Source organism: Perca flavescens, chromosome 15 (genome assembly GCF_004354835.1).
Source record: "Perca flavescens isolate YP-PL-M2 chromosome 15, PFLA_1.0, whole genome shotgun sequence".
Lineage (NCBI taxonomy): Eukaryota > Metazoa > Chordata > Actinopteri > Perciformes > Percidae > Perca > Perca flavescens.
Window position 1 is genome coordinate 18,356,552 of NC_041345.1, and position 110,276 is coordinate 18,466,827.

The 110,276-nt window shown below is 41.4% G+C and overlaps 5 protein-coding genes across 11 annotated transcripts; 4 read left to right on the forward strand and 1 right to left on the reverse strand.

Annotated features, from left to right (window-relative positions):
- Positions 1–227: 227 nt before the first annotated feature.
- Positions 228–1,193, reverse strand: rprml (reprimo-like). Its single transcript, XM_028598879.1, has one exon. The coding sequence runs from the start codon at positions 952–954 to the stop codon at positions 619–621; it is 336 nt and encodes a 111-aa protein (XP_028454680.1). The 5' UTR covers positions 955–1,193; the 3' UTR covers positions 228–618.
- Positions 1,194–8,974: 7,781 nt separating this feature from the next.
- On the forward strand, positions 8,975–22,891 carry itgb3a (integrin beta 3a). The gene is made up of 15 exons (XM_028598864.1): positions 8,975–9,363; positions 10,751–10,836; positions 11,106–11,310; positions 11,585–11,837; positions 11,970–12,132; positions 12,251–12,412; positions 12,526–12,621; positions 12,714–12,803; positions 12,896–13,030; positions 13,112–13,541; positions 18,240–18,462; positions 20,000–20,100; positions 20,323–20,442; positions 20,794–20,960; positions 21,139–22,891. Exons 1-15 carry the CDS (start codon positions 9,267–9,269, stop codon positions 21,202–21,204), a joined length of 2,394 nt encoding a protein of 797 aa, XP_028454665.1. The 5' UTR covers positions 8,975–9,266; the 3' UTR covers positions 21,205–22,891.
- A 2,216-nt stretch (positions 22,892–25,107) lies between these two features.
- Positions 25,108–29,105, forward strand: mettl2a (methyltransferase 2A, methylcytidine). Its single transcript, XM_028598873.1, has 9 exons — positions 25,108–25,301; positions 25,898–25,986; positions 26,224–26,492; positions 27,247–27,296; positions 27,402–27,462; positions 27,561–27,700; positions 27,807–27,913; positions 28,354–28,419; positions 28,534–29,105. Exons 1-9 carry the CDS (start codon positions 25,150–25,152, stop codon positions 28,677–28,679), a joined length of 1,080 nt encoding a protein of 359 aa, XP_028454674.1. The 5' UTR covers positions 25,108–25,149; the 3' UTR covers positions 28,680–29,105.
- Positions 29,106–29,327: 222 nt separating this feature from the next.
- Positions 29,328–43,630, forward strand: tlk2 (tousled-like kinase 2). Of its 7 annotated transcripts, none has more exons than XM_028598869.1 (21): positions 29,328–29,453; positions 31,205–31,287; positions 32,695–32,772; positions 32,878–32,947; positions 33,034–33,077; positions 33,236–33,334; positions 34,576–34,677; positions 34,900–34,992; positions 35,167–35,277; positions 35,947–36,083; positions 36,569–36,721; positions 36,829–36,895; positions 36,979–37,076; positions 37,168–37,249; positions 38,380–38,471; positions 38,632–38,721; positions 38,902–39,071; positions 39,868–40,006; positions 41,654–41,765; positions 42,040–42,147; positions 42,381–43,630. In XM_028598869.1, the coding sequence occupies exons 2-21, from the start codon at positions 31,207–31,209 to the stop codon at positions 42,552–42,554; spliced, it is 2,100 nt and encodes a 699-aa protein (XP_028454670.1). In that variant the 5' UTR covers positions 29,328–29,453; positions 31,205–31,206; the 3' UTR covers positions 42,555–43,630. The 7 variants fall into 7 exon arrangements, with proteins under 7 accessions (XP_028454670.1, XP_028454666.1, XP_028454667.1 ...); XM_028598865.1 differs by lacking the exon at positions 29,328–29,453 and adding an exon at positions 29,463–30,086; XM_028598866.1 differs by lacking the exon at positions 29,328–29,453 and adding an exon at positions 29,463–29,698.
- Positions 43,631–47,187: 3,557 nt separating this feature from the next.
- On the forward strand, positions 47,188–75,463 carry mrc2 (mannose receptor, C-type 2). The gene is given in 30 exon segments (XM_028599141.1): positions 47,188–47,458; positions 52,512–52,916; positions 55,892–56,065; positions 56,204–56,368; positions 57,280–57,393; positions 57,680–57,817; positions 57,926–58,117; positions 61,030–61,184; positions 61,342–61,446; positions 64,855–64,970; positions 65,111–65,259; positions 66,490–66,707; positions 67,093–67,235; positions 67,351–67,447; positions 67,530–67,659; positions 67,915–67,947; positions 68,073–68,239; positions 68,446–68,614; positions 68,702–68,844; positions 69,061–69,163; positions 69,532–69,698; positions 69,787–69,895; positions 70,361–70,599; positions 70,747–70,909; positions 71,148–71,188; positions 71,190–71,298; positions 71,571–71,684; positions 72,218–72,397; positions 72,819–72,842; positions 72,947–75,463. Coding segments are annotated over 30 exon segments (4,410 nt in total). The 5' UTR covers positions 47,188–47,331; the 3' UTR covers positions 73,168–75,463.
- The last annotated feature ends 34,813 nt before the right edge of the window (positions 75,464–110,276 follow it).

The window sequence follows — 110,276 nt, forward strand, 5'->3', positions numbered from 1 at the left end:
GCAAAACAGGTCAAAAAATCACTTTACAGACCAATATGCGAGCATGCCAAACAGGACCAGAGCCACTCCATAAAGCTAGGACGGAGTTTGTTGAAAAACGTGCAAGATTTCAGTATTTAGAGTGTATTTACCAAACGAGACCAAGAAAAATACTTTGTATAGAGAATACCCACATGTCCATCACGTCCACATAGCACACTGGAAGACGTGGAACTATAAGAATGCACAATCATGCTTTTTGATCATTTCAAATTTACAAAAAAAGAAAAATTAGCTAAACAAAAAATGAGGTAACAGCTTGTAAACATTTTTGTCACTTTGTTCAGTTTGGCAACATTAAATTCACTCAAAAGATTCAACAGATCGGCCCACGTGTAAACAATTTCCCGTGTTTTACGCACAAACTTTACGCACGAACATTGGTCACTGGACTACTTTCCTGTAGTCGTTTTTCGGAAGGAAATGTAAAGTTTTTGCATATCTTTCCTCACTAATAAACAGATGGGGCGTCTTTGAGTAGTACATGCAGATACAGACTTGACCTGCGGTAGGAAACGTGCACCAGATCCTCGCACCGGATCTCCGCTGCAGTTCTCCACAGTACCTGCTCTCCGTGCTCTACCTGAGCCCGATCATGACCGTCTCCACGTCTTTAGAGGGTCTCCGGTCCTTTACCAGGAAGTTAATCATGCTCTCCGATTTGATCATCAGGTTACACCCGAGGAAAAATATGCCGAACACGACGGTAAGCGACAACACGCATAGCACCGCGATTTGCACCACACGCATGACGAAGAGTTTGCGCTCGTCTTGCACCAACACCAGGGACCCTCCGCCGTCGCCGGTCACCACGTTGTCTGTTCCATTGCCGGAATATGTCGCCAAAGTCCCGGCGAGGGTCTGACTGCCGTTAAACAGCGCACCCTGGGTCACGTCGAACAAGGAGAAGTTCATGTTTCCTTGCGGGTTATCAGCAAAAAGACTCCACTAGGACAGGCACACACACACAGTCTCACCACAAAACCTGGACTCCAAGTAAAACTTTGCGTCATATGACTGTTCAGACAAAAATAAGAGGAAGAAACACAAAAATAATACGCTTGTAAAGACCAGCTCTACAGGAAAACAACGGGTTTTGCCACAGCCTCAGTGCGTAATGACCTCATCCACATCACCGGACTGCAGTCAAACAGTGTCGCATCAGGTGCAGCCAAAAGTAAGTTTCAACTCAAAGTCTACGTTTCTCTGACTTTAAGTGAGTCTTCTTAGACAGTGCGCAAGGTGCAAAACGTCTTTCCTTCGTTGTAATAAGAGACAGTCAGACAAGACTGTGTTCGCATGCGAGCGCTTCTTTTGTGCCAAGTCTGTGGTGCGTTTTAAAGTGATGATGAGTTCCCCGTTGACCAAACCACCACTCTTCACCAGGGGAGGTAGTCAGAGGTCCTCAGATTATTCGCTGCTGCTCTAAGTTGCAAAAAAAGAGAAAGAAAGAAAACTTTATTTGAACAAGTCTTAATCTGTAATTCAGTCTACCTTTAATTTATTATCTGCCTCCTATTATCTTGTGAATAATTGCTACTGACGTAAATTATATCTGTTTCTAATGCAAAATAAGAATGTAACATTAGATGCACATTTTAGTCTCCCAGATTTCTTTTTATTTATTTATCTCCAGTAGTTTAGTAAATTTGTTCAGGAAGCATGTGCATTCTTGTTTGCTAAAAGAAAATCTTCCAACAGGTGAATGTATTTCAAACAAGTGATACATTGTGTTAGTCTCTCAATTCAAGAAAATAAGGTTTTAAAGAGAGTTTTTAACGTGGATATTTTTAAGTGTGCTCTTTAGAAATCCCGGCACTCATTTATGCACATCAATAATGCCTGAAAGCCTCACCAAATTCAGACATACATTAACTTTGAATCAGTCAATTCAAAAAAGTGTTTGAAAATCATTTTAAAACCTGAAAGCCTTCACTTCAATTAGAATCCAAATGATTTGCAGATTAGCATCTGCTTCTTTGAGAGGTATTTATGTGGAGTTTAATGTCTGTTGCTGAGGGAAATGTCACTGTTACGTAGAGAGAGAGACCAATATAGGCACAGCCAGCTATAACTTAGAAATGAAGACATGAATTAATAATCTATGATTGAACCATGGTAAATATTTATCAGAAATATTGGCTCCTCTGCTTTCGCTCTCTGCTTTTTCCTTTTCTTGCAGCAGCTGTAATTAAAACCTCTGAGAAGCAGACGGCTCTCTGTTTTTATTGGATGTGTTATTCAAACATCACTTTGTCTTTCAGGTGTTGTGTGTAACCAGGGGCGATTCTAAGACCAGACCTTTAGGGGGGCTCAGCCCCTAATGAGAATGTGACAGGGATACAGTGCCTTACAAAAGTGTTCACCCCCACAACATCGGCCATCCATAATGTTAGCTAGCTACGTCTCCGTAAACGCTACCGGTGTTTGTACCGAAAATCTCCACCCTGCCGAATTTCTCCCCCCTTCGCGTTTAGCTGTCTTTACAGTTAGCTAGCTAAATTAACCCGACAAAAGGTTGGTTAAGCACCAAAATGAATAGTTAAGATTACAGAAAAGTGAATGGGGAGATTGGGCAGCTGGGAAATGTTCTCCTGCTGCTGACAACGGCAATCAAACTACCTAGCCGTCCTGGAGATTCCCCCTGCAATCCCCACCCACACCCGTCTCTCATTTTAACCGGTAAAATCCAAAAGGTGACATTGGCATGTGAAATATACTGCTAATCATTAGCCAGCAGCTAAAACCTGCTAACGTTAGCCGCTAATGTTATTTTATTAGCATGACATGAATAAATGTTACTAAATGTAACGTGAATAAACTTGAACGGGTAAACTCGTCCGTGAACAGATGCATTCTAATCGACGATAGTGTTTAGCAATAAAATCTCCCATAATTCCACGCAACTTCCCAACGTTATCAAACGTCTGTGTTTACAATCCATTGTTTGGCAGAAAATTACATATTGTACGTTTAACTAAACCTGACACTTCATAAGTCATAGTAATAACGACCAATTTGACACAATGTTCTAACAACGTTTCAATTTGGGTTCTATCTGCACCATGAAATTACCAACTTCTTCTCTGGGGACTTCCAACGTTAAACTTCACAACAGCACTCTCCCTCTGACAGATCGACTGGGTTAGAGGTGTGTAGCATCGGCGACAGCGACGCAGGGTATTAAACCTGTTTTAAGCCCTTTGAACCTGTAATTCTTTGTCCTTTGTCACTAACTCACAGACAAGTTCACAAACTCTCACTTGAAGCACCAAAATTTTGGTGATTTTGATGAGAATCTTGAGCCCCCCTGAAAAGGGTTTAAAACCGCCCATGTGTGTAACTATTGCAGCTGCCTGGGACACCAAAGTGGAGTTGAAACCCCTGCAACCTGATCTGTAAAGAAATATGAGCCTTGGGTAAGCATTTTCCAGATGCAAATATACCATATGATGAATTAAGTAAAAAGTTTAAAATCATTATTGATCCTATTACAATAACATTACAATAACAATAACATTCTCTCATAATAATTCTCTCCCTCATCCACCACCTCCTTATGCATGCAGAATGTGAGGTTTTATGTTATGAGGTCTGTACTATATTGACAGGCTGCATTTGTTATTGGTTTAACAGTCTACATTACCCAATATTATCTCTGCATTTCTAAATTATCAGACTTTAAAGAAATGGCAATGAGTTTGGGATGCTCAAAAAATTGTTCTCTCGCTTTAGGTCAGCACTTAATTAATCATAATGTCCTACCTGTAATAAAAAAATAACTCCAGTGATTGTATTATTAGATAACTTATACATATTTAAGATGATTTCTACCCATACATGAAACTCGTTTAAAAATTTGACTTGTTTGCAAGATTCTCCCTTTTTCTGATGAGTATAAGCGGATATCTACTAGACATCAACACAGATTGTTACTGGATGGATGGATACTTGCCCAGTAAATTTTAAAATAATCTGACACAGCTAGTCAGTGCTTTAAAATTTCAAACATTACACATTTATGAATATATCTCATCAGATTTTAATGGAAATGTAACTGCTGCAAGGAGGAAGGGCCCTAAAATCACTGAAATGAGGTACAATAACCAAGTTAGAAACTATTTAACTATCTTGGCAAAAATTTTAATATGTATTATCCAATTACATCGGCAAAGGATTACAGCTGCTATATAAATAAATATGTAATTATATTGTACATAAACACTCTCAAATGTTCTTTAAAAGATACAGAGGAGAAACTGCATTCTCCTATTTTATGTTAATACCTCACTTTTACTTATATTGATGTGAAATTGCACTGATGAACTTCAAGTTTTAACTGTATTTTTGCTTATTTTAACTGTAAGGTGTCCTTGAGTTCTATAAAAGGTGCCAATAAATAAAATGTATTATTATTATTATTATTATTATTAACAGGTTGATAAAAAGTTGCCTCAAATATTTTGAAATGACTCCCCAAGACTGCAGAGCCTGTCAAATTAATCTGCTGTTTGTCTAAAAATAAAAACTATGAAATTCAATTTGGGATGCGCCTGACGTCTGGGTAAGCAGCTTACAGCTACCAACTGACAAGCTTGTGTACAAACAATGATTAGCTCCATCCACAAATACCTTCCATAAGCCTTGAAGTGGTTTACTTTCAGATCATTCATTAATGGCTGATAACAGAAGAACAAGGAGCATTTTTCATGTATAATACGATCAAGTAATCTCATTAGCCTGAGGATTTGGTTGCCGCAAATTAATTAGCAGCATGTAAATCAATCCTGCACAATTTGATTCTGTTCTATTATTCATTGCAGTGTGATTATGGAAAGTAGCTTGTACTTACACTTCATCTCTCTGTCAATATGTAAATTCTCCACTACAGTTAAAACCTAACAATACTTCTTTGAGGCTTTAAACTACAAAACTTCAACGAATTTACAAATGAGGAGAAAGTAATTGCAAGGTCGAGGAGGAGGAAACTTAAAAAAAAAAAAATTAAGATTATTTATCTTCTTATGGCCTTTAATCGACAGGATATCTTGAAGACAGGAAAGGGGAGAGAGAGGAGGGACGATATGCAGCAAAGGGCCGCAGGTCGGATTTGAACCCGGACCGCTGCCAAGGCCTCAGCCTACTGGGTGAGCTAGAGGTCGCCCTGGAGGAGGAAACTTTAATGAACATGCTACTCCTTTCAATTTATTGCCAAAATCTTTTGAACATTTGCCACATAATTATTAAATGTCTTTTTGAAGAAGTTTTTCCCCTTTTAAAAGCTTCATAAACGGAAGAACCTGTGGCTGATTTACAACTTCTGACTCTTCGGAGTATCAGGCTGAGGATTTGCTGTGAATGCGGCACATTTCATTGACAGAAAGAGATATTTATCTAACCGGTGGTTATTGTTGGCATAACTGTATATGAAGGTATATTCATATGAGGATGCATATAGACATGGATGTGAGTGTCTGACTTGTTCCTAAGCAACAGTAGACCTGTGAGCCTAGTGACAGATGGTTGGTAAAGTTATTTTGGTTTAGAGGAGAAGGAGAGGGAGGGAGCGATGAGGTGCCTGGATGGAGGAGGGGGGAAACGTTTCCACTTAACGTGGGGGATTTGGCAGCCTAGCAACACAAACTAAGTGAAGACATCCCTAGCAACAAGGAGGTGGTGTTTGACCCCACCCACGTCCCCTCTGCTCTTTACCCCTACGTCCTTTTTGTTCGTGGTGCTGCCACAGGCCTAACGTGACCAAGGACTCAAAGTGGACACACCCTTTCAAGCCCCTCCACCCCGGAGGGAACAGACTTTCCTCACAACTTCCCTCTTTTCAATTAACAGATTCCTCCTATGATGCCCCTTTATTAGCTGACCAAAGTGCACACACGGTGTGCAAGGAAGCTGCCGGGTGTGTGCGTGCGTGTGTGTGTGTGTGTGTGTGTGTGTGTGTGTGTGTGTGTGTGTGTGTGTGTGTGTGTGTGTGTGTGTGTGTGTGTGCTGTTATATGCCAGGAACCAACAAGGCAAGTAAAGTGTAGGTTAACAAAAGCACGTATTGAATATTGAATATGGATGTACCAAGTATCACAAATAGCAGGGAAGTGTTGGAAGCCATGTTTAGATCTTAAGGGGCTTGTCACCTTTGTGACTCCTAATCACGCAGAGAGAAATACAGTCATTAATTACACACTGATACAGATTGCAGGGACACATTGCCACAGCAGAGTGGTGCCCCACATCAACCCCACTAAACAAGCATCATTAAAGTTATTGGAGATGATGCTTGGATTTGTAGGGGGATATTCAACTAAGTGTGTGTGTGTGTGTGTGTGTGTGTGTGTGTGTGTGTGTGTGTGTGTGTGTGTTTGTGCACGTGTGCGCGTGCACCTACTGCAGCCGTCCATTTGAATGGCTGGTGAAAGTCTTTTGTTGAGAAACAGATTACAGATTTCACAAATCTGATTGCAGAAAATCCTTTCCAGTGCAGACATCTCATGCACTCCACCAGCCGCCACCCATTAACCTCATTTCCATTTAGACACATCTCAGTAATGCAGGCTCTGCTGCTCTGTCTTTTCTTTCCCTTTATTTGTCACATTCTGTCTCCTTTGTTCCTTCAACTTCTTTCTTTCCAGGTGTCTCGCTTATATTAAACAGCACGCTACATTAGACTTCCCACAGTTCTGAAGTTTGGATGCACTTAAAACAACAACAGAAATATGCTCCTTCCTTCTCTCCATCCCTCATATATCCTCAGTTATTTCTTTCTTTATTTATTTTTACTTTCTCCACATAAACACTGTCATCCCCTGAGAGGGAAATGTAAGCTTCAGATCCGGAGGGGCTAGAAGAGAGGAAGGCAGATCCGATAGCAAGGCATCACTACACAAATACACATTGTCCCACGTCAGTGACTCCGGGGCACATTTCATAAGTTTTTCAACCCTTCACCTGAGAAAAAACTCATGTCCCCTCACTTGACCCTCCCTCCCGCCAGTTAAATGCAGCGAAGCAGGAAAGCGTTAGCCAGTTGCGGGTAACCAAACACTGATTTTGTCTGAGAATGATTGTGTTTTAATATTGACTCTCTGAGACTCAGTGAAAAGCTTAAAGGGCACCAGATAGATCTGCAACACAGGTCAGGATCCTTCCATCCCTTTTTTCTCCTCCAGCCCACATCCTCCTTAATTGGCTGCCATCTGACCCAGTGTCTAGCTTTTTACTCAGGACAACTGGCACTATTCTCTTCCGAAAATTCATCTGTGGGGGTGATTGCCACAGAAGGCTTTGGAGCCAATAGATCCAAATCAGTCAATACTGGAGAGGGGGTTTGATTGATCCCAGTGTATTACCTGCACCATCACCCACACTGAGAGCTTAATGCCAGCAGAACAGTTGACTATTATAGCTTTTCTACTTATTTCTCTATTTTTGTCATTTCTTCTCGTGGCAATTCTTGGACACGGTTGGCAGTAACTTAGCAACAAGCTGGAGAATAACACCAAGGCACAGGGATAAAGATTCAATAAATGGACAAGTGCAGAGATAAGAAGCATTGTCTGCTTCTGCAAGACCCCCCCACACACACACACACACACACACACACATATACAATACCACGCTTCCCAAAGTTCATTTCAGTCGGACAATCTTAGCTTTTATTTCAGTTTTTGCCTAATTTTCTTTTTCTTTCTTGTTTTAAAAGCTGGCAAATTTCCACATGTTCCGTTATTTAGTGGAATGGGAAGAGGTTTCCTGTGGCGGGCTCTTATCAGTTCATAAATTTGGTGAGGAGGAGGACAGAGAGCTTGGCTTGACTGTTTCTATGGAAGGCATATTACATAGCAATTGCTTGGGGCAATATCATTCTCTTTAGCCACCCCAAAAAATCAAGAAAGGACTACTTGAACCATTCTTTTATATATTATTTTTCCCACTATCTTTCTACCACAGCTACACAACTTGGTGTTGGCTGTTTCAAGTCTTAGTGTGGATTCATTAATTTAGGTATACATGCTTAGGAACTGTTATATGCTGTGCTTTTTTCAATCCAGTAGAGGGCAGGGCAACATGCAAAGCATGTTATGTTTAACAGGATGTAAGTCACTTTAAACTGTTTTTTTTAAATAATGTATCCTGAGAGGAGCCCTGTGGTAATGATTTCAAATGAACTGTATCTGTAATGCGTAAGTACATACAAAGCAACAAATCACTAACTGCGCTGAGCATTGTGTGTCTTGACAAACACCTCTGCACGGTATGCAGGTGTCCAAAATGCTGCTGATATATATATTGGTATATATATATATGGTCAAATTACCCTCCAGAAAACACAATGAGGATTAGCATAGCATTGCATATTAGTTTTTAGTAGCTTATTTAAACAGTCTATGGTTCACACTTAAAATAAAACAATGCCCATTAGTGTTGATGGCAACTATTTATTTCACAATGGAAAAGGGGGGCGTTCACAGCTGTAAAAAGGTGAAAATCTATGAATGCAGTGGTGCAAATGGTCCAGTACAGAAGTTAAAGAAACAAAATAATTAAATAATTTATGAATTAGTTCATTTGTAGGCTATATTTTTTATTGTGACATTGTGTTCAACAGTTTTAGTTTGATTGATTTCACTTATATATTTTGTCATTAAAATAAAACATAAATAGGCTATAATGAATTTCTTGTAAAATAATACAAAAATAAAGGACTTCCAACCAAGTTGTCCACATACTGTACTTAAAGTGTTATTACTGAAACACACTGCTGTATGTTTTGAGATTCAGAGTGATTTGTCCAAAATAATCTGTTAGTTTTTTTGTCTTTGTTTGGGTTTTTTTCGCCAAACCTACCCATCAGATTTTTTTTTTCTTTTCTTCTTTTTGTAGCTTTTAGGAGTAGCAGAGACATCTGTCCAGGTGTTTCTTGAGACGAGGTACAAACCCAACCATATTGGCTGTGTGTAAAGTGAATGTACTGTTACCGTATGCACAAGTGAAGTAGGATTTTGGTGTTATTTTCCTCCTCGACTTATCAAATGTTATCGAGCCATTAGGAAACGAGTGTCAACATGCCGTTCCCAGATAGGCTACATGTAGCCCACTGTATGGAGAGTTTGATGTATGAGGCAACGCTATGACCCAACATGCGTTTTGGCAAGTCGAGAATGAGGAAAGGCGTTCAAGTTGCGAAGTGAACAAGCCCACCGGGAACACACACGGCTCATGTCAAGTCGGCTCCGTTACTCTCCAGCCATGGGAACTTTATTAGACCGTCCAGTGATACTGTTTCTCCTTATGTTGTCAGCATCAAAGGTTTTCGGTAAGTTTATATTACTTGAGCTGCTTTTTAAAACGTTCACCTGCTTAGGCGACCTGGGGGTGTTTCCGCCCGACTTGTACCTCATCTTTGAAGGTACCACCTAGGCTACTGTTAATATTTTTTATGTTCTGAAGATTTTTCAATAAAATGTTCTCAAACGGAACATAGAGTAATTCCCTGTTCGCTGACTTGAATGGAGCGACGCAGTTTGTAATTTGCGCTGCTCTGTCGGAGCTTTCCCCACCTCTCCTTATAAGGGAGTAAAAGTTTCCCAAAGCGAGGGGACCAGGGCTCCCCGGGTCTCCTCAGAAAAAAATACTCAAGGATCATTTCATTATCAGCAAATAATAGGGAATGTGTAGGCTGTACATTATATAGGCTATATGTGCTTGTTTGGGGTTTTACTTTTTCTCAATTAACTCAAAAACGAAATAAATAAAACATTATGACTATGTAGACTTTATAGTCTACTACACTATCAGACTTATTTGGAGCTTAAGTAGTGTAACTGAAAAACCATATCCTACTGTGTGGTGCTTATTCACTGTGTACTTTAGGGGCCCTTGACCATGCCAGGTAATTTGGGAGTTGATGTGATTTCAGGCAGTTATTCTGTCAGATCTCAAATATAACACTTTCTGCACAGGTAGATTCACCTTGGCAACTGTGCTTCTGTGTTATCTCCAATGAGCCACACCCACAGGCCATGCTAGATAACAAATAGAAAAGTGTTTGGTATTATCTGTTGACCTACATACTGTAGAATGAAAAGGTGTCATTTGCTAACATGGTCAAATGGCCAGGATAAGGATTAGCATCATTAACGTTATGGGTAAACTGCACCGAGACTTGACCATCCAGCTTGCTCGGTACTCTTGTGAAGGACTGAATGTGATGGACGGTATCTGCGTTTGTGGTTGAACAGAGCTGCATGGCACTCCTGATTAAAAAGTGTGGTCAGCAGTTATCTATGTCACTCTGCTTCAAAAATAAGTGAAAGGAAATGCATTTTGTGCTGTGGTGGAATGTAACTATTACTCAAGAACTGTACAAACACTGACAAAGTGATGATGTATTATTATGGATAAAGACTTTATTGATCCCTTGGTGAAATTCACAAGCTATCTGGTGGTATATATATAGTAAAAAAATTAGCCCCACCTTCATCAGCTACAACATTTAAGTAATGTACTACATCAATAATTTGCCTATTATCAATTATATAATAAACATTATTCTGAATTGGGTACATTCTGTAAAGAGTACTTTTACTTTTTGTAACAGTATTTCTATGTTGTGGTACTGCTACTTTTCCTTTAGTAAAACATCTGAGTACTTCTTCCATCACTGATTTTGCGTTACATTTCTGTTTGTGTGATTATCAAAGGTTCCAACATCTGCACATCACAAGGAGTCACCACTTGTCAACGGTGCTTGGCTGTTCACCCTACCTGTGCGTGGTGCTTTCAGGAGGTAAAAACACCAGATGCCCACATACACACAGTGTCTAATCGTTCCTCCCATTCATTGCTCAGTGCAACAAGTTGGAACAGATCTCATTTGCCAACAGCATTCTTCTTGTTGTCATCCTGGTTGTTCTTTAACATGCTTATACAGTACATTGTAGCCTCTGAACTGTTACAATAAAAAATTAGGGGAAAATGGTTGTCCTCAGGGCTCCTGTACATGGGAGATACATAAGAACTTATAGATTTTCTTTAATGCAATGGTACTTTATTCAGGAGTATGGGAAGGGGGGATCCAGTGCATCCCGCTGCGACCTGAAGCAGAATCTGCTGAAAGGAGGGTGCAGTAGTACAGCTGTGGAGTTTCCCTCCAGCACCCTGAGTATTCAGGAGGACAAACCGCTCAGCGACAAGGCCTCGGGTACTGCTGACGATGTCACACAGATAAAGCCTCAGAAAATCCATTTGGCGCTAAGGCCAGGTACTTTTACACCCAACATGACATCACCTACATGACCAGTTGCTAACAACCATGACCAGATATACGCATTGGAGACCAGACACCAAGGAACATTATTATTTTTGTGCATGCACTAAAAGCATGATGCACCAGTGCTGGTTGCACATATATAAAATACTGATTCAGTATTTTATTATTATCTAATATTTAATAATTTTCACTTTAAAGACAAAAAAAAGATTCAGAGACACACAATTTATCTCATGCTATCAACCCTTTGCTCTTTCCCTCTCAGGAGATACCAAACATTTCACTGTGTCAGTGAAACAGGTGGAGGATTACCCAGTGGACCTCTACTATCTGATGGATCTTTCATTTTCAATGAAGGATGACTTGGCTCGCCTTCGCACCTTGGGCAATGAGCTTGCAGTGGCCATGGGCCGCACCACAAGCAACTTACGCATGGGGTTTGGAGCCTTTGTGGACAAGACCACCATCCCTTACATGTACACCTATCCTCCACAGACACTCACAAACCCTTGCTTTGGGTAGGTTATTGTTGATGCTACATTTGAGGAGGAGAAAGCATTGAAATGGAGATTTTCGAATATTCTGAGAAAGTCTGTCCAGTTCCCCTTCACTGATTTCCTGTCCCCCATTCACCTATTCAATACAAATAGAATTCACGACACATGCCTGGCTCAATTTGGATTCAAGCATGTCCTGTCACTGACGGAGAAGGTGGCTCGCTTCACCGAGGAGGTGGGGAAACAGCAGGTGTCTAGAAATAGAGATGCTCCAGAGGGTGGATTTGATGCCGTCGTGCAGGCTGTGGTGTGCAAGGTATGAAAATGTCATTACATACACATGCTTGCAGAGGGAGCAGAGTGTGTGCATACATACATACAGTATTAGTTTTTCTTTTACTTATCATCTTTATTTCTGTGTTCATCATCATCAGGACAAGATTGGCTGGCGTCCGGATGCCTCGCACCTTTTGGTATTCACCACTGATGCCAAAACTCACACCGCCCTGGATGGACGTGTAGCTGGAATTGTCCAGCCCAATGATGGACAGTGTTACCTTGATAATGAGAATGTTTACAACAAATCTGCTGTGCTGGTAAAGGCATAAATTAAAGTACATCAGTAATTCACTTTGTTTTGTAATAGTTTGTGGAGTTGTTTGACAGAACCTGCTTCCATTGAAGACAATTTGCTTCCTGTGTCTTTTAGGACTATCCCTCCTTGGCACTCATAACAGACAAAATGTCTGAAAACAACATAAATCTAATTTTTGCTGTGACCAGCTACGTGGTGCCGCTTTACCAGGTAACTGCACTGCTTGTGCAACATGAATTTGTTTAAGTTATGAAAAACAAAAAAACTGTGTCATCATCTTGCTGTCATGCCTGTCATACCAGGAATACAGTCAGCTCATTCCAGGCACAACTGTGGGAACTCTGTCCGATGACTCTGGGAATGTTATTCAGCTCATTCAGGATGCTTATGCGGTACGAATTTCCCAAATGTAGGACAATATGTATGTAACATATGTTAAGTGATACATTTTAACGGTTTAACCTCATAAATTGGTGTTGAGCAGAAAATTCGCTCTAAAGTGGAGCTGGAACTACTGGGAGTCCCAGAAGAGTTGAATCTCTCCTTCAACGCCACTTGCCTAAATGGAGAGGTCATCCCTGGACTTAAGTCTTGCTCTGGCCTCAAGATTGGAGACACAGTACGTATCTGTTGAGATGCTGATATGCACATCTTATATCTACACACACAGATTGTCACAGAGACATTTCCTCCTCTTCAGGTCTCATTCAGTGTGGAGGCTCAGTTGCGTGGCTGCCCCAAAGAGAAGAGCCGCACTTTTACCATCAAACCTCGAGGCTTCAAGGATTCCCTGGAAGTCACGATGGACTTTGCCTGTGGCTGCGAGTGTGAGGCGAAGGCCGAAACCAACAGTCCCGTCTGTAGCAACGGCAACGGGACCCACGAGTGTGGTGTGTGTCAGTGTCACCAAGGTCGTCTGGGCCCACACTGCGAGTGCTCAGTGGAGGACTACAGTCCATCTGATGATGCCAACTGCATCCCAAAGCCAGAGGGGCCAATCTGCAGCGGGAGAGGAGACTGTTTGTGCGGACAGTGCTCCTGCCATGCAAATGAGTTTGGTCAGGTGTGGGGCAAATACTGCGAATGTGACGACTTCAACTGCTTGCGCTTCAAAGGGTCACTGTGCGCCGGTGAGTAGATTCACCTCTTTCTGTTATGATAAGTGTCAGTCCTCTTTGCAGCTTTGCCAACACCAATATGACATTTTGCTAAAAAACAAAAACAAATAAGGAAGCGCTTAATGGATCTGACAGTGATGTGAAACAAAACAGGTGCTCCCGATGCACGGGTAGGGAAAAAAAGTGGAATGAATTTCCTAAACATTCTAGGCACTTTGCTTCATCAAGGTACAAAAGTAAAAAACATTATTCAAAACAAGACCAACATGTGTCGACCGCACGCCAATCTTCCTCATGGTCAAACAATCACACAATCACAAGTGACAAGTGAATTAAGTACAAGCTTCAATCATACATATGATCATTTTAATAGCTTCATCCAGCTCCCTCGTTAGACCTGTACTCAGTACTCAATTAATATATATATATATATATATATATATATATATATATATATATATATATATATATATGAATATATATATGTCATAGATAAAAGTAATGAAAACATATGTACAAGTAAATTATCTTGAACCCACGCCATTTTGCTCTTACTTTTGGAAACATTTAGAGCAAAAGCACTGGCCTTAAATGGTTCGATTCACACAAGTTACAAATCTATTCTTATTTACCTCTGTGGTATCTAGCCATTCAGATAGTTTTGTGAGCACGAGGGCCATGCTGGTGTTAGCATTTAGTTCAAACCACAGCATCACTGTGAGAACCACAAACAGCATTTCCCTTCCATTATATCAAGTGGTGGCAGAAATCTCAAAACCTGCCAACTTAAAATATGTGCATGTTTTTTTTGTGCTTAGGGTGAAGCAACCCTTCATGTAAATGTTAGCAGGAAAGATAAAGTTGTCCTTCCCTTCCTTTTCCCTCTTCTCTGAAGCCCAGTCTGACCTTAATGGGAATTACTCTGGTTGTTTCCAGTTGCTCTCAGTCTGTAAACACAGTCAGTCAGTTTACATAGTTTTCTGATACTTCACTTGACAAATACAAAATCCACAGTCTTTTCAAAACTAATGTTCAATTATTATTAGTCTTTGTTGGCTTGTAAAGGACATGTAAATAATTGTAAATGTAGCTGCTAGGCATCAACAGTAATGCTTATAAGTGATCAATCCTCTGTTACTGTAGGTCTGTAAACTTGATGTGTGTACTGAGTTTGATTCATGTTGTTACCTCTAACAGCAGTGGGACATGATGTGATTTCACTCCCTATTACAAGTTTTAACAGCTCAGTGCACAGTTACTCAATCACAGTGATACAACTTTAATAGGCTTGGGTAATTTAATGTAACAGCAGTTTGGGCCTTTGATTGTAAGGAGGAGGCTGAGCAATAGCAGAAGAGGAAACTGCTCTTTTATCTTAGTGTACATTAAGCAGATTAATCTTAAACTATGCATACTAACTGATTTAAATTAAAAGATACATTTAAGTTGCATTATGGGAATAGTAGGAACCAGCGTTATTGGAGGTAGAAGTCAGGATATCTCAGCCTCTGCTGTATTGATTTTGATCATTCTTTTTTAAATCTGTCTCTTGTGATACCACCAATGGAAGTGCAATACTAAATAGTTGGAGTGCAATTTTACCTTAAATTCACAACTTAAAAGTTCCATATAGTTCTACAATAATGGACTCTGGTTTCCACTAAACAGAACTGAAAATGCAACATTCAGGATATTCTTATAGTACTTCAAGATTAAGTTTCAACATCCAAAACTAAACAAAACATACTCTGGGCTCATTGTGGGAGCACCATGACCTAAGGAGAAGATGAAGGACCACCCATGTATATGTTGGCAAGCTGGAATTTTTCCAGAATATACAATGAGGAGTTTGGAGTCTTTCTCAAGGAAGGTTGTTTTTCTGAGAAACAGGTATTAAGGCATTTAGTGATGACACCCAGGTCTTGGGCGCAGACACTCACCCAAATTGCCAACCCACACACCTACACACACAAAGCCATGTCTGGTGTAAGACAGTCCACAAGGCTTAATTTTGGACCGCATAGTTGTTGTGTCTCAGTAGAGTCATGGCGTTGTTGTCTTTAAAGCGCGAGCGTCCCTCTGCCTCAGCTCAATTGGAGCTACCGCGACCCAGGGCTCCAAAAGCTCTATCTCTGTGATATTCCCTGTGGCTGTGTATTTCCTCCTCTGCTGAGGAGCTGTGGGACCGGTGCAGGGCCAGAGAGCAGGAGTCAGCAAGCCCAGCCCCAGGCCATAAATATGAGGGAAGCGAGGACAGGAAAGTTTGCATTCCTTTGCTCGCAATTTGCCCAACCTCCTTTTTCTCAATTATGTCTCTATCTCCACTGCACTTGATTCAGTTTCCTCTCTTCTTCAAACTGTGCAATGCTCTGTTTGGCCTTTATCCCTGTTTTGTCCTTTTAGCATGTTAACATTCTCTAAAGCCCAGGCATGTGATTAATGGGCAGGATTACTGTGCAGTCTCATAGAAAGAGTAGGATGATATAAACCTAAAAACTCCCTTCTATGTGTGAATCAACTTTACAACTAATAAGAACAAGAAAGATTAACAAGAAAAAGTTTAAGTGCAATATGCTGCACAATTATCCATAGTTACAATAACAATGTAGTCTTGACATAAATATCATATTTTTCTTGTTTAAAAAGTTTTTCAACAGTTTTCAGCTGTTATCTTGTTGACAGAGTAAGAAAGATGACTCACCGATTGTTGCTAAGCGTTATGTGTGAGACTGTTAACCATTAATCAATGCCGGATCCCATCACAGCTATAAACACTATCTAAAAGAGAAACTGTAGTATTCATGGTGGAGACTGGGGAATTGTACACTTGAGTTTACAACGGGCAGATGATTTGTTTTAAATTCTGGAATTTGGGACCCTTGGACCCTCTGTGATATTTCATGACCAGTTACTCAGTTACTCCCCCAGTCTGAACCAGCAAGGCTGTGACTCACTCACTTTGCCCTTAGTCATCCAGTTCCAAATCATGTTTGGTTTCCTGCAAGGAACTGTTATATCTGGGGCTCTGCCTTTGTTTCTAAGGTATTTTAATCTCTCTGTCTTCTTGTAATCCAGAGAGAAAAGCTCGCCTCCAGATTCTGTCAGCACATGGTTATGTCACTGTAACACTGTTCCCCTATGACCTGGCTCTGGTGCTTTCTACACTTACATAGAATCTGAGGCTGTGTGTGTGTGTGTGTGTGTGTGTGTGTGTGTGTGTGTGTGTGTGTGTGTGTGTGTGTGTGTGTGTGTGTGTGTGTGTGTGTGTGTTCTCGTTTAACTATATTCGTGGGGTCCAAAAACCGGGAGTCCATTAATTTTGGTAAATGGTGGACCCCACAACTTTAAAGGGCTGTTTGAGGGTTAAGACTTGGTTGTAGGATTAGGGTTAGAATTAGGTTATGGTTAGGGTGAGGGTAAGGGTAAGGGTTAAGGTTAGACATGTAGTTGTGATGGTTAAGGTTAGGGTAAGGGGCTAGGGAATGCATTATGTCAATGATGGGTCCCCACAAAGATAGTGCCACGCACGTGTGTGTGTGTGTGTGTCTGTCTGTCTGTCTGTCTGTGTCTGTCTGTCTGTCTGTAAGGAGTTGGTCATTTGTGTGTTCATTCACAAAAGAGCATTTCCTGCCTTTGTCAGAAGAGGGAGGATTAAGAGATATGTGTAATGTCCCTTGCTGAGTGAGTCATATTACATTTTAGAACAAGTTACCAAGTTATTTAGTTATTTAGCATTGTTCTAAAGTAAAGTAACATGTAAAGACAAACAGAGCTGCACACAAAGCTTACTTGTAAATAAAAGTAAGTAAACGTTTGCATTACCCACTTAAAATACAATCAATTTATGACTACTGCTGTCATTGTTTTAAAATGCAAGCTAATCAATTGATTGATGTATTGGTTGATAAACAGTTAATTCATTAATCAAGTTAAGCTAACCATCTAATGACAAAAGAAGCAACATTCTAATTTTAAAAGTAACATAACAGATAAGTACACAACACATCAGTAACACATTACACTTAACACTAGTGAGTACATTGTTGCATCCACAGGTACACTTGCCCAGGCATGCAACATGTTTTAAAAATGCACAGGATAATAGGCAACAAAGGACAAACCCCCTGAAACACACACACTCACTGATTCATTTAGCAATTGTGTAATTTGTATTTCACAGTTTTGTTTGCCCAACCCCACCCATGTGATTATGGTCCTTGAAAAACATATTTCAGTTAATATGCATTGTATTATTAGAGGTATTATTTGAATTGTACAAAAATGATTTTAATTGACGTAATATATTTTAAAGGACCAGTATGTAGGATTTAGGGGGATCTATTTGCAGAAATGTAATATAGTATTGATAATTATGTTTTCAGTAGTGTATAATCACCTGAAACTTAGAATTGTATTTTCGTTATAGCTTAAAATGAGCAGGAGTGGGCCCTCTTCCATGGAGCCCTGCTTGTTGCACTGTCATGTTCTACGCCCAGAACAGACAAACCGAACACCAGCTCTAGAGAAGGCCTTTCGTGTTTTTATGTTACCTGACAGGCCACCGTAGTTTCTACTACATGCTTGGAAAGGAAGGGGTATTCATTTAGTTGTAATCTGCAACCTCACTGCTAAATGCCACTAAATGCTACACACTGCTCCTTTAAATGACTATTATAACATTAACCTCATCATCCTTTTTTATTTTATCAGATCATGGGAAGTGCAGCTGTGGCCTCTGCCAGTGCGACGCAGGCTGGAAAGGAGAAAACTGTAACTGCTCCACACGTATAGACACCTGCATGTCCAGCATCGGCATGCTGTGCAGCGGCCGGGGGAACTGTGAGTGTGGGGTTTGTCAGTGCACTCAGCCTGGCGCCTACGGAGAAACCTGTGAGAAATGCCCTACGTGTCCTGATTCCTGCACTATAAAAAAGTAATTATATTTCTTACTTCTTAACAAAGAAGAGAGATAAAGGAATGGACAAAATAACAGAAAAAAGACATGCAAACAGACCGTGTAACTGTCTAACTTTTGAAGTAATCCATACTCAATTAGATGGAGTCCCACCTCCTAGAACGTTCATGTTTTAGACAGCACAAACGTTTTAAAGTCTTAGCAATCGCGAGGTTAAAACATTTTTTGATCTGTGGGGGGCACTAGAGGACAACTAGAGGAAAGATCATGGGGTTTATTTCCCTGGGACCATGAATGTTCTTAGCAAATCACATGCAGTCCACCATGAAATTAGTTTTGATCTAAATATTTTTGATCTGAGGGTGGCGTGGCGCAAGAGGAAAAATCATGGAGTGTCCAAAATGGAAACGGTTCATCCTTTGGGAACCACAAATATGTACGCCACAAGAAATAGGAAATCTTGTGGGTTTACTGTACAAGTGAAACTTATGGGCCTCATCATGGCACTAAAACAATTAAAGATGGGGTCATCAAAAACAACAGAATTTCTCAGGGAACCATGAATATCCACTGATAAATGTATGCAAATTGTATGAAAAAAACAATTGTTGGTCAAGGAAAGATGGTGGTAAGAGGTCACCAAATTATTAGAAGTCATCCTCTGAAGATGGGGCAGTGGTGGCCGGCAAGATAAAAATCTGGGTGGGAAAGTGAAAGAGCAGCGTTTGTCCCTCCCTCATTACCACCACTGAGGTGCCCTTGAGCAAGGCCCTCAAACCCAACCGCCCCAGTGGAGCTGCTCAGTGGCCAGCAGATCAGACTGTGGTTGTACTGGGCAGCTTCCAGGTATGAATGTGTAACTGTGTGAATGTGACAGGTCATCGTTGCAAATGAGAATTTGTTCTCAATCGACTTACCTCGATGAATAACGGTTAAATAAAAAAATTAAAAAGATGTATACCAAATTTCATGGCAAATTGCCCAGTAGCTAATTATAATTATAATACTAATTGTATTTTTGGGCACTTTTCAGAACACCCAAGGTCGCTTACAGTGCCTTAAAAACAGTAACCATACAGGTAAAACATACAGGTAAAAACAGTGAAACATGAAAAGATACCAGCACAGACAATCACAAAACAAGAAACGTAGCTAGCCCCACGTACGAAATGTGGGGCTAGCTGATATATCTGGCTCTGGACCTCGGGCGTTGCTACTACTAAATCTTTAGCAAAGAATTTGAGGCTAACTACATTGGCTGATAGCACTCTGCAGTGCAACATCTTTCCATCATGATGTTCCCACATTCCAAGATGATAACAAACCACTCCCACACACATTTCTAACAAATTCAAGTGTGGTTTCATGTACAGCAGAGAAAGATTAAACTCTGCTCATGGCCACAGCAGACAGCAAATATCAACACTCTTAGGTGGTACTGGTAGTTTGTCAATCCCTTGCATATCAAATTGAACCGTGCACTGCTATTAAAGAGCATCAAGAGTTTTAACACTGTGTACTGTATAAAGGTAACCGAATGGGACTCTGCTTACAGGGAGTGTGTTGAGTGTCAGCACTTCAAGAGAGGACAGTACACCGATGACAACAGCTGCAGTAGAATCTGCAAAGATGAGATTAAAGTGGTGGATGAACTGGGTGAGAACTCTTCTCTAACCTCCTCACTACATACTGTGATCTTAATCTGTTGTGGTAATGCCTACTCTTGTTTTTCTGCTGCTGATCATATGGAAGTAGTTGGAGGCTTCATACTTGCATTGCAGTCAAAAACATAATGCACTGATAAATACTCAATGTTTTTAAAGATCACTTATCACTTTTAATGGCCCTGTCTTCTTCTTTTTCTCATCTTTCCTACAGTTTTCCATGATAGACTTGCAGTGAATTGCTCATACAAAGATGAGAATGACTGCGTGGAGTACTTCCAGTATTACGAAGATGAAAGTGGCAAATCCATTCTGTTCGTGGTAAAAGAGCCAGGTACTGTAAGAGTTTATGTCCATGTATGAAACGTTAACATTCTCAGAGAACTGAGCATTATAATGCAGATGCATTATGAGGACAGAGGAGATTTAAGCCTGTGTCTGGCAGGCTGCAGCAAAACAGGAATTGTGCGTGCATCCAGTAACTTATCATTTTCTAACGCCGTTTAACCACAGCTACATGTTGTCATGATGTACTGAACCATTGCACAATGGAGTGTTTGACACTGGACTACAGTAGTTGCTCAGCGTCATGAGTAGGTTCCACTGCTTAACAAACATCATGGAAACCAGAAGGAAATGAGCTCTTTTTCTCCCTCTGCCTCCCTTCCTGTCTCTCGTCTCTCAGAGTGCCCTCAGGGTCCAGACATCTTAGTGGTGCTCCTGGCAGTGGCCGGAGCCATCCTCCTACTGGGTCTTGTTGGCCTGCTCATCTGGAAGCTGCTGGTCACCATCCACGACCGCAGAGAGTTCGCCAAGTTTGAGGAGGAGAGAGCCAAAGCCAAATGGGATACGGTGAGATAATAATATAATTAAAGCACTAACCGCATCCAGCAACAGCTTTTCATCCATGCTGCTAATACAGTAACAGAATAGGGCTGCCTTCTAAAGGGGAAAGTCTAAACATTACTTCATAAAGTTGGATCTGTTTGGGACTGAATTAACCAGCATTTCCTCTGTTTTCATTTCCCAGGCTCACAATCCTTTGTATAAAGGCGCCACTTCCACCTTCACCAATGTAGCATACAAAGGAAACTAACAACTAAATGCAAAGAGCAAAACTCAGGGGTCAGCCACAGAGATGGAATGTAGTAGCAGAGAAATGGATTGAAAGAAGATCTACACTGTAGCTGAAAAGTAGTTAATGCTGTCAATAATGATAACAGTGGTGTTATAATTGTAAATATTTTAAAAAATAACAAACTGTTAATGTACGTCACAGGCGGTTTCCCGCTATCAGGCTTTCTGTTTTCACACTATGTCACATGGTTTTCTCTAAGTACTCTACATGCAATCAGATAGGAGTTGATTAACATAAACAACTATACTGTCTGTTTACAGTAAGGGTGTTGCACCGAAATCTGTGATGAGTCGAGATCTGTGTCCCTCATTCTAAAATGCGTAGCACCCCCTCCGTAGTTAGGGTTAGGGATAAGGGTTTGGTTCAGGTTTAGGTAGGGGGACACAGATCTTGACGGGTCAAAGCTTTCAGTGCCACACGGGGAACTGCTGCTGAAAGTGGTCTTTTTACCACTTCAGGTTCTACCACTGCAATATTAGATGTTTACATTTTTTTTAGTATGACTTTTTAGTTTGGCTCACATTTTGAAATTGAAATAGGAATAACCATTGCCTAATTGTAATAAGTAGGTATAGAAAATACATGAATGAATGGTCTTTTTGAATCCCTCTTCAGTGTCTTTTCTTGTAAAAAATGTATTTTGTTTTCTGGGAGTAAATCTCCTTAACTGCAGCCTGTAGGCCGACTTGGTTTACAGTGATGTTTGTGGTCTATATTGTTATTGAAATGCATATCATTAATGGGAACTTTATAAATGCTTTGACATGTTTCTTTATCCCTGCACCATCACCTGTGTTTGCGTTGGTTGGGTTTTCTATTATGGCAAAAATAATCTTGCCATTGCTGAATTGTAAAATATTTCAATTTTCTACTGACCAGCACTGTGTTACACTGAAATGCCAAATTGTTCTTTTGTGTATGAGCATATTTTATTGCACATCAAATGTGATTGGCCATAATGCAGTGTAATTTTTGATAATGAACAAATTTAAATTTGCGTAACCTCAATATGGGAGAAAATAGCACAATGTGAGGTGTATTTCAGTTACCTTAGGAGATGGCTTGCACACCTGTTGCATAGTTGTTTGATTTTGTGCACCGTTTTTAAAGATGCATGGGATTTCGCTGTAGTTACACAAAGGGAATGTTAAATATTAAAATATATACCTGACTTTGACTGATTTTAGCCTTTATTAAGAGCAGACTTACAAGCAACAAGTTGCTAAAATTTCTGAAATAGAAAAAGTTATTTAACTCTTTCTGTATTCCCTCTGTGATGTTGGTCGGCAATACATTTTGGTGGAACATTACAATAAATATCACTGATGCCCTGTGTGATTTCAATGAGAAGGTGAATGTTTCATTCTGCCTCCCAGCTTTATTCAAACACACAGCAAGCTATTTCACAAACACACAAATGACTAAATGTAAACATTGAAAATCATTAAATTAAGCAGAGAGATATGTATAAATCCTAAATCCTTAATTAATGTTTTCTTTGAGTCATATATGTCACAGAAGTATATTGAAGAAAGAATGATTCGTTAGCTAGGTTTTTACATTCAATTCAAGCAAGTTCACTGTGATGTGGGTGTTATTCTAATCAAATAAATGTCAGCCTGCAGAGGCGAGTCCTTTGACCACATTCCTTCACTTATCTTCTATATCAAACCATAACATATTTCCTGTTGCATGGCCCATGTCGTTTTATAGTTTTATATTGTTCTTGTGCACTTCTCTGGTGTTCAATCTGATATATGTTGTCGCAAAACTTAGTATTTCCCTTCACTACCCACAACATATCTATATATAAGTCCAGTTAATGTGTGCTGCACCCAGCCATTTTTATACAGTTTGTTGGTGCTTAAGTTCACCATGGAAATAAAAGGCACATTCATCACTACTGTCTAAATTCATTTTCCTATTAGCCGCCATTAATTCACAACTATGTAGAATGTTTTAAGGTAGTGCTTAGCTGTCCCATATTCTAGTATTTTTCTAAATGTGTATAATTTGTTATAGATAATATCAAAGCGGATCTTGGGGAAATAACTATACATGTGAAATGCCTCTGTACAGTTACCTTAGGTTTCACTGTTCATGTTGCAATATAACATGTTTAATTAATGGTACGTAGCATATCTGCTGTCTTATCCAGAATCCTAGTACAAATGAAGAGTGTGTCTATCAGCAGCACCATGAGGGTGTATTTGTACATCATAGCTCAGTCCAGATGTTGACTACCTCCTGCCTTGAAACTCAACACAACAACCAGGTCAACTAAGCATTGTTCTTAATCTAGTAAATAACCTTTTAGGGTTTTTCTTGCAGCCCATGCAAATGTTATAATATAATCATTTTTCAAAATTTAGAAAAGTCTCATGTTCAAAGTATCAGTAAATCTCTACCGCTAAGCCTACAGATAGTAAGTAGTTGCTGGAGGATCTCTGCAAAAACTTCCAGAGTTCAAGAAAATGGCTAATATACGTTTTTATGTACTTTTGATAGGACTGGGGGAATGTCAGGTGTATTCTCATACATGGGGCTCGAGACTGACACCATGTGGACCATAGCAATGATAATCTTGGCAAATGTCTCCCTCTAGTGTATAAACACGGCAATGCTCAAATGCTGCAGCACACAGTGCAGCCTGTTGAAGTTAAAAAGTTAAAACCCGGCTTATGTTTTAAAAACAATGTACTTGCTAGATCTAATCAAATAACTACACTGATTAGCATTGGTCTGGCTCACACCGTCTGTAGCTTCAAAAGAATTGATCAGGTCATGTCTGACATTTAGCATATGAAGAAGACTCATTGTCCCCACAGGAAAGGTAACTATTGTTTCTGGTTTTGGGGAGCCACTCCCTGCAGCGCCAGACGTGATTAGACAGAATCGGCACTACCATGTGAAACAACCTTTTTTTCTGTGACCTGGGGTAAACCTAAAATCAGAGGTGTGTCTTTAATCAGAGACCCACAATTCCACAGGAATATAATTCGGAAACTGAGGTGATGTCGGCACTTCAATCTGTGACCCCGACAGGGGAAGCACGTTGAAGTCCGCTGTTTACAGTGTATTTGTTTGTCATGTCACATGACTGTTCTTCTGTAACTCCGCAAGGAGAAGCATGAGATCAGTCCGCTGTCAGCTGCAGTGTTTTAGTGTTTTATGTTTGATTGTGTTTTGTCTTGTCGTTTTCATGCAGTTTCATTAAACTTTTTGCTTAACTTTCAATTCGACCACAGCCTCTCCTTCCTCCTCCAGAAATCAGAGCGAACACGTCTTTTAGTTAATTAACAAGCCTCAAAGTCTTGTGCAAATCATTTCATTGTCAAGCAGCCTGTAGTACAGCGTAGCTAAAGAGCTGGGTGATGGTGTGACTGTGACTTTTCAGATGAGTTGTTATGGTCGTCATTTGGATATGGAAGCGTGTCTACTTCATGTGCTCCAAACAACATCGCTAATATGTAGGTCGCAACAACTTATGCCTATTGGTAGCCTATAGGCCTACTGTCTATGCCGATGCAGTCTGTACTTCGGCCAGTGAGAATGAAATGTACAATTTTGTACTGTGGCAACGAAGGAGTATGTTCATGCTCTACAAAAATTCTAGAGGTAAAGATAATGGGGAAATATGCCTTTATAATATAGTTATACGCGACCTGTTTTACAACGTGAAAACATGTCAATAGCAAATATTTAGATCCCAAAACACCAACATCATTACAGAACCATACTCTCTACCTTTTAAAAATGCATTGCGTTGCAACTTTTGTTCTCAGAAAATCTCGACATACTAAATTGTATTTACATTACTGGTCTTAATTGCAATATGTCCGATAATCCGTGAACGCAGCACTATTAGATGCACGGCCCCTCTTCCGTTGCGTCAGTTCGAACATGGCGGCGCCCCATGTCGTGGTCGGTTTGGATGGAGACAGCAGCGAAACTGGGGTTGTTCTGTCAGATTCAACCACCGGAGATGTGAAGAGACCTCAGTTCGGGACACGTTTCCTCACAGACCCACGGCAGGTCTTCCAGCACAACGCGTGGTGGGTCATTTATTCCAGAAACCCAAAAGTGCAGGCAGATGTTAGGTGTGCATCTCTGTCAGAGCAATATGGTCAGTGCCAGTGTCCCCTGGCTGAGGTATTCCCACTACTTTAGCTACATTAGTACTTACATTAGTTGTATGGATGGCCTTTTGCTGAATTGACTAACGTTATCTAACAATAAGCAAATGTAAAAAGCTATTATTTAGTAACGTTAGCTATGGCATTCTGTTTGTTGTTTTGATAGAGAGGTTATAATTTATCCTCAGGTCTCATCTCATCTGATTATATTGGCCATTAAATAAAATATGTTTTTAATTCCAATAATCATATGTGGATAAAATAATGACATTACTAGTATTACTCCATTCTGTTGTCTAAATGAACAATATAACATTACCTGAAGTTCCCTACTCTTTATCCCCATTAACTGTTTTTGGATATTTTAGTTTGTTTTTTGGCAAGTTTTTCCTTTTTTCATATTGAGAGTCTAAAAATATTGGGTGTTGCGTGCTGTGCAGATTGTAAAGACCATAGGGCTATATAAAACCACATCACGTCACCCACACTGAATAATAGCGCTCTGTTGCCTACAGGGACAATGTGGAGTGGACTGAAGAACAAGAAGCATCTGCTAAGAAGAAAGTCTTAGAAAACAATCAGCCTCTACCTGCAGAGAAACAAGGTAGCATTGCTGTTGTCGAGACTCATTGCTCATAAACATTACTGGCATCAAGGATCAGTAACATAACTATAAATGATACTAATGTTGTATATGTGTTTATTTTCATTTCATTTGAGTTTTATCTGATCAATGTGTAAAAGGATATAGAAATGTATCTGGTTGTCGTTGATTTGTAATCATGATTATGACTTACTCTTGCTCTTACTCCCTTGCCTTACCTTTTTTTCTTTTTGGCAGAGGAATACGACAGCCGGGCAAATGAGTTCTGGAATGGTTTTTACACAATCCATGAGAATCGTTTCTTCAAAGACCGTCACTGGCTCTTCACAGAGTTCCCAGAGTTGGCCCCACAGTGTAGCCTCAACTGGGAGTCCCATGTCGAGGTCTCTGGCACAGATGACAGTCAGCAGGATTCTCTGGATCAAGAACAAAGAAGGGAAGTTGCAGCTTTGTCTCACACTGATGGTGACATCCCTGGCTCCGCTGCCTCATATCGCATTCTAGAGGTGAGAGATTAATTTGAAAGCAAGTTAGCTAAACTTGAACCATACAGATATAATGACAAAGCCAAATGTCTGCTGTTATACACCTCTGTTTTCAGTTATGTTGTCTGGCTGTTAGTAAGTGGTCTAAAAAAAAGAATGGCAACAGATCTTAGTGGAAATTGGTGCAAAGAATTTCCTAAAATTTCTAATTAACTACTGCACTTACTTAAATGGATAAAGAAATATGGCACATGTCCCATGATTGTATACCACTGTGTTTATGAATTTGGATGCAAATCTAGTTCCAGATACAGATAAAACCTTTGTAGTAGAAAAGTCAGCAGCATCACTCAATACATCATCTTTTTCTGTTTACCGAAGAGCAAAAAGTGAAATATGTTTAGCCATCCCGCTTTCATCATCTCACTGATGGGGGATGGATGGCCAAAAACATTTTGTGCTAAATTTGTTTTGTAGTGTGCATAAGCAGCCTCCTCACATGGATCACATTGTGGTATCTCTTATTATTATTATTATTATTATTATTATTATTATTATTATTATTATTATTATTATTATGTCAAATAAACACTTCTAAACATTTTCTATCAAAATAAATGTGTGCAGAAATGCATGTTCTAGTAATTGTATCAATCTTTTTGACCGTATTCATTCTCTTGAAACAAACTTTGCTACTGTAGGTGTTGGTGTGTGACATTGGGTGAAATTGGAGTAAACAAAATAAATGTTATATTAATTGATGTTTATTGGACAGGTTGGCTGCGGTGTAGGCAATACAGTTTTTCCAATACTGAAGACCAACAAGTAAGTGAAGGCATTAGCATGTTGTTTCAAGCCATGTTTGACAAATACTGTTCTCTGGTACTGTCTTATGATGTGCACAAATAATTGCAGCTTTGCTCTTTGCAGTGACCCGGGTCTCTTTGTTTACTGCTGTGATTTCTCCTGCACTGCTGTGGAGTTAGTCAAGGTTAGGTGGGATTCCTGAAAAGATGATGTGTTGATAGATGTATTCATCTCTAGGGTTGTGGGCTAATGGATGAATTAACATTGCTTTCTTGTCTTCAGACTAATCCAGAGTACGACCCTGGGCGCTGCTTCGCCTTTGTTCATGACTTGAGTGATGTGGGAGCCAATTACCCCATCCCAGATGGAACCCTTGATGTTATCGTGCTAATCTTTGTGTTATCAGCATTGCATCCCAACAAGTATGTATCTTTCTCCGTCTTTCTTCTCCTCTTCTCTTTGGTTTACATTCAGTGTGTGTGTCATTGAATATAGCACTGTTTGTCTTAATGTTTCACCCTGTCTCAGGATGCAGGCATCCATCAGTAGATTAGGGCAGCTGCTGAAGCCTGGGGGAGTGATTCTGCTCAGGGACTATGGACGCTATGATATGGCACAGCTTCGCTTCAAGAAAGGTCAGTCAAGCTGAAGTCCAGCGAGGCTCCAGTCCAAATAGCTGTTCAGAATGTCCAGGAACCTTCATTTTCAAGATCTATGATTAGTGGTTATCCTTGAAAATGTGTTTCACTTAGGTCTGTTTTTCTGGTAGCACCGTTTCAGAATTGATTGCTGCATTAAGTCACACCAAAGCAACTTTCTGCATTTGGTCATTTTAAGTGACAGTCCAAGTATGTTGCTCTTAAATATGTTACAGAATATTATGGACCACACTTAATGTAGATAGTAACAGTAAGTCTGGCTGCACAAGACCTTTCAGACTTGGCGTCCATATGCAGTTCTTCTAATGGTACACTGCAGATTAAAACGGCACTGCGTTAATGAATAAGTGTTATTTAATGTTTGCAATTTGCTGTAGAATAATAGGTACTGTCTGTCCCTTTTTTAATTCTTTTAGGAAGGTGTCTGTCAGAAAACTTTTATGTCCGAGGTGATGGAACAAGAGTGTATTTCTTTACTCAAGGTAAAATTCAAGACCTATTAATACAGATGTACTGAGATTATTTTGCAGAATTGTTTATATATATATATATATATATATATATAGAAATTATTTCTGTGCTTCTTTGTATTTTAGATGAGCTCCATGGGATGTTCACTGAGGCAGGATTTGAGAAAGTGCAGAACCTCGTGGACAGAAGGCTCCAGGTGAATAGAGGCAAACAGCTCACCATGTACAGGGTGTGGATCCAGTGCAAGTACCGCAAGGCTCTAGCCACTTGAGACCCAGGGCTGAGACAGGGGAAAGAACTCGCCGGGTTTGACCTTTACCTGAACCACTGCAACTAAGAGATCAAATCAAGGATGTATGGAATTGAGAAGGCCCATTGCATTGTGATAAAGGGATGAAACTGGATAGGTAAATGCTGTAATGGCCTTACACTATTTCAGCTGCCATAATGTTGATGGACTTGTTTTATGGCTAGAGTCCCATATGGTGCTGCAATTCTACCTACAAGAGTCATGATTTCTGATTTTGTGCTGATGAGTTCAGTAATCTGAGAAAGAACTGGTTACCCATGTTTAAGTCTTTATATTATGCCAGATGCAGTTTTTAATGAGCTGATGTTTTGGAATAAATTGCATGATTTTAAAAATAACTTCATGATCTTTTTGTACATGCAAAATCAATAAAAATTGAAAACTAAATCTTTTTTTACATCTGTATTTTAAAGTTGTTTTCAAATGTGTTTTGTTAAACAAAGGAATCACTTAATGATATTGGTCCATACTGCTTACTTTCCATCACAGCCTCTTGAATGGTTAAACACCTATTTATGATTGAATGGCTACTTTAGGGGGGAAACCCCCCAATTATCTGGCAATTCACTGACATTATATAAATTCAATGTGTGGGTGTGAACATCATGGGAATGGAAACTTTCTGATAAGTGATTTTGGTGGTTGCCTGGGTGGGTGCTGTAAATTGTATTGTGTACAGAGGGATTTGCCATTGGTCCAGACAGGAGATTTGGGGCAGGCGTGGGCTGAACGAAGGTGAAATACTTGAACAATCTCACGAGAAAATATGAGATTTTACTGATTATTGTTTACATTGTAAAAACATGAGAACCGAACCGAATCGATCCGGATTCAACTGAAACGCCTGCAACAGCACAACTTCCGAAACATATTGGTTTCTTCCCTGCGGCGAGGAAGACGACTGGAGCCGAACTTTGTTTTGATCGAGCTGAAAGCCTGGACCCGAAATTGATCTCACCACCGGGGGAGAAAGGATAGGGGTAACTTAAGCTAGTTTTAAGGACATAATTTATACCTGGTGAAAAACGCAGAATCTCGAGGATCGCAATTGTCTGGAAGGAGATAACCGACATAGGCACGGTATGGTCCTCGCCGAGAGGGATGTGATGGTGATCCCCGCTTAAGGAGCACAGCAAGGCGGGTTTGGGTTACCCGGAGTTGTCGAGGCCTCCGAGGGGAATCCACCGTCGTCTACCTTGAGCTACACCGCACACTCCCGTGTCTCGATCGTTAATTGTCAGCACGCGAGAGACGCGGCTGTGGATGCGGCCTAGCCTGGGAGGGTCTGTCGAACACCGAGGAAACAACGGGAACGGTTTCAGGGTTAACCGCAGACCCTCCGAAGAACGCAGAAAATATTAAATTGCAGTAAGTATCTCGTTAGGTGGTCGTCATTTATCTGGACAGGACTCTTGTTACAGTGATTCCAGGCGTCGTGGCACCATAAGCACCAGGCAACACTGAACCGAGAGGATGCTTCTTTTTGACAGACGAGTTAACGTTAGCATGTTGGCTACCTAACGCTAGCTATCTTAGAGTATGTTTGTAAAATAATGTAACTATTGCGGACAGTAGTTGTAATGGATTGAGTCGTTATCTAACTAATGAGACAAATTTAATTGTGCCAACATTCATTACAATTTTCCTTGTTTGGGTACATTAACGTTACTTTACAAAATCAGATCTAATGTCACTAGCTAACGTTAGCTCTTACATTGTAATGCTAGCTAAGTGATGCCCAACCTCGGTATGCTTGTTAGCTCATGTATCCAATGTTAGCCAGCTACCTCTCTGATTATTCACTGATGATGTTTCAAAGCGTTATTAGCCAGCAAACTCAATCCCGAGTTGAGTTACACACGAATAAGGACTAACGTTAGTATCCCTAAATCGACACGAATGCTTTAACGTTAGGTTAACGTACACTGTTCATTTAATGTATGTAGCTACATTAATGCAAGCTATAGATAACAAGAAAGACATAGCAATCAGTGTTGGGCGTGTGACGTTAACTTAAACGTTAACATTTGCACAGGCTAGCAAGCTGGGCACTTATTGTCTACTGTTGCGATTTCCATTTCTGAGAGTATACTTGGCAGTCCCTCCATTAGTGACCGTTCATAACTCCAGGGCTATGTAACTTCGGCCTAAAGTGCCAGGGTGTTATCACATGATGCTATACGTTTGCAGGCAATGGCTCTACACATCTGGCCCTAGTCTTTGATGCATATTTAGTAACCATTATTGGCTATATTTCTGGGCATTTTACCGCTGTGAGTATTTTACTGAGTGTTTATGTTGCAATACTGGTGCTTGCTGTACCAACATGATAGTCATTAACATTATTGTCAGGATTATTGATGACTCAGAACAGGAATTTTCCACATCCATATAGCTAAAAACAGCTATGACTCATCACAACTAATGCCTTTTGAAACCCTGATCGTCACTCATGCCTTCCTTAATCTGTGTTCTTGTCTCTGCAGCCATGATGGAAGAACTGCATAGCCTGGACCCCCGACGACAGGAGCTGTTGGAGGCTCGCTTCACTGGGGTCGGTGTGGCTAAGGTTTGTGTTACAGCAGATGTCGCTGAGGTGGAGCATGAGGACTCTTCTCCTGTCAAAGTGCTTATAATCACAGATTTTCTTGATTACACATGTTTATGTTCTCTTCCTTTCTTTGTCTCACTCCGCCTCAGTATCATTCTGCTGTTTGGCCTGGACAAGCTTGGCCCCACTCCTTTTCTTTGTCTGTCTCTGGAGAAGGTTGAGCTGTGTCTGTGTTTTTTTGGCTAGTGTGATATGGCATCTCTTCCTGGCTCATGATGTAGAGGCTGCATATGCAAGTGGTGATGCCTGCCAAAAAGGCCACAGACAGGACGGGGGTGGTAGGGGAAGGAGGCAGAGGAGGAATGTAGTTCTTGACCAGGTGTGATTGGAGGCAGCATTTAGCTTTTTACCCTCTTGCTTGCTACATGGATGGAGCCGTCTTTGTGGAAGGTGATCTTGGAACAGTTAGGGAGCGAGAGTCAGTGCCAGGAGTGGGCCCTGTGCCAGCCATAGGCAGAGCTGAGCCCGGAGCATGTCATGGCTGCTGCCGCAGAGAAAATGGCGGCTCTCGCTAAGGCATCATGCCACAGCAACCCTGTAGGACAAGAGATGTAATGTGTGTAGGGGGGGTAATAAGAGAGAAGTGTGTCAACAAATGGCTATGAAGAAATATGGGTTGGTGGTCTAAAAGCCCTTCAATGTCACAGAGCAGAGCCAAGTTTTTTTTCTTGACCTTGGAACAGCCCTGTGGCACTGCTGCGCTCTCTGTTATCACTGAGTTGGTATTAAAGAAAGGGAAATTGTTATCCTTTTGAAGACAATGGGCTGGCACACCTTTTGGTAATGGAACAGAGATGGCCTAACATTTTTGGTTACAAGCTGTCATTATTAAATCAAGCAAAGCATCTTATGCTGGCTTTCTCCAGCGAGTGAGAGAGGAGAAACAAACGGTTAAGACCATGGTGAACAGGAGGAAAATGGATGACATTATCTAAAGGTGACAGAGGGAGGAATACATCCCCAGCAGCATGCCTAATGTTCAGCCATTTTAGGAGGGTTCAGTGAGAGAGCTCTGGTGTGCTCTGAATGACTAAGTATCTCTCCCTGATTGGACAGTGCCTGCAGAATTTTTATGTGATTCATTTGACTGACAGGCATCAACTAGGGAGCTGCATTAGGGTTGATGCAGGTCTAGATTCAGTGTCAAATTAATGGTGACACTAGCCAGCCTTTCTTTCTGTTTCTCACCCGTTTTCTAACTGTGTGCACTCTCTCTCACACAAGTTTATGGTACACAATAACTACATGTGCACACATTACAAAACAAAACACTTCTACGAATGTATTCTTGCATGTTTTATGCTTCTTTTGTATTTAATTGCTCCTTGTGCTTTATTTTTATGTATTTTTACCTCATTTTAACAGGGCTCGGGTCAGAACCAAAATGAGTCATCCAATCAGAGTCTATGCAGTGTAGGCTCGCTCAGTGACAAAGAGCTAGAGGTTAGTCTCTGTTACAAATGAACAGGATTTTTTTTTTTTATGCCAACCATCTCCTCTGTGTTGCCCTATTATACATGCAGTTGATTCACACTACTTTCCTGACAGACTCCTGAGAAAAAAGGGAATGAGCAAAGAGTGAGAAAACGGAAAGCAGAACATTTTGACAGCAGCCAAGGTAAGATTGTTCCACTGCTATGATCCTCTCATTGTGTATCCCAAATATCGGCCTCTCTGTCTGAACTCCCTGTGTCTCTCTTCTAGGCAAAGCAGGTGCAAGGGGACATAAAATTAGTGATTATTTTGAGGTGAGTGGCAGAAGAGTTTGAGTGTGTATGCAGCAAAGCTCGTGACCTCTAACAATGCTTCAGTATTAACTTTTCATACTTACTTTCTAACCACTTTTTTTAATTCCATCTTGGTCTTTCCATTGAACTGCTTTCTTCTGTCTTTGCTTGTCTGTCAGTTCGCGGGAGGTAGCGGTCCTGGTACCAGCCCTGCCAGGGGAATTCCACCAGTGGTCCGCTCTTCCCCACAACACTCCCTCTCCAACCCCCCTGTCACGGTGAGCATGTTTGCTCTGTAATCTGTCTCATTCTTCTTATTTTATCTCCACATTTTCCTGCCATTCTTCTCTTCCACGCTTGTTATTAACATCAGTAGGTCAAGAGGTTTATAGGTTAGAAGAGTTTGATGTGGTCTATGAACACGGTTTGGCCAATAATTACAGATTCAAACTAGGGCTGAACGATTTTTGAAAATAATCTAATTGCGATTTTTTTCCCCAAATATTGCGATTGCGATTCGATATTCGATTATTTTTTTAAGCTCTTTGTCTTCTGATTTATTGTGTCTTTGTTGAATAATACATTGTAGGGTATGAACAACACACAATTACACACTAGACAGTTAAATAAGTAAAAACCCATATATATATATATATATATATATATATATATATATATATATATATATATATATATATATATATATATATATATATATATATATATATATATATACACACACACACACAATTTTTTTTTTTTACAGTGCACAGAGAGGAGCTGCCTCCAGCCCCTCCCCCTCGTGAAGTTGCGTGCCGACACCGTCAACACTGCACTAGCTCAGAGAGGCTATCGTTACGTTAGCTGCTGCTGGTCTTGCCGTGGGATTAACTGTACTAATGACACCGTTGAAACCCCGCGGCCACGCTGCTGTGAAAGCTCCCCGAACGTCATTTATCAGTCTGGTTGTTACCCCTCTCAGTGGCAGCTCCTCCACTCATATCTTTATAACGGAGCTAACCGCTAATCAGAGCTAGCTCGTTGCCAACCGAGCCTTCAGTTCTGCGTGCCTGTGTCCATTAACTGCATGTATGGACTCGAGCCCGAACAAAACCCTTCATTTTATTAAACTGGCTGTAAAAGATTTAAACTTCAACTCAGAATTGTTTGAATGACAGAGATCAGCTCAAGGTACGGTGTAGCGTTAGCGTGCTAAGTTGATGCTTTCTCTGCGGAGTGCAGAGAATGCATCTTGCTCTCGCGAGTCAGCCTTTGCGATTAGGAAATCGCGTTTTAACATATCACGATATTATCGCAAATGCAATTAATCGTTCAGTCCTAATTCAAACACACTTGGAATTTAACCTGTTGCACACATCTTTTGCTGTTCGTTATATTTTGTCTTATCATGACTTGCAGCTGCAGGTCTGGATGAATTCTTTAATGTGATAAAGTGCACACATTAAGACACCCTCTGTCTGTGTAAGGTTTTTATTTGATGAATGTTTTTGCCTCCCAGGTACAGCAGGGAAGCCCATCCTCTGTAAGCTCGGCCAACACAGAGCACTCGACGTGTTCACTGAAGCCTGCCTCTCTTCACATGCTCCACAAAGCCACACAGGTACTTGAAATGCCACTGGCTTTTTATCTAATTGAACTCTTATTATAATTCAAAAGGCCCTTGTTATATAAGTGGTACATATAAACCAATACATTTGCAACTGGAAACCAGTAAGCAACTGGAAGAGTTTGTTAGATGGGACTGTTTGTATTACATTTTTAACTGATACAGAATGATCCACCATTAACATAAACATTGTTTTGTGCTCACTGTACCCTGTAGTCTGACCTTACTATAGAGAAACTAACCGCAATGGAGAACAACAAGAACTCTGACCTGGAGAAGAAGGAGGGCCGAATAGACGATTTGCTGCGGGTACTAATCTCATTACATTTCATCCCTGCTACTCTGCTTGCCATTTTCGGTGGTTTTGAGAATATATGGTCTGTCTGGGTTTTTCACTCAAGGCATGTCAGAGCTGAAACATTCCTTCTGTCTGTACATGTATATATTTTTTACCTGAACTTTTTCCTGCTCGTTCTGTTTCAGGCAAACTGTGATCTGAGGAGACAGATTGATGAACAGCAGAGGATGCTGGAACGATACAAGGAACGCTTAAATAAGTGTGTGACCATGTCCAAGAAGCTGCTGATTGAAAAAGTATGTTCATCTAATAGCACCATGACTTATTTTAAACTATTAATTTCCAGTGAGTGGGTCATTGTGGGTTTTTGACGTGAGCTAGTTTTAGAAGCTCTTATTTAAAGGCAAGGTTGGTAACTTTTTTTTTTTTTTTTTTTATATATATTGTTTGCAATGGTCTTTATACCCAAACGGCAATAAATAACTTATGGGCTCTACATTTTTTTTTTTAGAGACATTTGTTGCTGTAATCCTGTGAAAAAGTCCTCCAATCACTGCCTCGCGGTCCGCTTTTGAAGGAACCAATGAAATGCCTCCTTGACCCGCTGCGCGTACTCTACCCCTCCAGTGTATGAGCCTGAGCTCAATACGTGTCGTCACCGCAATGCTAACAGTTGTCAGGCTTGTTGTAAACATGCGGTATGATAATATTAGGTGTTTGCTTAGTGGCGAATGAGACCTTAAATAAAATTCCGGTCCTTCCTGTGCTCTGCTCTGAAGCAGCGGTGCTCGTGTACGTCTGTGTGTGGTGCCTAGCCTGATGGCAGGGGGAGGGGTTGGATGGAGCCCTGAGGAGATGCTACTTTCAAATCTTGCTAGCTTTTCAACATTACCAACCCAGCCTTTTATGCTACGTGGAATCAACAGTACTGGTTTGTTGCCTGAATTTCTCTGCCCTTCCTCCAGTCCAAACAGGAGAAGATGGCGTGCCGGGACAAAAGCATGCAGGACAGGCTTCGACTGGGTCACTTCACCACAGTGAGACATGGAGCGTCTTTCACTGAGCAGTGGACCGATGGATATGCCTTCCAAAACCTTATCAAGTGAGGGCTTTTTTTACGTTTCATCTTTTAAGATCCTCCTTTCACACTTTCTCTCTATTATCATTTTAACTATTAAGCTGCTAGTTAGAGAGGCAAAATCACACTAACATACTTCAATAGTTATGGTATTAGTATGAAATGAACAACCCAAGTCGGTTTTGATATTATGTAGATAATAATAATAATAATAATAATAATAATAATAATAATAATAATAATAATAATAATATAAAATTTTAGTTTTTGCAACATAAACAATACATCTTTGTCTTGTGGCATTGTGTGCAGAATAATTTGCATTATACATAAAATGGTTCATGTCTGAAAACAAAGTTGAAGCCATTTTTGCAAATGATCTAATATAAGCACACCCTACATAGAAGAAGCAGTATCGTGACCAAGGCCAGATCGCTTACAGTAGATCACACGCAAACTGATAAATGCGTTAGGTCTACATCTCATTGGAATGTGTCATCTGTTTTCAGACAACAAGAAAGAATCAATTCCCAGCGAGAGGAAATTGAAAGACAGAGGAAGCTGCTGGCCAAACGCAAACCGCCCTCCATGGCCCAGACTCCACCTCCAAGTCTGGAGCAAAACAAACGCAAAAGCAAAACCAATGGAACAGAAAGTGAAGCGTACGATGCTTTTTGTTTTTTCTTTATCTTCTCTTTCGTACCAGCTGTTTTTCCCCCCCTGCTCGCATATTCAAATATTCAAAGAGGTTTGTTCTGTGTCCTTGTAGGTTATCACAGGCAGAGTACCACGAACAGGAGGAAATCTTTAAACTAAGATTAGGCCACCTTAAGAAGGTAATGCCTGATGTATTTTTGTTTTCGGTTTCATTGTTTTGTTAACTGCACAGGTTTAGATATAAGTTTGTTGTCCTTTGCAGGAGGAGGCAGAGATCCAGGCGGAGCTGGAGAGGCTGGAGCGAGTGCGGAACCTGCACATTCGCGAGCTGAAAAGGATCCACAATGAGGATAATTCTCAGTACGATTTCTTCTTTCCTAGTTTGTCTGTAATGATGTGTCCTGTGCTCTGTTTAATTACATGACTTGAATTGCTTCTCACCCCTTTGTAGATTCAAAGATCACCCTACGCTAAATGACAGATACCTGCTACTCTATTTACTTGGACGGGGAGGTTTCAGTGAAGTTTACAAGGTGAGAGAAACTCCATCTTTCCCTGTTAAGGCAGAACCACTGCTTTTTGATAATAGTTTATACACTATAAATACATTCCAGTTTCTATTATTGAATTAATGTAGTGAATACCTTTGCCAACACATCCTGTATATTAGACACAGAAAAGGCAGCATTAGTACTCAGTATTTACAGTTCTACTAGCTTAAAAATTGGGTAATTATTAACACATGCTCAATTCAATACAATCTTGTACAACAGCCTTGCAACAACTACCAGTTTTCTGCTGCTTAAGAGAGTGTGAGTTGACTCAAGTCTGTGGTCATTTTTGATGTCATAGATTGTGGTGTAACACTGGTGAAAACTAACTTGCTCATATACTTAAAGTGATACTTTAGACTTCAAGAGTTTTGGGCTGATTTATCCCCAATACACCCCCACCCTTAAGCGGTGGAGAAATCATTAAATAATTATAATATATAATGGTTAAAAATCCAGCCCATATTATCTGGTAATGTGAGCCGTGTACAGATCCAATCTTAAACCCTCCCAAACTGGTTATCTGTATGATTACGTCTCGCAAAAGAAAATGAGTCCCACAGCAGCTGACAGTGTTGCCAAGCAACGGTAAACGGGAGACAGAAACTGTTAAACTCACCTCCAGTTCTCGCCGAAGAGTCAAGAACAGGCAACCGGTGGTGACCACGTCTTCCCAACCGCTTTTTAATCCCTGCTACAGAAAGTCGCTGTCCCACGTCAGTCACCATTTTTTTTACATCTGCTTCCCCGTTAGATCACGTCAGAGAGATCACATGAGGTGGTGCCTTGCTCCCTCTGGCACGATAATCTTAATACTATCCTGTAGTATGAGATGCACCATTATTTTCAAATCTTAGTGTGTGTTTAAGGATGGAGAAAAGAATTCTCTGTGGAGATTGTCATGTGCGTGTTGCAACAGGATTTCAAAATCATTTAGGATTTTAAAACTTGTGTAGTCGGAGCCCAGCTTAAGTTGTTGTGTCAGAATGTGAGCCTTTTTCCAAGAATCTGCTGTCATCACTGTAAAAGTGACGAAGCAAGAGTTTGACTGCAGTTAAAACAAAGTAAAGCCAAATGTACTTCCTAACTAATATGAGACATTTATTTTCCAGGCCTTTGACTTAACAGAGCAAAGGTATGTTGCGGTCAAAATCCACCAGTTAAACAAGAACTGGAGGGATGAGAAGAAGGAAAATTATCACAAGTGAGTGCTGTTCAATTTTTTTAACGCAATACTGTAATATATTTTGAATGACTATGAATTATGTTCTGTTCATCATTTATTAACACATCGGATTCACTGTGTGTAATATATCCACATTTCAAGTGATTGGTGCTAATGTTGGAAATGCTCTTTGTTTCAGACACGCGTGCAGGGAATATAGAATCCATAAAGAGCTGGACCACCCAAGAATAGTTAAACTCTACGACTACTTTTCGCTCGATACTGACTCGTAAGTCATTTCCTTTTAAACAAATGTGTGCCTTCCAAAATATGGACTCTTGTTCATGCAGATTAGGTTCAGTTTGAGCCAATCAGTAGAGCCTTAACTGTGTGTTTTTTTTTTTTTTTTTTTTTTGATGAACCAAATGCTGCTAAGGTGGATAAATGCTTTTCCCTTATTTTGGATCAGGTTCTGCACAGTCCTGGAGTACTGCGAAGGCAATGATTTGGACTTCTACCTGAAGCAGCACAAACTTATGTCTGAGAAAGAGGGCCGCTCCATCATCATGCAGATTGTTAACGCCCTGAAGTACCTCAATGAGATCAGACCGCCCATTATCCACTACGACCTCAAACCTGGTGGGTCTCCACACCACAGTGGCTCTTAAATGCTAAGAGCTTGCATGATCTAGTTTCAATTTTCTTGGCACAGTTCTACTTCAAATTAAACTTTCAGTTAAATTAACCACTTAAACCACTGCAGCTTCAGTAGTGATGATAGGGAGACATTGTCCAGCATTGGGGATTTGGAAGCGTCTTAATAGGCGGACACACAATACAATTGTTGGGCAGATTATAGTTGTGATTTGTCTTGATAGGTGGTTTGGCCTTCATTCCAGTTTCTGGCCATTATTCTGTTAAGATTGATTTGATCATGTTTATTTCTTTACATCATATACATCATTCAGTGTGTTTACATGCACAGGGTATGGTCTTACCCCGGTTAAGTGAGTTTAAAGGTTTAAAGCTTGTGTTGTTGCTGTTTTTGGCTTCTACTGCTCTCTTTCCGGGTCAAAAGGGGCAGTTATAACCTACGGAGCATGCGCAGACGCATAACCTGAACTTACCCCTGTTAAGGTGTAAACATGCATGAATACCCCGTTTACTAAAGGAGTTAGCTTGGTCTGTTAACCGTGGTAGGAGAACTCCGATCTCAGCCAGGGTAAGGTGTTTACATGGCGTTTGAGAAACCGGGGCATTGCCTTAACTCAATACAACCAGGTTTTAAACTGGATGTTAACGCACTTATTGTGCATTCAACAGAGCTGAGTCATCCAGTGTATAGTTTTTATTTTCATCTCAAAATGGGAATATAAATCTGAACTATGCAGGCTTTTTCTTTCATGGCTGTAAATCCTCTCCTCGCCTTGCTCAGGTAATATCCTCCTGGTGAACGGCACTGCCTGCGGAGAGATCAAGATCACAGACTTTGGCCTGTCGAAGATCATGGATGATGACAGCTACAACTCAGTGGATGGGATGGAGCTGACGTCACAGGGAGCAGGGACATACTGGTGAGAGTTACACTAGAAGAAGATGCCACTCTGCCGCGGGGGGCGCACCATCTGTGATATAATAAATTGTGCGGTTTATTTTTTACTATGGAGCATTAGTCCTCAAGGGTCAACTTTATGTTCGGTTGTCAGGGCTGAAATATTTCTCAATGTCTGACTGCTTTCCCACAGCACAGTGTGTTAGGAACTAAGTCATCATTTTGCTGTGTGAAGGCATTTTATGCTGTAGAAGGAAAAAACAAAATGGTGGAATCTAAAGTGTGCAGTATGAATGTTTTTAGATGCAGAATCAGAGTTGGAAGCTTGCTACATTTGTAGAAGAATCATACAAAGAAATATGACCGGGTGTGCTTGAGCAATAAACATTGTTAGGAGCAATAAAGACGTATGAGAAAATCTATCCAGAGAAAAGGGCAGCAAAGGTTATAATTCAAAAAAAAGAAAATCACATGTATAGTGTTAAATGACCAACTCCTTTTCATTGGGTTTCAGCACTTTTTACTAACTAAATGAGTAAAACAACACTGACTGTACTGCACCTGTTTACGGCAAAGTGCTATTGTGGCTAAAAAACTAAAGCAATACATGACACACACATATTTTGGAGGAATGCCTTTTAATCCCAATAGTTGTAATATTACTAAGGTGTATCTTGATATATGGAAGTACAAAGCTCCAGCGTCTATTTAGTTGAATGCTTGTTTTCATTTCTTATCATACTGCCTGGTGTACGAATGCTCACGCAAAGGTCCCTTAAAGTGCCCATTTTATGCTCATTTCAGGTTCATAATTGTATTCTGAGGTTGTACCAGAATAGATTTACATGGTTTAATTTTCAAAAAACACCATATTTTTGTTGTACTGCACATTGCTGCAGCTCCTCTTTTCACCCTGTGTGTTCAGGTCTCTGTTTTAGCTACAGAGCGAGACATCTCATTTCTGTCCCATCTTTGTTTGGAGGCACATGCGCAGTAGCTAGGTAAGAATCACATCAGCTAGCTGTTTGTTTCTACAACTTCAGTTAGTACAAGGCAGGATTAGCCAGGAGACTTCTTCTAAACAAGAGTGCACTTCCAACTTTGCGTGGAATACCTGCAGAACAAGGACATGTAAGTAGTTATTTTGTAGATTATGGTGAACTAGTGTGTGTTGTAGCAGTGTTTTGCCATTGAGAACGAGCTAGCATGCTACGGTTAGCCACCTCGTCTCGGCTACTGACATAGGAAGCCATGCAGATTTTGAACAGCTCACCCGGATACTGAAGGCAGAAGACATTCAGAAAACCGTATCGCACTCAAAACAGCATGGATGGTATTTTTTCCAAGTTTGTATGCTTCTGGAAGCACCAGAGACACAAAATACCCAGAAAAAGAGAATTTTTTTATTTTTCATAATATGGGCACTTTAAGCAAGATGCTCACCACACGAACAAATCCACTCACAGAGCCTGGTTCTAATGAGGATCACCCTGTGCACATTGTTTGTTGTTGATGTTACTACTTCATATGTGGGAACAGAGAGCTGAGATCATGTTGAAAAAAGATTCTTTGTCATGACTACAAAATGCAATTTGAAACTGGTCAGTTTAATTGTATCTGTTGAAAACTGATTTAATATTAACACTGCTCCCCTTTTCTCTTTTTTTAGGTACCTTCCCCCAGAATGCTTTGTGGTTGGGAAGGAACCACCCAAAATCTCCAACAAGGTGGATGTGTGGTCTGTGGGAGTAATTTTCTACCAGTGTTTGTATGGCCGCAAGGTAGGAGACACACCTGAAGAAAATACGTTGCAACAAGACATCTAAGCTATTAATCAGTTATAAAGTCCATAAAAATGTCCTTTGGTTACATGAATTTAATGTTTTATTGTATGTAAAATGATTTTTAGACAAAGGAAGATTAAGTAACGTTTTATTATGGACGGTGTACTGAACATCAACACACTTTTTATTCCTAATTATTCCTATTCACTTGATTTTAGTTCATGTTTTGGTTCGTTTCAGTAACACTTGGTTTATTCTCTTTGCTTTTTAGCCCTTCGGCCACAACCAGTCCCAGCAGGACATCCTGCAGGAGAACACCATACTGAAGGCAACAGATGTGCAGTTTCCACCTAAACCAGTAGTCACACCTGAAGCTAAGGTACTGGTTCTGCTCTCTCAGCTCACTGCTTTTGTTTTCTCTATTTAGTGTTTGCATCATTTCTTTGCATCTTCAACCCCCACAATACCCTCCTCGTATTCGTATTCTATTTTTTTTGGTGTATATATTTAGGAAATTCTTATCTTTTTACCAGAAGATTGCAAAGGCTGATATCTGCGCTCAAGAGTTTTTATTTTTCTCAGTCATTCCAATGTTACTTTGTCTTTCTCCAGGCCTTTATAAGGCGCTGTCTAGTCTACCGTAAGGAGGACCGCATCGATGTGCACCAGCTGGCCAGTGACCCCTTCCTCATGCCCCACATCCGCAAGTCGGTGGCCTCCTCGGGCACCTCGGGCATGGCCGTGGCCTCCACATCCAGCTCCTCCAACAGCAGCGCCTCAAACTGAGCCCACACCCCTTAACTGACTGACTGACAGAACCATTTGAGTGGGGTGGGGTGGGGGCGACTCCTTATTGTGTTCTCCTACCCGGCAGCATCCCACCTTGCCATGACGAGAAAGGGAAACGGGTCAGATGACGGCAAGGGGTGGGTGAGAAGCCATGGACGGGTTGGGAAGGGAGACCAACGTCACCCTTCGTCCCTCTCATGTCCAACCATCCCAGCCTACCTCCTTTCTCCAAAGACTGGCATTGTTCTGGGGGTCAAAGCCCTGGACGACTCCCGCCGTAAGGGGCGAGGGTTGGCACTGTGTTGGCGAAAAGTGGGGTTCAGTTATTGGGATTTTTCTTTTCTGCTTAAAAAAAGAGAAATTAAAAAGAAGTATAGAGCTGCTTCAGCTTGGCCAGATGGAAAGGACTGCGGAAGGCCTCATACCCATACGCATTCACACACACACCCATGCATGAGCCATTCTGGTCCGAGGTAGTCTGAACTCCCCAAGCTCAAACATGTTGTTTGTTCTCATCTCCCTGAACTTAACTGAAAGAACCAGTCTGGCCTGTTATTGTATTGAACCCTAAATATCTATGGCACTATGTCACCAAACCCGCTGTTCTGGGATCCCCTTCCCCGCTTAAATTCCAGACCAGATAGTTTGTGACGAGGAGGGACAGAAGCTACTAGGCCCTTACCCTCTCCCATCTCCTCGTCAAACTCCTGTGACCAAAGCTTAGAACTTCCAGCTGGTGGCAGTGTTCCACCTCCGTTTTTATAATGAGTGGTTTTAGAGTTGTGTTATATGGAGTGGAAGCTGTTGAGAAACAACCCCTTTTACATTTTTTTTAAAGACTTTTCAATTTAACCAGTTTTATGGCGAAAACTGTTTTTCAAGTTGCCTTTTAATTAGAACTGTTATTGCTTTCATTGACCCCCCTACCATAAACACATATTTATTTAGGTATGTTTGAATTTATTTTTGGCCAATAAAATGCAAGGGACTGGTTTGCCTAATAGTACTGTTGGGGGAAATTGGGCCTTAGCAGAGAGTTGCATAAACCATTAAATACTATTGGTTAAAATGTGTTTGTTGTTCTGGGCTTCTATTTGACTGCCGTGACCATCACCGCTTTCTTTGAAGGAAAAACCTCTATTAACAACACAGCTGACACTGTAGTCATGAGTATTATCTCTTGGGTTTTGTGTTATGCTTTCCTAAGTAAAATTGGCTTTACAGAATATAATTCAAATATAGGTTTAGATAATACTTAGATCCAGCCTCACCTAGCTGGTGTTGGGTCGTATTCTTCGTATTCGGTTATATTTAATTAAGTTATATTCTCTGATTAGTGAGTAAATGAAACAAACAAGTTGGAAAACAGACTTTAAACTTGGACCGTAATCCCATATTGACAATGTTGATTTAGTATGAGCTGACTTTATGGTTTAATATAAATGTTAGTGTAGTGCAGCAGTCAAATTAGTAAAGTATGATAAATGCTGTCTCTCATTCATAAATCCAGTACTGGTCTGGAGTCACTGTGCCTCTGTCAGAAGGTGAAGGACAACATTAATACAAACACCATTTTAAAAGCCAATATTAAGTAGGTTCTCCTTTTTCATCTGTCTCTCTGGTGACATGTTTAATGATAATAGACACAATAAGGCATTCTGCACAAATTTGCATGCCAAACTCCATAAAAGGCCACAAATTGAATATAATTTGCCTGTGCACTTTGGGAGCAGACATCATACATTAATTTTCTATATGGACGCCAAATTGCTCTCTCTCAACGCATACTGTACAGTGGGTATAGAAAAGAGTCACCCCCTTTAAAATAATCACATTTTCTTGCTTTGCACCCTGAAATGAAAACGGACAAAAACAATTTTTGTTTTATTCAGCTGTATTTACAACTTATAACATCCAAGTGAAAGATATAATACCAACTTGTCAGGAAAAAAAAAATTTAAAAACAGAATCACTGAGTTGGAAAAAGAATTCTTGTAAACCCAACCAGGTGTAGTTAATCACCTTCTCAATAGCACACAAAGCCAATTGACTTTGAGCTGTGATCAGCTGTGGTCATTTTGATTAGCTCAGCATGAAACAAGCTTTTCCTGAAGCATTTCAGTCCTTGGTAGTGCAACTGAAGAAAACAATCAACTATGGGTGGCAAGGCATTGTCAAAAGATCTCCGGGATAAAGTTGTGGACAGGCACAAGTCAGGAGATGGATACAAAAAGATTTCAAAGGCTTTATCAGTGCCTAGAAGCACAGTGAAGTCTATTATTAAGAAGTGGAAGGTATTTGGTACAACACAGACCCTCCCTGGGTCAGGACGTCGCTCCTAACTGGAGCAATGAAAGAGCCAGGAGGAAACTGGTCAGAGAGGCTACCAAGAGGCCTACAGCAACTCTGAAGCAGTTGCAGGAATTCATGACCAAGAGTGGTCATTGTGTGCATGTGACAACAATATCACAAATTCTCCACAAATGTGGCTTGTATGGGAGGGTTGCAAGAAAAAAGCCACTCATGAAAGGCCACATGCAGTCACAAAACGCACCTTGAAGATTCTATGGCCACGTGGAAAAAGGTGTTATGGTCAGATGAGACTAAAATTGAATTATTTGGCTTCAACGCCAAACGATATTTCTGGCGAAAATCCAATACAGCTCACCATCCAAATAACACCATTCCTACAGTAAAGCATGGAGGTGGTAATATCATGTTATGGGGTTGTTTCTCTGCAGCAGGGACTGGAGCACTTGTCAGGATAGAAGGAAAAATGGATGGGGCAAAATACTGTCAAATTCTTGAGGAAAGTCTGTTGTTCTCTGCCAGAAAGTTGTCAATGGGAAGATTTACCTTCCAACACGACACTGACCCAAAGCACACAGCAAAACTGACCACACAGTGGTTGAAGGAGAAAAAGGTGAATGTCCTTGCATGGCCTAGTCAGAGCCCAGACTTAAACCCCATTGAAAATCTGTGGAATGACTTGAAACAAAATGGTCACCATCAAATTTAACTGAACTTGAGCAGTACTGCAAAGAAGAGTAAGAGTTTAGTGCAAAGTTAGTAGAGACATATCCCGACAGACTAAAGGCTGTAATTAAAGCAAAAGGTGGTTCAACAAAATACTGAAACAAGGGGAGTGATCCTTTTTCCAATTCAGTGATTATGTTTTTTTTTTATTTTATTCTGACATGTTGGTGTTATATCTTTCACTTGGATGTTAAAAGTTGCACTGAGTAAATACAGCTGAATGAAACAAAAACTGTCTGTCTTCATTTCAGGCTGCAAAGCAACAAAATGTGATTGTTTTAAAGGGGGGGTGATTCTTTTCTATACCCACTGTACATGTTTATGGATTGGGATACATCAGCTTTGGGCAGTCCAACCATCCATTTATCCTTCCATTTTCTGCCACTCATCTTGGGCTGGGTCGCTGTGGCAGCAAGGCAGATGTTCCTCTCCCCAGCAACCTTTTCCATCTTCTCCTGTTCCCAGGCCTACTACAAGCTCACTCCGGACGTCTGAGCTGCTAATTACAGTTATATGAGGACCGGATGGCTGACTGTTAACCGTCAGCCGTTACCCTCCCACTACACCAGTGCGTAGTACCCCCCCCCCCTCAAGGAGGCTGAGGAGTGGGATGCCCCGACAATTTAAACATACCCTCCGGAGCTTCAGCATAGAAGGTGGTGTCTCATCCACACATTGTGCTTTGCCTCTGACGAGCTTCTTTACTACCTTATCCCCACTATCGCCAGGGGCCTCTCACCCTGAGCAACTCCGGAAAAGGAGAGAGTCCAGACCCAGTGATATGGGAAGAGGTAAGGCCACCGGTATGTATGTGTAATTGGTAGCCTACAGCTCTGGTTCCTTCCCCGCCATGAAGTTATGTTCCACATCCCTCAGTCAGCAATGCCAGGGGTCAACACACCTACGTCCCTGCCTTTGTGTTAGTCTTTGGCCAAAAAGACACACCTGTAAAGAAAAGAAAAAAATCTTAACTAGTAAATCCTATATAGTGTTTTGTGCAAAAGAGCCAAAACTCTAAAAGTAAATAAAATAAATAATGGTAACACTTTACAATAAGGTACACAAAAAAAATAGGTAGTTAATGATTAGTTACTGTTTTTGAAAGAGTAAAGAATGATTAGTTACTGTTTTTCAGAAGGGTAGTTTAGTAGGGTGATTAGTTACTCTTTCAAAAAACTACCCTTCTAAAAAACAGTAATCATGCGTTGCTCTTTCAACAGTAACTAATCATTAACTACCTATTTTTTGTGTACCTTATTGTAAAGTGTTCCCTAAATAATGATGTAAAGGAGGGATATAGGAATTTCTCAAATAAAATATTTTCTAAAAATTCCGATTTTAGATTAGATTTTAGCACAATTATCATAATTTATTTTACTTTTCCCTGACAGCTACGATTAATAAATAGCTTTTACAATTTTAATTTCAGAACTTTTATGAGATTAAATTGTTTTTTATTTACTGTCACCAGTTCTTTGTCTACTTGGTTGCTATTGGGGGTCCGCTCACAGGCGCCTGGAGGTCCCCGGACCTCATGTTGGGAACCACACACACGTTGTTGACGCTGCTCCATTCATTTGACTGTGATCGGACAGAGAGGCAGACGGAGCTCTAGCGGTCAAACTCGCCACCAACTCTGCATCATCCGTCCTCAGAGTAAACGCTGGGGCAGTTGCTGCTCCTGCTTCGCTTTTTTCTGCTGTGTGTTTTTCGCAGCGTGTGTGTTGTAGTTGTGAGCATGCAAAGCAACGGCCATCACCGAAACAAGGAATCAAGGAAAACATGGACAAATCGGCAACTTACATTTTACAAATGCACTTTATATTTATTCATCTTTAGTCTGGAACTGAAGAGGAGCGTTACGGGTGAGAAAATATCAACTTCCGCTTAATTTCATTGATGTAAAAGTCGAGAAACCGTGCCGACGTTTAACCTAGTGTGCACGCTTTTGTTTTGACAACGGCTTCCAGTTGGAAAAGGCATTAGAAAGGAGATACTCAGAGATCATTTCTGGGTATTCTGGATTCGGTGCCTCGGTATGCCACGAACCAAAAGTCCGAGCAGTGAGTGGAACCAGATGTGGAGAAAAACGGGGGGAGGGGGGGGGGAGCTGCTGGCTTAGTGTCTCTATTGTGATGTCTATTTATGTATTACGTTTATTTAAAGCTGCAAAGCAACGCACTTTTTTTTAACTGTGTTGTTCTATTTTTGTGCCGGATGGTTTTTTTTAGGCTACATTGTAAAACTGACGTGGGGTGACGCTTCATTTGGCACCCTGCGGGCAGATGTGACCTTTACATCCTGTTACAGGCTGCAATTAACACATTCAGTCCAGGCCTGCACAGCTACTAGACCTTAACATGTTATGGGATGCTGTGGAGGCCAAACCCACCTAAACAATGTCTTCCAGTAAATATGAAATTAGAAATTTATAGAATGAGTTAGGCAGCTACCATAAAGAAAATGATTAACCACACACATACTACTTTTAGTTTGATCTTAAAGTTAGTTTAAAAGTATGAGATTGTGTAGGTTTACATTCCCACTTAACACTCCTATCCCTTAGAATATACTCTACAATCTAAATAATCTGGAGCTCTTTTTGACAAGTACTTTTTTGGGGCATTCCTGCCTTTATTGGATAGGAAAGCTGAGATATGAAAGGGGAGAGAGAGGGGAGAAGACATGCAGGAAAATCATCACAGGTCAGATTCAAACCATGGACTTTCTGCGTAATAAACCTCTGTATATGTGCACCCACTCTACCAACTGATCTAACCGGCCACTAGTTTCTTTATTTTAAAATGACTTGCACCCATCTGCTATCAAATTCCTCTGTTGCCAAACTTTAGAATCCATTTTAAATGTTTTTTTTGGACCACATTAATGAGCTGTAAACTGATCTAAGTTTAAATATAATTATTGATTTGTTTAATGAAATGATGTCTCTTTGGATTTGTTATGTGCTCAGCATGTTGTCATTAACTTTCATGCACTATGTAACGTCATGAGAAATGAGAGTTTAGTGCTGTATTGTCACCACAACACAACACAACAGGAACGAAAAAGAATGGCAGTGATACCAGATGATTTATAGGAAACAAGGATTTGTTTCCCCTAAGTCATGGCTGGCAGCACTGCAATACAACAGAGTTTATTTGGGCATGAAAAGTTCAGACCAATATGGTGTGGGATTTCAAAGTAAGTTTCCCATGATTTATTATATGTTGAGACTCAGCTCCAGCTCTGTGGTGGTCTCTGGTGCCAAGCTTTAGAGCGAAGTTCTTCATGATCTCACACAAAATACTCATCAACATTCATCTTAGCATTGTTCCCCTTTAACTACTATTGTATATAACTCTTATCAAACTATAATTTAACAGTTAAACCTAAACTCGACAAGTCGTTATCCCCCTTATACCGTGCAGAAGTGTGAGGACTGATGAAAAGTTTCGACAGTTTGCACTTCTAAATTTGATACGCACTTAACAGTTAGGTCTGTTTCTGAGTGTGTCTGAAAGATGCCACCCCTCCCCTTTCTCCTCTCCCTTGTCCCCTGTCCCATGCCATGGTTAAACCTATCCACAGTTTGGGTTGCTTCAGAGGCCAGACCACCATAAAACACCAAAGAAACAAACACAGCAGGCTGGAATTTCCTGCCTATTTGCTGTTTGCTATTTTATCACACTGGCCAGTAAAGGCCTGTTCTTCTAATCTCAGACATCTGTCAGAATACAGAAAAGGTTTATACGGGAAAAGCCTTCTGCTCGAACATCAGTCTAGATCTTAAGATTAGACATATAAGTATGTAAAATAAATGAATGGTAAAAGTAGGCCACTTAGTTTAAATTATTTTGCAACCGCAATGAGTCACATATGAAAAAATTTGTTGAACTCATCATGTCTCAAGCCGAGACTTGCCGTTGATTCGTCGCCCAGGTTTGCAAGTATTGTCCTCAAACCTAGTTCAACAGATGTCCATAGTGAGGAGGTGGAGGTTCTGGGAATATCTGCCTCTCTTGGCGAGTGTCCTCGGCCGTGAGGTTCAGCTTCTCTTCAGCAGGAAACTGTCTCCAGCGTTGAAAAAAAGGGGTGACAGGGCAAAGAAGAGGATGAGATCACAGCAGGAGAGCTGTTGTGGCTTAGCTTTCACAGGGCTCAATGGCTTAAAGTTAATCTGGAATTCTGCACTCTCTCTGATTGCCCGGGAGTTTTCTCACATCAAACATCCAGTTGTGTCGCCTCCAGACTGGAATTAAAACTTCTTTTGAATTTGCTTCTTTCTGTCTGGAACTTCAGCTTCAGGTTGTCTAGTGGTTCAAAAGCTTTAGCCAGGAACTTCTCATGCAATCATCATGTTAATCCTGATCTTATGTTCACATACTGAAGTGAATTCAACACTCACTGTAAGGCTGATTTTTACTGGGCTGGTTCCGGTGTGAAAATCTTCTTACAGGCATCATTGGATTCCCATTTTGAAAATGGCAAATGAGTTATTTGCTTGTATGCCTCGTCTCATTAAGAAGTCAGCATTGTGTAACTCCATCTATTCAAGTCTTCAAGAGGGTTTTACTTGCAAAGAGAAGTGTAACTAAATCCTGAGCTAAGATTATAGATGAACATTTTATTGTGTGTTGTGTGTAATTGCAGAGTAGAGCTGACTTGCAGCAGAGATCGGAGGACATGTCTGTCAGAGAGAGTTTTATGTGAACGGATAGTTGAGGGTTTAATGCAAAATAAGATTTTTAGAGCTGTAACAATTGGTCACTGGACAGAAAATTAATCAAACTATTTTGATAATCGATTCATTGTTTAAGTCATTTTTAAGCAAAGACAAATCAACAGCTCTATCTTCACAAATGTGAATATTTACAGTTTTTACTTTTTTCTTCTATGATATTAAACTAAAGTTTACTCTGTTATCATTTTTGGATTGTTGAATGGACAAAACAATGTAAATACGATTACTAATTACGAAAAACGATTAATCAATTCATCAAGAAAATAATCAGCAGAAAAGGATCAGACAGATGTCGCTGATGTTTTTGCCTTTTAACACTTCCACTTTCAATGGAGATTCCTGTGATTTTCCACAGCTCTTTGCTGTCTGTTTTTTTTTTACATTTGATCCTGCTCTGGATTATGTTGCATTAATAGAAGTGACGAGAATAACCTCATGGAAGCCTCATGGAAAGATTATCTTGCACCAAAAGCAGCTGAGATGTTTTGTCTTAACTGGACCAGTGTTTGGATACAATAGAAGTTCTCAGAAGATTTAAGGTTTTTTTTGTGTCCTTGTCAGGGTACACTTGCTCTGATTTGAATCTTTTATGATTAAAACCTTGAACGGCAGTACACAAACCTAGCAGCTGGGTGTTACTGTAAGAGGGATAGCTTTATAAAAAAAGCAGGGTGGTGATTATATCTGATTACACTGTGCAGAGCACTTTCAAATTTAAGCTGAACCACTGTGCCTCTACTGCGCTCCGTTACTGTGTTTGCTACCGACCAAATGAGCTAACACTGCTTCTGAGAAACTCAACCACAGACGCTGAGAGCAAAAAGAGGGGCGTGTCTTTCTTCTCCCCCAGATTACAGGGAGTTTTATGGGGCTCTTGATGAGACTCCATTGTCTCTGTGTCTATAAAAAGCAGCACAGGAGGTTTGGAGGGTTTTAGCTTTTAGGTAGGAAATGAGAAATTGAGCGGAGTGAAGTATCCACATAGGAAAGTTGTGTTTTTTTAAACTAAATGCCCAGTGATCTTTTCCCACCTTCCCCACTTCCTGGCCTCTCACAGGAGCCCGCCGAGTAGGAATGCTGAGGGTCTCACTTTTTTTCTCCAAATCTCAGATCTGAGAAAAGAGATTCATGTGTATTTTGTGGATATTTTCTTTCAAATCATTTTAGCAGGACTGTAACTTAGAATCACTCCTACACTCCAGAGTTTTTTTTTTTTTTTTTACCACCTTCACACGGACTCACAACCACACACCATTCTGTTCACAATCCTGGCTTCTAGGTTACCAATCCCTAAATCCTTCAAGACAAAAAAAAAGCAATGATGGAAAACCACATATATTTTTGAGAAAGGGTGTTGGGTTTTCGTCCTGAAATTCCAGTCACTGAGGCTGGCATCAAGCCACTGCTCTGACTATGTTAACTTCAACAATTTATTTTCTGTTAGGATCAGTTTTCTGCTTACATTTTATATTTATTTTTGATACTTTTGTACAAGGGTATATGAAAATAATGCAAAGCTCTGTTTGTTAACACCTTGCAGGCGGCTATAGCTCCTCAAGGAATCACACTGAGGTGATGCCAATAAAGGCATCAGTGTACAGCCGTGAGATGTCTGCCGAATGAAAGCAGCTACCCATTTCACCCCTGAGTATCATTACAGTTTCATCGATTTAATCAAATTCAGACCTGTGAAAACATTCAGTCATTTGGGTCAAATGTATCAGTCACCTGCCAGATTCTCACGATAAAGACCTTTTCCCCCAAAAAGGTGAGAGGCAATTCCAGGTCAAGCCTTGGGAATGGGGTGATTTCTAGACACCTGGTGGGTGCATGTTAAAATACTTGCTAACCTTGCATTAAAAACGTGCACAATCATTTATTACAGTTTATTGCATTACATTTCTGCAATTACGTCCTGCTGAGAGCTCTTTCATGTAATGTGTTTACAGGATTTTAAGGTTATTGCAGGGTTAATATTATTATTATTACTATTAATACCACTGAAGTGTATTACGCAGGACATCAGGGGCCACAACTCAAACTAGTTCTCACCCAGCACTGCATCTATTAATGGAGATATTGATCCAGCCGCTGACCCGTTCTCTTGCCACATTAGCTGCTAACATGGAATCCCGTTTATTATCGACTGATGCAATTGTTTCCCTCTGTCTGGACAGCGCCGCTGGACTCTGATGAGTTTGCTTTCTTCCATGAGGGCGCCCAGGGGTGCCTGGGGGTGCGGGATCACTCCCTCGTCTTGTCATCCTCCTGTGAGGAAGACAACCAGCGCTGGAAGTGGGTGACCAGGGGTCGCTTGTTCAACCTGGGCTCGTCGCTGTGCCTGGGCGTAACCACTGGTAACGTCTCCTATAGATTGGACAGGTCTCCTCTGGGTGTGTACACCTGTGACCGCGAGCCACCCAGAATACGCTGGACCTGGAACTGTGGCCAGGTGTTGGACAACCTCAACAACTACCTTCCCTCACCCTCGTTTTGGAACGCCTCCTCAACCTCCCCTCCTTCAAAGCTCAAATGGACACTGCATGGTGGTGTGCAGGACCTGTGCTCTAAAACGTATCGTGGTAAGCATGCTTTTAATCAAACCCGATCAGATTTGCATCGCAAGGATTCTTCAGATTGGTGGTCAGTCTTTACCCAAAAGGTTTTACTAATTATAATAAGAATTTATTGATCCCCAGGGGGGAAATTAAAAATGTTTCACTCTGTTGTTAGAACACACTACACACAGGCCAGAAATACACACACTTGCTCAGGACCTATACATGCACCGAGCAGGGTTCGTTCGATGCCTTGCTCAAGAACACCTTGGCAGTGTCCAGGACAAAGCTACTGCCACCCTACTAACTAACTACACTTCCAGATTCCCTTTAAAATACTTTCATTTTGAAAATCATAGAAACATAGAATACTATACAGGAAATAGAATAGACACTTAACACAACCTGCTTAGCTAATTAAGGGCCCTATTTTAACAATCTAAGCGCACGGCGTGAAGCACATGGCGTAGGTGTGTTTAGGGCGTGTCCAAATCCACTTTTGCTGGTTTGACGGTGGAAAAAAGGGTCCGTGCGCCGGGTGCATGGTTCAGAAGGGTTGTACTTAGTGTCTTCATGAATTCATAGGTGTGTTTTGGGTGTAACATGCAATAAACCAATCAGAGTGTCATCTCCTATTCCCTTTAAAAACCAGGCGCGTTTGTACCTTGGTGTATTGCTATTATGATGGCAAATTTGCACCGTAATATTTTTATTTGTAATCTTTTGTATGTTTGTGTGCTGCTGTGCTTCCCTGAGTGTATGTGTGTTTGTGTGTGTGTGTGTGTGTGTGTGTGTGTGTGTGTGTGTGTGTGTGTGTGTAACAAGCATAGTGTGCGCGCGCTGTGCACAAGCCTAGGCGCATTTTACTAAATAATTAATTGTTAAAATAACAATAAAATGCTGCGTTATTGACTTTAAACCAGGTTTTTGTTGGTCAACTCCTGATCACTTCCGGCTGCCTCAAGATAGTAATACGCCAAGAATTCACCTGAACACACCTACCTGTAAGACCAATTGACCTGGGCGCAGGTGCATTTGCTATTCAAACGACGAAATTAACAACTGCGTCGGTCTTAAACTAGCAAAGACGCTTGCGTCTGGCTTTGCGCTGCACCTGGTGCAAGATAGGGCCCTAAGTCTGTAAGTTATTTATTGTGATAATTCTTTATTTAAATTTGAAAAAAATATAGGAACAACATTACAAGTTAAGTAAGGAACAATAAAAATACATAAGATGAAAAGTAAAAAATATAAAGGTAATGATAATAACAATAGATAAAGTAATTCAGTAGTTCTGCCGGCGATTTGATTTCTCCCTGCAGCTCAGGCTGGAAACCTGTACGTTTATCTATCCTGCTTCCGGGGACCAATCACAAACTGGCTTATCCACCTGCCGCGCTATTGGCGGGTTTAACATGATGACGATAGAGAAGCGACAAAGCAGCTTCTTGTTTACATTCAACATGGCGGCCACCGAAGCGCAGCAACCCGTTGATGCCGCTGTCGCTGCTACATCATCCAGCGTGTTGGTCTGATTGGTTGAAGGACTATCCAATTGCGTACAGAGTCATTTGAACTATGCCCGTTGATCACGCCTCTTGTGCAGTAGAAAATCCAGAGCAGACTCCCCAGACTAATGTTCAATCTTAAAAGACTGAGCTTGGTCTGGTGATAGCCAGACTAGTAATTCACCAAAACCAAATCAAATCCATTAAATATAAGAAATGAGATACCAAATATTGACACAGTGATCCAGTGAGCTGCTCCTTTGCTGCATGTTGTGCGGCCTCAGTGCGGAAGATAGACTTACTGTTGTGGATGCCACAGCTGTATTTGATCAAATGGATATAACAAAATGTTGCTTTTAGGGCATCTTTGAGGACAAGTGGCTGACGCCAAGGAAAACATTGCTAGTGTTTGTAAACTCCAGTAAACACACAGAGCTGTCCTTGCCCTCAAGTATATTTGTGTATAGTTTTCAGTCCAGATTAAATCTAACCACGGTGGTTGACAGCTAAGCCTCATTTCCGCTGTCAGTTCCATTCTTACCAATATCAAATGTCACGGTTGTTCATTGACAAACTATACTGTGAGGCTCAGTCAGCCGTACGAGTCTACAGGCTCTGCTTGACTGCAAGAAAAAACAGATCTTCCATAAACGTAATACCAGAAAATCTCCCTTTACTTTCTCCTTTATCCCTCCTCTTCTCAGTCTCTTTAACTTTTTTGTGGCAAGGGAATTGGGCGCATGGACATTTTCAACTTTTAAGTGCAGATCTTTAAAAGTTTCTTTGTGAAGTCAACTCACTGCTGGAGAGAAATGCCTCTGACATGAGTCAGTGATGGAGAGACTCAGCTGCAGCCAACCTACCAGCCAGCTGGCCAGCGGTGGAGCAGGGAGGGAAGTCAGGGAGGGAGCTTCAGAAATCTTTCCTTCCTCGTTTAACATGTCTGCCCTACTTTCCATTGGCCTAACTTGTTCTGGTAACACTGCAGATCCAGCCTCTCCCTCTCTCTGTTGCCCTTTTCCTCACACCATACTTTACTTCTAGAGAGCAGAACGGCAACCTCAGAGTATTTTGTCGAACTGTGGAAATATAAACATAGATATAGTTTATAAGGGAAACTGGCCTGGTTCAAAAATTCTGTGTGCTCTTTTAAAGATCTTGCTTTGAGGTATAAATATTTGATGAAATGACATGAACATGAAAACTGTTGATTCTGTTTTCAAATACAGTTCATAATATTGCTTTCCTGATAACCTGATCATTTTTGTTTGTTTGCTCTTCCTTCCGCTGACCACTATTTGACTTCACTGTTTTGACTGTAACATCACCCTCTGTTTTTCACGATGTGTTTGATTATACAACTCACTGGGAAAACAGATGAGGTATTTCAGTTCAGCACCGTTCCCAGCCGTAACTTCAGGCAACACAAGCGTGGCCCGGTTCTCCTGCCGCATGCAGGGATTCAACGACTCTCCCCTCTTTGCTCCTCAGAGATCTACACAATCCAGGGGAACTCTCAAGGCCGCCCCTGCTATCTGCCCTTCCAGTATGACAACCAGTGGTTCCACAACTGCACCAGTATCGGACGTGAGGACGGTCACCTCTGGTGTGCCACCACCTTTGACTACGGCAAAGACGAACGTTGGGGCTTCTGTCCTGTAAAGAGTGAGTTATCACTCTACACAAATGATTAACTACAGAAGCTCAGCAAACGTTACCACAATTTCCTCTCACCCAACTGTTTACTTTACTGTTATTTCCTCCTGTCTAACTAACGTCTTATCTCCCTTCCCTCACCGTCAGCCAGTGGCTGTGAAACATTCTGGGATACTGACCCGCTGACAGACAGCTGTTACCAGTTTAACTTTCAGGCTACGCTGTCATGGAGCGAGGCTCGGATCAGTTGCCAGCAGCAGGGAGCAGATTTGCTAAGCATCACCAAGCTGCATGAGCAGACATACATCAATGGTAAAGTCAATGTGCACACATGTACTTTTATGTGCAATGACATCCACTCATGTTGTAGCTACTTTTTGGAAATATACAATGGTATTGTTTAGGGTAGACACAAAGCTACTACATCAAAAATACAATACACAATACACCAGCCAATAAAACCTCAGAAATATGCAGCAACCGCACATTAATCAACAAACAGTTAGACAATTAATCACTGATTTATGTCCTGGCATACAAAAAAATAAGAGAAAGTCTAATTACAGTCTAAGAGTCTAAAGAAAGATCATTTGGAATTTAAGGATTTCTGTTGTTTTTTGTATCTGTAGGGGTGCAATTCCACAGTTTGCACCCCTGATCAAATCAGCAGTGAGGAAAATAATCTTGATTTCTTGATACATTTCTAATTTCTAATATGAGCAATCACCATATTACCTTTTAAAAAGAGACTGTGTTATCATGTCTGCTGATCAAGCTTTTCTTTCTTAGTTTGCCTGTGAAAAACATTTAAAAAAAATCTCAGATATTAATAGGCCATTTAGGGAAATACAATTTGCTGTGCAGCATAATATTTACTCATATTTTCTGTGCACATTCACTCTCTCAACAGGAATAATTGATGTTGGGATGTTATGACCCTGTTTCCAATATTAGTCAATTATTATATAATAATTCTGTCATCTGCCCAATACAGTGTTGACAGTTAAAATCAGGGCTGCTGACACGGGGGGAACACCGGGTCAGTCAGTTGGGTCCTCTAACCTTAATAATCTGCAGGCGGGGCCTTTGGACATCATCTTGTCCTGGGCACGAGCAAGACACACAGCGGCCCTGGTTAAAATCATGGCTAACTTTTATTGTGTCCTCTTTCTCAAAAGTCATATTTCATAACATTTGAGAAAGGTATTTTTCTGCTGTTTTAGGTTTACTGACAGGCTACAGTGCTGCTCTGTGGATTGGCCTCAATGACCTGGACATTAATGGAGGCTGGCAATGGGCAGACTCGTCACCGCTCAAATATCTCAACTGGGAGTCAGGTTAGACTGTAAAAACAACTCACCCTTTTCTTGTTGTTTTTTTTGTGTTAGTATCTGTGGTCTTTTTTTAAACATCCATTTCCCACAGAAGGCTGAATGAGCATGCTTGCTCAATTTGAGCACACACTGCTCTGAGTGTAAATACACTCTTTGTGGCCTTCCAGTGCATTTGCAGTCTTTTACTGTCGGGCACTGGAGTATTTTGGGGTTAAGTGCCTTGACAAAAGGTACCTTGGCATTAGAGATGTTTTAAAGTGACGTTCTTTTTTTAACTCTCGTCCGCCAGACCAGCCAAACCATGCTGAGGAGGAAAACTGCGCTGTGATCAGAACATCTGGTCGTTGGGAAAACCGCGATTGTTCTGTTGCTCTGCCGTATGTCTGTAAGAAGAGGCCCAATGCCACCCTGGACCCCTTCACTACTGGTCAGTGTACAGACATCTGAATTAGTACATTGAATTCAAATATACTGCCACAGTGCCAAAGTCCAGCATTTGATGGGTTTTTATCTTTTTTTTCTCTCTCTCCCACAGACTCGTGGGCAGATGATGAGAAATATGAGTGTGATGTGGGCTGGCAGGCCTTCCAGGCTGGCTGCTACAAGCTAACTTCAGATAAGATTGACTGGGATACAGCTCAGAAAACCTGTCAGAGGATGGAGGCCAACCTGGTCAGCATCCACACCCTACCTGAGCTCGAGTTCATCATACGCAACCTGAAGAAAGGTCTTTTGTCCTTTTTTTTTTGTACTGCACCTTTTCCTCCTGTGGAACGATGTGACAGTTATCTAGTCATGGTATCACTTTTTCATTTAAAGCCAACTCCCTTTCTCCCTCTAGATAACCCTCGCCCTCTAAGCCCTCTTCTGCCGTACAGCCGTTACAGATACTGTCAGCGGGGCAGATGGTTAAGCCTATATTAAAGGAGTTATTTCAGATACTTCCCTATATTTAATACTGTAGGTACTAAAACATTATAGGTTCAAATATTACAAATGTTGTATTATAAATATTAATAGGTTCAAATGAATTAATTGAAATACTTCCCTATGGTTTTTAGATTATTCTTAAAGAGACGCACACACCCTGTATTTATAAATATTATGTTATAAGTTATAAACAGGTTCAAAAGGAATTAGTTCAGAAACTTCCCTATGGTTTAGATTAATTTTAGAGAGACACACACACCCCCGCACTCGCGGGTTCTCGCTACAGTGGAAACCCGATGACGAGACAAGAGGCTTTTGATTGACAACCTAGATGTCCCCCGTATGTGAAATACACAGCACACAGAAGATCTTTATAACCAAACAATTACAATTGATTACTCACACTCTGACAGCTGCCTCTGCCGTGGTCACAGAGGTTTCCGCTCAGCTGGAGAATCAAAGGTCTGCTTGTCAGGTCGGTCCCCGGCTAAAGATGAGGCCACCACTTCCCCTTTCGCGGGGTCCCCGCTCACGCGGGCAAGTTGCAAAAAAGAAGAAAAAAAGGAAAGAAAGTCTTCTAAAAGAGCAAAAGACTGAGGTTTTTTGGGTCACCTTGCTCAAGACGAACACAGGTGGTTTTATTATTTTTTTAAAAAGCAAAGAGTTAACAAGCAAATAAAATAAATGAAAAAATGAACAGAGTTCAATCACTCAAAAAATGCTCTAAGACACAGGAGGTCCCTACTCGTAGGGTATTGGTCAAAAGAGCAGAAAACGAGCCCACGGGACAGAGAGCGCTTTTTGGCAAAGCACCCATTTTTATATGTACATTTCTTGGGGTTCAGCCCCCCATCACAGCGAGGTGTGTTTTATCACATTTATTTCACCTTACATGGTAATACAGTCTTAAAGCAAGCATCAGGTCGTACGTAAAAACCATCTCATATGACGAAATTTCCTTTATACATATGCATGTTGCTATCTAACATAGAATCTAACGGTTCAGTTCGACTGCATTGATCAATAGGTCAGAGCAGTAACCTTTTACACTCCTGTATGCACCCAGAGCCTAACCCCCCAAGTGCATGTATACAGGGCCCCAACAACACTTCCTCTTTCCAGCTGTACAGGTTCAGACAGACACACAAAGTTACACAAAGCAACTTATGCATCTGAAGCCTCTTGCAGACACTTCTTCTTTCCGACTGCAGGGTCAAATAGGCAGCTTCACACAGTAACTCACACTAATAATGTCTCTAAGCATGTTTATAGTAATCTCAGTAACACAAAAACGTAGCATGATTATATTTCTAAAGGCACATTAGCACTCATAAACCAAAATCAAAGGCAGTATTATAGTTTCAAGAGCAAAAATATATTTTAGCTGTTTTTGGGTTAACTCATGTCAAAAGCAGAAGCACAGTCTCCACTGTTCTTGAGTTGATACATTTCAAAAGCAGAAGTATAGTTTTAGCTGTCTTTTGGATTAATACAAATACATTTCAAAAGCAGAAGTATAGTTTTAGCTGTCTTTTGGATTAATACAAATACATTTCAAAAAGCAAAAATATTTCAAAAAGCAGGAATATAATTTTTAATTGTTTTTTGGATTTTCACATACTCTCGTTCAACACTCAGACACTCACACAGCCAGAAATTAAATGGAATTCTTTTAAATCAGAGTTCAATCTTTATATCACAGGATATCCACTAGTAGTATACTTTAAGGAATATAATAAACACAAAAATAACCTGTTCCAGACAGAGGAAGTGAGGGAATTTGCATTTGTTTTGTATAACTATAGAAGAATAAAAAACATCACGCTCAATCAAGGAAAAAAGAAAGAACAGGATTGCATCCAAAAAGTTCACAGAGTTTACACACTCAAGTCTATCAGAACGCTCTGTAAATTTAGTTTCTTCAATTTCTATTTTAAGCACAGTGGAGCAAAATGTCTCAGCTATGCCTTCTTCAATATGCTTTCTGGTGGATTTGGATATATATTTCTGTGTAAAAAAAAGAAGAAAAGAAAAGCAATAGCAAATATTTTAGTTAAAATAAGTAAAATATCGACGATCAATGATATTTCCCAGCAGTTTATCCTACATTGTATGCCCACATCTCCAGAGCAAGCTCAAATGTAGTGGAAACCAGGCAGCTCACTCCTTTATCCTGGGCTCAAAAACAGCACATGAAGTGAGGAATCAAATTTTTAGGTCATGGAATTGCTCCAATGTAGTTAATGAACCTCATGGAAAAGTTTGTCAGTTTTATAATATGGTCATAGTTGGAGCCCTAATCCTATTTTGAACCCTGTTTCTGTGTTTCCTAATTGTCTTCCTAACCTTAATGTCTGTCTGTGTCCTCTGTCCAGTGGTGGATTGTAACTGAGTACATTTACTCAAGTACTGTACTTAAGTACAATTTTGAGGTACTTGTACTTTACTTGACTATTTCCATTTTATGCTATTTTAGACTTGTACTCACTTCACATTCCACTACATTTCAGAGTGAAATATTACTATTATTAATAATACTTTTTAGTCCACTAACACATTCATGCTTCAATGCTAATGCTAATACTTTTGTACTTTTAGTAACATCTTGCAGGACTTTTACTTGTAACAGAGTATTTTAACACAACATATTGTTGCTACTTTTACTTAAGTAAGAGATCTGAATACTTTTTCCACTACTGCCTCCGTCAGAGATTGACCAGCTATGGATCGGGCTCCATGACACTGATATGCAAATGGACTTCCAATGGACTGACCACACGCCCGTCATCTTCACCTACTGGCACCCATTTGAACCCAACAACTTCCGCAACACCCAGGAAGATTGCGTCTCCATTTGGGGAGCTGTAAGTGACCACCCTTCACCCTCACACTGACCCCCAAACGTCTGGGGCCTTAATCACCTCAAAGTAATGGACTCTCACTGTCAGCGAGTCTCCTCCATTTGTATATATTTAACAGCTGTTTTCTCTCTTTCTGTTTGTGTCTTGCTTACATGTGCAGGAGGGCCGCTGGGATGACAGTCCTTGTAATCTGACTCTGGCCTCCATCTGTAAGAAACCGGGAACAAAGAGTGATGGGAAACCACAGCATCAAGACTGCAAACAAGTATTACTCTTTTTCTCGCTTTGCTTTCAGTGCTACATACTTCATTTTCTCATTGACGCGTCTGTTTATGCTTTAGATCACTTTTTTTGTTTTTCAGTTCTGGAGTAGATACAATTTAGTTTTGTTTTTTTCTTCCCTATATCTTTCAGTTTTACTCCACAAAGATTTTATCCCCACATCCCCCGCAGCATTTCTGTGCTCTTATTCCAGCTGCTGACAGTATGTAGTGAGCATAATTATTATTCTAAGTTTTTCAGCTGTTCCTTTACCTTTGACCCCTTTTCCCAGAACTCTCCTTCATCTCTCACCCTTCATCTCTCACCCTTTCACTGGTCCACTGGTCTCCTAGTCCACCCCCAGTCTGTAATATAAATCACTCCCCAAAGACTGCAAGCATGCACCCCAGACAAACGGAACGCTGGACACTTGGCTTAACACATACTGTACTTTTCCATGGCCCAATAAAACAAAACAAAATACATTATATTTTTAACGTATTTAAATTGGGACATGTTGTTTGTGTTTTCATTTAACAAGTGTGTTCTGTACATACAACAGAAAGGCCCTATCACGCCCACTACTTGTATCTACATGGCGAACCAAATCCCATCTGGAGGATCCATCTACATCTGTCTCTGATTTCCCAGTTCATAATTCTCTCCATATGAGACTTTAGGCCTCTCATACCTTACTTGCCCCTACCTGACCACTGCTGCTGATGGTCACTGTCTAAGTGGACAGTATAGCTCATTCAATCCATGTTTGACATACGGGTTAATCTTAGCGAGAAAAGGAATCTTAGTGTGTGTTTGTGTGTCTCTGTGCCCTTCAGCAATGTTACATTTTTGCTAAGCGTTGATTTATGATATAAATGATCTGACGTTGAGAGTCGTGCTGTTTCTCAGCTGTTACGTTCAACAAAGATCTTTGTATGGATTGTTTGGTGTAATGAATCTTTACCCCTCTCCCTGGTGGAGCGAGGCATCATGGGTGGTAATGTGACAGGGGTCATTTGGCATGGCACATGCTGCAGGGCCCTGTGGCGGTTTGTCTCAGGCAGATCAGCCACTTCACACATGTGAAACAACAATGACAGACCGCTTCAGCAACATTACACCACATGATCCCCGAACCAATACCCCATCCAGCGCTTGGCTCATTACTCAAGTAATGTAATGGATTGCTCATCACTTTAATGCTGTCATTGTACTTACTCACTGAAGTGTTGCGTTTCTGCTTTATACTTCCAAAGATAGTGATTTTATTATCAGGATAACTCAGTTGCTTCATGTGTGAATAAACAGAGAGATGAGACAACACTGATCTCTAATGTCAGAGGTGGCCTGGGGCGTAAGCAGCTGTTTAGGGCCCCTCAGTCACCATGGGTCCTCTGCAATAATTGAAAATAGGAATAAAAAATAGGGAGTGCTGCGCTGGGTCAAAAAAATGTGCCGTTGGTAATGTTGAAGTAAAAAACCAGGTGCTCTTCACGGATAGGGCAAGTAATCAAGTAAGAATAAAAAAACAAGGACCAGATTACTTTAAAGGAAGTCCATGGTATTTGTTGTCAGTTTTAAAAAGCATCCGAGGCTCTCTGATAGTAAGTTAACAACCAACGTGTTTTGCCTCAAAGGATCTTCATCAGGGAAAAAGTTAGAAATGTGAGCTTTCGTTTGTGTTCATTTTTGTGTGATTATTTAACCGTTTAAAGCCACAGTACGGACTACTGCACAACGCCCCAGATGTCTTCCAGGATTGGAATTATAGCTAATAACACATTTTAGAGGAACAACAGCAACAAAATCAGCAAGTGTATCTTACAGTGACTAATCGATATTTGTCATAATGACAAAATATTAAATGACAATGTAAAAAAACAATGTGAAAAACAATGTGAAAGAGGATGCTTGTAGTGATAAACCTACAGAAAATTATCACCTGAATCTGCAGCTCCCCTCGGCTTTACAGAGCTTTACAGTGAGTTTCAGCTTTGTTTATCTGTCTAGGTTTTGGGTCACTCTCACCGCTCTCATAGCGTCAATTTTGGCCACAGCCAGCAGCTGAAAAAGCTCGAAAAACCCACCAAGATTAGCTGGTGAACATAGTGGAGCATTTAGCAGCTAATGAATCAGATATTTCCCTCAGGAGTTAGAAGAGACCAACAACAGAGCTAAAGAGAATATTGGACCTTTATCTGCTGCTCAGAAACATAACTCCAAATTAATGATAATGTTGCTAGGTAACTGCTGAATGTAAATAGTTTGCTAACAGGCTGCCATGTCGTTGTTGTTGTTTGGGGGGGGATGATTGTGTACTTGAATGTAATGTTAGGATGGTTCAGCTTCTGTGTCATTTATGGGGGAGATAAATCAATGGATAATGGTTGAAATCAGATGTGGTGTTTCATAACATAACTACATAATAGTTTATTCTGGTTGAAATATGTCCCAATACTGTTGGTATTCAGAAGATGCTATAAGTCAAGGCTGATCTTGTGACTGTAAGACAGGGAAAGGAAGGATAAGAATGAGAGTTTAAGAGATGTGAGTTTGAACAGATCAAACCTCCAGCAGCCGTAATCTTTGAGGTTTTTGTCTTGATAAAAACGTGGTTGTGCAAAAAGCCCGAGGTTTGGCTTATTTCCACAACTGTATATGAACTGTCTCTCACTATTATTCTGCAAAATATCACCCCTTGTGACCTTCTGCGTGTTGGCTGCGCTCTGCATCTGTACACGTCCACAACTACAGTAGGCCTACATGAGCTGTCAGGAGGGATTGCGGCCAGGGAAAAGTTATTTCTGCATGCCTAGACGTGTTCTTTTTATTCTGCATTTGGGATACTGGGATAAGTGGACTCACTTTTGTTTTAACTGTTAAGATGGCCTTCAAATTATTTTCTGAGAGACACCATTTATGTGTTTTACCTCTGCCAAGGAGGGGATGTTTTAGTTGTTGTTTGCTTGTCTGTCTGTGAGTTTTGTCCTTGATTCCTTGGTCAAACACATTTCTTTCACATACAACCATACAACACCTCAAACAAGTTCAATGTTATTTGAGTCTCTATTTTTCTTTAACTTTTCCAATTTGTCGTTGGCCTATAAATTGCCAAAACCTCGACTAGTCAGGTGGTGCTACTGAAACATGATCTATTTAAATGCCTGACTCACTTGAATTGTTGTATTTTCCATTTACAAAGTACCAATATTGCTGGGATTTAGACAGTATCCAAAAAATCTGCATGATTATGCCTCCATGTGTATTCTGATGCACATCCAGGTTTTAAAGGATTGACTTAGCCAATCTAAAGTGTTGCACAGCCATTGTAGACATTAGTACTATTTGAATGCTTAATGTTTATTTTTTTTATTTTTTATGTTTTTCACTTTCTCCTCGTTTCTTCTCTCAGGGCTGGAAGTGGCACAGTCCAGCTTGTTACTGGGTGGGAGAAGATCTTTTTACCTTTGATGAGGCCAGGAAGTCCTGCGAGGACAATGGAGCCGCCCTTGTTACCATTACCAATAGGTGCGACAGCAGCACAAACTGTACATACCCTGACACACACACACACGGACACACACACACACAAACACACACATGCACAATTACATAACAGTGTGTTCTGTTAGCTCTGCCTTTCTAAAATTCCCTGTAAATCTTTAAAGGTTCGAGCAGGCCTTCGCCAACAGCCTGGTGTTCGGTCGCTCTGGTGATTCCTTCTGGATCGGCCTCCATGACCAGGGCAACCCTGGCTCTTTCCACTGGCTCAGCGGGGATGAAGTGTCCTACACCAACTGGAATCGCGACCAGCCGGGTAGGTCATATATTTGAATGAGCAGAATGAACTGCAAATATGAGCTGATAATGTATTACATGAAGTAGAATGACCAGATTGGGGTTGTTACAGATTCTTCCCACCCCACCACCTTTTTATTACTGTATTCCTGTTGCTGTGATGAGTTCACTTCTATAGCTGGAGATTTTTTTAACATGAGGTCCATTCTGAACCAAGAGCCAATTTTGGATTGCATCTACAAAGAAGAAACTGGATTTCTTCCAGGTTTTTTTCTTTGGCTAAAATACAAACTCAGAACTACACCCTGATATCCTGATTTTTTCTGTAAAGCATTGTGATCAGCTGACAATCTGCAAAAATTATCAGCAGCTGTCAAAACCAGCCAGCATGGGTATGTTCTGATTTAAATGTACTGTATCAAAATTGGACCAGCTTGTTGAGGAAATCGTAAACTGTGTTTTGTCTTCCAACAAATAGTCATTAGAGCTCCACAGGAATGGGGCAGCAAACAGGGGAGAATACTCCTTGTGAAATTCCAGCTAGCATGGATTTTAGATCATTTCTAAACCATACGTGGAGACGCAAAAACCAGTTGTGGGCGAGTCCTCTGGCTTTAGAGTTACTGATAGATCCAAAGATATGAACTGGTTGACCTCTGCATAGATTATAGCCACACTTTGTTGCTCTTGTAGACTTGGCTTATTAAAAGACCTCTACATTTCTAGTACAAACACTTATATACTTACTTATAGTCTGATGATATTCATAACCCCCAAAATGTAACACCTAAGCTTGCACCTGAGGCCAGAAGAACCAGAAGAATTTACTACAGTTTAACGCCAACACCTCTATTTGTTCTCTTCAAACCTCCAAAGCCTATGCTTGTATCATTACGTTTTAGGAGAAAAGCCCTACTATTTCTATGTGATACAGAGAGAATCACATAGAAACATATACAGACAGATATCTTCATAATGAAATTTAAAAAAATAATTACGTCGAAGACCACTATTTTCTTTTAAATATGGTCCATAACAGAGATCCATCAGGGTGATTAGAGAAATAGAGCCCAAACAGAGTTTACAGGAACTGTTTCCCTTGTTTTGAGAAAAACCCATAATTGTCTCTTAAGAAATGTGTACATTACATTTTCCACAGTTTTTATCATTCCTCTATTTCCACACATTTCATCATTGTAGCCTCTTTTTCTCTCCACTCAACTACATTTCACCCTGGTGTCTATTTCAGTGAAAGTCCGCGGCGGCTGCGTTTCCATGGCGACGGGCTTTGCAACAGGTCTGTGGGAGGTGAGGGAGTGTGCGTCATCGAAGGCTAAATTCATCTGCCGTCAGAACCAGGACACGTCTCTGAGCCCCGAGCCCCCCGTCCCCCAGCCGACCCCGAGCCTCAGCGGCTCCTGTCCCAGCGGCTGGAAGAGCAACAGCAACCTGCGCTACTGTTACAAGGTTCACCCCAGCACAGTTCCACACTGTTTCACACATCAGTACTCTGCTGGAAGTGTCTTTTAACTTCAGTCACACTTTGGTTTTCATTAATTCATAACTATTAAAAAAAAACATATCTGTACAATGCATCAGTAATTAGTGTTGTTTGAACTGAACAAACTTAAGAATAAATGTATATAAATAAAATATAGTGTAGAATTTAAATTATCTTTTAAATCTGTAAAGTCTAACAAAAAAATAAGTTAACAGCACTGAGTTCTTCACAGTTTTTACTGTCAAATGGCGGACAAAGGAGTGGAAGTAATACTACTTCTAATACTAAATGTTTTACACCAGTATTGCATTTTAATTGGACTGCAATTACACTTTTATCACCTGTGTGCAGGTGTTCCATTCCTCCCAGCTGGAGAAGAAGCTGAGCTGGCTGCAGGCTCACCTGTCCTGCCGGAGACACGGAGCCAACCTGCTGAGTATCAGCAGCCCTGAGGAGGAGCAATTTGTTCTGCAGGTCCTCCATGAGGCCTTTGGGTGGGTGTGCACCTCTGACCAGGTGACGTGTGATGTCATATGATGATAACAATGTTGTTTATGATGATGGTGATGATGATGATGATGAGGATGATGATGATGATGGGGCCCACAGGGAGTCAGAGGAGCATGAACAGCACTGGTTTTGGATTGGACTGAACCGCAGAAACCCAATGGACAATGGCAGCTGGAAGTGGAGTGATGGACTTGCTGTGAGTAAAGACAAGATGCAGCCTCACTGTGTAGTTAAACATGCTTGAAGCACAATCTGTTTACTCTTTGCTTGTGTCTCAGTTCACATACCAGAACTTTGGCCGCTACTACTACAACGTCCGGCAATGTGCTGCAGCAGACTTGGGCACTATGACCTGGCTGGCCATGCACTGTGACTCTGAGTTAGACTGGATCTGCAAGATCCCCAGAGGTACAACAACACTGGACCTCTTCTTTGGGCTTATTTAGACAGTCCTACAGTACACTGTATTGGTGCGGTCAAAATACAGTTATATAGTTCTATTAATTTTTTTGAAATACCCTTTTCCACATATATCATCACTCTCTGATTTGAGTCTCTCAAGATGTCTTCCCTCTTGTTATTCATTGCATGTTGGTTCTCTCACACTTTTATCTTTTCTTTATTTATATTTTTTTATTTATATTTTTTTATATTTTTTTTTAGGTAGTGTTGAGAAGGAACCAGATGTCTCTGAAGGTCAGTCATATTTTCTTAGCTTTGAACTTCTCTCACTGTACTAAACTGATTTCCTCATGGCTTATTTAAAAACCGTCCATTTCTATCTCATAACTGTCTTTCTTATCTCATCCCTCATCTGTCAGGCGCAACTTCACCAGAGTGGATTGGCTTCCAGGAAGCTGAGTATAAATTTTTTGACCACCGCAGCACTTGGGACCAGGCCCAGAGGATTTGCTCCTGGTTTGATTCCTCGCTGGCCTCGGTCCACTCAGCTGAGGAGGAAGCTTTCCTGGCCAACACTTTACGCAAGGCACTGTAGACTTTATCAAAAAGTTCATCATTTTTTGTATGAGTTGATATAATCAAGGGCAAAACCCTCTGAAATACCTAACAAGCACCAACCTGTGTGTGATCTGTGTAATTATTGTGTCTATATTCCGCATGGTAGCCTTTCGCAGGCTTTAAAAGTCTGTGAGGCCTCGACATGCCTTTTTACCATTCCTCTCTCACTTTCAGATGGTGAAGGTGGAGGGTGACAACTGGTGGCTGGGGCTACACACCTACGAAAATGATGGCCGTTTCCGCTGGTCTGACCACTCTGTGCTCAATTATGTGTCCTGGGCCCTTGGGAGACCGCACCCAGTCAGCCGTGATCGCAAATGTGTCCACATGTCCGCCAGCACAGGTGAGAACAGCCGGAATAAGAGACTTCAAGAGAGTAAATCAAATGCAGTACCCGTACATTAGCTTGTATTTTTCACTCTTAAAACAGTGGACTGGGCTGATCAGAAGTGCCAGTCTGACCTGCCCTACATCTGTAAGAGAGTGAATGTCACAGGCACCATTCCTCCAACTCCGTCATCACCCCACCTACCTTCAGGCTGTCCTTATGGATGGTCTTCCTATCAACATAAGGTAGAGCTGCAACACACCAGGAGTTCAGCATAATGCAGCTATTGTGTTAAGTTGTATAAAGGATGCTGGGTGTCTAGAATGCATCAAATATGTTACCACATAGGCAGTGAAGCTTAGCAAGTACCGTAAGTACCTAATGTTTTATTTCATGCACCTGCTCCTGTCCTAACTCAACCTGAGCAATCTTGTTTGCAATGACATCTGGTGTTTCGGTAGTGTTTCAGATTATTCGGATACCGAGTGACATGGTCTGCAGCCAAGATGAAATGTGAAACGCAGGGAGGTGTACTGGCAGTGGTGTCCAATCATCTGGAGCAAGGTAATTACAGCAGAATACAGCCGACATAAAGTTAGAAGCAGGAAGGTGGTGCTGGACTTAGCTGAAGTTAATGAATTTACCTCTCTACTTCAATATAACTTACTTTTTTATTTTTTTTATAAGGTAAATGCGTATGATCTGCCATTGTCAGCAGCATCAAATGGATGTAAAATGGATGAGAATTAAAAGAAACATTTTATTTTAATAGGTTGATTTTACGTGATTGCCTGTTAATTCACTCATCAGTGTGTGCTTTAGATATTCATGTTTGTATTAACCTATGCCTATATTTAACACTGATTATGAGTGTCTCATAAGAGTCTCACCACATACATGCACAGTGATGCAATTGATTCTCCTCCTCACAGCCTTTGTCACCACCCTGCTTCAAAATGCCAGTGTTGAACTTTGGGTGGGTCTGACCGCAGACTCTAAAGGTCATTTCCACTGGGCCAAGGCGGGCCTGCTCAGCTACACCAACTGGGCTGCTGGAGAGCCACTCGACAACAGCGGACCACACCACAACAAGACCCCGGTACTCCTAACACTTACCTATCAGCGCATGCGTCATGTTTTTGTCCTCAATCTGTTCCTCTTCTGATGATTTCACTGTCACCTCTCAGGGAAACTGTGTGGTGATGATTCATGGGAACCCACAGAAGAACACTGGCATGTGGGCCTCACGAGCCTGTGAGATGGAAAGTAATGGCTTCATCTGTCAAAGGCAACAAGGTGGGATATTGAATAATAACCACAACAATGTCTGCTTTAAAAGTGCAGAATATTTGCACCCCAAAAGGAATTTGACTTACTGTAAATCATCTTGTGCGACTATGTCGTTTCTTCAAGGTAAGGCAGGGCTTTAATTTATATAGCACATTTAAAAAACAAGGCAATTCAAAGTGCTTTACATAAAAGATTAAAGGTAATTTACATTAAAAAAAAATAATAAAATTGTAAATGAATAGAAACATGAAAAAATTGAAAAAGATGGGTATAAAACACAAGAATAAAAGTTACAGTGCAGTGTAAGAGATTAATAATTATTTGATTTAATAAAAGGTAGCGGCAAACAGAAAAGTCTTTAGTTTTGATTTAAAGGAACTGTGAGTTGCAGCGGACCTGCAGTTTTCTGGGAGTTTGTTCCAGATATATGTAAAATGCAAAAAAACTGAACCCTGCTTCTCCATGTTTCAGACTCAGGTCTCTCTCCGGCCCCGGCGCTTATCCCTGCCTCCCTGTCAAAGCCTGTGGAGCTGGGTGGAGTGACATACCGGGTTGTGGAAAAGCGTCTGGATTGGACCGGCGCCCTACACCTCTGTGAATCTTTGAATGGGACCCTGGCCACGGTGAAGAATCCCTACCAGCAAGCTTACCTCACACTGCTGATCAACAGCTTGCATCGGAATGCCTGGATCGGTCTCTACAATTATGGAGTGAGCCTATTAACTTACAGTATATCTTATTATAATATTAAGAGTTACACACTTGAAACAGTGTTTTCCTTGCAGAGGGAAACTGCAATGATTTGCAACTTTAATACAAAATAATAATAATAATAATAATAATAATAATGTCTTCAGGGACGAAGCTTCACCTGGCTGGGTGAAGAAGAAGTTTGGTATTCAAACTGGAGAGATGGGGAGCCCCATCAGACGGCTGGATGCGGACACATGACCACTACTGGCCAGTGGACTATGACTCCCTGTGATTCTAAATTGGAGGCTGCTATCTGTCAAATTAGTGGTATGTGCTAATAACATGTCAGTAATCAATTACTGTTAATTTAATGTAGGGGCGACCCCTAGCTCACCCAGTAAGCGCGTGTGCCCCATATAGGCTCAGGCCTTTGCAGCGTCCCGGGTTTGAATCCGACCTGTGGCCCTTTGCTGTCATCCCCCATCTCTCTCCCACCTTTCCTGTCAAAAAAATAATCTTAAAAAATGTTTAATGTATTAATCTCTGTTGTTTTTCTTCTTGCCAGATGAGCCTGTGCTTCACGAGTGGATCTACCCTGGCCAGTGCCCCCCACTCTGTTGGGGAGTGGCCGTGGGTACCTTTCAGAAACTACTGTTACGCCTTTAACCTGCAAACTGTTAGACTGCAGCAGGATGCACGTACATACTGTAAACAAGGTAGGGAAGAGTTTCAGAAGCTCCCTCACACATCCTCCATCCTCCTGCTGTGCTGCCCGCACAGCACATGATACTGAATTGAAAGCCAATTTAGTGCAACACTTCTGACCTTCTCCACTGCAAACATAATTGACAAAAGGCATCAATATGTCTAAATTTAGAAATGCTCTTCATTGAGCCGGCTGCACCATTGTTAAATCTCCTTACGTGATCAATTCCCATTTATCATTTGTTCCATCTCTGTGTATTCCCTTTCTTTTTGTCTCTTCTAGTGGGAGCTGAACTTCTCTCTATCTTGGATGAGACAGAGAATGGATTTGTATGGGAACACATCCAGAGCTATGCAGCGCAGGCGCATGGAGCTTGGCTGGGCATCAGCGTGAAAGGTCCAGCAACATTGCATCAGACAGTCTGTCCCATCTCTCTCTACAGCAGCAAACTTATTAACCTTCAGTTTAAAAAAACATTTTTTTTTTAATCCAAGTTTATTAATTTGTGGCTGCTTGTAGGGACATTTTCTTAATTTGCTTGCAGATAATTCCCCTAATTTAATAAGTTTTACCTGATTGATTTTATAATAATAATAATAATCATGAGACAATTATGACAACAATTATTTATGGAGATGAAACAAATAAAATGCAATCAAATAAATGTGATTAAGAAAGGTGCATCATCTCGGAAAAATTAATTAATTTAAACTGCATTATTATCTCTTGAGTGAAATGCCCTAAAATATGCTTGGTAAGCTAATGGTTACAACTGAATCCAATATTGGAAACCTCTATGAATAAAGAGAGATGTCAGGCAAAACATGATATGACGAATTATCTCTGCTTAAGATAAAACTAAAGAAACAGCTCTGGCTTCAGTGTGTCTGAAGCTCCTCTGAGTGTGTGTGCATGTGTTCCTGCTGCAGGTAGAAGCCTAGTGTGGAGCGAGGACACAGAGATGTCGTACACCAACTGGGAGGCGCATGATGTCGCCTTCTCTGTTCTGTCTCCAAACTCCTGCTTCTGGATCCAGAGCAACAGTGGCCTGTGGAAGCCGGGCTCATGCAGAAATCGCACACATGGAGTCATCTGCAAACGGCCTCGCAGTAAGCACACACAAGACCAATTTAGCCAAGGGGAGGTTATTCTCAGAACCAGTCTTTTTGAGTTTGTTAAGTTTAAGATCACACTATGCCAACAATGAGACCAGAGTAAATCAAATCATTTTCAAGGTTTCACAAATGCTGAAGATGTTGTAAAGCATGATGATCCATGTGCAGGACCTGACACAGTGCCCTTTAACATCTAACCAATCAATAAATTAAATATTGGCTAATCGATTAAAAGAGGTTCACATAATACTATACAAAAGTTGAAACCCTTAAATTGATTATAGTGTTGAGAGAAAATAAATTAACAATGAACCAGACGCAGAAAAACAGACAGTGGAGATCAAATGCAATTAAAATGAACGCCAAATACTTAGGCGATCAATTTTTTACTAACTGTCCCTTCTTCCATTTGCAGCTGCTGAAACCTCAGCTGTAAAATGTAAGTGTGATTATCTGCTGCCATGGTATTCTGTTCACTTGAATAAATGACTTAACCAGAAAGTGAATTATTTATACTAATCCTGACATCCATCTTCTACCTAGTGGATAGCGACCACCTGCCTACTCTGATTGTTGTCATGGTGACGTGCCTGGCGCTGGTGGTGCTGACTGTTGGTGTTATCTACTTGTACCGTCGGCGAACTGTTGGGTCCCAGGGGTCCTATGAAGGGGCCCGCTACAGCCGCACCAACGCGAGCCTCGCAGAGCAGTTGGAGAAGAACATCCTGGTGTCTGACATGGAGCTGAACGAGCAGGCAGAGTAGCAGAGCATCCCCAGACCAGATGACCAACCCACGACTGGACCCTACCGGACACAGAAAAGGCTGATTTTTAACGTGCTGACTCAGATACACATTGTGGCATTTATGCTTGTGTTGTATCTTTTGACACCAAAAAACAAAACAAAATATTTTGAAGGGCTGTGTAGAGCGCAGCAGATGATAAGTTTAAATTGAATCCCTGCCTTAACAACCCTCTTCTGCCAAGACTTAACAGTTCGAGCAAGTTTTCTCCAGACAAATCAGATCCTTCCATATGTAGCCTACAGCTTATCCCCAAAAGCATTCATGAAGGCCATAAGTGGATCTACTGGGAGTTTAGTTTTATCGCAGCTGGAAAAGTTCAACATAAATCGGTTTACTGAAATGACTCCTCGCTGTCTTCCCTGGTGCCAATGTAAATTTTTGCTCAGTGTATATTTCCTTTGTTGTTCCCATTTTGATTGAAAGATTTATTAAAAAAGAAAAAGAAAAAAAAAAAAAAAAAAAGAGTCCTATCACAGCCACAGATTGACTCTTAACTAAAACCATTTGTCTCTGTAATCTAAATACATAGTCACAGTCTTCTTTAGGACCAAATTCACCTTTTAAATTTTTCTTTTTTTTCTGTTTAGCCATGGCAGTATTTACCTGAACCTGAGATGTGTTTTTGTCGTTTTATTGCATTCATGTCATTCCCATTGATTTGTCATTATCTGTGCAGCTGTAAAGAGCTGTTACTGATGATGCGTGTGTGTTTTTTGTGAGTCTGCCTCTCTCCTCCTTTCTGATCTGACACGTCAGCACCAGCTGTCAGGCAAACAGAGGAGGAAGTCCAAATGTGAATGTGTGGAGGGTGACAGGGACCATTATTAGTGGTGACCGTCTGAGGGCAGTACACTAGAGTTGTGCACATTACTAATACTAAGTTCTGTACTTAGTATTGAAAGCTGGTCTGTAAGTAGACTGCATGATCAGACTTTCAGCTTTCAGCTCCTTGTACATTTTGGCACTTTCTGCTATTTTCTTGAGCTAATTCAATCATCCACTTGCCTTTAGTCATTTTCCTTGAGACACTATTGTTGTCCTGTGATTCGTAACTTTTGTTTGCTTTGGCTCTTCATGCCACCATCTGTTGCTGTTTCAGCAATTTTTAAGAGCAGTAATTCTCTTTGTATGCATCATGAAAAAGGGTTTGCAATTTGATATTTGTCTGATTCATCTTTTTATGGACCGCAGTTCACTTCTCTGTATGTTTTATCTCTTGGATATTTTTGTCTTTTTAATGATGTAGGTTTTACTATGTGCTTTGACTTAAAAAATTACTGGTAAAGACATTTGGAAACTCCTTTTATGGGATACTCATCAACACTTGAACCTCTCATTGCCCCACAAAAGAAAACATCAGTGAATGACACTATTGTATATACAGTATGAGAGCCAAGAAATGTTTTAAAGTGAAAATTGTGTACAAGAAAACCTCTTTTTCCACGTCATTTTAAGATTTCACATTTGCACAGCGTAATAACTACATTTATCAGAGCTCATTTGCCTCCTCGAACATTTTTCCTTTTCCCTCAGCTCTTGCCTCTGAGTGCATTTCTGTCTTTCTGCTTGCAGGAATGCTTGGAGCCGTTTCAGTCTGAGGCTTTTGGTGTCTCACAGAGCTGCTGTGAAAAAAAACACAGCTTTTTTTGCTCCGTGAGTTGGACTAAGACAGAGGGGGAAGGGAGGAGGAGGACGGAGTAAGGTGTGTGTGTGTGTGTGTGTGTGTGTGTGTGTGTGTGTGTGTGTGTGTGTGTGTGTGTGAGAGAGAGAGCGTGTGCAGTCTCCAGCTGTGGAATGTTGAGTCGGCAAGAAGAGCTCAGTGGCACGTCTGGAACCAATCAGAGAAGGAGGGCTCAGGGACATGAAGGGTCAGGATGAAGAAGAAGATTGAAAAAAGGAAAACTAGAAGAAGGAGAAAAGGGGGGGAAGGAGGAGTGTGAGGAGGAGTCAGGGATGTAGGAAGAGAGGAAGGCAGGATAGGAGGAGTGTAAAGGGTGCAGTGGTTTGTCCCGGCTTACCCTGGCCTCTGCTGGTAGTTTTACTGTACATGTTTGTCTTTATATACAGTAAAATATGAACAGACTGAGCTGATGATATGAAGGTGTGACGACCCTCTGTGTGTTCCCCATTGAGATCATGTCTGTGAGGCAGGCCAGATCTTGTCCCTGTGAAGATTAGCTGAAGCACCTATTCAACTTTTTTTTGAAAGTTTTTGTGTCTTTTTATGAAATGAATAAAGTATATGTTCTCAAAGCTTCTGCTTTCACAGTTATTTATGGATTATTATACATTGTGGAGCAAGTTCTCATGTGAAATTGTTTCCTGTTTCCTGTCACAAACAGAGAGAAACCGTATACTCTCCATTTGTTTGTGACATAGTGATAAGTTTTCACTGTTGTGAGTTTTACAAGTCAGTGAGCTGGGAAATGAATTAAGGAATTGATGTGTAAAATGTGGACTGCGATGTTGATGTTTTTCCACAAGAGGGCACACCTCGCCCGCTGTATGGGACACGTCCTCCTGCTCATGGTGTCATTTGATTCACTTGACTATTTGTCTCTCAAGGCCCAGGTCACTGTGTGTTTCATTTCTCTACCAAGGTACACAACTTACATACAACTACCAGTTTTGTGTTGTGCTCAACTGCAGAATTTCCATTTCTGCGTGATTGCAATCATGTTAAAGCGTTTTATGCAAACAATATGATTATGCCTGATAAGATGCTGCTAGTAAGGCAACTACAAGCCCTCCTCCACCTCCTGGCTGGACTATGTTCAAACAGGAATACCAACACAAAGACAAGCGGGTGTTTTAAACCCAACACCTTGTAGCTTCCATTCCCCCAGGTGTTGCCTGAAACCTGCACCTCTGCAGCAATAAACCCCAGTAAATTGCTTGTTATTCAAATCAAACTGGCTCTCAGTAATCCATCTCACTTAGGATGGATGTCACAATTCATCCAACTGCATGCTGCAGGCACTCAGTTTAATCCTGGGGTTATGTACTGCAGCAGTTGTTTATAAGTTTCACAGCCCTGCCGCCTGTCGTTTTTAATGTGTCTCGTGTATGGAAGATATCCTCTGGGAAGTTTTACTCTTTAAACACTAAATGTCTAAACTTTTCTGTCTGTTGCATTTCAGACTCTAGTCTTTGTTATGTTGTATTTATCTTTGGCTGCATGGTACCCTAATGTTTTAGTGCTATATTGTCCTTAATGGTTATCAAAAAGCTTGCTAGACACCTGAATATTTCAGATGCACTCACAACAATCACAACAGCTGATTTAATTGAAATGTTTCCCTGGCAACATCTGAAGGAAATTTTAAGTGTTGCATACAGTTTGATCATGTGTCTGTGTGTGCTAAAAATTTGCCATCAACTTTGTAATAAGAAGACCTGACCTGTTCACCAAGGTTTCTTTGAAGGTGTTTGACTGCCTACTTATCATTTTAATGACTTAAGTTCATTAGGATTCTTAACAAGCAGCAGTTGCACAGCTTTTCCCTTATTTCCTCACTTGATGATGCAGTAATGGCTCAATGAAATGTCACATGTAAAAGTGTCAGTGTGAGGTGAAAAGAGTTGAATCATTGGGGCTTCTTTTTGCACATGTACAGCAGCCATAGCTAAAGCAGCCATCTTGCCTCAGGCATCTTGAATTCACCTGTCTGAGGTTTTGGAGTTTGAAGACAGGCAGCGGTGGCAGAGGTCTCTGCTCAGGGATTAACAGAACAATATAACTGCTTCAATCGTCCTCGCCTCCTCTGAGATACTCGAGTGAAACCCTTCATGATTAATTAAAAAGAAAGGAGAATGAAACACACTTCAAATATCTCAACTCCTGCCTAATCAATATCCTCTTAATTTGAAGGGTTGAAGGTCAGATCAGGCTCTTGTGTTTTTCACAAACTGCTGCGGCTGTTTATTCCCCCTCCTCCCTCTCCAAGTTTTCTTCCTATCTGGTTGGTTGGCACTGCAGGTTGAGATAGGAGAACCAGAGAGAAAGCAGCGCTAACAAGTGAAATTAAAAACCCATTCACTCTCCTCAGTCATCCATTTGGAGGCTGGCCAAAGAGAAGCAGCTGTTAGACTGGCAATGGAGGAGGGAGACAGAGAGCGAGACACAGAGAGCGAGAGAAAGAGAGAGACACAGACAAAGAGAGAGAGAGAGCGAGAGAGAGAGAGAAAGAAGGAGGAGAGGAAAAAAGTAAATTCAGAAAAAAAAGAGTGAGTTTTGAAAGGAATAGGATCATGCACTCTTCCCCCGGAACACCAGCAATGGACTGGGCTATTTTGAAAAGAAGCTGCCTAATAAAAAACTTGGCTCACATTTAGAATTGCTGATGGCTTATATAATCAATGTCTTTTAATGCTTCTTGTCCAAAATGGGATAAATGAGACTAACTATGCAGCTTATCAGCAAACCGCTTATGCTGATAACCACACGGCACTTCCGTTAAATTACCATTTACAGAACTATATGTACTGATTAAGGTCCAAAGTGCAACAAAATGCAGTTTAGTAACAGGAATAGAGGTGGATGCAATCTTTGCCACGAGATATTGGTTTTCAGGTACTTGTCACTCTGTATTATTTGTCTTGCTCGCTGCTTTTGTTGTAATTTACATTACATTACATGTCATTTAGCTGACGCTTTTATCCAAAGCGACTTACAATTAAGTGCTTTCAACTGTGAAGGTTCAAACTCCAGTGTCAAGTCCAAGCACTTGACACAATGCCTGACCATGTTGAGTCTTATTTATTCTTACTCAAAAAGAAGAAACACATTCTTATCCATTCCCATTCCTTATTACTGTTTTTAAAGGGTCAGTTCACCCAAATCACACACCTCTGGTGGTATCTATAGCCATGCAGATAGTTTTGGTTCTAAAGCATGTAGACACACGCATGTTCTAAAGTTTTGAAGTAGCCTATTTGCCTGGGAAACTTGTGCTACGACCCTATACTAGGGGTTGGCGATAAGATTGTCTATCAGTGTAGCCTGTAATACATCACATTTATTCAGGGGCGTAGCACAAAAGTCTGGGCCCTGTAGAAAGTAATTCTCTATGGGCCCCACCCCATATCCACAGCTATTCATTCTAGCATCTTTTTGGGCCCTCATCACATAAGGGCCCTGGGTACTCAGTCCCCTTTACACTCCCAGTCTGACACCCCTGCATTTACTCTCATTACTTTAACAAAGTTGTTTTTTGTGTGTACTTGTGTAATGTTAAATCAGTCATTTTACTTGTCACCAAGTAGCCTAACCTATATTTGTTATATCTGAAGTACAATTTGCTACATTTCAAGTAGCATTTATTACAGAGTTAAAACACAAGTTAAAACAGGTCATGATAAAAATGTGTGAGAATCAGCAGCTGCAATGCATGGACCATGCACCTTCAAACTGGGTTGTCAACCCCTAAAACACTAAAGAAGAAGACAGCTACTGCTGGTGTGTCTGCTCTGCGGCCGCAGTAGCCTAGCACATGAAGACACCTGTTCTAAATGTAAACGTTCACTGGCCTGGCCGAGTGTCAGAGGGTGTGGGTGGTACAGTCGCAACATGGCTAACGTTAGGCCCAGCAGTTTGGGAAAAGTAAACAATGCAGTATAATGGAGAATTGCGTCATTATGGGAACCCATAAGGTTAGCATAGTAAAAAAAGAAGAAAAAAAAAAGGTTAGCAACACAGACGCTGCGTCAACACAGACGAAAATGTTCACGGTGGATCCTCCAGCGCTGGTCCAGCGGGAACTGATGAGTTTTTGCCATTGACATATATTTATATGTCAGGTGCGCGAGGCCTTTCTGCTTGTCGTAACGATAATCCCTGATGTGACTGCAGGCTGGGCCTCTTTCTGCTGAGCGCAGTGGACTGGTTATACAGGACGAGAGATTGACAGGACTGGTTTATGGTTTATTCTGCGAAAAACAAGCAGATTGTGGAGGACTTCGCGGTGCTTTGGTGATTGATAGATCACGTTCTAAAACAGGTGAGTAGTCCTACAACGACACACTCAACGTGCGTGCGCACTACACCTTGTATAAAAACTGTGCAGCTCTCTTTTTGCTTTAATGTGTATTTGTGGCTGCAGCTGCTGTGGAGTAGGCTATATTGTAATAGGCCTACATGCCCTTGTTGTCTGCCTGTGTGATGTTTTTTTCTGCTGAATTATATAACAAATGCCAAACTATGCACGCTGCAAAGTGCGTCTACAGAAAATTGGGCTCTGTGGTGTATTGACATGTTAATGTAATATATTTTGCAGCCTAAATGTGTTGTTTACTTACTTTGTTAGTTATATCATATCATATCATCAGTGTAATGCAGTAAATTATCTACTTTTTTCATTAGAAACTTGATAGCAAGACTTCATTATTACCCAATACAATATTATGGAGGTGAATGGAATTTGGCTCAAAGCATTGCAAACTGACATTTGAAAAAACTCAAAAGCAATATTTCCCTCTAGAAACTGGTTCCTTGTTGCCTTCACTGGAGCTACTTTCTACCAAACAAATACTGTAGTCTCAGTGACCCATGGTCAAAACCTCATCATATAAAACCCAAACTATCTGCATGGTTAGATAAGGGCAAGTGAGTTGGGTGAACTGCACCACTAATGATGACTGAGACTGTTCTACAAGGGGAGCATTTCTAATATTCTGCTCTGTGGTCACAGCTTACTCTCGCTGTCCTGCTTCATTTTATATCGAGGCACCACAGGGATGATGATGTTCCCATCTCTGTTATCTGCAGTGGTAAGAGCTCTTGGCTGAGATTGCTTCTGGTGTGTCATCATGCAGTATGACGGCTCTCTATCCACCTGTTGTTACTGCTTGATGCTTGTCATTGCTGAACCCCTCTGAACTGCGAGCGTGGAGTCAATATAATAATCTCTCTGGCCAGTCGCCTGATAAACACTTTGCAGACACACTGACATACGCAGAGATGATGCACTTCACTTCCAGCAAAGAAGGCCCCATCTGGAATCAGCTATTGATTTTTAGTCAAAGTGATTTTTTATGGCCATGAAAACAACCCCTATGTGCCAGCTTCTTTTAAATGGGGATCAAATTCCCTAATCTTTATCCAAATCAAAGGCTGCACACTTCAAAGTGACTGGATCAGCAGAGCTACAGACAGAACAGCAATGCCAGAGTAGTAGAAAGGAAAGATAAAAAAAAAAAGCTTTGCTCTCACTTTGCTGTTCAAACTAATTTCAACTCCCATCTTTCTTCTCCCTTTTCATTTTTTCAGTGAGTTTGCCGTGGCGTTGTGTTTTAGTTTGAGTGTGTGTGTGCTGCGATGTACAGTCGTAAGAGAAGAAACTTGGACCCCCAGGAGAATGGATGGTTTGCAGAGGCAAGTTGGTGTTGGCGGAGGGGGGAGCGTGGAGGACTGGATGCTGGGTGTGGTGCAGTTATCTCCACTGTGCAGATGAGAACATGTCTTTGCCTGCGGGATGCTGTTCTTTCTCAGGCCAAGGACAGCATCCGTGTGGTGAAATGGATTATGGGCACACTGTTCCCAGTCTCTGTCTTTGGGGAAGCCGTGATCTGCACTTGGTTGTCTTGTTTGTTGGCCATTTTTCAGGTATGTAATTAGCATCCTTAATGGGTGTAATTAGGGCCTGCACAGCTTGTGCTAATTTCAAAAGCAAATCCTTTTTATGTACAGATAACAAATCGATAAGGGAGCTGAGCTTTAACCACAAAAAAAACATCACTGCTCAGAAAGAATAGCTATTATTTTGAACCAAGCATTTAAGATTGTTGATTTCTCTTTTTTTTTTTATTACCATTTTCTCTCCCTCAGAGACAATTTATTGAACTATTTTGGTGCTTCAAAAAGAACATTTGTGTGCTATAGCCAAAGACTCAAAATGAAGTAAAGTGAAATAGCAGTGACAGGATCACATGCCCACTCCTCCACCTGCCTAATGATAATTCCTTGCTGTCAACAACTAAAGGTACCATTATCACCACTAACCAGGGACGGGATTAGACCTCCTTATTTGTATGGTTTCCCAGCTGAAAATAATAGTAAGGAGGCACAAATAAGAAGAAATAGAGACAAAAGGTGAAGGTAATTTATGGAAAGCTCAGCTGCTCCGATGCTCACTGCTTTGATGCTTAATCCGTTATTAAACCCCACAACATTGGGCAGACACACATGAACATGCATGTGCACGCACACTTTCTAATGCACACACACCTTGAAGAGCTGAGGATTCCTGATTCAGGGAAACCAGGTACTGAAGCCAATATTACCCCTCTGGGAAATAAAGATAGGCCGAGGGTGCACAAGGATTGAGATGAGGTTACTATGAAGACACACTGAGGAGTTACAACCCAATTCCACTTGTGTTTACTCGCGCTGGTTTCCAGGGCAATGGCCGAAGGCTTTGCCTTTCCTGTAGAGGCAAACCCACTTAGAGGAGAAAATTTCAGCCTTGAAAATAAAATGTTTTGTTGGGAAAATGGTCCATTACTGGGAGCTTTTTCTGTAAAAATGTAAAAATATAGACTGTTTGTTTGAGTTTTACCAACAAGGTTTTGTAGGCTTAATCTCGTTATTGGCCTGCTTTTAGCAAAACATGAATATGTCACATCTCAGTAACCATTGGCAGATTTCTGCCATTTCTACTAATAAGTAGTCTTGTGTGGGGGTGTGGGTGTGGTGTGGTGTGTCCATCCCTCCCTCCCTCTCTGGCTTGCTGCTGAGTGTGAAGCAGTCAGGATATGCAGAGATGAGCTCCATTGTTGGCATAAATTGCTTGGCCCAGGCATGCTGCCTCTCCACTGGGCATCTCCCCCCTCATACTGATCGATCTAATCCTTAGCTATAATGAGTTTCTCTGTCTGAGAGCGAGGGCCAGGCCATGAAGTAGAGAGGAGAGTGAGCGGGATGAGGTGGAGAAAGGAGGGGTACTTGCGGCAACAAGTCCTCCAAACCATACGATGATATGGGTTGTTTATTCATACCCTCTTTATATGACCCACAGGAGCGTTTCAGAAATTAGCGCCCCCACCAGTGGCAGGAAATACAACCCACAGGAGCGTTTTTCCATCCTCCTACTGTATATAAGAGAACATAATGGTCGCTGTTTTAAAGACCCTGTTACTTCAACCTGGACTTCCACTGTTATGCCGATGACACCCAGATCTACCTCAGCACCAGATCCCCTCACAATCCTCCCCTCTCCCACATCAACTCCTGTCTGTCAGCTATTAAAACCTGGATGCAACACAACTTCCTCAAACTTAACAGCGATAAAACAGAATTCCTCCTCATAGGCTCCAAATCCACACTCAGCAAAATCAGTAACCCCACTCTCACCATCAACGGCACCATTGTCTCCCCATCTCCCCAGGCCCATAACCTTGGTGTGATCTTTGACTCCACCCTCTCCCTTGAGCCCCACATCCATCATGTCATTAAAACCTCCTTTCACCTCTGCAACATTGCCAAAATCAGACCCTCTCTCACACCCCTCGCTGCTGAAAGACTCATTCACGCCTTCATCTCCTCCCAACTGGACTACTGCAACTCACTTCTTCTCGGCATCAGCTCTACCAACATCAACCGACTCCAACTGGTCCAGAACTCAGCTGCCCGACTCATCACCCGCTCCAAATCCTGGCACCACATCACTCCAGTCCTAAAACAATCCACTGGCTTCCTATCTCCCACCGGATCACCTACAAAATCCTGGTCCTCACCTACAAAGCCCTCCACCATCTGGCCCCCTCATACCTCACTGACCTCCTCTCCCCGTACCAACCCTCACGGTCCCTCAGATCCACCTCAGCTTGTCTCCTCTGCATCCACAAGTCCAACCTCCGCAGTTTTGGGGACAGAGCATTCGCCAGGGCAGCTCCCAGGCTCTGGAACTCCCTCCCCCAAGAGATCCGCACCTCTGAGTCCCTCACCATCTTCCAGTCTCGCCTCAAGACCCATCTCTTCACCACTGCCTATCCCTAGCCCCACGCCCCTCCCCTTTTCATCTGTGCCTAAGATAAGATAAGCTAAGATCTTTATTATCTCTACCCTGTAAAGCGACTTTGAGTTCGTGAAAAGCGCTATATAAATTCAATTTTATTATTATTATTATTATTATTATTATTATTATTATTATTATTATTATTATTATTATTGTTGAAATATTCAAAGTTTGGTTATGTTAAGGCACAAAAAATACTTAGGTACATTTAGAAAAAGATAGGGTAGTCTCACTGGTGGTGTTGGTAGATATTTACAGAGGTACAAAGTTATCAAGTTATGATCTGACAGCAGATTATACCTTCATGAGTTGATGTTCTTAATGAGGAGATGTGTCTAAGAGAATCTCACACAGGATATTGCATTGCATAATGGAGTAGGTTGCCTCAGTATGTACGGAGTAACATGACCCGTCTAGATCCATCTGTAACAGTTACTGTAACTGTTTTCATTATTGATTAACTTACCATGAACTTTCATTCAATTACTAAACAAGACATTAAGTTTATTAAACTAAACTGAATTAGCAAAATTAATAAATCAATTAACATTGCTATTCCGCATCACCCAAATATGTGTAACCACGCAACAAGCTAGCTAGCTACCTAGAAATTTGGCCACCATTTGGTAAAAAAAAAATGAAAATAATGCAAAATTATAAAGTGTGTCTATATACATAATATGTAAGCAAGCAGTTCTGAATTTCTAGACACTCAACCCCAGAACACACCGACAGCAACCCCAAAAACGTACTGCATGCTCAGCTGGATCCATGGAACAAAGTATCAATGAAAGGCAATGTTGCTTCCCTCTTGCAGAGAGCAGAAGAGATGAATAACAAAACCGAGAAGCTGAGACAGAACAGAGAGGACTGCCTGTAGTTCGCAGACTTGAATGTCCATCATCTCCCAGAGAACTGGCACTCTGCACATCAAGGTAGAAGACATGAAGATTTCTTACAGCATGAATTGTGAATATACAGTATATATCACCCCTCTCTGAACCTTCACACGCTGCGTCCAACAGACTTCTATATGTCTGGTTGTCTCCTCCTCAGCCCTTATTGTCAAGAAACCTGGAGACAAAAGAAGAGGGTGCACCATCTGTTATCAAGTTTAAACATGATTTATGAGAACTTTCCCCTTTCTAAGAACAGGTCACTATTTTTATCTTTCTTGTAAGTGTTTGCTCTCTTCCATCTGTTACTGAAAAATAGCTGTAGGCGAGTAGGGCTGCAACCAATGGATATTTTCATTATTTTGCATTATGAATGTGTGACCGGTGGTATATAATTATTCAACATGGCATCATGACTTTGCATAAACATACACGCCACTTTCCTAAAGCCAAATGGCGTGTTATCTGTAGCATTTTCAGCTATCCACGTGTATGTCTACGCTGTATACAACAGATGTAAACATACCCACCACGTGGCGTCTCCACGTTGCGCGTTATCGCGAGAACGCAACGTACTATCGTGAGAACAACGTCACGTGTGTGAAAAAAAGTAACACCAAAAAGTGACAAAAACATGGAAAATAACAACAAAAACACGCTTAGGAAAACAAACGGTTGGTTTTAGGAAAGAAACATTGGGGAAGGCTAAAATAAATAAATAAATAAATAAAAAACAGCTGAAAATCGCCACATGCGTGACGCGATCCCGGCTCTCCTGGGTGAAAGTCCTGTGTTTTTTCATCCGCCTCCCCAACCAACCTCCTTACATGAACCTACGTCCCTTAATACTACTCGCTACGCACGGCACATAGCTATATTTCGCTACTACTTATGCTAAAAAGCGATTATGCGTCTTGATAACATGCCAAAATGGCATACGAATTGGCATGTCATACATACGCCACTTCATGAGATCAGTCTGAATTATTTCACCACACCGTGACACCAGGATCTCCTTAGGATGATGTACGTTTTATTCTGGTGACAAACTTGAATAGACAGATCTTGTCATGCAACAAAACGGTCCGCTCCAACTTCTACAATACACACATTAACACACATTCAAAACGGAAGTTAGCTTTGTCTGCCGTGAATTTAAGCTAGCTACACTAACTCTTAAAAACTCGTAAAATGACAATAAAGTGACATAAGTCTGTTGAAATCAATATGTAGAAAGGTTGGGACCCCCAAAAGTGTGGGGAACAAAAATATAAACGGAATAATACAAGAAATAATGGAATGAATTAAAATAATGAATGAGCCAAAAATAAATTGCACTCACCTCTCCCAAACGGTATTACAAAAAAGGGAGAGGGAAAGGGGACACAAGTTATTTATAGTCACAGGACAACTGAAGAAGAAATAGAGGGGCTCTGAACTCTAACACATAGCCTGTATACCTTACACCAGATACATTTTAAGAAGAAGAAGAAGTAACCACAACATATTTTGTATAATTATAAATGAGATAAAGCCAAATGCAAATATGTCCCTGTTACAAATGCATTTGTCAGTTACTGCTAGTAATTCATTTTTATGTAAGAAAATAGTTTTTAAAACATCAATAATCAACAACCTCCTGTATGTTGTCATCTCCGGCCTCTTCCGGGATCCCGTACAAGCGTATATTGTTTCGTCGTGACCTTGCTTCAAGATCTTTCAGTTTTATTTGCATTTTTTGTTGAATGATGAGGGTTTGGCTTAGTATGTCTCTAGCCTCTGCGTTCCACTCTTCCAACTCCGCGACCCTGTGCTCGGCCTCCTCCACTCTATTCACCGTGTCTTTCAAATCTTTGCCAGTTTTGTTCAGTTTAAGGTTGATGTCTGTACTCAGGCTTGCCAAGTCTGCTTTCCAGTCTCTGGAGAAAGTCTTCTGAAAGTTGTTTAATTCTGTGTTCACGTCAGAACGGAGTGCCTTAATTTCAGAATATATAGCGCTGATGCAAACTTGCATTGTATCCACAGCCTCGTTCTCGTCAGCGTTGTCATCGCCATCGTTCTCCTTTGTTTGTCTCTCGTTTTTCTCAGGTCTTTGGGTTGATTTGCCTCTAGCTTTTCATTGTTTCTCCCCCTCCATAACTGTTAATCAATTACACGGCGTAAAGTTTAAATAAACAGGGGAGTTTAACCGACTTGTCTGGGAGCTCGCGTTCTACACTGCCACTCGCCTCGACGCCATACCGGAAGTCCGTCTATAGTATGTTCAAGTGTATCGGTAATCTGACCACCACGTGCTGGTGTGATAGAGGAGTCTGTGTGAAAAGCCTCTTTGTTGAGTCGTGTCATCATTTGTATTCAACAGGATCAAATTCTTCTTGGCTACTTAAAAATTTGTGCTGTGGCTAGTGTTGCCCGAACAGACAATGTCAAGAGATGCAGAAGAGCTGCAAATTTACATAGAAATTGTCCTGGATATGAATATGTCAGGAATCAAATCAGAGTCCACAGTGTGTGTGTGTGTGTGTGTGTGTGTGTGTGTGTGTGTGTGTTTGTGTACAGTGTTGGTAAGGATACTTTCAAAACGTATTTCGTTACAGAATACATGCCCACAAATGTTATTTGTAACATATTCCGTTACGTTACTCAATCTGAGTAACGTATTTTGAATACTTGGATTACTTCAGGATTACTTCCACATTGAATTGCGTTTTATAAGTGTAGGAATGCGGCTATCACATCCAGTTTACTAAACAGGCCTATAATGGTGTGTTCTTTTTATTCCAACTAGCTGAATGTGTACCTGAACAAGCAGATAGATTATTGTATTGGTAGTCCTGAACTGCATACTACAAAAATCTAACTGCGGTCGAAGCTACCACAAGCTAATTTTAGCTAACGTTAGTTAGCATGTCAATGTCTTTAAACGGCTCTCGAGCTAGTAAATCAGCACCTATGAGAATTTAAAGTCGCACGTCAATGTTAAAATAGCAAGGTGACCAGTAAAACTACAGCAGACGACTACCCTTGGCTAATTAAAAAAATAACTTACTTTAAGATGCTTCTTCAGGTTGGAAGTGGAGTAATGACGCTGAGGAGGTTGGTTGCTGGCAAGCAGAGGCTGCACGGCACATAGCTATATTTCAAATGCTGTTTGAATTTCCAAGATAGAAACTTATTGCTGCCCTGGCTCTGTCGTGCCGGTTCCGACTCCATTGTGACTGATCACGCAAATAGTTATTTTTTTCTATTTCATATTGGGGCTTCTGGAAAATGCATTAAGTTGCCTTAATTTATTCAGAGTGAATAAACTCGTGAAACAGGGAAGTATCATCATGTAATCCATTGATTTTAACAATGTAACTGTATTCTAAATACAGATTAAAAACTATTTAAATTGTAACTGTAACGGAATACAGTTACTCATAATTTGTATTCTGAATACGTAACGCCGTTACATGTATTCCGTTACTTCCCAACACTGTTTGTGTATATGTGTGTATGTGTGACTCTGTTGTACATATGGTTATGTATAATACTTCAGCAGGGCGGTTTAGCAAAAAGAGGAGGCGTGTTCCAGCGCAAATGTTCCCTAGTGCTATTTGCAGTTTCAGAAAACAATTCCGCCACAGACCAGGAAAAACCTGGTCTAAAGTAGGGCTGGGAAAAAAATCGATTTGATTTAAAAATCGAGTTGGTAGGTCAAATCGATTCATATTTTCAAAAAATCCAAATACAGTATAAATAATTTGGATGTTTAACAATCTTTGTTGCACAGTGACTTTTCAGTTAGAGAAAGGGTTTGCCTTTGCAATTTTGTTTATGTGTGATGCACTTTAATTAAATACAATAAATATATATTTTTAAAATATATTTACAGTTCAGTTATTTTGTTTTAAATGGAAGGGGGGAAAATCGACTTGAATCGTAAATCAAGTTTTTTATAAAAAAAATCACAGATTGTTTTAGGGAAACAAATCCATCCATCCATCCATCCATCTTCATCCGCTTATCCGGTGTCGGGTCGCGGGGGGAGCAGCTCCAGCAGGGGACCCCAAACTTCCCCTCCCGAGCAACATTAACCAGCTCCGACTGGGGGATCCCGAGGCCAGGTTGGAGATTTAATCCCTCCACCTAGTCCTGGGTCTTCCCCGAGGCCTCCTCCCAGCTGGACGTGCCTGGAACACTTCCCTAGGGAGGCGCCCAGGGGACATCCTTACCAGATGCCCAAACCACCTCAACTGGCTCCTTTCGACGCGAAGGAGCAACGGCTCTACTCCGAGCTCCTCACGGATGACTGACCTTCTCACCCTATCTCAAAGGGAGACGCCAGCCACCCTCCTGAGGAAACCCATTTCGGCCGCTTGTACCCTGGATCTCGTTCTTTCGGTCATGACCCAGCCTTCATGACCATAGGTGAGGGTAGGAACAAAAACTGACCGGCAGATCGAGTGCTTTGCCTTCTGGCTCAGCTCTCTTTTCGTCACAACGGTGCGATAAATTGAATGTAATACCGCACCCGCTGCGCCGATTCTCCGACCAATCTTCCGCTCCATTGTCCCCTCACTCGCGAACAAAACCCCAAGGTACTTGAACTCCTTCACTTGGGGTAAGGACTCATTCCCTACCTGGAGTAGGCACTCCATCTGTTTCCTGCTGAGAACCATGGCCTCAGATTTAGAGGTGCTGATCCTCATCCCAACCGCTTCACACTCGGCTGCGAACCGATCCAGTGAGTGCCGAAGGTCGCAGGCCGATGATGCCATCAGGACCACATCATCTGCAAAGAGCAGCGATGAGATCCCCAGCCCACCGAACCGCAACCCCTCCCCACCCCGACTACGCCTCGATATCCTGTCCATATCCTGACGGAGGCCAACCCTCACCTGAAACGAGTCCGACTTACAGCTCTCACTTTGGTCGTACAGAGATTGGATGTCCCCGAGAAGAGACCCCCTCACCCCATACTCCCGCAAGCACCTCCCACAGTATCTCCCGGGGGACCCGGTCATACGCCTTCTCCAGATCCACAAAACACATGTAGACCGGTTGGGCATACTCCCAGGCTCCCTCCAGGATCCTTGCGAGAGTGAAGAGCTGGTCCGTTGTTCCACGACCAGGACGGAATCCGCATTGTTCCTCTTCAATCTGAGGTTCGACTATCGGCCGAACCCTCCTTTCCAGCACCTTGGAGTAGACTTTACCAGGGAGGCTGAGAAGTGTGATACCCCTGTAATTGGCACACACCCTCTGGTCCCCCTTTTTAAAAAGGGGAACCACCACCACGGTCTGCCACTCCTTTGGCACTGTCCCAGACTTCCACGCAATGTTGACCGTGGCGTGTCAACCAGGACAGCTTCTCCACACCCAGAGCCTTGAGCATTTCTGGACGGATCTCATCAATCCCAGGGGCTTTGCCACTGTGCAGTTGTTTGACCACATCAGTAACTTCCACCTGGGAAATTGACAATGATCCCCCATCATCCTCCAGCTCTGCCTCTAACATAGAGGGCGTATTAGTTGGATTCAGGAGTTCCTCAAAGTGCTCCTTCCACCGCCCTATTACCTCCTCAGTTGAGGTCAACAGTGTCCCATCCTTACTGTACACAGCTTGGATGGTTCCCCGCTTCCCCCTCCTGAGGTGGCGAACAGTTTTCCAGAAGCACTTTGGTGCCGACAGAAAGTCCTTCTCCATGTCTTCTCCAAACTTCTCCCACACCCACTGCTTTGCCTCTTTCACGGCAGAGGCTGCAGCCCTTCGGGCCCTTCGGTACCCTGTAACCGCCTCCGGAGTCCTCTGGGATAACATATTCCGGAAAGACTCCTCCTTCAGTCGGACGGCTTCCCTGACCACCGGTGTCCACCACGGTGTTCGTGGGTTACCGCCCCTTGAGGCACCTAAGACCCTAAGACCACAGCTCCTCGCCGCAGCTTCAGCAATGGAAACTTTGAACATTGTCCACTCGGGTTCAATACCCCCAGCCTCCACAGGGATGCACGAAAAGCTCCGCCGGAGGTGTGAGTTGAAAGTCTGTCGGACAGGGGCCTCCTCCAGACGTTCCCAATTTACCCGCACTACCCGTTTGGGCTTACCAGGTCTGTCCAGAGTCTTCCCCCACCCCCTGACCCAACTCACCACCAGATGGTGATCAGTTGACAGTTCCGCCCCTCTCTTCACCCGAGTGTCCAAAACATACGGCCTCAGATCAGATGAAACGATTATAAAATCGATCATTGACCTTTGGCCTAGGGTGCTTTGGTACCAAGTACACTTGGTACTTGGCATCCCTATGTTCGAACATGGTGTTTGTTATAGACAATCCATGACTAGCACAGAAGTCCAACAACAAACAACCACTCTGGTTTAGATCAGGGAGGCCGTTCCTCCCAATCACACCTCTCCATGTGTCTCCATCATTGCCCACGCACGCGTTGAAGTCCCCCAGCAGAACAATGGAGTCCCCCACTGAAGCCCCATGCAGGACTCCAGTCAAGGTCTCCAAGAAGGCCAAATACTCCGAACTCCTGTTTGGTGCATATGCACAAACAACAGTCAGAGTTTTCCCCCCCACAACCTGCAGGCGTAGGGAGGCCACCCTCTCGTCCACCGGGGTAAACTCCAACGCAGCGGCGCTCAGCCGGGGGCTTGTGAGTATCCCCACACCTGCCCGGCGCCTCACACCCTGGGCAACTCTGGAGAAGAAAAGAGTCCAACCCCTATCCAGGAGTATGGTTCCAGAACCGAGACTGTGCGTAGAGGTAAGCCCCACCAGATCTAACTGGTAGCGCTCCACCTCCCGCACCAGTTCCGGCTCCTTTCCCCACAGAGAGGTGACATTCCACGTCCCCAGAGCCAGCGTCTGCTGCCCGGGTCTGGTCCGTTGAGGCCCCTGACCTTCACTGCCACCCGTGTAGCAGCGCACCCGACCCCAGCGGTTCCTCCCACAGGTGGTCGGCCCATGGGATGGAGAGGGAGTTGCTACGTTGCTTCTTCGGGCTGTGCCCGACCGGGCTCCGTGGCAAACCCGGCCACCAGGCGCTCACTGACGAGCCCGCCATCTGGGCTTGGCTCCAGACCGGGGCCCCGGGCTTCCTCCGGGCAGGGTAATTTCACCTCTTCTACGTTGTTTCATAGGGTTTTTGAACCATTCTTTGTCTGGCCCCTCCCCTGAGACCACTTTGCCTTGGGAGACCCTACCAGGAGCACAGAGCTCCAGACAACACAGCCCTCAGGTTCATAGGGACACACAAACCTCTCCACCACGATAAGGTGATGGTTCCCGGAGAGGGAAACAAATCGCCCAGCTCTAGTCTATAGTCAGTGGCGCGTTATTCAGATGCTATTTTAGGGGCGCATGCTTGGCCCTAATGTAGAGTGTGCACACCGCGCATACACTTTGCTTCTCTCATCTCACAGACCCAGCAGTTCCCATTTTTGCAAACTATACATAAATAACACAAATATGACCTTGTTTTACACAACATTTCCATGAATCATGGATGTGTTGATGACATAAATGAGGAAATATTAGAGGACTTAAGGAGATGTGATGTTGAACTGCATGTGCCGATGCCACTTAAAGGTCCCATGACATTGTGCTCTTTGGATGCTTTTATATAGACCTTAGTGGTCCCATAATTCTGCATCTGAAGTCTATTTCCCGAAATTCAGCTTTGGTGCAGAACTACAGACACTAGAGCCAGTCCCACAATGAGCTTTCCTTAGTATGTGCCATTTCTGTGTCTGAAGCTATTGAGGAGGAGAGAGGGAGGGGCAAGGTGGAGGTTGGGGGTGTGGCCTTGACCAACTGCCACTTTTCTCGTTTGAAAGCCATGATGTCTCTCTCCCATGGGTTGGCCAAATTCTCTGGGCGGGCAAAGCAGAGAAAGGGGAGGTAACCTTGCTTGTTATGACCTCATAACAAGCAAATTCCAAAACGGCTCATCTGAGCGTTCATTTTCTCAAAGGCAGAGCAGGATACCCAGGGCTCGCCATTTCTAGCCACTGGGGGATCATAGACGGGCTGGGGGAACTCATATTAATGTTAAAAAACCTCATAAAGTGAAATTTTCATGCCATGGGACCTTTAACCCAAATGCCCCAGCAGCAGCGACAGAAGAGAGACAGAAGAGCTGCATTGTCTATAGTGAGGTAATCCCGCTCTAATGTTAGACAACATTGCAAAAATATCACCATGCATTCATAACCTAGTGATTCAGTGAGAGTGAGCCCAAAACATTGGAAAGTATGTTTTTGTGACATTTCTTTATTTACATTTTGTCAAAAAATTCACAGGAATGCCCCCCTCAAGTTAGAACGTTATTGCGAGATAGGGCATGCCTTGGTAGAGGTCTGTGCTCTCTGAGTGGCCTTTGTTACAACTCGTGTCTTATTTACATAGTTTTGGCCCTCATTCCTATTAGTTATGACACTGGACTCACTGATTAATGCTGACATCTGGGAACGTGGTTGTAGCAATGTCAAGCAATTACCTTGGTGAGTAAAATGTTATGATAGAAATTAGGGCTGCACAATTAATCACAACTTTATCAAAATTGCAATATGGACTATAGTGCAATATCCAAATCGCAATAGTAGGTAGGGCAATATTTGTTAATGGCAAAATATTTGTCAAACCATTCTGAATTAAGTATTGTGGTGCTGCAGAGACGTAACAGCCTACAAATTCTACAGACTAAAGAAAAAAATCTTTTTTTGGTACAGATTCTCGCAGAAAGTACACTAAAATCATTTTATTCTTTTTAATTAATATATATATATTATAATAATTATTTTCAATGAAAATAAGAATGATACAAAAACTATCATTCCCTCCAATATTGTGAATCGTATCGCATTCGCAATATGAGTCAAAATAATCACTTTTAGATATTTTCCTCATATCTTGCAGCCCTAATAGAAATGATGGCCAAACTATGACAATGAGACACAAGTTGTAAAAACCCTGAAACATCCTTTAATACAAATGTTGTATAAACGTATGTAAATATAGCTCAGATTTTCTTGTAAAACAAATAATTGGGCCTTTAACCTTCAACAACCCCTAAACCCAGATGCTGTGTATTTGTCAAAATGTGTACTTCAAAGATTGATGATATCTTGATCTGTATTTCCACATTAAACCCTAATTTGTATTAGTCAGCAGTGCTCAAATTGGCTGTGAACGTGCAGGCCTGCCCGGGAGTTACATGTCTCCTCTTCCTCACTTGGAGAAAGGCTGTCAGAGCATGCACTGATTACACTGTGGCAGCATTGATGTCCGCCGCCTTCATTATTATGGTAGACACACAACAGAAAATCAATAGGGTCGTTGTAGACTTAATAAAGGTAATTTCTCCACGGCACTGCCTCATTCAGCTCCAAAGTCGCAGGCTTATTTCTTGACTTATTTTATCCTTTTCTACTTTTCAATTTTGTAGCAAAAATGCAGGAGGGATCGATTCATCAGCCATTAAAACTTTAAAAATCAGATTTTGAAAGAGAAAGGTGAAGGTTTTATTTTAGTATTTGAATTAAGCAGAATTTTTCAATCAAATGGCTTGTTTATTGTGCTGGATAGGGCATTTTTATGAGATCTCTTGGCCATCTTTTTTGAAAAAATGTTACAATTTGAAGGTGAATATAGATCCAACTGAAGAGGCATTTCAGTCTTTTCCACAGCACCACATTGACATTTAATATTAACTGTTTGTCTGCAACTGCTATGGGATCATTTTTGAAGAATTATCCATGTTTCTATGCTCTTCTGTGCCTGTGCTGTATATTTGACTCATCAGTGTGTTATACAACACTATATTACTATGCTTTACTTTATATAAACTATTGCTAAATCTTCTTCTTCTTGCAAAGTTGATTGCAACTGCAATGACATCAGACATCAGTGCACACACTGTCGCAATTTATGTAAATCTGTCTTCTCCGTCTAGTTTTATTTTTTTACAGAGAGAACAGCCAGCAACACAAAACCATGTATCTACATCTACACACTGCATGTTATCTACATCTTTAATTTGGATATAAGATACATAGTACTTTCACAGCTCACATTTACATACACACAGATCATTTCTGTATATACATATGAAGCCTCTGATTGGGCAGAAGATTGTTGTGAATAAGAAAACACTAAGAAAACAGTTTTTGTTCATATTATTATTCTCCTGTTATACAGTTTGTCAGATATCAGATCTATTGATGCATTAATCATTGTCATGTTCTTTTTGTCCGTAAATTCAATTCGTTGTTTTTTTGCATCTTATTAAAGCTTCAATCCATTATGTTTTACACATTTATACACAATGTTTTACACATTTATACACAATGTGTATATATATATACACAATGTTTGAACTGTTAGGTGTGTGTTTACCTGACATACTACAGCATTTTACTCTGACAGGCATCAATAATGTTTCATTTTAATCTATTAATTTGTTCAGAACAAAGTTTGGCATTCTGCATGTGTGTATATATATATATATATATATATATATATATAGTGTTCTCTTCTGTCCCTATAAATGGAAATAATGATGTCCCTAGGAAAAATGATCAGCCCAAAAAAATACAAGAAGAGAGAACATTAAAATGACTGTAGCAGGGTGGACATGAGGCTGGATAAGACGCTGGTTAAAAAGGATTGTCTAAGCCGGTGTGTAGCCTTTGGCGAGAGATTATATTATAAACAGGAAGCTGTAGTGGAGCTTGCCTTGCAGCCATGCATCAGATCAAGGACAGTTTCAGCCCGTACACTATTTATTTAGATAGTTTTTGGATTAAAATTATTTTCAAAGTAGGGTTTTAGTCTGTTCAAAGTTTCTCTTCCTCTCCACCTGGACAAGCAGGTCCATCTGCTGTAGTTGGGGCACAACAGCCATCAGGAACTCCTGTCATCCTGGCGGGATTTGCACAAAACTATCAAACCAAGCCTGGTGTTGTCAGTGTCATCCTCAATATCCAGGAATGGTTAAATGTGAGTCAAACGTCTCTCTCGAAGTCTCCTGCGAGGCAGTTTGACTAGTCTGTGTGGACATAAATGCCCTCGGTGGGCCCACGTGAGTTGACTGAGAAGACAGTGGCCTTGCTTTGGCCCGGGGCTTGTTGTCTGTGCATGTCGACCTGAGGCTCACATGTTTATCATCTCATCTCCTCTCTTGGTTACCGACATGCCTTCGGATTTGAAGCTCTCCTTTTTATGAATTTTAATGTCCACTCCTGATCTTGACCTACTGGCTAGACTGAATATCTCAAACACTGAAAAACATACTTTTCCAGCATGTGCATGGTGTCCCAATAAAACGGACACAAGGGCGCATGGGTCAGTGGTGTTCACTAAAAGCGAGTGTGCTGAATTATTTAATGGACATTGAGAGGGAGATTAGTGAATAATGAAGGAGTCAGAATTGAAAGAAAATTGAGATTGTATGTGTGGGGAGTTGGATAGTTGGATATAAGATGAATAATGTACATTATTTTTGAGTACATCAAGACTAATAGTTGGTTTTATCTCTCGATAAAATGCAACATATACCAGCTATCTTACAAGGTACACGTTTCCTCTCACCTACGAGGATAGTTCTGGTTTAGTTCTCAGTTTTGTAGTTTTGGCCATTATTCCTATCAGTAATAGGAAGGCTGCAGTCATCAAAGTAATCGGCGAGATCTGGGAACACATCACCATAGCTAAGAGAACACAAACAGTCATCTCAATCATACAGGTAAGCCAAACTTTATTTGGAAGAGGAAACAAATTCCAGGTTCAACTTTGACCTACAGTACTGTAGTTGTGCACACAAAGTGTTTATGTGCAATGAAGGATTATTACCAATATTATGTAAGTCACTTTTGGTTTTATATCCAAATAAAGTAAATATAATGCTGCCATCTCAGCAGTTACTTTGGTGAGTACAAAGTGATTGTGAACGATATAAATGATGGGAAAAACTAAGCAAATAAGTACCAAATTGTACAAAACTGGAAACTTCACTTAATTAGTTATTTTGTTGAAAAGCACCATAGCAGTTATTTGAATGAAGGACACAGCTACTGATGTGTGTGTGTGTGTAAGGATGTAATTAACTGGGGGAGGGTAAATGGGCAACCTGCTTTCACAGAGCACCAGAGTGACACGATTGCTTACATCAACATACATATCCCAGCATGCATGCTGTTTTTATCCATGCTATCCCTCACACTCCATCTCCCTTGTTCACTCTCTCCTCTGTTCATTCTCCTTCCTCTCACACACACAAACCACACGCACACTAAAACAGACACCGGCGATTTGCATGGAACCCGTCGTGCCAGAGAGAATCAGTATTGTGAAGCAAATCAGCCTACTTTGTCTCAACAAGAAGTGACGCTGAGTCAGTGGGCAGTCTAAACCAGCACCTCACTGCCTCGTCGTGACAGCTGCCTTTTTGACTTTGAAGGCTGCATCGGCTCACCTTTAGTGTGTTTGCAGGTGAAGTTTAATCCTAGATTGACAGCTGCGCAGCAGAATACCAGCAGTGAATACTGAGAGGTTTCACGTATTGTTTTGCATGGCATGTGCTGCACTGAGGCCCCAGTTTTTCTGGCTTTATTTGTCTCTATATGTATGTGTGGGGTAGGTTGGTTAAACTTGCATCCATTGGGCGAACATGAGCAACATATGCCTGCGTTTTTGTTTAAAAGCATGCAGTATTGTTTGTGTGTATGTGTGTGTATCATTGTGTGGCTGAGGGCTTTAGGAGCGGTTCTCTCGACAGGCCGGGTTATAATGAGATCCCATGGGCTGAACGCAGGCTGCCTGTAAAACAACAGATGTGAATGGGCACGTTCAGTCTCCCCTCTCTCCCCAGTAGCTGACAGAGCTGTCACTCAGCAGGAAGGAGGATGACGGACAGGTGACGAGGGCTCCTGTGTAGGGCAGGAGATGGGTGAACAACGGTGAGGAAAGGGGAGGCCATCACCTGGGCTAACACTTGATCCCACTGCTCGGTGCTCTCCAAACAAAACTGCCTGACAACTGATACATCCCAAATGTCAACAGTTCAGTCGCACATGAGATGAAGATGATGATGAGACCTTATACTTCTGCTACTGATGCTACGCTTCAAGAGCAAGCAGAATAATCTGACATTTAAAAGGCATTTGGAAGCTTTCAGATAAGGTGTCATCTATAATTGCGTCGGAAATGACCAGTTATTAATGTCTTAAATGCACAAGGCTTGTAAGCTGTGCAAATGGGAGAAAACATCTGATTTCCCATTAATAAACTAAAAAAGAATCCTTACATTTATTTTGACGTTTTGCCATTCTGACGCTACAGACTCTTTTTGGGAAAGACAATTTAAGATGTGATTTTTCACCTGTCTTTCTTCTTTAAGTCCAGAGGGAGAGCCAGGATTGGGGAACTGGCAGAGGCCCCCAGTCAAATGTTACCTTCAGAGTGCCAGAAACATCACAATAGAGGTTCTGTGTGAGGAAAAGAGCAAATGGGTGCACACACACAAAAACATCCCTCTGCTCCTGGGCATACAGCCACTAGCTCACTGCAGCCTCTAAGCCAATAGACGAGCATTGTGCTTCCTCCAACAGGAACCTGCTGCAGAAACCTGTTACTGTGCATGAGCAAGATTTAACAATTAGCCAAAGGTTGCGTGATATACAACCCTTTTTTTTTTTTTTTTTTTTTTTTTTGAGTCAGCAATTCAACAGTTATAACAAGGGTTATCCAGAGTAACTAGGACATTGTTTCTGAAAAGACTCGCTATTTTTTGCCATTGAATCTCAGCAACTATTGATTATTTGCCTTGAAATTCTGTGCAGACCTTTATGGTCCCAAGAGGATGACGCCTACTGATTTAGGTGATTCCCTGACCTTTTCTTAACGACATCAGCAGGTTGACATTACACTTTGAGTAAAATATCTCAAGTATATGGCTGTAGACTTGTTGTCTTTTAAAATGTTTCAATGCTGTATTCTATTCAATTCTATTGGACTGGAGGCAGAAATCTCTGAGACTATCTGCATGGCTATACCAGTTGTGAGAAAACCTGCTCTTTAGTAGTTGGGTGAACTGACACTTTAACCTAGCTCTGACCGTCGCTATTGTTTACACAACATACAGCATATTAGGATTGGCCATCTGCCCACAGTGCAACACTTATGGTCTGACAGCAGCTCTTATGTATTTATGTATTTAGGCTATGCAGTGTTGTACACTACTGTAGTTAATCCCTGTACTGTAGCTCTCTGGTTTCTTTATGAAACAACATGTCATTAGCTAGATAATCAAGCTTGTACCCATTATTGCTGCTCCTTTTAATGAGCTGTGTACATCCACAGCATGGCCTCAAGAGATGAGCCATCACATAACAAAGCCTGGTTTTCTCCAGCACTCCCTTGCTTTGTTAATGTGTTTAAATAAAACGTTTTCTGTGTAAATCTGCTATCCTTGAGGCATGAAACATACAGTAATGTTACTCTGTCAGGCACTATTTTTGCAGATTGCTTTTTTAGAAACCTATCAGTAATAGAAACCCGCACACAGCGGCTGGATATTTTGCAAGCAGAATATGCAGTGTGTCCATCATCAGAGAACGCTATGATGCATGACCTGCTTGACTTGGTTGATAAATGATTAATCAAAAGCACAACCATCCAGTCAAGGTAAGGGTTGTGGACATAGAGAGATGCAAGCAGGGAGAGAAATGAAAGTGAGCGCTGAATCTGAGAGCGGAACATTGAAGCTCCAGATGGTGTCGGTGACAGGTGTGATCATCATTGGGAATTACACTACACTTGTGATACTCTGACTGACTGCACAATAAGTGATAATTCAGCTCTAATTTCAGCTACACATCTCACCACTAGGAAAGTGCCTTGAACATGAATGGCTTTTAAAATCGACAGGAGCAAAATAACTGTTTGTACTGTAGGTAGACTGGAGTTACTATGATTACAAATATAAAAAGAAGTTTGCTGATTTGTAAACCAGGGAACTAAATGCTGTTAACTTTTTACAAATCAGTTTTATACCATTTTATTATAATATATGAATTGCTGCAAACGCAAGCTCAAGGCCGTCAATATTAAAATTGCAAACTGAATTTAAAATGGTCCTGCATAGAAAAACGAGCCCAAATGGTGAGAAACCGAATCAGGGGAATGGTGTTGTCTGATTGGTGCCAATTGGAAGTTGTTATTGATGGTTGACCTCCTGCCTTTATGTAAATGGCCATGAAAAAGACCACATTTTATTTTCACTTCAAAATAGCTCTAATATGGATAGAATTCTTATCCAAAAATTCAGTTTGCAATTTCACATTGGATTGCACATTGTCTTTTGACTTGGAATTTGAAAATGAAAAGTCACGTTCATGATCATTGTGGTAGTGTTATGTAAAAAAACTGAAAAAAGATTTTTCCAAACATCAGCATGGAAATGAAAATCGGTCCTACATTATGAGCACACACATACAAAATGAAATTTGATAAAATGATTTCATGTGGATGTTAGCAGATCTGGACTTCCGTACTATCATAAACTGTAAATGTATGATTTTGTTTCAGTGCTTTGTTTAGTATTTCACACTTTATTGAATGCTGTTTTTACTTTTACAGTAATAACAACAAGACATGCTCTTCTTGACTAACATGTAAATCCAGTGTGTGGAAGTTTAAAATGTCGCCAAAATTTTGAATAGTTTCAAATACTCACAAGTGGAACATAGTTTCACAGGTGTGTGTGTGTGTGTGTGTGTGTGTGTGTGTGTGTGTGTGTGTGTGTGTGTGTGTGTGTGTGTGTGTGTGTGTGTGTGTGTGTGTGTGTGTGTGTGTGCGAGTGACTCAGTACATTTATTTTTCCAAACAATCACCATGGGGTGCAAACTCTGCAAGTCTGTCAACTCTGGCAAAATAACTGTTTAGATTCCCATCTCTTGGTGGTGATTGAGCAGCTACAGCTATTTGGATTTGAGGGGACTTTTATGAAGGTAAATATGGTGCAAAACGTGAGAGCTTGTAGAATACAATGTGAGAACTTGCAGAACAAAAAATTTGAACTTTTAAAATTAAAATTTGCACTTGTAAAATTAAAATTTGCACTTGTAAAACTAAAATTTGCACTTGTAAAAAATATTCACACGTCATCTGAATTTGAAGTCACAAAAAGGAGAGCAGGAGAAGCTTGTAAAAAAAATCTGAACTTGTAAATTGAAATTTGCACTTGTAGAAAAAATATTCACAAATGTGTAGATTGATATTTGCCACGAACACAATGACTGCTGCAAACTTGTAATGCAACATTTACTTGTGTACTTTTTTACTCAGGTTCATTTTCCATCACAACCACAATTAAGTAATTACAACCTCTCGAATCTGTCACTGTATGCGCTCTCCTGCATCACAAAGTGGCGAATCTGCACCTCGACTTTTGCAACACTTGTTGCGATACATTTGGTGCAAAACTAATTTGTACCTGTGGACTTAGGCTGTGGAGTTCTGAGCCAACAGAACGGGAAAAGCAGGGTTTCTATCGCCAGATGAGGGACAACTCTGTCCGGCTTATTTAGCTATGTAGCATGGAAGCCTGGTGGAATAGCAAGCTAGCGTTGGCTAACTAACCAACCAGCCTGCTTCTAAATAAATACCTTTTAATTATCTTAACACTTTTTAACAGTCAAACTGAAACACTGGCGGTGAGCTCCAGGTCCTGCAGCCGCAGACGGACCATCACCAGTGGGGATCGGCCGGCGGAGCAACATTGCTATTATTGCCAGAAAGCTTCGCTGCCGACCTCGACCTGCAGTCGGAGACAGTGTCCAGCGGGACACGGAGAGCCCCGCACCCGGTAGCTGCGGCAGCGAAGCTTTCTGGCAATAATAGCAATGTTGCTCCGCCGGCCGATCCCCACTGGTGACGGTCCGTCTGCGGCTGCAGGACCTGGAGCTCACCAGAGTTTCAGTTTGGCTGTTAAAAAGTGTTAAGATAATTAAATGGTATTTATTTAGAAGCAGGCTGGTTGGTTAGTTAGCTAACGCTAGCTTGCTATTCCACCAGGCTTCCATGCTACATAGCTAAATAAGCCGGACAGAGTTGTCCCTCATCTGGCGATAGAAACCCTGCTTTCCCCGTTCTGTTGTCTCAGAGCTCCACAGCCTGACGGTAGGTTTCCACACAGCGAAATTTCGCTTTGCTCTCATTGAGGTTGAATGGAGACGAAATTCGCCCTGATTGAGCGAGATGAGAGCGAATCGCCGAGGGGAGCAAAATAAAGTTGACGAAAGTTTAACTTTATTCAAATGAGGACCACTTGAGAACCAATCAGGTCCGCGAGTTTGTGTTTGGAGGCGGGAGTTACAAAAAAGTCTGACGAAGATGGCGGAGGTTATCGGCGCCGTATCATGAAAATTTTGATGTGATTAAAATGTTTCTACACAAACATCGGTACTTCTATCAACACAAATTGTGTTTTATATGACACACAAACTTAGTTAGGGCACATACACTACTAAATAGATCACTGAATATGTTAGTTTAAACACTCAAAGTTTTCACCTAGCCGACAGGCTAATTGCTAGCATGTTCGGACATTGGATTTCATTGTAGCCTAGCCAGGCAGCTATAGCTAGCCAGGCTACTTGTGCATTTGTTTGATTACGTTTTGTTGGCGAACATTGACGCTTGTAGTGCCACGGATTGTTGTTTATATGTCAGACGAATTTAAACAGGGCAAACACACCACCAAATAGACCACTGTAGATAGTTTAAACACTCAAAATGATTCAGCTAGCCGACAGGTCACCCGCTAGCATGTTTGGACATTGCATTTCATTGTAAACATAGCGAGGCAGCTAGGTTAAATAGCCAGGTTACCAGAGCATTTATGAGCTAACATTTTACCAATGGTTTGCTGCTGTGTATTTTTACCTCCCTGTCTTCTGACAACCCGGGACATTTAAAAAAATGTTGCGGTCTTGCGTGTTGTTTTCGCAACCACGCCCCCGAGGCAAACTTTCGCTGGCCGAAATTCGTGAGGTGTTTCGCTGTGTGGAATCCTACCGTAAGTCCACAGGTACAAATTTGTTTTGCACCAAATGTACGGCAACAAGTGTTGCAAAAGTCGTGGCGCAGATTCAACACTTTGTGATGCGAGAGAGCGCATACAGTGACAGATTTGAAAGGTTGTAATCACTGAATTGTGGTTGTGATGGAAAATGAACCTGAGTAAAAAAAAAAAAAGTACACGAGTAAATGTTGCATTACAAGTTTGCAGCTGTCATTGTGTTCATGCAAATATCAATCTACACATTTGTGAATATTTTTTCTACAAGTGCAAATTTCAATTTACGAGTTCAGATTTTTTTTACAAGCTCTCGTGTTTTTTTTTCTTTTTATATTTTTTACAAGTGCAAATTTTAGTTTTACAAGTGCAAATTTTTATTTTACAAGTGCAAATTTTTATTTTACAATTGCAAATTTTAACATACAAGTTCAAATTTTTTGTTATGCAAGTTCTCACATTGTATTCTACAAGCTCTCACGTTTTGCACCATATTGACCTTCATAGACTTTCTTCCAGCAGAGTACTTTATCACTATTAACTTCCCTCTGAAGTGCCATCTTTTTCCTTCCGTTTATTCTTTCTCTCTTCTAGACACAAGAGCACTTTGTCTCACTGTTTCTCTGTCTGTATTCCTCTCCTCGCCGTTTACTCTCATTTGTACGTGATGGAGAAAATGTTGCTGTTGCCCACTTTTACAGGCTGTATTTCTAAATCCAACACTTCACCATGATAGGAAGACAGAAATAAAGAAAGTGGTAAATAAAAGAGGGAGGAATGAAATAATGCAAGTGTTGTCCATTGCTCTGAATACAAATTACAGCTGTCAAAAAGTAAAACCTAGTGATATTTCCATTTAGCCCACACAAATATGCTCCTTTGGCTTAAAATATAGCTGCTGTTTTCACTGCATCTTCATCTCAAACACCCATTATAATTGGCATTAATTCAGCGTTGGCAAGCTGTGAAAATGTAATTTCCAGTTCAAGAGCTCCAATTGGAGCTTAGCTGAAGTGGAAAGCATTACACTGTCTGTTGAATTGGTTTTGCCACCCTGAGATTACCCCGGCTCCTATGCTGAGAGGGACGGGTTAATAGATCAACGGCGGAGGAGGCTGCAAGAGCGATATGGGCAGAGAGAATAGAAAAGAGCAGGAGTGTGGTTATTTAGAGGTAAAGGAAGGAGAGAAGCATGTGGAGGGGTGAGGGGGGGGAGTGAATGATTGGCTTGATTTCCCCTGTGCGACTCTCATCATTGGGGGGCCAATCTGTCTCGTATAAGCCCGGCCAGGAGCTCGCTGCTTCTCCTAATGCCACTCCTGCCTACATTACATGGCTATTTGCAGGAAGGTGCTGTGCTTTGATGGTCAGACATATTGGTCATCATTGCTTCTTTGCAGGAAATAAACGAATAGAGGGGAAAGGCAATTTCTTATTTGGCCCCCTTTTCCATCCTCACTCCTATAAATACAGTGTGGAGATTTGCTATAGTGTGTTTATTCATGCTGAAAATATGTTATTAGGCCTTTACTTTGTTGGACAGTTGCTATTTTTTCTGTCTTTCTTGACTGTTTTTCCCTTGTTCTTTCTATTGTCTGATTAATTTTGTGTGTGTGTGTGTGTGTGTGCACGCTGCTTGTCTGTCATCTGCTTTTGTGCTGCTGTGTTTTAAAGTTTCTTGGGATTTGTTCTGTTTATTGCCTGTCTGGTTCCTCCCTGAACCGTTTGGCTCGACCACAAGTCTGGGTGATAGTTGGATGCCTCTCAGGACTCCTCGCAGCTAACCGGGCAACGCTGGCACATCTTTGTGGTTATGAGACAGCGGGCATGTGTTTGGTCCCACCTGGCAGGAGGAGATAAAGAGGGAGGGGGGGGGCTCGAAGGAGCCTGAATGAGAGGCCTGTTGTGCCGCTGTGGGGAGCGGGTGGGCATATTGGAGAGCAGCAGGTGCTCAGCCAATCTGGGAGGTGGCCTGATCTCCCAAAATGGCCACCTCAAAGGAGGGTGAGCCTCTGATTGGCTGGCGATCAAAACTGACAGGGGCTGAAACCATGTTGCTTTGCCAAGGGCTCAGTCTGAGTGCACCTGGCCTGCAGTCCCATGACCGGAGATGTCTCAGACAGACCCTGTGTGTGGCGTTTGTGTGTGGCTGCTTTGAAGTCCTTGGTTCTGGCTTGTTTGTGTTGTGACCACATGGGGAGTGGAGGCCCGATCAGGAGAGCTGGTGGGAGTGGCTTTGTCTGTCTGCCAGTCGCCATAGATGTGGCTTCTTTTCAGCGGATGCCTCTTTGTTTTTTTCAGCTAATTTGATTTTACTCTCACACCTCTCATCTCTCCAGGGGTGGCCGGTCAGTATTCAGGCCCTTTGCAGATTATAATACCAATCAAACACCCACCAGTGCTGACACTTGACCAAACCCTGAGCCAAGAGTGTCCTCCTCCTCATCTTGTGTCTTTCGAGTGAATACTTGAAGGCCAGCAGAGCCATCTGTACACAGAGTACTACTGCTGCTGCTGCCCATATACATTATACAGCATTGGTTGAAGTAAATAAAGGTTTAGGATATCCTACAAAGCTAGCGTTGTCAAAACACCAGAGGTGGCCTCATTTGTCAAGAAAAAGCCTGAAGAATGCACAGCTTAAGTGCAAATGTATTTTTTAATAAGGGTGTTACTCTGGACCTTTTGCAAAGCATGTCAAACCCCACAGATCCTACAATATACTACATGGGGATTTCAGGAACAGCCACATGCTTGAGGTCACAGTGAGATTACTCTCCCATTAATATGTATCTAGGAGTTATGATGCTTTTTGTATTTAATGGTGGTTCATATTTATGTTTTTCTGCTATGTCTCCTCCTTGGTTCTCTTCTCTTGGACTTTTCTCCTTGACCCTGAATGACTCCTGACTCGGGAGGGCTGTGACCCAGGAAGATGAAATTTTCCCAGAGGAAATAGTAACCCCCCCCCACCCCTGACTGCTGCTGACCCCCATCTGCAGCTCGCAAAGAAAAACGACAGCTATTATGTCATTATTTCCAGCCTCAGCAATAAAAGCCTGTAGAGGAAAATGAAGAGAGATAAGAGCAGGGGAGAGAACCGAAAACTCAATAGGACTGTCTAATGTTGTGAAATTGTTCTTTTTTCTGTGTCAGGACAAAAGGGAAATCAATAGGAGATATTGATGTTAAGCTCTAGGCTCACTTGTGTTGTTGCTGCTTTATCATTTTCTCTCTCTCTCTCTCTCTCTCTCTCTCTCTCTCTCTCTCTCTCTCTCTCTGTCTCTCTCTCTCTCGCTTTCTCTCTCTCTCTCTGAATAGTGATTTTGAAAGTGTGTGGTGATGTGTCTTTTTTGTTGTGTGTGTGTTTTGTCTTTTCTTAGAATGACATTAGAAGATTGTTTCAGGAAAACTTAAATAACTGAGTTTACATCAGGTTTCACATTTATTCAGAGCAGATTAGGATTATGTATGGCAACAGAATGACTTTGACCCAGTAATGTTTAGTGTAAAACACTCACGTGTCACCCAAGACAATCCTCGGTGTCACCAAGAGATCCACTGAGTCCTCTGACCTGCTCTGTGAAATTCACTGATCCAATCCTCATTCTGCAAGAGTGTGCATATTCATATGTGCATTTGTGTGTGTGTGTGTGTGTGTGTGTGTGTGTGTGTGTGTGTGTGTGTGCGCTGCCCTTGAGCAGATGGCAGGACACCCCTGCCCATCACTCACCTCTGTAAATAATTAGTGTAGATGCTGTGAATGACACAGAGAGACTGTGTGCGTTTGTGCGTGTGTGTATATGTGTTTGGTAGGGTTGCACGATATTGACCAAATGTGATATTGCAATAATGAGCATGAATATTGCGATATAGATATTAATTTTGATATTCCTAAACGTATATAAAAACAAACAAGTTTTGGGAAAACGCATCAAAATAGACAACAGGTTTTACACATACACCGTACTTTTCTGTCTCTCTTTTCGCTCCACACACTCGCTTCGCTGCTCTCTTTCTGTCCTTTTGCTTCTTGCTTCTTTCGCTCTCTCTATCTCTTCACTCACACTGTCAAAGTGTGCACATGTGACAGGGCAACTGGACAATGAAATATTATAATATAATAATATATATAAATTGATCACAACACACAGCCACAGGTGCATCTTTCCACACAATAAACAAAATATTGCATACTCTTCGGGCCATTTTCGATATTGCAAAAACCATATTGAGTCGATATATCGTGCACCCCTAGTGTGTGGTGGTGTTAATCTCTAAAGCGAGCTTCTACTATTTTATGTAGGACCACAGGCTATAATTTAAATATGTAACTTTCAGTTTGTGTTGATTTCAGCGGCCCCTTTGGACAAAAGCGGTAGCTTTGTTACCACACTTGCTGTCGTAAAGGTATGTACTGGGATGTCATATAGTTGCGATGAATGTTTTGCTCAAACAGATAATTCATTTACAATAAGAGAGTACGTTACAGTAGCCTGGCGCCGCCCTCCTACGTACTTATGCTTGATTTTCATTTCCCTTCAGTTCTACGTCTGGGTTCGCGGTATAGTCTTGGGTTTTCTCTAGCAAAATTTTTGGCAGTCCAATCAGCGAACAGAGGGAGTGGCTGAGAACGATGACGTTGAGGCCGTGCGCTAGAGTTGCGACGGACAAAGATGCGAGCGAAGCCATTCGGTCCGCAGCCGAATATCCAGAAGTTAAAGCCCGAGCAAGAACAATCTTTGCTGAGTTGTGTTGGTGGCCATGATGTTGTGGCCCTCCTTCCCACGGGGTTCGGGAAAAGTTAGATTTTCCAGCTCGCTCTGTCAGTGGTGAAGGAGTTGGCTAAGGCTAACGCTAGTGATGCTAATGCTAAATATAATCCTTGACGGTCTCCCCTCTTGTTGCACATGCGCATGACATACGTCACGACCAAACATTAGCAATTGGTTATGGCAGATCCAATAGTTTTAAACTTCAACAAAGTACCCGCCTTCAAGGAAGTTAACACTTGTCAATGGAGTGTATGAGGCAGGAATAAAAATAGGTTTGTAGAATCGTCCAAATCAATATTCCTATTTGGAGACGGTGTTAAGGCAAAGCTTAATTACAGGAGGGATGGACTGACAACTTTTGACTTCAGGTGGCCTCATACTTGCACTTGCCTAGTGATCCAAAATGACCGGTCCCCTGTGTGGAATCTCATCTTTTCATTATCTATGCTTTTATAATCTCTGCTCATCTTCTCTTTCATTCGGAGCTGTCAGTCAGGTCTTTCTTTCTCTCACTTCCACCCAGCTTCATATTTCAAAGATACATCATTTTGTAAATAACACATTTATTCTAGAAATATTAAAGCTTTCATTCCTTGTTTCCAGGAGACAGACTTTAGTCAAGCTGTCTTGAATAATTACCTTCATCTTACAGTGCCATCATTATTGGTGCCCACGTGTGTGCTATACTGCAGGCAATGTACATAATTCTACTTTTCCACATAGATCCTATGTGTGTGGGCCACACAACGTTACACATACAAACCTCTACAATCAGCACACATACACACCTACACACAAGTAATTAAGTCTGAAAATCTGAAATTAAATCACAAACTAAAACACAAACTAATTTCCTTGGCAATGGCACAGTGAACAGATTTCTCCTCATACCTGGCCATTTAGAGTGAGTGTGTGTGTCATTGTCTTAGCAAAAGAAGTAATCAGTGCTAGAGAGATAAAGACTGACTTGTTGTTGAATAGAAGATGAAAAAAGAGAGGGTGGAAGGCTGATGGAGAAAAAGACAGACGGCCTTTGTTAATGCGAGTGCTAGATGTACACATCTATAATCTGGTTAATTTTACATGCTGTTTAATTAGGCAATCCCTTTTTTAATACTGCCATTTTCCTTGGCCAGCACTTTCTGTGCCGAGGTAAGGGAGCTCTTTCTTCACTTCCATTTGCTGACTGGCTCAGCCACTGAGACATTGGGGAACATTCTGGAAACACTATATCCATTACTGTAATATCCTAGTGGAGCTTTGTCACTCATGGACACACCTGTACTTGAAAACATACACTGAAAACAATCTAAAGGCAAGTTGTTTCTGTGTTGGTCTGCTTCTGGGAGGCTCAAAGTGAATTTTTAGGTTCATAATAATCCATTTTAAAGCTATTCTTTGTTTCTCTGTTATCTCTGTCATTTTCCTTCTCGCTCATATCCAGTTAGACTATACAGCTTAGCATATTCAGACGTCACACCACTCTGAATATTAAAAGATAAGCACCATCCATCAACATAACGTGTCTGCTTTATTTATCGAGATTCAGTTTCTTGTTTGTTTTATCAAAAAAACAACCTGGGTGTGCAGCTGCAAGTTGGCAAATATTTGATAAAAATTAGTCCATGAAGAAAAATGCTGTTGACGTTGAAAGTAATGACTGCACACGTTCCTTTCACCCCAAAAGAATAGCAAGTGAAAATCATTTAGCTGCTTAGAGTTGATTTTCAGGCACTGTGTTAAATATTATTTTACAAAAATCCCTAGCCTGTACAAGAAAGCCATACACAGAGAAATAAATTGTGGAAAACAGAAAACAGAAGTGCATCAAGGGAAATAAACCACTAAGTTAAGAAAAATTGTGAGTATTTCTTTCAGCCAAGCAGTTGTCAGCTGTGTTCCTGCACTTCTAACAAAATCACACGTCCTCGTGGCTGCCAGCTTTAGCTAAGTCAAGAAACCTAAACATGCGCTTGTTTTTGCCGCAGGAGATCTCCCCAGTGTGAGATGTGTTTAAGCTTGTGTGGCTGCAGTGGCCAGCTCTGAGCGTTCAGCGCGGTCCTCTGACTCTGCCGAGCTAACTTTCCTCCAGTTTGCCAGACCCTGACCCTGGCTCCAGGCCTGCCCTGGAGCTGTAGGACTCATTTATAAGCCAGGTTGACATTCTGGTGTTGGAAGCATCCTCATAACCAGCTTGGTTGGTTTCTGAATGGTCTGAACATTTCATTAGAAAAGCTGCAGCTTACATGTTGCAGGAATGGAACTTAGCTAAGAGTCGTATGAGGGTGGGAATGTATTGTAAACACCTAAATACATATGATTTAACAGCACCTAATTAGGAGTACTGTATAGGGCCATCATTTGTCTTAAGAGAACTTCAATACTCTGTGGGATGATTGCTATTTCCCCACTCAGACAATAACTACAGTAGACGGTGTATATTTTGTGAATATTTATTATGGAATAGCTACCAAAGAAGTACACAAAAGTTTGGAGGAAATACTTTGTTGGAGGTTTTTTGCTTTGGCCGGCGCTGTTTCTGGGTGATGGGTTTGTATAGTGTAAAGTCTCTCTGTGGGGGAGGCAGTGATTTATGTGTCGTGCAGGAGGGAGGCTACACATATTTCTGACACAACTCAGCCATCACTAGGAGTTATGTCCACCAAAAAACACTAAGCAAACTGTTAAGGTGGACCAAAACAAGGCAATCAGTAGGCTTTGGTTATTACCCCTCACTCTTTCTCTCTCACACACACATACACACACACACACACACACACACACACACACACACACACACACACACAGACAAGCCTCTAGGCCAGCCCTCCTTCACTCACTATTTGTTCATCTGTTCCTCTTTGCCCAGCAAGAAATGTATGCATTGCATAAATAAATAAACATGGATGCAAAGGCATGGACGCAAACATACACTTGCAATGCAAAACAAACATACCAGATCACACTGTAAATAAGCATATTTAAACATACTCACACGAGCAAATGAAAATGCCCTCCCAGTCCATTAAAATGAGCAGTAAACCTACTTGCAGTATGCTGGAAAGAAACATACTAATTTGTTTTTATTCATTAGCAGATTGTTGCTCAACAATATGTGTCTTATCTCATTAGAAACACACAGACGGATGGATGCAATTGTTCATAACAAAGTGGAGCAGAACTCAAAATAACATGATAACATATACAAATAACCACATACATTTGTGGTCATGGTCTTGACGTGTCAATCTCTCCCTCGCTTCACTCTTCTGAATCATAAATTGCAAGTCATGGCCAGCCAGCTTTATACCCCC

Coding starts and splice junctions, on each gene's coding strand:
- rprml (XM_028598879.1), bottom strand. CDS start 954: ATGAACTTCTCCTTGTTCGACGTGACCCAGGGTGCGCTGTTTAACGGC.
- itgb3a (XM_028598864.1), top strand. CDS start 9,267: ATGTCAAGTCGGCTCCGTTACTCTCCAGCCATGGGAACTTTATTAGAC. Junction 11,838..11,969: donor CTCACAAACCCTTGCTTTGG/GTAGGTTATTGT, acceptor CAATACAAATAG/AATTCACGACACATGCCTGG. Junction 13,031..13,111: donor GCCTCAAGATTGGAGACACA/GTACGTATCTGT, acceptor CCTCCTCTTCAG/GTCTCATTCAGTGTGGAGGC.
- mettl2a (XM_028598873.1), top strand. CDS start 25,150: ATGGCGGCGCCCCATGTCGTGGTCGGTTTGGATGGAGACAGCAGCGAA. Junction 25,302..25,897: donor GTCTTCCAGCACAACGCGTG/GTGGGTCATTTA, acceptor TGTTGCCTACAG/GGACAATGTGGAGTGGACTG. Junction 28,420..28,533: donor AGTGTATTTCTTTACTCAAG/GTAAAATTCAAG, acceptor TTTGTATTTTAG/ATGAGCTCCATGGGATGTTC.
- tlk2 (XM_028598869.1), top strand. CDS start 31,207: ATGATGGAAGAACTGCATAGCCTGGACCCCCGACGACAGGAGCTGTTG. Junction 38,722..38,901: donor TTTTCGCTCGATACTGACTC/GTAAGTCATTTC, acceptor ATTTTGGATCAG/GTTCTGCACAGTCCTGGAGT. Junction 41,766..42,039: donor AGTGTTTGTATGGCCGCAAG/GTAGGAGACACA, acceptor TTTGCTTTTTAG/CCCTTCGGCCACAACCAGTC.